This window comes from Pseudonaja textilis, chromosome 2 (genome assembly GCF_049901715.1).
Source record: "Pseudonaja textilis isolate UNSWEBS1 chromosome 2, rPseTex1.2, whole genome shotgun sequence".
NCBI classification, from domain to species: Eukaryota; Metazoa; Chordata; class Lepidosauria; order Squamata; family Elapidae; genus Pseudonaja; species Pseudonaja textilis.
Window position 1 is genome coordinate 160,098,545 of NC_141991.1, and position 116,058 is coordinate 160,214,602.

Below are 116,058 nucleotides of genomic sequence, written 5' to 3' on the forward strand. Positions count from 1 at the left end.
TTTTCCATCTACTGTAGAAGTATCTGTATGTGTAAAACATCTAGATGGAAAAGTAATAGAAACATTATCTCTAACTTATCAATAATTTTCAGTAAAGAAAAAGTAGAAATTTTATGTTCAGGTTCATGTCCTTCCAAATATATTAAAAGTCAACTTTATAAATAAGTGAATATCAACATTGCCATTTCATACTGAATTTTTGTTTCCCTCTGAGGCCAAAACCCAGGGAGCACGTCTGTGGTTGTCATTCATTTCACTTACAGAATGGTCAATTAGGAGCACAGAAAAGGAGTGAAATTGAGTTCTTGTTAATCTACTTTGTGATGAATGAGGACATACCTGCTTACAGCGAATCCACTACAACAGTCCTTGAGTTATAATCATAATGGAGCTTGCTCATGGTTATCCTTTGTAACGGCTGATTTCATGATGTTTTTGCAGCTATTGTAAATGCATAAACCACAGTCATCGAACAAATGCCACAGTTGTTAAGCAGAACTATTGTTTACTATGCTGTAAATAACCATAAATGTAACTGAGTTTCTGAGCACCTAAATATGATCTTGTGAACATGGAGGCTCAACCATCAGAACTTCAAATCTCAGCCTCAAGTCTCCTTTTTCAAGTAGGTTGTAATTTTGACTGGTCAAAAGTTGAGATTATTTGCCATGAATTTTGATTCATTAGGTTTACTGAAAGAATAAATGTATATCTCTGGATTATTTTCACAGTACTAAATATTCTGAGCATAGTTCTAGCCAAAATACTAATGAACATGAGCTTATATTTTTCCAGTACTTACAAAAATGCAGGCTAATAATAAGAAACAGGTTCCAGAGAAAAAGTGTGGGAACTGTTTATATTAAAAAAAGACCTTGGCAAAAATCAAGCTGAAGTGATTGTGGTGGGGAACCAAGGTTAAATGGTTAAGGCGGACAAAGATTTGCTCATTTTTCATTTAAAAAATCTTGGGGTTTCAGCATCAACCCTTTTTAATGAGATCTTGAGGCAACATTGGGAAAATGATACATTTTGATTCTGTCATCTGGCCATCTTCAAACACAATAAACTTAGAAGGAAAAAGTATTGCTGAATCAAATTGGTTTTGAAGCCATTACTCATTTATTTCCTTCATACAGTATATTGATGTTACATCAAAAGTGATCTATGAAGATCACTGAATTTGATATTTGAACTATCTGAACATTTGAATATTTAATATGTACATAATGATCACAAGAGGTACAGCGTTTTGGCTGCACTCTTTGTATTTTTCTTTTCTGTCCACCATCACAAACACCTCCCAAGGATAGGTAACAGCTACTGTCCCTGATTAAATGGATTCTGGTTCACAAAGCTTAGGCTATAACAAACAAGTTCAGTTTATAACTGAACTGGCAGAATTGTGCAAGCCAAAAGTAAGAAAACAGTAAGAATAATCAAACCATTTTTGACTTGTTCTAAGGCAAGGCCCACATAAATTACTCTGAAAGCTGTAGCTCAGGTTTTGTGTGGGTCGAAATGGACGAAGTATTTTTCCTTACTGGGCAAGAGATCAAACATCAGAGACTGTCCTGATCGGAGGAAGGAATAATTCCCCCCCTCCTCCCAGCGTCTTCCCTCTTTCTTCCCTCCTCTGGAGATATCTTCCAAGGAATATCTTCCAAGGAAATCTCAGGTTGAAAACTCTCGGTGGCTCGGTCTTTGAGAGCCAAGTGAAGATCCCTTTTAATGCTGAATCGCCCACCTGCCTATCGCTGGTTGATGCAAAGCAGATGCCCAGGAAAGTAACGCGCGTTTGGACGTGAGTGCTAGAGAGCAGCACGGGGGCTCTTCTCCTCCGCCCGGACTCACTTGTCGTTCTGCGCACCTCACCTCCAGCGAAGGGAATCCGCGCCCATTCGGTCGCATTTCCCAACCCTCCCAGCGCCAGGGGCCAATCGCGAGGTCCCCGACTCGGTCCTCCAGAGCAGAGCAGAGCAGAGAAGCCGCGCTACGTCTTTTCCCTTCGGTTCCCCGGCGTGGCCAAACAGCTCCTAGGGCAGTGGGTCCCGGGCGGCGAAGAAACCCTCCAGGTAGCTCTTGCTCCTCGGCTCCGCCCTGCCGCAACAGGCCCAGAGGAGGGACAGAAGCAGCCCTCCCCCCATGTTTACTCCCTTGCTTCCTTTCAGCAGAGGCAATCCGAGGAGCTGCGGGCTTCTTCAGTCTCCTGCCTGGCTCTCAAGTCCTAGGGAAAGTCATAGAATCAGGGCTGGAAGGGACCTTGGAGGTCTTCTAGTCCAACCCCCCGCCAAGGCAGGAGGTTTGTTGCATCCCGGACAAATGGCTGTCCAATCTTTCCTGGAAGACTTCGATGGTACTAGCCGGCCTATGCCTCCTTAGCTTTTTTGAAGCCTGTTTCAGCTGCGGCAGTGGCCGGACACGCCGAGGGCCTCTGGGTTGGGTTGCAACTGAAAAAAGGGCGCGCTCTGCTCCTTCTTTTCCCGGTTCTTTTCTCCCCACAACCTGCTTGCCGCTCTGAATTTTGAGCGCTCAGTTTAACTCCTATCAATTCAAATCCTGACAACGTACGTTTGGTTTCTTTTACTTGAATATAGACTTTTATCTCTTTATTAACATTACTTTTAAAAAGCACTATTTTTACACAATTTTCGTAAACGAAAATTCTCCTGCGAACCCGAGGGAAACTTACCGAGCTCGAAATTTAACGCGCAGTGCAAATATACCTCACCTTAGCTAATCAGATGCGTATTTTCCACTTCAAAAAAACACCCCGATATTCTAAAAAATAATGTTTTAAAGTTTATTCAGAAGAGAGGAGTTATGTATAAGGGATTTATTAATACCTGTAGTTAACAGTGCAGTTCTTTCCTAACTTAGAAATAAAACCAGTTGTGTTCACTTGCTCTTATTTCAAGTTTTTAATATGATTATATTATTTATAAGATTATAGCCTTTCTTTTACCCAAGTCATCTACAAATGACTTTGTAATACAAACTACTGGATCCTATGCAATAAACCCTTTGAATTAATTGTTGCCAAATGAGAAGTGATTTAAAAAAGTAAAAAGCTGCCTAAACTCGCGTTTCATGGCTTGCAAAATAAAATGCATGCAGAGTAAGATTAGCAGCATATTCAGTTTTATAACATTAAATTTTGTACACTGCATATCTTACTGTTTATTTAAAAATATTCCACCCATATTTTGTAGTAAAGTGGAAAAAAACACAAGTTTTTTCCCAGTGCTTCTCCATTTAAAAAAGAAAAATATATATATATATTTTCTGAGTTTTTTTTTTAGATTCAAGCCTGAATAAACTAAGGCTGACTATTTCATATGAAATACCAACTCTTCTGTGAAAAGAGTACAGTACTGACTAGGATTTTCAAAAAGAAACTTTGAGTGTTTCTTCATTCTTTTTGAGGAATTAGTAGAGAGACTGAGGATTCCTTCACCAATTAAATGAAGTCCATCTCCTACATTTCCTGTGCCCTCTCTTCTGCCAAATAAAATAAGGCCATATCAAACACATCTGTGTAAAACCAATTTAATGTACATTCTTTTTTAAATCCTTACATATTAAGCACAAAGAATGCCAACTTAGAAACAGCCCAGTTTCCCAGGTAACAAAGCTGAGTCTTGCATCTTTTACTAGTTCACAAGAAAAATGGGGACTTTGGAGAAGATACGGATAATCAGAGTTGGAAGGGACCCTGTAGGTCATCTAGTCTAACCCCTCACAAAAAAGCAGGAGAGAAATAAGCAGACTAATCAGCTAGCTTTCATTATGAATTCCACTATTGAAGGTAGCAATTTTAAATGTATTTATGGAAAGAGGGAGCTCCACTGAACTCAAAAGCTTCCCAGACTTTTTCCTTTATTCCCAAAAGTGCTTATCAAAAAGGCTTATCACACATTGAGGGCCGGTTGTAAGACCACCCCCCTTCAGCACGCTATGATCATAAATCAAGGTCTACCTCATTTCAATAAATTAACACTGGTAATTTCATCCTTTTTCATTTTAATAGGAAGATTTAGGGAGATTTTAAAATATTTTTAGTACATGTGGCAATCTTTAAGTCAATTTAAATTTGTTGTGAAAGGGTAGTGGTTTGTTGTTACTCAAAGAAAAAACACTTCTACATGATTTGGGATAATTTAACCAGGATGGGGATGCAGAGAGGATCACACAGAGTACCAAATAGCAGAACTGATCAACAATAGTTCCACTGCTGCTTTATACGTCTCAAGAATGTGATGGCTAACCTTTTTGTCGTTGCGTGCCTAAAGTGCACGTGTGCACATATGCACCCATAATGCAATGTACGTGCCACATCCCTGCGTGCTCCCACCCCCTGGGTATGCACACAGGATCCCCCGTGCTCCCCCTGCGCATGCGCACGTTTCTCCCACATGCATCCCACTCACTCCCATGCATGCGTGGCAAATACCCGAAAATCAGCTGGCTTGTGGAAGGTGCACGCGCATGCGCAGTAGAACTGAGCTGGGCCGACGGCTCACGTGCCAGCAGAGATGACTGTATGCCACTTCTGGCACGTGTGCCATAGGTTCACCACCACGGAGCCAGGATGTGTAGCTTGTTGCCAAATGCCCAATGCCCAATATTAAAAAATATTCACATTAGAGAATAGGGGAGCCTTTTATCTGTTGTGTTGTCCTGTGTTTGAATGAAAAATAACTGGGCAAGATATTCAAAAGTATTTATATTGAATACATATTAAGAGCCTAACTGCAATATTTCTAAAAAAAAATGTGGGGGGTCTTTGTTGTCTTAAAAGGATTGTATCCAGCACAACTTGTAAACGTAGAAATTGTTCATGTGCAGATATTAAAACAAGCATCATGTTTTTGTTAAACGAGTCAAGTTTAAAAAAAGAAATATTCTGGCTACATTCTTCCTTTTTCTGTTACTGTAAATATTTTAAAAAAATCAATTTTAAAAGACTGAAGGAAGAAAATGTTTACGAGCTTGCAAGTCTACTCATCCTTACCTGGGAATCAGCTCAACTGAACTGACATGATGCTCTTATGTCTTTCAGAAACAGAATATTTAATATACTACATTAAAATGCTCAATTAAATAGTGATCTGGGGATGCTACTGATAATTAAAGGCTGCTCATCAATTCTCACAAAAGTAACAATCTTAAGTGCCGTAGACTTGTTTCCAAGCAAAACTATAGGATTGACTACTAAATGTTTATTCACACTAGCACATTCAGCAGTCGGGGAATTGCAGCTGTGAAAACTCACCAGAGACTCAAAGCCACAATGAATATACTTCCCAATGTGGTCAAGTCACACATTCAGTTGCCAATTATTAATAATTTCATGCAGGAAAAAAAAAAAACCTGAGGCCCTATATCAGTGATGGCTAACCTTTTTGTTGCGTGCTGAAAGTGTGTGCGTACACACGCAAGAGCATGCACATGTGCCTGCACCCATAATGCAATGCATGTGTGACCTACCTGCATGCTCCCCCACCCCCTGAGCATATGTGCAGGACCCCCCATGCTCCTCCCACCCCCCTGCGCTTACACATGCGTCTCCCGTACACAACCTGCCCCCCACACATGCGTGGCAGATACCCAAAAATCAGCTGGCTGTTGGGGAGGCGCGTGCACATTTGCAATAGAACTGAGCCGGGGCAACGGCTCCCATGCATGCAGAGATGACTGCGTGCCACTTCCGCTACAGGAACAATGGTACTAAGTGTTCTGGTTACATTCTAGGGTCAGTCAACTTAAAAACAATTATTGGACATTTACAGGCATGGCATGGGGCCTTGTTTCTGTTAACACGTTTTTTCTTTCTGAAAACAAAATTTAACATCCTTTTAACAATTTAGAGAAATCAGACTGCAGCGAAAATATCAATACACTGTAAATTATTTAAAGTGTATTATTCTCATGTTATATATGGCCTCAGATCCAACTGTTGCTGATAATTTTGTATTTTTACCTTACTGAATGGCAAACACAATCAATGTATTAATTTTAAAAAAAAAATTCTTCACTTCTCCTAAATTCTGAAGCAGTGTGAGAAATGAGTCCACCAAAGCCAGGGTCAATGCAGCAGTAGCCATGAACAATACAAACTCTATTTTGTAAAAAAAAGAAAAAACATGGAATCTCAATATTGGGCACAGTTCTCTGAATGAGACCTGACCAGGGCTGAGTACTGAGGAACAATTACAGCTAGTGCCTTGAACTCTAGCACAGAGCCTATTGGCATCCTACTTAATGCTTCCTTTAAGCTGAAATGGAGCCCATATGCACTTCTCAGTGCAGTCATTCAGCCAACTGAATCCATTTAATTATAGTATCATTATATTTACTTTGAAACAGATCAGAATATAAAATTAAATTTGTAAGTGGGTCATAATTCAAATTATATTGAAAGAAAAAAAGTATTAGCGAGGTTGAATTATTCAACCTTTCTCCATGTTATATACATCTATTTTGGGATATTTGCAGACATACAACATGTGATCTCTCTCCTCCAGATTTTTTCGTATTCTTCCGAACACAGCAAAAGAGGAACAAGAATATGATAATATTTCTCCATAATTCTGATTTTAAAAAGCACAAATGGGAATAGAGTAACCAGACCAAAGCTCAACTTCCTAGCAATTATAGAAAATCTTTTTTTCTTCAATGGAACAAAGTTTTTTAAAATTATTAAATTCCAATTATTTTTTTAAATAATTCTTAGAACTTGAGATTTCATCCCACTTCTGATTTTCAAAACATAACCATAAAATTGTAAGTAAATTAAAGGGCTCTTAATTACATTCTTAAGCACTTTGAACTTTTCTGTTTATGAATAACTGAATTATTTACTTATACTGTTGGGTCTTAAATCACTTCCAACTCTCAAAAGGTTTATTTTTATTTAGCCCAGTAGTTATCCTCTGATCTAATATATATTGTGACAGATGTTGGAATGCTGCTGAAAATAGCAATTTTCTCTTGCAGTCAACCCACATTCTGCTTATACAGTACTCCATTATGTCATAAGCGGTTTTCTTTTCCCACTGTCTGCTCTGTTCATGGAATAACCCATAACTAAACATAAGCATAAATAAATGTAGGGTTTACCTGGGGAGCCCCTAGGCACCAGCCCTTGTCCTTGAGTTGCCACTTCTTTATTACTGCTTCTGCACATTCACTTGCACTCTCGTTTAGACCCAATCCACAATGGCCCATTTTTCATTGGTTGCCCTGTCAGGTGGAGAGGGCAGTAGAATTGGGAAAAGCAAGAAAGCACTGCAGCACAGTCCCTAGTTGTGGAAGTTGACAAAAGATTCCCTGTATAACTGGTTCTTGGAAAGTGGCCAGCAATGCCAATCCTGAGTAGATGTCAAAGTCTTTCGCTTTGCCAAAAAGGATGGTGAGGTCCATATGACCCTGACAACTTGGAGAACTTTTAATTTTGGATAATGTGGATGAATGCTTAGCTAGATTTTTCAGTTTGGATCTTTTTTTCCCTCCTTGCAGTGTTTGCACCTGAATACAATGATTAATTAACTAAGCAAAAAGACACTTTGAAGTGTTCAAATTATCTTTCCAAGATTCCTTTCTGACAACTTAATTAAACTGTATATATCTTGAAATCAAATCAACAAATCTGATTATACAAGGGAAGGATATACCAGGCTCCTTGAATTAACCAAAGTAGGGAAATCATATAGACCATGGCTTCTAGAATTCATTTTTCTCTCTCTTGAATTTCTGTCTTCCTAGCCCTACCAGATTTGCCCACTTTTGATCAATGTTTCTATTCTCCCCCAAAAGCAAATTTGCTTCCATTCTGTTCAGTGTTTGGAGTCATCATTCTGTTCTGTTTTGGGAGAGTGATCCTGTTGAGGGAAGCTCATGACACTTCACAAGAATTTGTCACACATTTCTTTGGGTTGACAATAATGATCCATAATGCTTGTGGAAGATGGCTATTTACTTATAATTAAGGAACAATTTATCTCCAAGGATGTAGGTTGAACTAGGAATTTGTGACCTTTCCTGTCAATGAAGGCAGACTGTGAACAATAATCCATTTTTTGGCTTCCTTTCTTTTTCTTCAGGCAATTTCTTAAAAAAAAAAGAGAAAATGTGCCTGCTTCTTGAAAACATTGTGGTTATTATTTCTGGTTATCAGGAGCCATGATAACTTGCAGTTTTGTTTATTAATTTCTAATACTTTTTAGATTTAAAACACTCCAGAAGAAAGTGTAAAATCTTAACACATAATGTAGAAATGTAATAAACTTAAAATTATCATTCTCCTGCAGTAGCCCAGAAAGAAAACATTCATGTTTTAATTGCATGTGTTATAATCACTGCATTCCTGCACATTAATAACCAGCAAGGGGAGGAGAAAAAGAGCAACATGAAAACTGGTGCAATAAATGCACCGTGGTCTGTAAAAAAAACAACTTTGGAAGTAAAGCAAGGAAAGATTGACTGGTCATCAGAATAATATTATTATGCAACAAGGTTTAAGAACTCTGTTATAATTCTTAAGACAATATTGCACTGCTTACAACATATAGTTCTATCTAAAGTGGAAAAAAGAAATATTAATTTGTATTTAAAGGAAAGAAAAAAATGTAATATTTCAAACACAATGATCCAAACCTATTATGTTTTATCCATTATTTCCATTCACAGAATGTAGCTGGAACATTTTCATTTAATTTCAAGCCAATTTTCATTCCATGAGAGTTGAGAACTTTTTGTCACCGATGGTATATTATTTTTCAGCAGATATTTTTTATATAATTATATTATGTATAAATTTGTTGCAGATTTTACTAAAAATACTATGCTTATATGGATAAATATAAGTAACATCAGTTTCCAACTTGCAACTCAACATCTTACAACTTACGACTCAGCAGTACTAAAATTTATTTCAAATTCTACAACCCTGTAATGATGTTTCAAGCTGCACGTGAGGTTGGTTTAAAAACTTATTTTAGAAAACTGGTTTTGAGAAGAGGAAGAGATAAGAGCCTAGATATGAGTATGTGAAAAATGATGATGGAGAACAGTAAAATGAATGCCAGAACCCAAGACAGGTGAATTTCAATGTCCTGATATCTGGAATTCAACTTGGATATGCTCATTGCAATTGGCCCACAAAGATTCCAATATTGTTTTAAGTTTATCTCTGCAACTAAGTGGGCCAGAAACATGTATAATATGAATTTCACAGTGGAATGCAACACAATTTGGGCTGGGCAGATTCCCAAATTCACCTGCACCACACTTGCAGTAAGCAGTGCTCACTGAAAGCATCAATCTTCTCACTGGGACTGCAATATGCAACATGCATTAAATTATCTTTCTCAATAATTGAATTGTTTTATCTTTAAAGATATGGCAAAATGCCAATAGGAAAACTTCAAAGGCTACTTCAACCAGCCTTTTAAACTTCAGTATTTTTAAAAAGGAATCATACCAACAACAATAATAATAAAGATGTGTTATCTGTATTCATCAAGAATTTTGATTCCAATATACATAAATAATATTCACATATTTTATATATCCTGCAAGAAAAAAATATGCTTAAGTCTTTTTCTTTAACAGAAGTGGGGAACTTATTGAAAGATCCATTTTTAAGTTTTGAAAAAGCTATTTTTATCCCAAAGTGTTGTCTGTGATATCTACCGTAGTAGACAAAAATGTATTGCAAAATAAATTTTACTTTCAAATTCATTTTGATGTGTTCTCTGTTGTCTTGCGTGATATTGTTTCCAGATACTTGAAGATCAAATAACCAGATTTCAGATTTTCAAAGATTATAAGGTGTGCAGGCTGAAAAACTCCTCTGCCAACTCCAGCTTTTACAAAAGATCCCTAAAGAAGCACCATTATACCCAGGTGAGTCTTAATCACAGGATTTAAAATTGGTAAAGAATGTCTCTTTACAGGATTATTCAACACTTTTTGAATACTGTACAAATAAAAAGAGTGAGATCCTTGTGAAACTCCAGGATTCATAGACAAATGTTAGTTATTGCAACTTAGTTGAAAGAAATCTTGGCCAAATGATAAACATCATCAGGCAATTTTTTCATGATGGTGCAAAAAAACCTCTGCACTGAATGAAGATTTCCATATCCTAAAGTGACAGATTGAAATAAGTTGCTGATCCTTTCCCTAATCCATTTACTCATGAACAAGAAGAACAAATGGTCGATGCACATCATTATTGATAATAAAAAGAGGCAAGGGTCTCTGAGGCACTGGGATTGGTTGCCAGTCTGAACAGACTGATGAAGATGTTTAGACGTTTCAAAATAGCAGTCAAAGAACTTGAAATCTGGGTGCTATTAGTGCACTTTTGTTGCCTTGCATTGCTTTGCTCATGCCACCAAGTAGGGGGGTGGGGGAAAGCAAATGATAAAACTATCAGGAATCCACATTATTTGGGCAGGACAATGTTTACTACAATGGTCAATCTCAATAGTTGCAGCTTGTTCCTGTGGCTGGTATATTAACTTCAGCCTTTCAATCCTTCACAATCATGCGCCACCTTCTCTGCTGCAAATATACAAGATTTTTTTTCCTGCCACATACTGCACAAATTGTTTTGGTCATATAAAATTGAATTTTTGAATTATCTACATGCTGAAGAGCGCAGTACTTCTCTCATAATTCTCAAGGTATTATTTAAACACACATAAGTCTTCTCTCAAGCCTGAAATCTGAAGTGGTCCATGTAAACAAAACACAGCTAATGTAGATTGTTCTGTCCTTTTTCTGGAATAGTTTTTATCGATATGCATTATTTCCTGAAAGTGTCGTATTGGCTAGATGTAAAACTGGCAGGGGGTGAGCTTCTGTGTTAAAAACCCAGTGATCCAAAGGTAAGAGATCATCATTGGAGAAGAGCAGATATAAATACCTGCAAAGTAAGAGAAACAAGAACTGCCATTAGACATGATACACAAAAGATACCATTGAGACTACATTGAACACTGCATGACCAGAGGTCTGCTTGTGCAACAGGGCTATTTTCTGTTTTCCTTCACTATCTCCTCCCATCAGCCATCTGAGAAGAGAGAAGACGTGTGCCCAGGAGGGTGGATGGTCAAGAAAATTCTGTTGATGGCATCAGGACACAGATTCCACTATTGACTATTCAAATCCATTAACTACAGAGTATAAAATAATGCATATCGTCTAATTAGATACAAATATAATTAAAATACATTCATTTTCCCTTTAAATAAGATGCCTTATCACTCATGTATTGTAAATATACTAAATATTCCACTAATAGTTACTGATGAAGATTTAAAGCATTTGCAATAGTACACTAAGTTCTAAACAATCATGATCCACACTACCAAAAAGGTTCTTCGTTTATAATGAACATCTACAATCTGTCAGTGAGATCCCATTCTTGTGTCACCATTTGTAAACTCTTGGTTGGTGGAGCAAGCTTTTTCTTAAATTCTCCTGTTTTGCAACATACTAAATTCCAAATAACTTTTCAAGAATTCCTAAATTCTGCACACTTGCACAATTTCCCCTTCACCCCCTTCTGGCACAATTACAATATCTGTGTTTTCACTATATTCATGTAGGCAATTTCAATGTGTGATATTATGCAATAGAGCCAATACATTTGATACCATCTCATTCACACCCTAAAACAGCTGATGGCATTCTCACAGATACACAGGATAACGGGCACCCTTTTGCAAGTGTTACAGAATAGATTAGAATTCCTTTTATTTAGGAGGGAGGAAAAAAGAAAAAAATAACAAAGAGACTGTAGTCATATGCATTGGCAGCCTAGTGGGATAAAATCTCCAGCAGTGGTAATATCTAACGGTTTATAGCCATTTAACACAGCCATTTTCCTAGCAGGCATATGTATTTTATAATTATAAAAATCTATTTTCTATAATATTTATATTAATATATAAGTGCTGAATATTTCTTTAAATTTACTAAATTTATAAGGTTGCTGAAACAAATATCAAAGAGAAAAATCTACTTACTTTAGAGTTTCAGCAAGAAAGAAGCTTTGTTGTACATCATCATATGTAGGAGCTGAAGAGTAGACATCCTTGACCCCAGAAAATCCACCACTCACTCGGCAGTACTTATCAATGGCCTTAAGTGGAACAAACAGAATGAATGCTTTATTAGCCAGCAATTCAAAATTGGATGTAGCTGACACAGATTCAAATTATGTAGATATTATATACTTAGAAATGAAAGCAGAACAGTAGAGTAGAGTTTACACTAGAGAGTTACAACTACACGATATAACAAAAGTGTTATTGCCAAAATGTCTACAGGTATTTCTTGACTGTTCAATGACAGTTCAAAATTACAATGGCCTTGGAAATGGTGACTTACACTCCATCCTTGAAGTTATGGCCTTTGCACCACCAATCTACAGTCACATAATCACAACTTGGGCAACCAGCTTGCATTACAATGGTTGAAATGCCTTGTAATCATGTGATCACAATTTGCAATCTTCCCAGCTAAAAGCAAAGCCAATAAGGGAAGCCAGATTTGCTTAACAATCTTGTGATACACTCAACAACCATGCGATTCACTTAATGTTGGTGGTAAAAATAGTCATAAAATTGGGTTTGGTCAGGTGAGGACTTGTTTAGCTACTCTATCACTTAAGCAACCGAAATTCATAAGCTACCTGTGTCTGTAAAGCAATAGCACCCTGGAACACAAGTTTCAAATTTTGTAGAGGGCTATTTTTGTATTTTTAAGCAATAAGTATGGAAACAATTAAGTGTCTGCCCTAAGATATGAAGAAATTCTTGCTCTTAGAATTATTTTATAAGCATTTCACTTATATTTGCATTTGATTGTTTCCACAGTACTGTTGAAAGATTTGTTATGTGAAGTATGTCTAAAAGGGGAATGATAGTCCTGTCTACTTTATGCCATTATTTGAGATAAAAATAAAGACAGTCCATTATATAACAAACCTCATGAACCAACAGCAAACCTAACAGCCAATAGCATTTGGCAATGAATCTCTCTGGCTGATTAGGGCAAACTGCAAACTTGATTTACAGGTTACCGGTATATATATGTAAGCCAGTTTCACTTTGGGAACTTGGCCAATATCAAGGTTCCTAATTTATGGTGCCTTAGGAAAGCTGAGATAAATGATAATTAACAGATAAGAGATAATCAAAGTTGGAAGGGACCTTGTAGGTCATCTAGTCCAACCCCCTGGCCAAGCAGGAGACTCTACACCATTTCTGACAAATGGCAGTCTAATCTCTTCTTGAAAGTCTCAAGTGATGGAGCTCCCACAACTTCCGAGGGGAAGCTGTTCCACTGGTTGATTGTTCTCACTGTCAGAAAGTTTCTTCTCAACCTAATCTTAAATTTTAATTCAACTGAATGGCATGATTGCATGTATTTGGTAATGACAACAATAAAGGCAAAATTAACAATCTCTGCTAGGACTACATAGAAATAAATCACTTAAAGTATGTACAACTGTGCCTTAAATTTCTGCAATTAATTGTCTGAAAAATAGCTATAATGTAGTCTTATAATGACTCTACAAAAAGCATTCAAAAATAACAACAAATGGTTTTCCCTCCAGAATGGCAATGCTTGTTGCATCAGCTGTCCTTCTCCCTGTTCTTGCTCAGCAAGAATATATGCATCCAAAAGTAAGATATGAGTAAAATATTAAGAATGGTATAACTTATTATTATGGAAACAGAATGATCCATAGCTGGAAAGATAAAATAGATAGCTATTCCTTTATAAAATGAGACCAGGCAAAATTAATGTTTCTATTTTCCAATATTTGTATGTTTGAGTCTTTATACGAGACAACCAATAACTCCAGAAAGAAATTAAATAAACTAGTTTTGACTATTTGTCTAGCAACAGAATAACTTTCTGAAAATGGAACAGAACTGAGATTAAATTTGATATGTAGGGAGAAGCATAAAGATGATAAAATTCTGAAAATGGCCAAATCCAGCTATGAGCTACAGAGAAAAATACTCCAAGAAAAAAAATCCCCCAATGCATGCCCATGGAAGATAATTGCCTGGAATGTTAACTACACTTTCATTCCCGGTTTCCTCCCTCTTTCTTTTCATTGGTGGGGGCCAGAGCAGAGCTATTATAAAAGAGGTTGGAATTGGGGGAAAATCTAGGTGTTGTGCCCTGCACGTTTCCTTCTCAAACTTGATTATTCATATTTTTTCAAAAATTCTTGAAGCGTTTCTCTTCCAAAGTTATTAAACTATTAGAGCTATTAGAAGATTAACTGGAATTTAAAATAACCCTTTTATAAGCAGAGAAGCTTCTTCAATAACAAGTCCAAAGTCCCTCTATTAAAGTGTTTCTCAACCATGTGGATTTCAACCCCCAGAATTTCCCAGCCAGCATGCTCTGTTAGAATGCACTATTCCTATCTAGAAAGTTTCAAAATACATGCAAACCCTTTTTTTTTTACAAAGCAGCCTCTATTTGGCACACTACCTCTGATTGTGAGGGAAATTGGATCCTGGCTGTCCTTCTTGGAAAAGCCTTGAAGCAGACTCTCTTCTTGTGGTGCAGCTGCTAAGTTACATTGTGAACAAGCCCCCATGAAAAAAAAATCTAATTTTTAATTAGATTTTCATTTCAATGCTTATTTTACAACTGAATGCATTATTGTAAGGCAAACTTTAAATCTATTTTAAAAATCTAAATAGGATAAAAACATTCTGTAGATAACATTAGAAACTGGAAATTAGAAGTCTTTTTCCCCAATATTCTCAGTCATCAGATTTTTTAAAAGCCATTTTTCCTTAGGTGTCCACCAGCAAAGAAGGAACCATCTAGGGGAAAAAATTACCATCATGGTTTTTGATTTCTTACTATGCACAATATGAAGGTTGGCAGGGAAACTCTGTGAGGTTGTTTTTAGAAGGCTAGTTAATAAATAATTACCTGTGCTGCCTCCCAGCCCCACTGTCTGTACTTAGGATCATGTGTGAATCGCCACATATACCAGTATGTCTCAATCACCTCCGGTCTTAATATGTAGTATTTTTCATTTTGCCGCACTGCTACTGCCTCTAAACCTCCATCAAATTTGAAAGCTTCAGGCCCCAGTTTTAAAGCTGCAAAGGAAAATGAAGAAAATTAATGCAGCAACTTCTTATGTAACTTCTAAGTTCAACAATGCTATTCTAAAAGAAACAGTAATATATGCTTTTAATGATTCCAGAAGTAGTTAGGATACTTCTTATGAATCTGGTCAGGTCTGTAACAGCTTGACAGAAATCTAAATTCATTTCAGAATTTTGAGTATATGCATGGTTGTAGAATATTTAAGAAGTATTTAACATAAGATTCATATCTTAGGGAACAATAAGTAAATAGAGAATTCACCGCTGTTTTATATTCATATATTGTTTGTTTTCTGTCCACAACCTTGAAAAAAATTGGCACTGTATAACAAAAGTGATTATGTCTATAAAACTTTTATGGAGGAGTGAGCAGCATGTCACTTACTCCCAAAGTGTATCGGTTTCACTATATGGCTCCTTTCAAACTCTGAAATTTGGGCCTACTGAGTGGAGCCTGAAATATCCCCTTCTTGTCTCCTAAAAAAGCAAAACGTTACGTTAGTTGTCTGGGTTGGAGAGGCCAACCTCACCTTCCACACCTTCTCTGCCCAGAATTTAATTGCTAAAAGAGATACTGGAACTTCTCTTATTTGAAATCTTGGGTAGTGAAATATAGGTTTCACTGTCTCTCTTCATTAGCATATTTTCCTGGCAATTTCATGATTCAGTTCAAGGAGAGGTCATAATATCAAAGCTAGCAACAGTCTTTTCATCTTTGAAAGAGCTAGTGGGGTTGGGAATGAGGGCAAGGGCCACAAACTAGATCCTTGCATCATATTGTTGGGGCAATGTCTACTATTTCATCCTAAAGTCAGGCTTTTGCTCCTGGTGAGGTTGTGGATTTAACATCACATCCTGAGAGGCCTGTTTTTTTAATGTTAATGTCTGACAGAGACAGACAAGACAGTCACAGTGAACCTGTTGGACGAAAATACCCATGTGCCACCTTGGTTACCCCCCCACCCCAAATCAATTCCATAGGCAAAACCATCTCAATTAATAAACTACACACCTTACAATCAAAGCCATTACTATAAATATCACTACTCTAAGCATACTGATTTCATAGCTTACCTTTTGATTGCTGTACTGCATATATTGTCAAAATAAACTCTGTCTATGCAACTTGCCCCATGTGTTCTTTAAAATGACCCAGTATGGATTTGAACCCAGAATTTTCTTCCAACAAAAATTTCCAGTTCCTTTTGAACTATAGGCTTTTCTACCTACCCAAATAGCTTCTATAGGAAACAAAATATCTACATGAAATAGATCATGCATTTTTTATGCAAGATGTAAGATAGAGCTTAGGTCTTTTTTACTTTTACTCAGGGGTCTTCAAACTTGGCAGCTTTAAGACTTGTGGACTTCAACTCCAAGAATTCCTTCTCCAGTCATGTTAGTTCAGGAATTCTGGGAGTTGAAGTCCACAAGTCTTAAAGCTGCCAAGTTTGAAGACCCTTGCTTTTACCTAACCTGATAAATACATTCTATTTTCAGACAGAGCAGAAAAGTTTTACAAGTCTTTCATGGATAATTAAAGATCATCTACTGATATTTATGTCAGATTTTTGTGCAAATAAATTTGTTAAATTTATATAAAAATATTTTTTTGAAAAATATACGAGTCATGTATTGATTATATGTATCCCAATGCAAATAAAAATACTGTCAACAAATTTATCTTATTTTATCTTACCTTCAGAAAGCCTACCTTGCAAAAGATACCCCCCCCCCCAAAAGAGGGGTTGATGGTGTCTCTAGTGTTTAAAGAGATTACTTAGTCACACGGTTTGAGTTTGCTGCTAAGTTGTGTAAAATGTTATTTCATTGCAAAGCCTATAGTCTACTGCAGTAAGCATATAGACTACTCTACTAAGATTTACACTCTGCTTTTCTTCCTGTGTGACGCTGTGGGAAACAGGCAGAAAAGGAGTTCAGTGAAAGCAAGAAGAGGCAGCAAGACCCAGGGAAATGATCTGAAACTAATAGGAAAAAATTTCCTAGTATTCTGGCTTCTCTTGTTACAGGAAATTATTGTTGGCTATACTCACAGCATTTGTTGGCTTTCTCACAGTTAGTTGAAAAGAGAAATGGTGCAGGGTTTTATGAGGGGTTGTGGGGGATGAGAATTATATTCAATACATCCAGCAACATATTTCTTATTTAAACAAAAACAGTTCATTTAGGAGTTGAAACCTCCTCTTCACAGAATTGTGCTTCAATTGTACCTTATAGCAACTGCAAAGGCAAGTCTCAAGGAAAACACAGTCAATACCTAAGATAGGCAAGGATACTTACTTGTCCTGTCATAGGATTCATGGCATGTATGTGCAATTTCTGCTCCAAGTTGTAGATAATGTCCAGCCTTCTCATCTCGGGAACCATCAGCTCCAAGGGCAAACATTCCCCCAGCAAAGCATGTGAGATGGCCCATCTTTCTCTCCAGGTGCCCATTTTTCCATTCCCCAATAAAAGTTAGGCCCCCATTAGACTTTCTGATAAGGTGCTTCTCTATGGCCTGCAGTGGAAACACACAACTTTAATTACTATGACAGGTCAAAACATCTTTTCATTCCTCTTAATATTCGTCCTCCAACACACCAGATCTCTGAAGTTACAGAACAAAGCAAGAACCGTACAGTTGCTCTATTTCCCTCTCTTTCCATTGAAAGAGAAGTGGGGAAAGAAAAAGAAACTGTAAAACATTTTCACAGTAGAGTTAAGCACTGAGCTTCTTTTATACTTTCCACATGGAAAAGTGATGTCCACTACTTAGAAAATGTTGCCTTCATTCTTCCACTCTTTGTTCCAGTTTTACAATTGGAACTATTTTGGACACAACTTTTCTTCATGTCAACTGAGAAATGGCAACAGACTGAATAATTCACTTAGTTCGGACAGTTCATACCTTGGCCTAATTTCCCTACCTCTCTGAATCTTTGTTAAAGGAAGATTTTTGTACCATTAGTGGGTTCTTATGCAATTATAACATGAACGTCAGTTGTATTATAGCACTTTAGTCAATGGCCAGAGAGAAATACTCCTGGCTTTCTCACATTGTTAATAACTGCACAGATTATTGTCAAACTGCCTTTTCTTCCTTGGCTATGACCAAACATTCCATAAAATAAAACTTTGGTGCAGTTTTCTGTTATTAGGTTCCTTGAGCAAGCGAGAACAGAAACCAAACAAGAGTTTTGTGATTTACACAAAGAAACAAACACAAAAAGTACCTCCCCTTGACTTCATTAACTGAAAAAGTCAGGAGTAGACATTAATTTTGTGGGTATGTTAACTGTTTCTTGGAAGGTAAGGACCTCCTCCATGATATCTCTGCTAGCCAAGCCAGACATCAATCTCAACCACTCCTGATCCTCCAGCAACCTCAAAATAAAGATACAAAGTTGCCACTTAAACTTTCCCACCAGCATTGACACTTGGGCTGCAATTGATTAATCAGTCCCTTCAGAAACTCATAGGCAAAATAATCATGAATCAAAATCCCCTCAGGATAAGAGAAATCTTTTATTACAACGTACTTTTCATAGACCAGACCGCTCATCCAAAACTCCAATGCCAGACCTGTCATAAAATTCCACACCTAAGAAAAAAAATCTACACATCTAAGATCATCACACCCACATGGGAGAAAGACTTTTCTCTCTGGACATCCCTAGATCATGAACACCTCACTTTGCATATCTAATGCACAATCAAAGTCATTCTTACTATAAATACTCTACTACTCTCTGTGTTCTGATCTTGTGGCCACCTTTGTCAGCTGATTTATGCATTTACTTTGCTATAAACTAAACTCTACCTCCACTTCATGCAGGCATCCTGTGCTCATTTACCCGGCCACAGAACAGAGCAGATTTTCTTCTAACACGTTCATCTCAGCAACATGGAAATCATCAAAACTGTTCTTTTAATTTGGTTGGGGAACTAACGTATCTTCATTTTCTCCCTAAAGATTACAGAGATATGGGTGCAAATGAAGACTAACTGCCTTCTTGGAAGATAAGGTAAATGAGGTACAAACCCATTGTTCTAAATTATGGAAGATGTGGAATTCTTAGAGTGGACTCATAGTATATGAGTAAGTGAACAGAACTAAAAAGTCTGTCAGAAAGTAAAAGAAAGCCAGAGAGTAAGTGATTTCTGTAGGCAATCTCTCCCAGAGCAGAGAGACTGAAGAGGAAGAGATTTCAAGAAAGTAAACCGTTTGGTCTTATACACAACAAAAGCAATAAGATCACAATAGCTGTGGAAGGAACAGTTAGATATGGGGAAATATTGGATGAAAAGGGTGAACTTAAATCGATGCAAAATCTAGAGGAACAAGGTATAAAGATGAATTGGTTTTCATATGCGCAAATACATTCAAGGCACGATGAAGATTTAAAAACAGGGATTTTATGATAAACTGACTGATCTAGATAAGATTTTGACAGGTACTGATGAAAAGGTGATTAAAAAATTATACGGTTATTATTAGAAATTAAACTAGAGGAAGAACAAGTTAAAGAAACTATGATTACTTGGGGGAAGAATTTTGGATATGGGATTGATTTAGAGAAATGGCAGCAATTGTGGTCTCAAAATTATAAAATGACAATGTCAACAGCTTATAAAGAAAACTTGTACAAGATGTTTTACAGGTGGCACTTTCTCCCGACAAGAATAGCAAGAATGTTTAAGAATAAATCTGAAAAATGCTGGAAATGTCATCAGATACCTGGCTTATACTACCATATGTGGTGGACTTGTGAGGATGCTAGAAAATACTGGACTAAAATTCGCATGTGGTTGGAAAAAATGACAAAGAAACACATAGATTTGAAACCAGAGATCTTTTTATTGGGAATCTTACCTGATACATACAGCAAAGACTTGAAATATCTGATTGTAAATGTATTAACAGCGGCTAGGATTGTATTTGCTAAAAATTGGAAAAATGAGAAAATACCATTGCAGGAAGAAATTATTAAGAAAATATTGGAATGTGCTAAAATGAGTAGATTGACATTTGAAATTAGAGAACAAGAGGATAAACAATTCTATAAAATTTGGGACCTTTCCTATCAATGGCTGGATGATAAAATACAATAATAGAATATTTAGAATTTTAGATAATAATGAATATATAAAAAGATATTTTTTCTTTTCTTTGTTATTTGATATCTATAAAATGTTTTTAGGATAGATTTGGTATGACTATATGATTTGTTATAAAATAAACTAAGTAAATTATAGCTATCTCGTAAAGTATGAATGAAATTATAGTCAAATGATTGTTTAATAGTGATACTAGGATACATAATTTCTGATTGATAACATGAGTTATTATGTAATGTAACTGTAATTGAGACTACGAAATGAATGCACAAAAACTGGTAAACCAGCCGACACACTGTTTGTATATTTATGAAAGAAAGCTGGATGTTTTTATGTTTCGTTTGTTTTTAAAAACCAATAAAATTGTTTTGTTTTTTTTAAAAAAGATCACAATAGCTGTGGGGAAAGATCAGGCAAAGAAAAGGCTGCCTAAAATTATTATCTCGATTCTCTGGCATTATATGTGATATATATGCACACATACACTGGGTTCCACGCATTTTAACATGAGTCCAGGTAAGAATGTTTAGGTAAAACTACAAAGAAGGGAAAGAAAGATTTTATTGTGGAAGTAAATTATACACTATGAAGCCAGGCAGAAGATCTAGAAAATGTCTCCTGAACCACATTGAAGAACATTCAGGGATAAGAGCTATGGGAATGATGGGAATCTTCCATTGCCTGGACATCTGTTTGATGGATAGCAAAGACAGTAATGTCCTAAACATTCCTCGGTGATCTTACTGCCTGTTTGTTCCATAATGCAGAAGATGAAAACAAAAAAAACAAGAAAAAATGGCTCTCTAGAGCTGATCTTAAAAAAGAAGAGCGAGCTGGTTGAACAGGTAAATGTAGTGAGAACCACAGGAAGAGGTAATCACATTATCTTGGAGTTCAATATACTGCAGAAAGGTTTATGACTAAGAGTTAAAAATTGACAAATAGAAGAGTTAATGATTAAGAAAATGTATCAACTAAAGCTCTCATACTCTCTATCAATAAAGAAAAATACACCTGCTCAATGATATGCACAGACCATGCTCTGATTTTAATACCTTGCTTTCAAAGAGAAAAATTATTTGTTAGAGGATAAAAAATGTTACTTCAAGAAAATATATTACAAAAATATTTTTAATTAAATAAATATGATTGTAAGGATGACAAGAGACAACAATATGGGAGTCAAGTAAAGCTTATATAAGAAGTATCTTAATAAGGCTTGCAGCATACCAGAAAAAAGAACATAGTAGATTAAAACTACCATTAAAAAACAAAAGAAAGAAATCTGAACAGTTTGAGATCAATAAAACATTGGAAGAATTAAATAAATCAAAACATCATTTAGATTTGTTGGAAACAACAGAACTCTAAAAAAAGACAAAGTGTACCAAACAAAATTATTTTGAAAATGAAAGTAAACCAGGAAAGCATATCATATTAGGAAAGAGAAAGAAAAAAGGATGATAACAGCAATAAACCTAATAAACTATTAGATATAACATCAGAAATAACAGAAGAACTTGCAAATTTTAGGAACAAAGGTAATTTGGAAGTATATATCAGATATTTAAAAATTATTTAAAATGATAAATTTTAAGCAAATTACTAACAATTCAAGATATGAAAAGGCAATAAAGAAAATTAAAATTAATAAAACTCTGTATGGTAAAAAATTAAAAGAATTAGCAGAACTACTGCTAAAGGCAATGAATGAAATAACAAAAACAACTCCAAAGATTCAGGAAGAAGCATATTTAACATTAATATACAAAGAAGGGAATAATCAGAAGAAATCTCAGTAATATAGACCAATTTCTTTACTACTGAAAATTCATTAACTACTCCACTAGTTGAACGTATGAGGAAGTACATTTGATAAATTATACATATCCATTACATTTCAAAATGAAAAAGAAAAGTAACAGCAAATTTATCACAAATGTACTATAATTTATCAAAATTAAGAAAAAACAATATCAGTAGTATTTTAATGTGGAAAAAAGCCTTTGATAATTTGGAATGATTTTTTTTAATGTCTTAAACCAAATGAATTCCAGAGAAGAATTCAAAACTTACATCAAGTATATATAAAAGGCAAACAGCAAATATTACAGTGAATGGATTGTTCTTTGTAAACTTTTCAATTAGCAAAAACACAAGGCAAAGGTGTCTCCCCTTTTGTTCAGAAGATTTATTACAAAATCTGATAGATAACTGGAATAAAATTTGAGAAGAGAAATCAAATGTGAAATATTATGCTATTTTTGTAGTACTAACAATCATATCAACCACAAAACTCCATACAGCAGCTGCTGAAAGTAATCAAAATTTTTGATTATTCTTCCAGATAAAAAATTAGTGAAAAGGAATCGCAAGGCACTTAATTTCTGAGGAAGAAAATTTTGTAGAAAGATACTGGCTATGAGATAACGAAAAAGTCACTTACATAAAATCTTCCTTGAGAGGATGCAGCCAACACATATTTCAAAAGAAATACAGTAAACTATGACTAGAAATAAAACACATCATTGACAGGTTATCATTTAAAAACAAATGTATTATCTAAAGTAAACTTATTAAAATGGCAGCAATTCAAACCTCAGATGAAAAAAATTGCAGAATTGGGAAAGAATAATTAATACATTTACATGGAATAAGAAAAACAACAACAGTAAGATTCAAAATTATCCAAATCATAAAAGAAACATGAATTAGCATTTTCTGATCTCAAATTATGTTACAGCGCTTACTAGTAATCATAACACAGCAGAATGGGGCAATATTACCACAGAAGAAGCAGGCTTAGCCAAGGGACACTTGTGGTATAAAGAAACAAAATGATACAAGAATTTGAAGGATCATGTTATAAAGAAAGTCTGTTTCTATTTCAATGATAACTACAGTAAGAAAGATCTGATTACATCTGCAAATATGACACAGATGGACGTAGAAAAGACACAAGATTTTTTTAACGAGAGAAGAAATCTACCAAAGTTAATGTGTTTGCAAATAATTGGAAAAATAAAAAGTAAAAATTGGTACAAAAATGTTCTACAGATGTTTTTTAACTAATTAACAATTACAAAACAATTAACAAAATGGATATATCATATAATAATTAACATTGGGAATACCACAACAAGCAAAGAATGTTTTATTATATGTGGTAGTTATGTTAAAAAAAATCAAAAAGTACCGGAGAGAAATATACCAAACTACCAAAATATGCAGAAAATAAATCATGAGTTAAAATCACAAATATTTTCATTATATTTTCTAGAGACATTTTTGCATCATGATTTATTAATAGACATAGTGACAATAGCAAGATTCAATCTGGCACAAGACTGAAAAAGAGAAACCTTGTTGTCAATGCAACATTGGAAGGCTAAAATTGAAGCATACACAACAATGGAAGAAGTAACGGATTTAAATTCACAGTTTAAATCTAACCAAATTCAATCAGGAATACTTGAATAGCAAGGCAAACTAAGATACTTAGATTATGGGTTTTGAAAAAAAAACACACCCGCCACATAAGACTTGGACTAGAATAGATATGGCTTGGATGGACTTGGATTTGGCTAACGAAATAAAAGAAATTAAAATCCTACCAAATGAATGGGCTGACCACAACCCAATACAGCTAATTTGGAGAGACAGGAGAGGAATTAAAAAAAAGATGGATCCTAAGTACCCAAATAGTAAACGAAGAAGAGTATATCAATAAGCTGAAAGAGGAGCTAAACTATTTCCTAAAAGATAATAATAATGAAACAACTTCAAAACAGAATATTTGGGATACTATGAAAGCAATTATAAGAGGTACAACAATTTCCTATAATGCTATGAGAAACAAGAGAACTTATGCCCGACAAAACGTATTACAACAACAAATCAAAGACTTAGAAATACAATTACAAAAAACCCCTAAGATCCAAGGAATACAAAACCAGTTAATATTAGCCAAACATAAGCTGAATTTAATTGAACAAGATAAAATAGAAGTTAGTTTGAGAAGGTCCAAACAAAATTATTTTGAACACGCTAATAAACCAGGAAGATGGCTATCTTATAAACTTAAAAAAGAACAAGAAAAAAGACTGATACACCAACTAATAGACGAGAAAGGCATACCACAACATGAGATTGAGAAGAAAAAAGATATTATATTAAACTATTTTCAAAGATTATATAAAAAAGAAAGAAATCAATGAAGACAAAATAAGAACTTATCTGGAGAATACGAATGATAAAACAATAGGGGAAGGAGAGAAAGAATTATTAAATAAGGATATTACATGGTCTGAGTTGAAATCTGCAATGGAGAACCAAAGTAATAATAAATCCCCTGGTCCAGATGGGATTCCAGTAGAATTGTACAAAGCTACAATAGAGTTAGTAGGGCCACTGATGCTGGAAGTGTTTAATGAAGTACTTTGGGCAACCAAAATGCCAGACTCATGGAGGGGGGCGTCGATTTCATTAATTCCGAAGGAGGATGTAGATGCCAGATATATCAACAATTATAGACCAATTTCATTTTTAAACGCTGATTATAAATTATTTATCTCAATTATAGCGAATAGAGTAAAACAAGTTTTAAATTTATACATTCATGAAGATCAAAATGGTTTCCTTCCGTCCCGCCAAATCAAAAATAATCTAAGAACCGTTATTGACGTCTTAGAATATTATGAAGTTCATCCAGAGAAACAATTTGCACTCATGTTTTTAGATGCGGAGAAAGCATTTGATAATCTACATTGGCACTTTTTAATACAAAAAATGTATAACATGAGTCTGGGCACTAAATTCGAGAACATTATCACAACAATTTACAACACCCAACAGGCCAACATACTAATTAATGATGAACAAACAGGCCCATTAAACATTGAAAAGGGCGTCAGACAGGGTTGCCCCCTCTCACCCCTCCTATTTATACTTGCTTTAGAATCACTGTTAACGCGGATAAGACAAAACTCTGAAATCCAAGGAGTAAGGGTCAAAGCAGAGGAATATAAACTACAGGCGTTTGCAGACAATATGGTTTTCTTCCTAGAGGAACCCATGGAAAAAGGATATAACCTAATAAAAGAACTAGAACAATTTGGTTCAGTAGCAGGATTAAAGATCAATAGAAATAAGACAAAATTAATGACTAAAAATCTAACAGAGAATCAGAGGAAAGAATTAGAAAAAATCATAGGGATACAAGCAACAAAAAAGGTCAAATATTTAGGCATATGGTTAACACCACATAGTAAATTGCTCAAAGAGAATAATTACGATAAACTATTACAGCAAATTAAGAAAGACCTAGAATCCTGGAATAAGCTGCAGCTTTCTCTACTGGGCAGGATTGCCACGATCAAAATGAACATCCTACCAAAATTCCTTTACTTATTCCAGACAATCCCAATTAAATTACCCAAAAATTTTTTTGAAGATATAAATAAGGTAACACTTAAATTTATTTGGCAAGGGAAAAAAGCTAGAATCAATATTAAGGCTTTACAAGATGCAAAAAGTAGAGGGGGGCTAGCGCTCCCAAATTGGGAATTATATTATTGGGCAGCCAACTTATTATGGTTAAAAGACTGGGTTAATTTACTCAATAAAAGAACCTTAGCATTAGAAGGGCACGATCTTCAGAGAGGGTGGCACGCATTTCTATGGGAAGTGGGGAAAACTAAACAGTCGTATTTTCATAGACACCTTATTAGAGATTCATTATTAACTAACTGGAAAAAAATATGCAAAAAACATTATTTAAAAATTCCGATTTGGCTTTCAACAATGGAGGCAATGGTTCATCCCAACAATTTGGATATAACAAAAACGACTAAATATAAAGATTTGTTAGGCCCTCTAGGAAAATTAAGAACTCGACAGGATTTACAGGAACAGGGATTTAAAATTGACCAGTGGTTATATATACAAATCCATAGCAGATACAAATAAGATATCAAAGAGTTTGGAATCTATAGCAAATTACAATATTTAGATAAAATCTTATTAGGATCAAATAAAAAGAATATTTCCAAATTTTATAAATATTTATTGGAGGTAGAATTAGAGCAAGAGATAGTGAAAGGGAACATGATAACGTGGAGTAGGAATATTGGAAGAAGCATTACATTAACAGAATGGGAAAAGATCTGGAATAGAAACATCAAGATTACAAAATCGGCGGCGTACAAAGAAAATATGTATAAAATGTTATATAGATGGCACTTACCCTCTTCGAGGTTGGCGAAGATGAACCCTAATATGAGCTCAAGGTGTTGGAAATGCAAAAAGCACTGAAGGAACATTTTTCCACACGTGGTGGTCTTGTAAAACTACCCAAAAATTTTGGCAAAAAAATCAGAAAATGGTTGGAGGAGATAACTAAAGAACAAATAGACTATAAACCAGAGTTCTTCCTGTTAGGGATCTCTGATAGATATTTATCCAAAAAGACAAAATATGTAATAATCCATATTCTAATTGCGGCTAGATTAGCGTTTGCTCAATGTTGGAAATCACCTCATACACCTTCAGAGCAAATGGTTATTCAGAAAATTTGTGAGTGTGCTGAAATGGATAAACTAACGATAGCGTTAAAAAACAAAGAGTCCTCAACATTTTACGACAACTGGGACTCATGGTATAATTGGCTTACACAGAGACAAATTATGTAAATGATAAGGAGTAACTTAAACATAATGGAAAAGAGGAGTAGATTGGATATGATGAAGAGAAATGATCCTTACAGACTGTCACAAAAAGATATTGTTTGTTTTTAATTGTACTTTCTACCCTATTCTCCCTCCCCTTCCCTTCCCCTCTCTCCCTCTATATCTTTTCTCTTCCCCTCAACTGGCCTTTATCCGGTGTGTTAGGCCGGGTGTTTTCTTTCTTTCCCCCTAGCCATTTTCTTTCTATTTTGTAAATGTATTGTCGATGTGTTTTTAAATTGTAAATTCAATAAAATCTATTTTTTAAAAAAAGAAGAAAAAACACACACCCATGTATCAAGAAAAGTTAAAAAACTGGGAAAGTCTCAAAATAATTAAAAGGATCCAAACAGAAATGAGTAATAATGCCTAAAGTATAAAAATATCCAAATTACAATTAGTGGCTGGATGGAGGGAGAAAGAGGGGCTACCACAATGCCTATTTATAATCCCCCCCCCACAATTTTCTAATTTTTCTCAAAACCCTTTAAATGTGTGTGTATATATAAAAGTAAATTGTATATACTTTTTTCTTTGTATGTTTCACTTAACAAACAAATAAGAGACTAGTATATTTTAGATTTGAACATGAATTTAGGCAAACTCTGGGAGACGGGAGGGTAAAGGAGCCTGAAATATCCATGGGGTTGCAAAGAGTCAGACATGACTTTGCAACTTAAAAATGTGTAAACTCAAATTTAAATTTTAATATTTTCAGATGTTTACATCAATCGTATGGGAATTGGCTTCTGGACAAAGAAAATTGGTATGCAATCAAAAGTTTAATTGTTCTGCATTAGAAACAAAAACATAATGGCTCCAACCAGAGGTAGTCCTCAGTTATGACCACAATTTGAGCCAAAAATTGCTTAGTGAATTTAAGTGAACTTAACTGTCCTTAACGATTCAAACAGGTACCATGTAGACTTTTTCACATTTAAATGCATCTAAATTAGAAAATTAGACTTTGGTTGGACATAAGAAAAAAACCCTAATATTAGAGCTTTTTAACAATGGAACAGTCTGTCTCAGGAAAATGCTGGATTTTCCTTCAGAAGAGATATTTAAACAGAGGTGGCTGACCATTTCTCAGGGATGTTAATAATAGTGGATTTTAGTAAATAGATGAACTCTGATATTGCTCCCCTCTAACTTTAACTTTCTATAATTCTATGCTATTATAATAAAATAACTCAGGTAAGAATGAGAAGTTGTTTGACTGTAATAGCCAAGAACAAACCAAATAACCAATCTACATTCAGCTAGATGACTATGGGACACATACTTTCTTCACCATAACTTACAACACAGCATAATTTTCTTTTTCTTTTTGTAAATTTTATTTGAGTTTTCACAAAGAAAAAAAATACAAATAAAACATCTTTTTTGAAAGTAGCGTAATTCTGGGTTACATTTCTTCGTACAGACACAAATTCGACTTCATGCTCGTTTTTATATTCTATTCCATATCTTATTACTGTTTTACATTTTCAGCATAGCTTCTCCCCTCTTTTAATTTTCTCAATTTCATTTTAATTATCTCATCTCAATTCAAATCATTATATTTTTTGTCTGTCCTGTTTCAATTATCTATTATCTTTTCTCATTAAACAAAATTTCTCCTGTAGTTACTGATTGGAGTATGACGCCTTTATATCTTTTAAGTTTATAACATTCAATATAATACAGAACTTCCATTCGGATTCTGCTTGTTACATTCTTAAAATACACACTATATTCTTAGAAAAAGAAAAAATTATAAATGTATGTAATTAAAACAACACATTCCATTCCAATTCAATTCTATCATTAATATTAATATTCATTAAAATCTTAACTTTTTTACCATTACTTTTCAATTAAATATCATACTTCTATGGGAACAATTATAAGCCTTCCATAATTAATTCTCCCCCTCTTCACTTATATTTTATAAAACATTAACTAATTAAGATGTTCCCGTTCCTTCCTAGTTCAATTTTCTCATTTATTTTATTTCACTTATTTTATTATCAAACATTTCACTAAATTACACTATTTTATCCCTCATTTTAATCATACATTGTTTCCAATTTTCTAAAGTTATTTCTATTACTAATATAACAATACAATCTTATGTACCTTTACAGAATCCCTTTTTCAGTTAAATTTTCACCCATTATCTCTAAATAGGTCCTGTTTCTCTATATCTTGTTCCGGTCCTTTGTAACTTCTTTTCCTTTCCTTCTTCCCTCTCTTCTTCTCTCTCCCCTTTTTACCCCCGTGTCTCTCTACCTCTATTTCTCTCTTCTGTATTCCCCTTTTCTGTTGCTTTCCAGTATTATACTTATTTTTCGAATTATTTTTCTTTTCTTTGGTTGCTTTTTTAAGTCTTAAATTCTCCATTCTCTTTCCCCCCCTTTCCTTTTTCTTCCCCACATAAAATTACTTGTTCAGTAAAGATAGCTTCTTCTTTGTCCCAGTCTTCTTGTTTTGCAGTCTTTTCTTGTTGTTTCTCATAGTTCCAAATCTCCATTTCTAAGAATTGAAAAACAAAGCCAAAAGAACCCTTCCCTTCTTGTGCATCTTCTTTGTACTTTTTAAGCTCTATTTTCAGTTCATCTAGAAGTGATGCCATTGTATAAATTTTTAAACAACCACCCGATTAATTTTAGCCATTCAAATGTAATAACCAAGAATCCAAAGATCACCAAATAATCCAAATACACGCAGGCTGTTTCTTTTTGCTCTTTTTTTTTCACTTTCTCTTCCTGGGGTTACTGTTTAGTTACAAAGTTTCGGTTAAAATGTATCTTTTAGAAGTCTTATTGAAGTTTTACTGTAGATTCTTTTTAATTCCAGGCAGTCTCCTCCCTCTTCCAGATCCTGCCCTTATTCTTTTTCTCCCCCTTCCTGCTTATGAAAAAAAAAATTTAGTGTCCAGAAATCTTTATTATCCCTTTGACATTTTGTTTTATTTTCAGCTTAATTGCCTGTTGATGTCAAAGTGGATTTTTCCAATTTCTTATTTAAGTCTCTTAGTTGTCAGTATAGGGAAGGAGAGAGAAGAAAAAAAAGCCAAAGCTTTCCCTTTTCACTTTCCTTCACTGCTTCCGACTCTTCTTTGGGAGCAATGTTATTTTTTTGTAAGTTTAAATTCCAGGGTACCTTAGTTGCTGCTTTTACAATTTAACCCGGTCAGCCAAAACTTTCACTTCTTATCTTCCTCCTGCACATTCTTTTCTGGTCGAGTTCTTCTTTGTGGTGGCCATTTCTGACCACCACTGCAACCACCTTCGGGAAAGGGAGTAATGGCCAGCTGAGGAGGAGAGATGCGGCTCTCCTCAACCCTGCTGGCAGTCTCCCCACTCTTCACCACCTCTAAGGGGTGGCTTAGCTCCGAAACCAGCCGGCTCGGGGCGCTCCAGCGGTGAGCCCAGACCAAAACCGCACATGATCACGGATTTCTGTCTGTCACCAAAGAGACTTCAAACTGGAAGCCCAGCATAATTTTCTTTTGTAAGAAAAAATGGTTATTGTTGTTGTTAGTTGTGAAGTTGTGTCCAACCCATCGTGACCCCATGGACAACGTTCCTCCAGGCGTTCCTGTCCTCTACCATCTTCTGGAGTCTATTTAAGCTCAAGCCTACTGCTTCAGTGACTCCAGCCAGCCAGCTCATTCTCTGTCATCCCCTTCTTCTTTTGCCCTCAATCTTTCCCAACATTAGGCTCTTCTCTAGTGAGTCCTTCAGATAGTCCTCAATTTTCAACAGTTCGTTTAGTGATCATTTGAAATTACAATGGCACTGAAAAAGTGATTTATCACTGTTTTTCACACTTACGACCATTGCAGCATTCCCATGGTCACGTGATCAAAATCCAGCCACTTGGCAACTGACTCATATTTATGATGGTCGCAGTATCCCAGGATCACCTTTTGCAACCTTCTGACCAGCAAAGTCAATGGGGAAGCTGGATTCACTTAATGACCTTAACTAACTTTTTACTAACTTAACAACTGCAGTGATTCACTTAACAACTGTGGCAAGAAAAATTGTAAAATGGGGCAAAACTCACTTAACAACTGTCTCACTTTGCAACAGAATCTTTAGGCTCAGTTGTGGTTGTAAATCAAAGATTACCTGTACTTCTATATTTATGTTTAGTTCTTCTGCTTATGGTATATTCAGTCCTCAAACAATATTTTCAAGTAAGAGAACAGGATGAGCTAAGTTAAGGATGTATTTTTGTTTTCATTCTGATTCTTGAAAAAATACAATCAGTAATTGCTTGGAGAAAGTGGGAATTAATGCACTATAATCACCTCAATAGCATCATCATACATTTTCCTTGCCTCCGTGTCCATCTTATCTGACATCAACCAAGCTTTCAACAAGTATTCATAAAAACTGTCTCCCAAACCACCCATGGATGTGTGATCTGCAAGAGAAAGAGACAGGGAGTATGTATAAATATAAAACTGTGAATATGAAAGATTACTGTGATTTGCAACTACAAAATCCACACACCTCAATTCAAAAAGCTAATGTTTTAGAAATTTTTTCATATTTCACCAGTAATGTAAGGAATGAAGCTCTCCTTTTGTTATAACTAGACAAACCGTGATACCTGGGTCACTGTATCAGAGGTACTTCCTTACCAGGTTCCTTAATGTCTCCAATAATGGCAGAGCTTCTAATATACTTGAAAAGTTTTTAAAATTCAGGGGGTTATATCTCCTTTGAAATAGCCTATGCTGAACCATATGGCACAGTCAAACATTAGAAGTAGACCACAATAAATGTTCTGTATTTCATCATAAAATGCTGCATGATAATTTTTTGTCACAAAATGTTTTATAAAATTTGTTGAGTTTCAATTCCATAAGAATTATGCATGGGTCCTAGATTTTGGATGCATTCTGTAAGTTAGCCCATTTGAGGTATTTTAATCAAAATGTTTTATCCAATGATGCATTGTTTTGCCCAGTTAAGGGTTACAGGCACAAGAGTTTTAGTAATATATATATTTACCTGGAATCTATTTGCCTAAGTGTTATAGTATTTCCCAGCTTTTCAGTAAAACGATCAGAAACTACACAGTCAGGACTCTGTAACTGGATAAAATTCAACTCACATAGAGAATAACTTTTTATAACCTACCATTCTGAGCAAATTCTTAAGTCAAATCATCAAATAGTTGATCTGAGTTAAAGGTGCCTTACTTGGAGCTACTCAGGCACAGTGGTGGTATTCTACCGGTTCGTCCTGGTTCTACTGAGCTGGCAGCATCAATGAGCAGCAGAGACCAAACTGGTTCTCTCCGTTGCTCTGCTGGCTCTGCTGTTGGGCCCACCCACTTGCCCAGGCTCCCATACTCACCTTTATCTGCTGAATTTGAAGCACAGCTGCTTTGCACAGCACAGAAGAGTGCTGCGTGGCAGCTGCTGAAGCTACTGGGATCATACAGGCTTGCAGGAGGTGAGTTAGAACACCTCTGCGCCTGCGCAAACGCCTCTGTGCCTACACAAATGCCTCTGAGCCTGCGCAAAGCATGCGTTTGGTGCGCAAGTGCAAAGTGTCTGCACATGTGCAAAGCGCACCCACCAAACCAAACCCATTGAACTGGTGGTAAAAATATTTGAATCCCACCATTGCCCAGGCACCCTCTGAGCTAGAGCAACAGGCCCAAAGTCACTCAGGAAGTTTCCATGGATGTGAATCTAATTTTTCCCTAGTTATGTTCCAACACTTTAATTACTTCCAATTGAGAGCATGCTTTCAATTTTAACAGCACGTTAAAACACTACATTAGTAAAAAGATGTGTTCCACTGGTATCTTCTGAATCTTTAATGAATGTTTCATTAAAACAATTTACAGAGCATCAAATAATGGAAAATAAGTTTACTGAAAACTGAATGTTTGAAGTACTGTGTCCTCAATCATCAATAAAGGACAATAGTATTTATTTGTCAAAGAGCATATTTTTGATCTCAAATCCTTAAAATATATGTGCATGTGCATATAAAATCTGGTCTAATAGGCACATACATTTCATCCCCATAGCATTATTGTACAGCATTTCCACAAGCACTTTATTTCTACCATCCTTTCCTATAACAAATATGAAAAGTATTGATTTACTTGGTGAGTCTTGTTGGAACGATAGTTATAAAATTGAGGTGAAAGTGATCTCATGCTCATTTAGTCCAAACCTTTCTTCAGGACAGAAATCTTCTAAACTAGGGGTCTCCAACCTTGGCAACTTAAGCCTGGAGGACTTCTGGGAGTTGTAATCCTCCAGGCTTAAAGTTGCCAAGGTTGGAGACCCCTGTTCTAAACTGTCCCCAACGGATCACCATTCAAACTCCATTTGAAAACATCCAGTGGGAACTCCACTTTCTAGATATACTTCTTCACTCTATAGTTCTTACTGACAAGAAATTCTTCTGGATACTCAGCCTAAATCTTTTAATATCAATTTATCTCCATTTAATCCCCTTAATTAGATGATCCAGATAACTACCGCCTAACTTGTTTATTAAATCAGATCTGCAAAATATTTACCAATCGGGAGAAACTAATTGATTGGCTTGAATCTGGACATTGTGAACAGACTGGTTTAAAAAAGACAACAAAAGTAGACTCTGCTTTGTTGTTGTAATGACTAATAGAAAATAATAGGCATAACAACACTTCAGAACCTAGCTAAATTCTGATGATTAAAACAGGAGTAATCCTGTTTCAGGATCACTTGGCTTTTACAGAATAACCTCAGCTGTAGCTACACAATCCTAAAATCATAATTTGAACAAGATTTCTCACTCTTTTTGGAAGTAAATTATGATTTCAAGCATTCACAAGAAACCCAGTTCAGATATAGATGTCAAATTAAAATTATCATAGCCATGAAGTAAGAAATTAAGAGTGTGCAAAATGTTGACCTTGGAGCCTACAGCCATAAAGATTACTAAGTAACTAAAATCATGACATTGAGTTTTGAAAGATGTTTCAAGTGAATTTATGGATATATGTACATTCATACATGAAACAAATTCAGTTTGCCATTTCTATGAAAGAAATACTTACGCTGCCCCCAGCGCCCAGTTCTTGGATTCAAGTAGTTTGGATAAAGTCCATTAGGACGGTCCATTTTCTGAAGCAGCTTACGAATATGCATAACCTAAATAAGAAACAAAAGGTAACCATGGTTTCTTCTCAATATTCCTCTGATTTTTTTCAATTACATTTAAAGAAATATTGAGGAAATATGTAAGTATGTGTTGTACATCCACATCCACATAGATACACATGCATTTTTCCATCTTATCTATATTTTCACAAGTCTTGAACTGTGTATCAGAAAGAGGCACAAAACAAACCTTTTCATAGTAGACAGGGTTGCCAGTCAGATAGCTGAGGTGTACAAATTCCATGTGAAGTGTACCGAACTCTGAGAGGATGCTGCTTCCAGCAGAAGCCCAGCCCCAATTGCGACCTACACCACTAATCAGAAAATGATAGGAAAAGGCTAAGAAAATGTATTTACAAGAAACAAAACGCAAGGAAAGAAACTGACACTTAACAAATAAAAGTAAAATGGTAGTACACCTTGTTTATGTGCTTAAATACAGTAAGTACAATTTGGAGCAGTCAGGTAAATCCAAAATATGTAAATTATTTAAATTGTTTAGCTGATCTTCAACAACATTAAGAAAAACTAATCAGAAGTTTTACATTATTCTTCCCTGTGCCAGGCTTCTCTGCCCATACTCATACCTTTTCAAATTCACCATTGCCCAAGGAATCCCTGTGGGTGTATTGAAGGCAGGGATGAGCTTTCCTGCTAGTTGCACTGCTTTTATCTTGAATAGCTGAAACAGATAGAGAAAGACAGCTGAACCATGGCCAGCTGTTTGTACTCTAAACCTAAACCCATCTACCCAAAAGGAAGCCCTCCTCTAAGTATCCCACCTGATACACACCCACATATTCTTCCACAGCATTTTTCCCCACCACTATGCCAGTAGGAAGGGAATAGACTTCAGTGATCTGTACTTTTTTGAAAATAATTTTATTAAACTTACCAAAACATAAAATAAAGTAAAAAAACAACAACCAGGAAAATGGAGAAGGTGGAGAAGGGAGAAAGAGAAATATGTGGTGAAGTGGAAAAAGGAAGGAGGAAACATTCACTTCTGACTCTTTTCAGCACAGTAGAATAAAAATAACATTACAGCCTCAACTTTTTACTTTTGCATATTTAGTATATACTAGCCATTTTTTTTATAACAACAAACTATCGGTGTTATCTAGATTTATTTCAACTTTATCATCTATAATGAATGGCAAAGTTTTTATGGATAATTTTCTTAGTTACATAAATGTACTGTATATTTGAACGATATCTGCATTAACAAACTGGAGACAAAAATCCTAGGAGGTTCTCTACTTTTTCTATGTAAATACTATAAAATTCTTCACACAATTGAAGGCTACAGCAGTTAAAATGTTGTTAAAATTATTGCTTAACATTATTATTAATGCAAAACTGGAACTAGCCTATTATCATATTTGATGGACAAGTACTTCTCTTGTGGCACAAAAGACAAAAAAGTAAATTGGGTTTGGGGGTTGGTTGGTTAGTTTTCCTTTTTATCCAGTGAGGGATATACACTTTCCACTTATCTGTAGCCTAAAAAACAGAGGAGCTCACCTTTAAAAGGAAGCCAAAGATCCAGCTAAAAGGTAACCAGAAAGATCAATACGATGTAGACGTGTTAAAGAAGGGAAAGGTTTTTAAATCTTCCTGGTTAGAGTGTAATATATGCCATTAAAGCTCCAGAATAGGTAATTACTAAAACTGGGGTGTTCATAAATACTAGGTGATCATACAACGAAATGAAGTGAATGCTGAACCAGTTAATGAAAAGCTCAGAGGAGATATATAATATTGGCGCTAGTACTATTTTCTTCACATAATGCATAACCTCATAACACATTTTTTCTTTTAAACAAAAAACAAAAGTATCTGGAAATCATTACAAGGACCTCTAATATAATAACCAGATTCCTGTAAGTTCCCAAGTGCAGAAGTTGGCAGTCTGCTGCATTCTAGTCTTCAAACCACTCTTCTGCATTTATTAGGCAAATATTTTTTCATATAGCCATTGTTGTCCCTTAATCAGTCTTCCAGAAACTCAAATGGTCATTCTTTTAATAATCTTCAGCTTTTTTAATCAAACCATTTTGTCATCAGTCAACTGTATAGCTTAAAAAAATAATGCTGCAGTTTGCTCTTTTCCCTTCCCTTTTCTTAAAAGTCTTGAAGTTTATAAAGAGGCAAAGGATGCCCTGTACTTCTATTTGGGAGCTGTTTTAAGAGTTATTTTAAGCTAAAGTGCAATATAAAATGTATCACCTAATAAAAATAAACTGAAATTTGGGACTTAAAAATAAAAAGAATTATTACTAAATATTGGCTAATTAATATTTCATCTGAACAGTTTTTCTCATAATAGGAATAAAATGAATAATTAGGATTTATATATGGCTATATCATATCAATACTGATTCTCTGTATATATCTGAATCTAATCCTCTTTCTCCAACCACAAACTTGTAAATCAAATTTTATGTTAAAAAAATAAATAAATTTTGCAACCATCATAATAGATAAGCTAATTCATAATTTTTCTTTGTACTATATCCAAAGGAAAAATAAATTCATTAGGGAACCAATGGACTTTCATTTAGTTATGGAAAATAAACTTAAGATTTTCTCAGTATACTACTTTCTGAGACTAATATCGAGAGTTTTCTTTCATTTAGACATAAATTGAGGCTCAGGCTTCCTCAGTTCTGGTTACCTACCAAACAGCTTGTGAAATGGGAAGAAAACAAGCACTTTTGCTTCCTTAAAAAAAAAAGAACAAGCCTCAAAGTTTTACATAAATGTACAGTGACTCCCTTACCTCCTGTCCTGAGAGGTAATAAGCTGCGAGCAAGCCACCAATGAAACGAATGTTGACTTCAAAGACTGATACCTCTGAGTTCTTGAAACAGATAAGAAGGTAGATTCTTTAGGTATAAACTAAATACTAATACATTACATTTACATTTCATTGCATCCTTGCAGCAACTAAACAGAGGATTTCTGCAGACAAACCATAATTACTCTTTATAGCAGTTCTTTGGGATAGTAAGCCATTGTTGCTACTAGTAACAGTGAAAATTAATTACCTTGAGTTTGGATACAAGGCTAAATTGGGATTAATTAAAACTGGATGTGAAAACTTTTAATACAATTCTTAAATGGATTAAATATAAAGACTGAAGATTAAGAAAACTTTTATGTGATTTTAAAACATAAAAGTAGCTGAGACAAAACTTTAGTACAAGCTAACTAAAATTATATTTTTAAGACTTGATAAGACTAAAAACAGTGATACCTAATTATGCAAAGTATCACTGGATATTTCAAAAGCAGGTCTCATAAAAATGAGTACAAAAGAAAAAACTACTAGCACAACACAAATATGTGTTTGTAAATCAACAGGAACACCCATTCTCTCTTAAAAGATTGCAGTAAAAAGTGTGCTTGAAGTTTTACAAAGCTTTCGTGTCCATTATCACAAATTGTTTTAAACACTGGTAGAATAAAATTTTAAGTTTCTCCAAACAATAATGTTCCAAGATACATTTTCTTACCACACTAAAATCAAGATGATTCTCAATCCATTCCTGTCCTTCTCTGAATTCATCATGAAGGCCCATTATATAGAGGGTATCCAATGCATCTACTATGCTTGCTCCCAGCTGGGAATTGCCTATAATCAAAATCCAGTATTTCCATGATAAATATATTGTTTACAGATATCGTTTCCGGGGCCATTACCCACTTAACAACTGAAACAATACTTCATAAATATTTAATTTCCTTACATAGAAATAAAATAAAGATTAGAATAAGAATACAGAAATTATTAAAAGAGCACTTTTATGAAAATAATCATTCACCAACATTTACCATGCTGGTTTTGAGGTTACCAATTCTGGATTACAAAAGTCTGGATGTTTACCTCAGAACAAACAGTTGTTTCTGATCATTATGTGCTACAACTAGTTGAGTCCAGATTCTTTTTAGGCCAGAAATGGTAGCCCAAATTACTTTTACCAAATAATTACTAAAGGTCTTCCTCACTTTACAACCAATCACTTAGCAATGCATTGTACAAATGGAATTGCAACCAATCTATGTTGCAACATCATTGTACAAATGGAATTTACAACGTATTTGTATCCTGAATCAAGGGATTAAAAGGTTTTAAAAAGCAAACTAATGTATCCTGCTTTTATTACTTTTATAAATAATACATGGCGAACATATCCAGCACCACCTTTCTCCTCCTATTTTCCCCAGTATGACTGACCCAAGGGCACCCCAGCTGGATGCCATAGCTACGGTGGGACTAAAATTCAGTGTCTCCTGCTTTCTAGCCTGGTACCTTAACCATTAGACCAAACCGGCTCTCAAACTTGTCCTTGAAATTACAACCATTCCAGGGTCTTCTCATTTATGTGATCAAAATTTGAATGCCTGCCTGCATTTATTACCACAAAGTGTGCTTCGATGCCCTCCATTCATCTATCTTGCCCCCATCTTTGCTTTTTTGTCCTGCACTCCACTGCCCTGCCACGTACTGCATCTGCTGCCCTTCCCCCACCCTCAGCTGACCTTCACCATCTTCTTCCTCCTACTGCTGACAGGCAAACTTGGCCTGGTCCTCCCTATGACAGTTGCTGGCTGCATGAGCCTTGTGAAGGATCAAGGCATGCGTGCATTAAAGGTATAAGGAAGAAGATGGTAAAGCTCAATTGAGACAGCAGAGTGAAAGGTAGCCAAAAGGGCAGAGATAGGGGGAGGATAAGTGGAGGCAGGCAAGGTAAGAAAAATGTGACATGCTTGCCTTATGATGGCACAGTCCTGGCCTAATGAGTGCAACTGAGACTAATGGAACCACCATTGTTAAACAGTGCGATTATATAAAGTTTTGCCTAGCCATCACTTCACTTAATGATAGAAATTTCAATCCCAGTTAGGTTCATTAAGCGAAGACTACCTGTACCTTCTATGACTTCTCCAGCATTTCCTGATAGAAAAGTTAATGGGTGTGATGGGTTGCATAATGCTGATCAGAAATGCTTGGGCAGTCTTCAAATTCAATTTGTTTAAAAAAATATTACGGCCAAAAGCTAGCAATATGAGTAGTGACATGGAATACTATTTCTCTAGACAGCGATCAGTGGCAAATTGAGAAACTCTCGTTGACAGAGGGGTTTTTATTGAAGGTCTCAATTATGAGCATCATAGTTTCTATGATGAAAAAAATGTTTATGTGTAAATCCTGAAGAATTTTTAGAGTATCAAAAATAAACATCTCTGTTTCAGTTGCTTACCAGCTGAAACAATTCTCAAATCTTTGTGGAACCAAATGCTTTCTTTGGGCCCAATTAACTGAAAACAATTTGAAGAAGTAATAGGAAGTAATATTATAAACATAAATATTATAATAAATATTATAAACATAACCAACATTCTAGAACATTCAACAGAACTAGAGGATGGGAAACCTGGAGAGAATTTAAAGTTATACAGAACTCACAGAAAGAAATATCATAACTCTCAGGCCTATTCAGTATTTGCTCCAACCCAGCACTGGAAATAATCCTGAGAATTTATCTAATTTGTGCCTGGACCCTCAGGCTGTTAAAAAAAAAATCCTACTAAAAAAATTCCCTCATTTATTTAATTTGTATTAATATATTCAAATTTTAAATGTTTGACATTTTTATTTACAATCACATTACTCTATGTCTTACATTTTGATTTCTTACGATGGAATATAGGTACAGTACATATTTTCCATTTCAATATTAAGTAATGCAATTTCTTTAATGTTGCCCTTCTGAACTACGGTTTGTCACATTTTCTGGTCTATTTTGATAAATGTATTATCAACACTAACCACCATTGTGTGAGCCCATAAGTCAGGCTTCAAAAGAATTCTGATTATTCATGAACGAGCTGCTTGTGAACATGTACATGTTACCAGTTCTTTCCCAAGCTGCAAGCATTCCAGAGAAAAAAAATATTTCACTATTGAACTAAATTAAAGGTGCACAACATACTCCAAGGAATGCAACCCCCCCCAAAACTCGAGTTATTACTTTTTCTGTAAAAATATAAAACATGCTAAATTTAAATTATAATTAAGCTTAAATATTGCTGAAATTATATTTAAACTAGTTACGTATGGCTAAGCCAGCTCTTTTTCAATGAAGTATTTTTGGCCTCTTAACGCTGGAAGACTGAAAATGTCATCACAACAGCTTATTGGCAGTAGGGAAGTTCAGAATTTTAGGTTTCGGGGTTTAAACTCAAAATGTAAAAATTAATCCAAATTTACAGAAAAGTTTGGAAACATAAAATGGGTGTCTAAAAAATGTGTTCAGTTTAAAAAAATAAATCTTGGGATGCTGGAAGCCATATAGAGCCCATACCTCTGGTACAGAAAAACTAACTGAAATAGTCCATATATAAATATGGAAGTCTTCCCTCTTCCCATACAATAATGTGTCATGAATTCGTGTGTGTGTGAGTGTGTGTGTGAATATGTGTGTATGCATAAATAAATAAAAAATCTAAAAAATATGAAAGACTTCAGGAAGCTTTCTTTTCAGAGCTATTTCCATGTCCCCATGCAACTATTTCCATAAACCTTAGTATAATCGAAAGTTATGATAACATTTTTTTAATTTCCTATTTATTATTAGGGATTATAAACACTGAGAATATATGTCTAATGTTTCCAAGATGACAGACATTCAGTTGTTAAAATTTTCTGCAGTGCACAAGGCCCTGGCCAGAGTTGCCAGGGGACAGGGTTAAAATAAGCAAAATGGCAGATAGAATAGAATAGAATAGAATTCTTTATTGGCCAGGTATGATTGGACACACAAGGAATTTGTCTTGGTGCAAATGCTCTCAGTATACATAAAAGAAAAGATACATTCGTCAAGAGCCAAGAATCATAAGATACAACACTTAATGATAGTCATAGGGTACAATAGGCAATCAAATCATACTAGGAAACAGTCAATATAAATCGTTTGGATACAAGCAACAATGTTACAGTCATACAGTCATAAGTGGGAGGAGATGGGTGAAAGGAAGGATGGGAAGAGTAATAGTAATGCAGACTTAGTAAATAGTTTGACAGTTGAGGGAATTATTTGTTTAGCAGGTGATGGCATTCGGGGGGGAAACTGTTCCTGTGTCAGTTGTTCTGGTGTGAAGTGTTCTTTCTATAGCGTCATTTTGAGGGTAAGAGTTGAAACAAATTATGTCCAGGATGTGAAGGGTCTGTAAATATTTTCACAGTCCTCTTTTTGACTTGCGGTATACAAGTCCTCAATTGAAGGCAGGTTGGTAATAATTGTTTTTTCTGAAGTCCTAATTGCTCTCTGAAGTCTGTGTCTGACTTGTTGGGTTGCAGAACCAAACCAGACAGTTATAGAGGTGCAGATGTCAGACTCTGTAGAACTGTATCAGCAGCTTCTTGGACAGTTTGAGCTTTCTGATTTATTGTTAATGATACAGTATTTACTTCTTAGCTATGTAACAAACATTATGATAATGATAAACAAAAATCTCTGATCAATGGCAAGCAGAAGTACTCCTGTAAGCACCATTCCTTTTTTTTTATTTATTGTGGGTCTCCTTAAGGCCTTTTCCAAATCCAAAGACTATACACAGGCTATGTGTTTCTAATCTAACCTTAAAGGTAGTTTTTTTTTTTATGTGCAATGGGATTTATTCAGATGGGGGAATGGCCAGGTAGCCATGAAAAAATATTTGCTCACCAGCAGTAATCTGAATATCAAATTGTTTACCAATTATGGAGAAAATTCATTATAAAACTCATCAATCTTATTATCTACCACATGGCTTTGAAGACATGAAAGAAATATGCTCTAATATAATCCTTCACACTTCTTTAAACAATATTGAGACATCATACAAGAAATATTTGACAGCACATCAGATAGCCTTTGAGAACACCCTCTAAACTGAAATAGTCACATTACAGTTGCTTCACAAAGATAACCAAATTAACTGCCACTTTGTAATTCTGCTTCCCTATTTAATAGTCTCATTGAATTTGTCTGTACAAAAGGCAGAGCCAAATTTCTGTAAAAAAAGATGAAGCCTGCAATGCAGCAGACAAGGGTGGATAACTGTATCCATGGTAAGAAAAGTGGGTTTATTATGTAACAAACAAGATTGGTGGTTATAGCAATGGTGAGGAGATAAAGTTATCAGGAAAGAGCTTATCATGTAGCAAGCATAGGGACTTGGGCTTTCTACTAAAGACCAAAAAGAGCCCAACCTCTTCTAGAAGACAAGAACAAAGCCCAGTTACTGTTTGACCAAAGATGAAAGTAGATGACAGAACATCAAAGAGAATGATACTGCTGTTCATCAGACTATTCCTTACTTTTATTCCATCTGTGCTAGCTCAGAACCCTGGAGTGTTCCACATCAGGCCAGAAAAAGGAGGTGATTACTGTTTCCTTTTCCCTTCACAATGGATAAAATCATATCAGGAAGACAACAAGAAAGGCTGGTTTGACCTTGAGTCGTTTACTCAGAACTTCACCTATTCAGCCATGTGTTGCTTGCCTTCATTCTTTGGGGAAGATGACAATGATGGTGGTGGATTTAGTACAAGAATTGCATCTATCAGACAGGGAAATTGCAATCTCTTTCAGAATGCAAGACTCCATCAGATTAATAGTACAGAGGGGTTTCTGATTCTTGGTGGAGATGCTCCATATCCAATGAAAAGCCTGAGATCTGGATACAACTGGGGCCACTGTGAAGAGATTACTCTCCCAGGATTTATGCTCAGTGATGTGGATATCCTTTACTTAGTATTCAAAAATCTGATGAGAAATTTGTTATATAAAACTGGAATCATCTACCTGATGGCAATGGGCATAGTCACCATAGGAAGCTACTGGGCAGGAAGCACAGAGAAGAAAAAACAAGACAATATAAAAAATCAGGGCCAAACACAAGATTTTGATGAGATATCAATTGATACTAATATCTGCTTCACATGTGCCTGTGTGGTAATGGGCACCTTCATGCTTCTTTCTCTCTACTGCTTCTATGATTATATGATGCATGCAATGATTGGCATTTTCTGTATTTATGCATCATTTAGCCTATACTGGTGTTTGACTCCATTTGTTAACAAACTCCCATTTGGGCAACATTTAGTCCATTTTCCATATTTTCATAAAGACCTAGAAATCCGAGCACTGCTTCTAGCAATGCTGTGTTTGTCTGTCAATGCAACCTGGATTATTTTCCGAAATGAAAATTGGTGGAGCTGGGTTTTGCAAGATGTTTTAGGAATTTCAATTGGCATTTACCTTCTGAGAACAGTTCACATGCCTACCTTAAGGAACTGCAGCTTGTTTCTGTTCACTCATTTGTTTTATGATATACTTTGCCTGTTAGTCACACCTTTTCTAACTAAAACAGGTAGAGACATTACAGATATGACAATTTTTGGATCATCTAACTCAGAAGAGATCCCTTTTCTGTTGAAAGTACCAATATTACCATCAACATCCTTTCTGGATAATGCTTCATTTACTGCTATAGGCCTTGGGGATATTGTACTTCCTGGTTTCTTGGTAGCTTATTGCCACAGATTTGATGTTCAAGTTGAGTCTCCAGGGATCTATTTCATAGCTTCTATTCTGGCATATAGCTATGGTTTGTTGGTGACTTTTGTGATAGCAACATTCCTACAAGCAAGTCAGTCAACTCTTCTATATTTAGTGCCTTGTATACTCATCACTACATTGACTGTTGCTGCTTTTCGCAGAGAAATAGTACTGTTTTGGACAGGTATAGGCTGTGAAAATGAGATTATTCAACCTTCACAAAAAGTCATCAAGCATTCAATTACACTGAAAAAGTCAGAGGAAGAGCTCCATGGACTAGAAGAGGAAAAGGATATTATTGCTGTGACATTCCACCTAGAAGAGCTTAATAGTGACAACATATTCACAAAGCAATTATCTGACCAAAAGAAACACACAAAGATGTATTGCACATTAAGCCACACAGCACTTCTCAATCAACATCTGGTGTACCAAGAGCTGATTGGAGATGCTGAGCAGCAATGTCTGGTTGGAAAGAACAACCTCTCACCTATACAAATTTGCAACAATCTAGATGATTCAGATTGATCAAATGCAAGTCCATTAAACTTCCATTGGGACAGAAATCACGACACTGTCATTTTTATTGTGAAAATCAATAATTCTGAATCACAAGACATCTATTGAAGCCACTACCAGTGTCACTAACATGATCAAGAAACAAGAGCTAGAGAGAAATCTATGGCTAAAGGGCCCAGCTACACAGATAGCTGGGATAATAACAGGCTTGACATTTATTATCTGGAGTTATCGGGGACAAAAAGAATGCTTAAGGATGCATGACTTTTTTCCGCAGAAACAACAATTACACTTGACTTCTAACTAACATGCCAGGGTTAAACTTCAAGACAAAATGTAAACTACATTTAACCTATGTTTAAATTTAAATTTTATTGTAGTTAATAATATTATCCAATTATATATTTAATGACTTTTGCCTTGTCTCTAGAAGTCACATCAAGGTTGCATGTGCAACTGAGCTTCAAATCAGATACTACTGCAAAATCTGTTCCCTATTCATGATGTTGTGATCTCTATACCCTGGACGAACAGGAACTACACAAAGAGGTGCAAATCGTATCTTATCTTCAGCTAAAAGACTCCTATTAACTCTATTTCCACATATAATATTATGCATTTTGTCAAGTTTTACTCCATCGGTAAATACAGATGGCAGAGTACCTGTCAATTTGACATTGAAACATGCTAAGTTACTGTTAATATTAACAGAGGGGAAAGGATATGAAAATTGTTAAGTTTGGTTACTCAAAGACTGTCACAATCATCTGAGAAGATTTAATTACAGCTTTTAAACCTCCCTGTATTTGAACTGCAGTGTAATTCAATATACTGCTAGTTATTTTACAGAAGAATACATTTTGTAGAATTAAATGGAAACCAGTGTAAGAATTAATCAATGAAAAATACAGCAGAAAAGTTTTTGTACCATACATAAGCTAGGATAGTGATGAGGAATCACCAGTCTGCATGCTAGTTGTAATAGGCAGTACCCTTCTTTATCTTTCCTAAAAAATTTTTTTTAAAGTTTTTAACATAATGAAGATCCCTCATCTTGTTTTCAAATATACTGCACATTTAGACTTGCTTATAAATATATGCAGTATTCTTTCTCTTTATTCTAAATTTAATTCTGTCAATCAATCATTTGTAGAACACTGTTTGGGTATTCTTTATGAAAAGTGAAAACCAAAAATGTTATCAAAGAATTTATTTTGCTCAATCTACACTGCTGCAGAAATACTTATAAAGCTTTTACACAGTGCCAACATGTTACAAAATCTCATACTATTGGCATCTGCTTATAAATGGAGAACTTGTATTCTCCTTGGCAACTTTGGTGACACTTCATAATGATTCAGACTTCAACCCAAATAGTTGTTTAATCCTATAATCCCTTTGGCATAGCCTAGCTTTTCGGTGCCACAAGTTAAAATTTCAGCCTTTACAGCCATCTGAGAAAATACTTTTTTATATTTTTTAAATTATTAATCAGTCTGACAGATTGTTCCGCTATTTTATTCAAATATAAATTATCTCTTCACTCAAAACAACTGAAAGCAACGATCAAACTCATAAAACAATTTAAAATTAACCAGAACAAATAAACTTTAAAGCAACCAGGACAAAGCCATTTAAAATCCATCAAAATCCAACATATGTAAAACAGATTTTATTGCCAATCTAAAAAAAATAGCAAAGATGAGTTAAATCTTATTTCTTTAGAAAGGGGATTCCAAAGCCAAGATGTTAGCATAAATAAAATGCTATGTATCTCCATCAATTTAACCTTTTAGCATTCAAGCCTTCTAAAGCAGATTCAAAGTGATAGCAAGTTTCACATATCTTTACCTTTAACCAGATAGCTTATTTAAACACATATGAACTGGGCCTCACAGCAAACTCAAAGCCATTTTTTTTATTCAAGTGTAGTTCACAAAGCTATAAAATTCACAAAATCTGCCTGCATCAAAACCCAATCCAACTACCACATTTAGTACTACCATGTTTCCCTGAAAATAAGACTGGATCTGCCCACTCCCTCCCACCATCTGCTTGCCTGCAGCCACAACAGTTTACAGGGCTTCCCAGGGTAGACATACTTTTTGCCTGGATGGCAAAATGATGGAGACTAGAAGTTTTGTCTACTTGCAAATGGATCACTTTGAAATGGAGCAATTAGCTCCTTTTCAAAGTGCCCCATTTGCAAGCAGATGAAGCTTCGTCTCCCTCTGGGTGAAAAGTGTTTGGGTGCCTATGGGGGCACTTGGGAACGGAGCAATTTGCTCCGTTCCCAAGCACCCCATAGGTGACCAAACACTTTTCGCCTGGATGGAGAAATGATGGAGACTGGAAGCTTCGCCTGCTTGCAAATGAGACGCTTTGAAATGAAGCGATTAGCTCCATTTCAAAGCGCCCCATTTGCAAGCAGGCAAAGTGTCCAATCTCCCTTCCAGGGAGAGGCAGAGGCACAGGGTGGGGAGTCAGGTGATCCCAATGCACTGCCCACTCTGTCCCCCGGCTTGCCTACAGCTGTGCCAGGGCAGGCGCACAGGTTGTGCATCGGGATTGCCTACCTCCAACCATGCCTCTGCCTCCACCTGCTGTCGGTGCCTCCGCACAAGCCTCCCATGAGCCAAGCAGCCACGCAGCAGGTCCAGATTGCCTGTCTCTGTTCCTCACCTCTGCCTCCCTGCTCTGACTTATTTCCGCAGGACTGCCAGGCTGCAGCTGCTGTCAGATACCATCAGTCTCTACGCACTCTCCACCTCTTCTGTTGGCCACACCCATTTCCTCAGGCTTATTTTTGGGGTAGGGCTTATATTAGGCCCACCCCAAAAAATCAGGGTATGACTTATTTTTTAGATGGGTCTTATTTTTGGGAAACAGAATAGCAACACTTTCCAAATATACTCCAAGAGAGAGATACTCCAAGAAATATACTCCAGATAAAGACTGAATGCACTAATTATCACATTAAAGAAGAGGAAAACCTTCTACACACCAATTCCACCCGTGCTTTCTACAATTTTGTAAACAACAAACTAAAAGACTCAAGGTCCATCCCACCCCTGAAAGGACCTAATGGTAAAGACTGCAACGACAACACTATTAAAGCCAACCTCTTTAACACATTCTTTGGCTCAGTATTTGTAAACAGCCCAGTATTTGATCATGCCCAGTATTTCCTAGTCAAACCACAGACAATTACAATGATCTAATACATATCGAGTTTACAGAAGACAATGGTGAAAAAGCACTACACAATCTAAAACCACCTCTATCTATTGGACCAGACAGAATATGTGCCTACTTCTTAAAAAAGCTATCCACTGCCATAGCCGAACCTCTAAGCATAATCTTTGAAAAATCTTTCAGGACCAGCTCCTTGCCAAAACTATGGTCACAAGCCACGGTCATTCCCATCTTCAAAAAGGGAGACCCCAGCCTAGTTGAAAATTACAAACCAATCTCTTTATGCTGCGTCACCTGTAAAGTCATGGAATCAATTATTAACCAATCCATTATCCTCCACTTAGAGACAAACAACCTACTCTCTAATAAACAATTTGGTTTCAGAAAAAAACTAGCCTGTAATCTGCAACTCTTACACTGCAAAAACATATGGACTACACAACTCGATCAGGGTAAAGCAATAGACGCAATCTACATAGACTTCTGTAAAGCCTTTGATTCAGTGGTACACGACAAACTACTCCTAAAACAAAAATCTTATGGTATCTCTGGACACCTGCATTACTGGATAGAAGCATTCCTGTCAAACAGACAACAAATGGTCAAAATTGGGAGCGTCCTATCAAATTCTGTGCCTGTCAGTAGTGGTGTCCCCCAAGGCAGTGTTCTAGGACCAATTCTCTTCATACTCTACATAAATGACCTCTGTGATCATATTAAGAGCAACTGCGTTCTCTTTCAGTGCCGTTGTAACTTTTAACATCACTAAATGAACTGTTCTAAGTCAAGAACTACCTGTATTAAGCCAATTAATCCAATATTCTTGTGGGTTAACTAATACTTAATCATATTATCTTGCATAAAGTCTAAATTTTTATTTATTTCAATCCTGCCTTTATTATTTTTACTCCTACTCAAAATCACCCAGCTGGCTTTCATGGCTAAGGTGGAACTTAAAACTTACAATCTCCTGCTTTCTAGTCTGGAGCCTTAACCAAACTGGTTCTTAATATTATTTCTATTCCATTCTGTGCCTTTCTATAGATTCTATAGTTCTACCTTAATTTCTGCTGGTCAATCACATAGTAAAATACATCATTGATGATACAATAATATAAAAAGAGAGAAAGAAATGTAGAATTTTCAATATAAATAACCTACCAAATATGTTTGTGGAATGTCCTTTCCTAGCAATAGGCTTCAGTTCATTATGCCCCCATCCATACTGCCGATAATTATCCCAGGCATGTTTCATCATCTACAAAAAAGAAAGAAAATATAAATGTTAGCATGTAGCATGTCACTATGGCCTATTGATGTTTCAACAAAAAAATATTTTTACACATCCATCTTATATGCATAGATCTTCTATTAATCCTTGAAATAGGGCGTTGGTACTTACCTGATACGCCCGTTCTCTGTGAGCTGTGAAGAGCATCCAGAAGTGGGAGGTGCTTCAGTTTCTTCTGGAAAGGCTGGGCTTAAAACTGCGGGACGCTCCTCCTCTTCCATGGGACACCTCCTCAGCATCCCCCAGTTTTGCGAAGACTGAGTGCCAAAGTCCAGAACTCATCACCTAATCTAGATCCCTGACTGGAATGGAACCCCACCAGACGGAAAGAAATGGGTGGGGCTGGATGCTCTTCACAGCTCACAGAGAACAGGCGTATCAGGTAAGTACCAATGCCCTTTCTCCCATGAGCTGTTCAGAGCATCCAGAAGTGGGACATACCAAAGCTTGGCCTGTCCTTAGGGAGGGACTCCGTCTGGATCGAAATCCACTCCTAAACTCTATGGAACCTCTGCAGGACTCTTCTGCCAAATGAAGCGTCTGCTGAGGCATAGACATCAATTTTATAATTTCTGACAAAGGGCGATGGTGAAGCCCAAGTTACCGCTCTGCAAATTTCATCTATGGGAGCCCGTGTGGCCCATGCTGCTGATGTTGCCGCACTCCTTGTTGAGTGGGCTGTAATGCCTTGAGGAACTGAGATGGACTAGCATTCGTAACTTTTAGCTATGGTGGCTCTCAACCATCTACCGATGGTCGTCAACGACACCTTTTGCCGTAAAGTGGATGGATTGAAGGATAGGAATAGAGCCTCAGATTTTCGAAATGCCGCCGTGCGATCTAGATAGATGCTTAAGGCTCTTCGAACGTCAAGTCGATGCCATTGATGCTCCAGTCTATGAGATGGTTTCGGACAAAATTTTGGAAGGACCAACTCCTGCGCTCTGTGGAAGGCTGAATTTACTTTAGGAGTCAACGATGGATCCAATCGGAGAACCACCCTGTCCGCATGAAACATGCACAAGTCCTTTCTCATTGACAATGCCGCCAATTCAGAAATTCTCCTAGCTGATGTGATTGCAATCAGGAAGGCCACCTTATATGTCAGGAATTTAAGACTAGTGGTTCTTAAAGGCTCGAATGGGCCAGTTGTAAGTGCAGTTAACACCTTGCTGAGGTCCCAGGTGGGATAAGCGGTAAATTACAGGAGGTCGTAAGTTTGCAGCACCTTTAAGGAAGCTGCGGACATGTGGATGGTGCACAGGGGTCGGAGGTCACCCCAGGCTATCACAGAGGCTAAAGCCGCCACCTGTCTGCGTAAAGTATTTGGAGATAGGCCCTTGGCCAACCCCTCCTGTAAAAAGTCCAATAATTGTCCTATTGATGGGGCAGTTGGGTCAATCTTAGACCCCTGGCACCAGCGACAGAAGGCGAACCACATGGCGTCGTATATACAATTTGTTGATGACCGTCTGGATGCTTGAATGGTGGCAATATCATCCTCTGAAATCTGTTGGGCCCTTAAATGGCTCCGCTCAACCTCCATACGGCTAGACTGAGCCATTGTGGGTCCGGGTGAAGTACCGGCGCTTGGGAGAGGGAAACCTTCGACGGTGGAATTTTCCAAGGTTGTTCCCTCGACAGGTCCTGTAAATCTGCGAACCACGTTCGCCTGGGCCAGTAAGGGGCGACCAATATCAATTCCGCTCGTTCCTCCAATAACTTCTGGATCAACCTGGATATTACCGGGAGTGGAGGAAACGCATATAGAAGTCCGGCAAGCCACTGACATCGTAGGGCATTGACGGCCTCCGCCCCTTGAGTTGGGTACCTTGAAATATACCGGGGCAATTGGGCATTCAGAGGAGAAGCAAATAGATCGATCACCGGTTGCCCAAACCTCCGCACTGCTTCCTGGAAGACAGACGGATATAGGCGCCACTCTGCCTGATCTATCGTGGCCCTGCTGAGCCAGTCCGCTTGTGTGTTTAAGGCCCCTGCTATGTGTTCTGCCTTGAGCGAAGACAGATTGGCCTCAGCCCACCTGAACAACTTGGCCGTCTCCAGCATCAGAAGTTTGGAATGGGTACCCCCTTGTCTGTTTACGTGGGCCTTGGTTGTGATATTGTCTGTCAAGACCAGAACGTGGTATGATTGGAAAAGGGGTAGGAAACTGAGTAAGGCCAGGTGAACTGCTCGCAGCTCCAACAGGTTGATGCTTTGTGATTGTTCGGAAATAGTCCAAATTCCCTGCGCAGTGTGAGATTGGAAGTGAGCTCCCCATCCTACCAGGCTGGCATCGGTTGTGATCATTGACCTGTAAGGTTTCTTGAAAGGACACCCTTTGTTTATCGTTTTGTCCGACCACCAGCGGAGCAATCGGAGAACATTGTGCGGTACCTTTATCCAGACGTTGGAAGTGGCTTTTCTGGATCGCTGGAAAGGTAGCAGAAACCATTGCAGCTCTCTAGAATGGAATCGAACCCAAGGCACAATGGAAATATAAGAAATCAGTTTCCCTAACAGTTGAGATAGAGCTGCCAGGGAAACTCTCTTTAAGGCTCTGATCTCTCTGGCCAAAGACTGGATACTGTTTAACCTGTCCTGAGAGAGAAAGACCTTGCCCTCCATGGTATATCTATCACTGCCCCTAAATGAACTAACCTAGTTGTGGGGATCCAATGGCTTTTATCCCAATTTATGGAAAAGCCATGACCCTGAAGGGTCTCCAGAGTAATCTTGGTATCCAATTTTGCTTGGTGTCTGGAAGAGGACAAAATTAAAATATCATCCAGATAACATTGTAAGCGAATAGATTTGATCCTGAGTGAGGCAGCCAAAGCCGCGAGGACCTTGGTAAAAGTCCTGGGGGCAGAAGCCAGACCGAATGGTAGGGTGATATATTCGTAGTGCTGATCACAATAGCAAAATCTAAGATATTTGTAGTGAGCAGGTCTAATTGGTAAATGTAGATAGGCCTCTGTGAGATCTATAGAGGTCAGAACATCGTTCTCTCTAACGCTGAGCAGAATGGACTGGAGAGTAGTCATCTTGAATTTTCGATAAACCAATGATCTGTTCAGACATTTGAGGTCAAGAATTGCCCTCCAGCCCCCCGAACTCTTTGAGACCACAAACAATAGAGAGTAACAGCCTTGACCCCGCTGTTCAGATGGGACCTCTCTAATGGCCCGAATATGCAGAAGATGATTGATAGCCTCCTGCATCAACGCCCTCTTAATGGGGTCCGTGGACCTAGGGCTCCTAATGAAAAAGTTCGGGGGAGAGGATTGAAACTCAAGCACCAAGCCAAACCTAATAGTGTCCCTGATCCACGCATCAGAGGTGGAGCTGCTCCATTGATCAGCAAACAATTTTAGGCGCCCTCCAATGGGAATTGCTGTGAAGGACTCACTTGGGGCGACGAAAAAATCGGCCTCTGGAGTTTCATCTGTTTTGGCCTCCCCGTTGACCTCTATGGGAAAATTCAGACCTATCCTATCTAAAACTGAGCCTGTAGACTGATGTTCTCTGAGATCTCGGAACGTATGGGCCTTGATAGCAGGGCCGAAAGGAACCCCTTCGAAACAACTGGGGCATTCTGTTTTCAGATCTCCGAAAAAGAGGGGAAAGCACTTTTTTCTTGTTTCTATTCTCTATAAGGAGGGGCTCCAAGACACTGCCAAATAATTTATCCCCCGATATTGGGGCTGATGCCAACTTGCATTTATGCTTGGTATCCGCCTGCCAATGCCCGAGCCATAGCAGTCTCCATGCTGATACGTGAGATGCTATGGCCCTAGATGAGAATTTGACTGCATTAAATGTGGCGTCGGCAGAGAATTCTGCTGCTGCAATAATTTTAGCTATGTCCTGGTGGGCTCTGACATTTGACGCTGGCAATATATCCCTCAAATGGAAGAGCCATCGAAGGGAGGACCGTGTAAAAAAGGACACCGCTGTAGCAGCCCTAATGGCCCAGGCGTCAGAAATGTGTGCCCTATAGAGTGCCAACTCTGCTCTCTTTTCTTCCGGTCTCAGGGCTTCCTCGGCCTCATTGGGAAAGGTTGAAGTGCCACAATGGGCTCATCCACCTCCGGTGTTTTGAGAAAATTTGAAAACTCTGGTGCCAAATTATAATATCGTTTATCGTACCCTGTTGGGGCTGGGTATGATGCTGCTGATGCCCATTGATTTTGTACTAATTCAGCAAACATACTGGGGACAGGAATAGTTTCCGCCTCATTAGCCGGTTGTGAGAATAGATCCTTAGAGTCATCCAGAGACCCTGTTGACAATGGATGAGGGCTTGATGTACCTAGTTTAGCAGTGTTCTTTGCCTTGAACAGTAAGGATTTAAAGAGGTGCGGGCGAAAAAGGCCAGAAAAAGTAGGTTGGCCCGGAATGAGGCCTTCGTTGTCTGACATTCCCTGTTCTAGCGGGTCAGCCTCTGACAACCCCAAGTCCATCTGATGGATTGACCCCTCCCCTCCATGGGAACATCCTGATCCTTAAAGTCCACCTCCTCCCGAAGACCCTGGGCTGGTATGTTGGGAATATTGGGGAATACCTGAGATTGATGTTGTCCGATGTGCACAAAGGATCAGGCGGACAGGGATCCCGCATCCGAAGCGGCCGAGAAGTGTCTGGTCCTGATGGATTGCTGAACTCCAGCCGCAATGCCCCTTTGAATCACCATCTCCATCCATTGCCTCATTTCGATGAGGATAGTCTCAGGTAATCCCTCCTCCTGTCTTAGGCCGGCGACCGTAGGGGTAAAGGTTGCCTCTGGGATTGGCCGGGCAGTGCTCATTGGAGATGTGCCTATGGGAGGTTGTCCAGAAACAGCCTGCCTGGGCTGGGTAGATAAGTCCAAGGGCCCCATCAATGGGTTTGGGTTCTGATCAGATTGTTGTGTCATAGCCATCTTGTCTGCCTCCCTGGCTCGTTTCTGCAATTGCCTTTCCAAAGCTAGGTGCCATCTATGGGCATCCTTATCCGCTGCCTTAGAGGCCTTTTTGGGGCCCACTGGCTTATCTCAGGACTTATTTGACTTGGAGCGGAAAGCGTTGTCACCTTCCATTGTGGATGACTGATTGTCTTGCTTCTGACTTTAATTTTAAATTTTCTTTTTTAAAAAATTTAAATTATGATTATTATTGTTGTTAAATATTTGTACTCTGGGGTGATGCCTTCCCCTGCAGTTGAAAGTAGAATGCTCCAGGAGAGTAATATATTATATTATACACACACACACACACACACACACATACACACACACACATATATATACATGCATGCCCATATACATAGACTTATGCCTATATTTATATGTATAACTGTGTATATGGTAACAGTATCTAAGGGTCCCCAACAAGGGAAACCCCCAAGTGCTCCAAGCGAGAAAAAACTCTGGATCCCTGGTCCCCAACAAGGGAAACCAGCTATACAGGCTCTGAGGTGAATCCTTTCCTGTCAAAACCAAACATCCCGCAATTTAAATGGCACTTGCAGTTTTAGTCCGAAGAAATGATCCAAAGGCAATTGCAAAGAAATGCCTGTTTAATGACTAGCCTGCTTTTCCAACGTTAGCCAGACAAGGGAGAGCTAAACCCAGGGAGAACGAAGTGGAAAGGTACTGCCTTGGTCCTCAGTAAGGGAAACCAGCGAGGAATGGTGCCTGTGACAATTAGGCGCGAAGTTAAGCCAGTCGTTGAAAAAGGCGGGAAGCAGAATCACCATTGCAGTCTGAGCCGTCTAATGAGCCGCTGCTGCTGAGGCTCTAACTTGCGATTTAAATGCTCCTGTCAGGCGAAACGGCAAGGGAAAGTGAGCCGCGGCTGCGAGCGCTCCGCTCCAATCGCAGAGAAAGCGATTGGAAAGTTAGATAACTGTCTGAGGCAGTAGCCTCAAGCTGCCTGCGGAGTGGTAGGCTCCATTATTTACAAAGAAACTGGTTTTGGGGGGTATTTTTTTTTTAAACTAATCGAGGGAACTTAATAGAGGGAACAGCCTGAAAAAGCCAAATTAAATGGGGAAGAGTTTTAAAAACCAAAATAACCCAAGAGCAAACCTGAATCAGAAAACCGTTCCAGTCAGGGAGTGCACAACCTCTTACCACGAAGGCTGAGCTAAAACTGGGGGATGCTGAGGAGGTATCCCGTGGAGGAGGAGGAGCGTCCCAGAGTTTTAAGCCCAGCCTTTCCAGATGAGACTGAAGCACCTCCCACTTCTGGATGCTCTGAACAGCTCATGGGAGAACCACTGATTCTCTTCACTTTATATTTTCTCACTGTTGTCTGTCTTTTAAACTTTTTCATATCTTTTCATGGTACCTAGAGTTGCTTTGGTGATTGCAGTAGCTAACAAATTAATACAATAAAATAAACCCAAAATAGAGCTTAAAAGTCTGAAAATGTTAATGTATTTCAAATTGTAATAGTTTAAATCTAGATCAGATCCAGATTCTCTGCATGGAAGGACTCCTAGCTAATAAATGGACATGCTCCCTACTGAACAGGAACATGGCAATATTCACCACTATCAATATATTCATAATGATTATAGTGCATATGTAGTGTGTGTGTGTGTATGTTTGTATCATTCATAATATCACCCTATTTACAAAGCAGTATGGGTTGTTTTGTCTCTCTGTTGCATAGCATGATTCCAGAAGAAGTCGTCAATGTTTCCAGTGGCCCAATTTTATTCTAGCATTGTTGCCGCTTCTGGAATCACACTATGTGGCTGCAGGACAAACCACTCCATTTTGCTGACTTAATGTGGTTTGCACAGTGTTCTGCAGCACTTTGCAACCTTGTTAAGGTAGCAAAATGGGGTAGTTTGTCTTGTGATCACCATTTTATTCCCACCCACAAGCGGATGGGGGAAATTGGGTGGTCATTTCCAGGTCACCACTGTGTGGCCTAGGGACACGTCGCCTGCCCTTCTTCTGCAACATTAGATCTGGAGATCTTCACAGTGTATGCAATGGGTAATGGGTGATGGGTGTGGGGATCAGGGCCAAGCGCTGTGAGATTCTGGGGTGGATAGGAAAACTCGGAATGGAGGGAGAGAGGCAGTGTGAGAAAAAGGCAGGGGGGCACTGCAACATCCCTGCAGTTGGTTGTAAGAGTAAAGAACTATAGGGGTACTGCAGCAACCATAACTTTGAAACAGGCTACTATGTAGTCTGGGGGAGGTGCATCTGTCATAACTTCAAACTGCCATTAAGTGATCAGTCCTATCTCAAGGACTAGCTGCATTCACCATCTGTTCTGTACATTTCTTCAGAATATTCTTCAGGAGCCCAGGATTCCAATTCACACCACCTCAAAGTGCACAACAACTGGGCAATATTCTCTGTGATGATTATAAGAAAAGTTTGGTAGCTACCTTATTAAACTTTAGCTTAAGTACAGGCATGATTACATTTAACTTACACAAAATAATCTATACAAATTATTGCCAAACAATGCTGCCAATAAACCGCAGGAAACCTGTTCAGGCACTTACCAGAAGTCAAGACTAACTTGAAACCCCCCCACCCCCCCACAAAAAAGCCCTGCAGAAACATATTTATTTAAAATCATTCACATCCTGAGTTGCATGCTCATTGCTGAGTCACGTACTAAGTAGGAAGTTACATTAATTAATTAAATTGCAAAACTGGTAGCATTTAGATAGCAAAAATTCCAAAAGCCATATCATTTAGCCTCACTTACAGTAAGGTCTCCAGGAGCTTCATAGAAACAATTCTCACATCAATAAAGGAAGTAACAACCATTGGCATAACTCATTACCTCTTTAATTTTATCTCTTTTTTCTCGTATATCTGGATCCACTGGATCTGCACTGTTTATTCCTACAAGATTTGGCACAGGGACTGGTGGCAGAGGATTGCTACTTTTGCTTTTCAAACTTTTTAGAATGTTGTTTTTCTCTGTCTGAATTTCTGCTTGGATCTCATCTCTTGACTTCTTCAGTTTTTCTTTTGCTTCCTCTAGTGCTTTTTCATGATCTGCACGAATTTTATTTCTCAAACGTTCTTCTTCTTCCCTAAATATAAAAACAATAATAAGACTAATTTTTAAAGGTAATTCAAATTTTGTTTTTGAAAAATGTTGTGAACAAAACACACTACTAAATTCTGGATTTAGTCTGTTATTATCCAAGAATCTATTTTATGATACTTAAATCTATTATGAATCAATATTAAGTATCCTAAGGATGAAGATAACCCGCTAGGTAACTATTAATCTACTGGTATTGGAGGATTTAATGAAATTACATCAAATATAACAAAAAGTTGTAAAAAATATTGAATATTTAAAACCTTTTTTACATTGTCAAGAATTTCATTTCATTCTAATAATTAGCAGTAGATTGTGCAACTACCCTATATGCTTGTAAACATCACATTAGATAAAAACACTTGAAGGAACGTCTAGTCTTATGTTTGGTGCCTGTGATTTGAGGCACACATGAAGGCAAAGTAAAAAAATATGAGTTTGGTGTAAGATCTGGTTCCCATTTAGCATCATTGTTCTGTTATTTCTGCTCTTTGTCAGAAATCAGTTTTTAAAAAAAGTCTGGCTAGTGGGTGTGGCAATCCCTGGAGACAGAAGAAAAGAGAAAGAACTGGAGAAGGTAACAAAATACAAAGACCTACAAATAGAAAAACTGTGGCAAAGGCAAGCAAGGGTAGTACCAATAGTAATAGGCACCTTGGGTGCAATCCCCAAACAAGTGGAGCACCATTTGAACACCACTGGCATTGACAAATTCAAAAGGAAGCTTTAATGGGAACAGCTTCCATCCTGCAACGATATCTGTAACACCATCAAACATTCAGATCTGCCTATCCCAGGGCTCCATAGGAAGAGAAAAATGCCAAACCCAGTCTGAACATCTGGCTGACTGTGTGATGATCAGTAGTAGTAGTAGCAGCAGTAGTAGTACCAATAAAAGGGGAAGTAAAAAAGATAATGAGGTGCATAAATATTACTACAGCCGACTATGTGGGTTAATATAAATAGACATTATGCAGCACCAAGAGAAGTAGGTGTTCAATAGAGTGATGGCATGAGAAAAAAAAATCAGTCCCTGTGTTTAGTTGTTTCGGCATAGAATGCTCTGTAGCACAGTTCCGAGAAAAGGAGTTGAAAGAGTTGATGCCCAGGTTGTGAGAAGTCTACAGATACTCAACCCTCCTTCTGACTTGCACAATATATAAGTCTTCTAGAGAAGGCTGATGGTTTCATTGTTTTTTCTGCAGCTTTAACTATCCATTGGAGTCTCTACCTGCCCTGTACCAGACAGTAATTATGTTCATGATGGCTTGAAGTCCATGATGTGGACTAGAACTAAATTTCCTGGACGGAAACATTAAAGGGAATGAATCCAGTGTTACTGTGTACTGAATAGTTGTAGGCAACCTCAGGTCCGGCCAGTTGTCTTGTTGATAATTAATGTAACACCTAAACACTGCTCCAGGATCCCATTCATACATTCACAGCCTCCATTCATTTCAGGATAATGTGAGGAGCTATGCTCTGGAGCAGCAGTTGCCACTGGTGGGCCGCGAGAAAATTTTGGTGGGCTGCAGAGAAATCTCACCACCCCCACCCAAAGCAATTAATCCAGGCTGCGCAGAAACACAACGCTGTGCCGCCCACATGGCCCGCGGGAACCCTCCCTGCCCACTCACTCCTTACCCGTAAACTTGCCTGCTAAATTGCTATTTTTCCTTTTTCTGACCATCAGCTGTTCTGCTGTGCCGGGAGATTTAGATTAGCTAGAAAGCAGGAAGTGGTTGGATTTCGTGCTTTCTAACTGGTCTTTAGATCTTCAGCTATGCTTTTAAACAGAGCAAACCTCCCTTAGAACTGAAGCTTCTATTATTCAGTGCAGTCTCACAGCAAGCAAATTTTATGTGACAGATAGCCGATGGCAGATAGATCATTGAATGATTCTGTGAGCAACTCAATCTGCCTGCCTGCTTTGGGGTAAAAGTTGCTCTTTTTTAATAAAAAAAATATCAATATTTACACACATGGTGTCTTGTGAGTTAATTTTGTGAGTTTGTTTGCAAGCAAATTTTATGTGACAGACTGAGCTAACCAATGGCAGATAGATCACTGAATGAATCTGTGATTCTGTGAGCAACTCAATCTGCCTGCCTGCTTTTGGGTAAAAGTTGCTCTTTTTTAAATAACTATTCAATATTTACATGCATGGTGTGTTATGAGTTAATTTTATGAGTTTGCTTGTGGCCGTGGGTACAGCTGCACCATTCCCCGCTGGGGCTGTGCCATTTGGGCAGCCAGCTGTGCTCCTCAAGTCAGGGCTTTCCACCCTTTGAGGTTGCTAAAGCTCCCCTCAGGAACCGTATGGCTTGTTCCAGCATGCACCCCTCTTGGTCCAGTTCCTCTATGGCCATTTTTTCCTCAAACTCCAACGGCGGCTCCCTCCAGCAATAGCCGCTGTTCCCGCAGTTGAAAATCACTCCCTATTCCCATTGTTCTTTTTTCTCACCCTAAGAGACCAGGGCCTCGGCTGTTGTTACGGGCTTCTGCCTCTCCCAGCCATTCAGAAGGATGATACCTTCTCCCCAGGCTTCTCCCTCCTCCTGGTTGCTACCTTGAGCTGACATTGTGTTCATCGTCCCCACAGTAGAGATGACCATGACTGCGGCTCCAGCCTAATGACAAACCTTCCCTAGTCCAGTCCTTTAAGAAAGAAGACTCTCAACTTCATTTGGGTGAAGTAATAGGTTCTTTTACTAAAGGATGCTGGCTGTAGTAAAGTTAGGTTAGAACTAAATTTCTTGCATGGAAACGTTACAAAGGTTTTCTCTCAACCCACCCCTCCCATGACCAGTTCATTTGCAACCAACTAGGTGTTTTGATAAATGCCGAGATGTTTGGGATAGTCCTTATTCCAATTGTAGGATACATGTCCCTGAGCGCTGGCACAAACTGTTACTATGCTTTCCTGGTTTTCATCAGTTGTCATCCCCCATCCCATTTTCCCATCCCGTTCCCATACCTATTGCCCATTTGTTCTTCCCGTGCCCCCTCCCCACTAGCCTTTGATGGCAGGATTCCAGCAAGGCACCAAGCCAAAAATGTAATGATTTCTCCTTCAAGTGGCTGAGAGATATGATGACTACACAGAATAGAAATATTTCAAATGTATTGACATTAAGTCTCACTCTAAACATTTGAGAAACATAATTTTGTTTTTTTGGTGAAGGTAACATTTTTACTATCAGAACTTATGTTTAAATTTTAACATTATTAAGAAATAGTTGTAAACAAAATTAAAATGGCTTATTAATCAGAAAGCAGCTTTTTTATAAAGATGATTTTTTAATATTTGATCAGCTTTAGTTTTTTATCTTGAAATAATATTAAACTTACCTTTTACAACATTTTCACTAATACAAAGCAATGGCTTTTGTCAACATTTTCTGAAATAATTCAATCATATATACATATCCAGTGTTGCAGCTATATTTTTGTGTCCCTTATTATAAGATGGAATTTTTTTCATTGCAAAATCCCTATCTTTATTTATGTATTCAGTGTATCATTGTAATCTACACTGACCGCTGGCAGTTAATTTTAATCAAAGTAGTATATAAAACCCATACAATAATATGATAATGTCAGATAGGGCCCATTCTTTGTCCTACAACTGCTGTTCGAAGATGTTTAATTTTCACCTTACTTTTACTGATTTGACTTCAGTGAAATGATTTCTAAATAAATAGAAACTAGCTGAAAACTATAAACACTGTTTTTTTTTAATTGTCTCAGAAGTGCAAGACCAGCAACATATTTTATTGGGAAGCATGTACTAGATAGGTTAATTCTATATAAAGACAGAAAAATACCTATGAGCCTAGCTTATACATTAAAGCCAGCACTTTGAGCTACTCTTGAAACGTACTGATAAACAACAAAGCATGTGCAACACAGGGGTCATATTTCTACAACAACTTTCATTTACAAGTTGTAATATTTTGTACCAAGGATTCCAGACCCCTATATTAGATTGAGAAATCAAAACTATCTTGGAAAAGGTAATAGCAAACCATACTTATACTGTTGCCAATAAAACTGCACTTATGTATCCTTGTAGTCATTAGGAGTTCAGCTCAACTTGAATAAGCTTTTCATCTTTTATATTTTTAGTGGAAAATTTCCATTTCTAAAAAGACACTGTTTCATAAAGATTAGCTAGCTCTAATGAATAGATTAAATCAAAAGGAAATACATTGTTCCTACATTTTTACTTTTTGAAATATTTGCAAATATTCCATAAAGTAATTTCTAAATATACCTTTGAACCTACTTAAATCTAGATTTAAATAAATTACATCTATTCTAATTTTGTTTACCATCAACTATGATAAACAAGCTTTTAGTACAAGAAAGTCTCTTGAAACAATACTTGTAAGTGATACCTTTGACATGTACAATTACATGTTTAAAGTATTCAATAAAATTAATTTTATAATAGCCCTCAAACACCTGAGAGAGAAAGAGAGAATGAGAATTAAAGAGTTGGAAGGGATCTTGGAGATCTTCTAGTCAGCGGTGGTATTCAAATTTTTTTACTACCGGTTCTGTGGGTGTGGCTTGGTGGTCATGTGACTGTGTGGGTGTGGCTTGGTCACATGACCAGATGGGCATGTCTTTATGGTCACATGACCAGATGGGCATGGGTTTGTGGCCATGTGACTGGGTGGGTGTGGCTTGGTCACATGACCAGATGGGCATGTCTTTATGGTCACACGACCAGATGGGCATGGGTTTGTGGCCATGTGACTGGGTGGACATGTCTTTGTGGCCATGTGGGTGGGCGTGGCCAGGTGACCATGTGACCAGCAAACCAAATACAAGTAGTCCTCACTTAATGGCCGGTTGCTTAGCAAGTGTTCTAATTTATTACTGATCTCCCCAGAGCTACTTGACATATTTTGGAGTTTTTACAGACACACACACACACACATACTTCTAACCCTGCTATTCTATGATTCTGTAAGGATCTCCTGCTGAAGGAGAGAGTTGGACTAGATGACCTCCAAGATCCCCTGCAGACCAGCCCTAGATTGCTGTGTGCTCCAAGGGGTCTTCTGAAGCCAGGGTTTGTGTCCTTCCTTCCTCTCCTTTTTTTTCTCTCTCCCTCCATCCCTCCTTCAATGTATTTATCTACCCATCCATATATCTCATTCATGGTCTCCTCCCTCCCTTTCTTTCTTTGTCCCTTCCTTCCATCTCTCCCTTTCTTTATCTATCCCTTTTCTTCCTTTTCTTCCTTTCTCTTTTTTCTTTCTTTTTCTTTTCTCTTTCTTTTCTTTCTTGTCTCTCTCCCTTCCTCTCTCATTCCCTCTTTATCTCTTTCCCTCTCTTTCTCTCTCTCTCTCTCTCTGGGTCTCTTCTTCACCACCTCTGCGGGATGGCTTCAGCCCCGAATCTGGGTGGCTCGGGCACTCCGTAAGATGAAAAAAGCAAGACACCTGTGTTCTTAGCAGTTAGTGTACCATCAAAAGCAATTTTAGTACAAACCAGATATCTAAGGACAACTAAGGTAGTCTACGGAGAAATACTGTAGTCTGAGGAAGGATGTGTTTTCTTTTACTTCTAGATTCTAGTTCAAGGCTATTTTTATAAAATATCTTTGATACTATCAATTACTAAAGTATAGTAGGGCTGTGTTCACTTAAAATATACTTCAGAAATGCTTCAAATTTTAAATGAGCAGAAGTGGAGCCTCTCTGCTATTCAATAAAATATCATTCCACTTTTACTACATGTGCTGCCCTAAATAATAACAAAATAATAACAATAACAAAGTAATAACAAAATTCTCAGGGCATTTAGATTCATTTCCCAACAGACATACATCCTTCCCTCAATGTTGCAAAATTTTATCTTATAATATGTAAAAATTTGGCAAAGTTTAATCATCTGACACCAAAGTATGTACTATCTTATTGCCCTACCATTTATCCCATGTGCTTTGCTGTTTATATGTTAGCTTGTCAGTGACTATAATATCTATCTAAATTAAAACACTGTAACCTCACTTTTTCAGGATTCCAAATAAACTTGAAAGAGTATACATTAAATAATTCAGTCATTACAAATAATGCTATTCTTAAAACAGCATTGTCTTTATTTTCAGATTCTGACAGAACTGAAAAAATTAATCTGCTTTAATGAATAGCAGAATGGTGCTTGCATCTGCATGGGATCAGAAGTATTGCCCAATAGTTTTCAAAGGGCACAGAGCTTTAGAACCGCATATACAGCTCTTAACATTACTTCAGGTAATTTTCTTGTAAAATAATACAAACCTCTAGAACTTAGGTACATCAATTTAATATTATAAATAAGAAGGAGCATTACTTTTCTTCAAGCCAAATATTGCTTTTATCCTCAGAGGGCAATCAAGTTAAGCATGGAAGCATACAATCTTCATTAACTAAAAATGCAGGTTCATACTCATCTATTTTCAGTGGGTGGCACATGAGCTTATTATAACTTACTCATTCATCAAAAAGTACTGTAACTATGCAAGTTCTAAAGGAATCAACATAGACATAATGTATCTTGGTTTATTAAGCTGAAATATACATACACCTTGTGCCAGTACTCTGGACTCAAGAGAATCTTTTACAGCTTTTTTAGGTTCAGCAATCAAATATATATTTAATTTCCTAATATATCTGAACAAAGTTATCAGATTGAAGAAAAAACAGGATGAGAAAACAATGTCACAGTTTCAAGTTTCAACAAGTCAAATTGCAAAGGTAATTAAAGCAACAGATTTTGTTCAGCTCCAGCAAGTAATTAAAACATATTGCCTAAACCCAGAGAGGCTTTTAAATTTTAATACAATACTGCCTATCTTATCTATGTCATTAACTGGAGCATCCTTAAAATAAGAGTGCAGAAAATGAGCTTGATATTGGTTCACCTTAACTAGAGAAAAGTGACTTTCATATATTCCAAATGATCAGCTTAAACATGAAGGCAAAAGGTGCAGTGAGAAATCTTATATATGCTAGATAAGTCTGCTTTTCAGCTGAAGTCTCCTACTTCAGATAGCAGCTTTAGCTTTTTTATCAGATTACATTTGATTTTAATTAAAATCAATAAAATCAATTTTAATTAAAATCTAAATATTGTGTTTGAGAGTGGCATCAGCAGTAAATCACAAAGAAGCCAAAATAACAGCACATCCGTGACATCATCTAACTCAGTGGTCCCCAACCTTTTTTGTACCAGGGACCAGTTTCACGCAGAAACACTTTTTCAAGGACCGGCGGGGGGGCACTTTTCAAGGAGGGGAGGAGTCCGAGTTTGGTGGTTTGCTTGCAGACGCTTCATTACCTGACTAGATAACATCTGATGTTGTTACCTAGTCGGGTAATAAAACGTCTGCCAGCAAACCACCAAGTTCAGGGAGGCTCAGGACAAGTCCCTGCAGGATGGCTGAGAAGCCCCGCCTCTCAGCCCCGCCTCCCTCAGCCTCATCCCTCAGGTGTCTCCCTCCCTCCCTCAGCCTTATCCCTCAGGTGTCTGCCTCGTTCCTCTCTCAGTCGCTCTCTCGCTCCTCCACCAGCCCAGGAAGAAACTGCTTCAAAGAAGCCAGCAGGGTGGCTTTTCCTGCCGGCACAGCTCCTCCGAAGTGCCCGTTCACCCCCACCCCGCCGCCCGTGGTTCAATCCAGTGCTCCATTCTGCCTGCCTGCCTGCCTGCCTTTGTTTCTGGTTGTTTCGGAGCAGCTTCGGCTGAGTAAAAGAGGCGAATAGTTATTATTCTCAGCCAAAGCTGCTCCGAAACAACCAGAAACGAAGGCAGGCAGGCAGAACGGAGCACTGGATTGAACCGCGGGCGGCGGGGTGAGAGTGAACGGGTGCTTCGGAGGAGCTGCGCCGACAGGAAAAGCCACCCTGCCGGCTTCTTTGAAGCAGTTTCTTCCTGAGCTGGTGGAGGAGCGAGAGAGCGACTGAGAGAGGAACGAGGCGGGAGGAAACCGAAGCCGCTGAGCTGGAGAGCAAGACAGGCTTTGGTTGCTTCCTCCCTCCCCTTCTTTCATTTGTGTCCTTGATCCCTGATCCCAGCAGCATTCACCGAAGGTGAAGAAAGCCGCCATTTTTATTTTATTTTTATTTTCTTTGCGGCCCGGTACCAAATGATCCACGGACCGGTACCGGTCCGCGGCCCGGTGGTTGGGGACCCCTGATCTAACTTACATATTTGCATTCTATGCAATCCAAGTATATAAATTATGGCATTTTGAGTGATGACATTACATTTTTGTAGTATTTGATTTGTAACTCACTTTTCATTTTAGGAGCTCAAGGAGGTATGCTTCCTCTATACAAAACATCTCTGTGAAATAAGTTGGGCTCCTACTGCCCTTCCTACATATACCTACAATTCACATGACCCAAGAGCCTTTTTTAAAATATTCGTTATAGGTTTGTACTTAAACTAAGCAGAAAATTATTTAATAAAATTACACTGGGATTTCTCAAATCACTTATCAGAAGTTATCAATTTGATTCAATTTATTGCAGTCATAGACCAGCCAGACATTACCATTTTTACAATCCTAACTTAATCCTGGCTCCAACAGAAGAGAATGTTTATTGCTTAGGTTTATCATGGCTGCCTGTAAAAAAAATACTTAAAATTTCAGTGTAGTTTTCCAGAAAATTTTAATAATCCAGATTGAAAGATGTTTTATGAAAGCTCACAAATATTTAAAGATGCCTATTTAAAATATATTTAATAAAATTTTGTAGAGAAAAACTGAAATAATAATTAAATTATAAATTTACATTGTATTACATAATTTAGGGATACAGAGATTAATTATGTGAAAATATTCAGAATTCATCTTTAGTTTTATTTTTTTAAGGTTTATTTTGCCTAAATCATAAATTATACATTTTTAGAGAAAAGGTGGGCAATCCATAACAAAGCCTACTGATTACTGTCAAGCCCTCCCCCCCACAGTACTCAATGGTCAGGAAAAAAGTAGGACGTCTGCAGAACAAAAAGAATGGCCATCTCTTCTTTAGAAAATATGGCTAACATAAGCCAATATCTGGAAATAATTCCAATAAATATTATCCTCTTAGAAGGTAATCAGAAACATGTAGAAAAAAGAGTAAATAAGGAGCATGAGAACTGAATTGTGCATACAAAATATTTGTTTGAATATTAGACCAAGATCAGTGAAAGCAGCTCTGACAACCTTGGCAAAGATCAAGGAATCAGTCAGTAAACTAGTTCCTTAGAACCTCTCTGGACAAAGGAGGGATGGGAGATTGCCCACATGTGCACCAGACAGCTGCTATTTAAGAGACTGTAGAACCCTGGTTTTCCATGAGTTTCAGCACCTGGAGACAATATGATTAGCCATCTTGCTTGCAACCGTCAGAGACTTTTAGAAGTGCAAACTTCATTTTCTACTCACTTTTGAAAATCACCATTTACTTGTAATCTATTAGACAACTTTGGAATATTATTTTAAAATTGAAGTGAGCCTGTCTTCAGTGCTGAATGAAAGAATTTTTTAATTGAAAGCTTCAGATTTTAAAGAATCTGAAATAAACAGCAAAAAACTATATGATTTTGATCTTAGAAAATTATAAATGAACTAAGGGTCCAGATTATTTTGGAATTAATTATAAAATGCAACCAACTCCTAATGGGAATGAATCCTGTTTTGGTTTTTACAAGAAACATAAATAATTTCACTATTTCAAAAAGTGGACACTAGAGGGGACAAAGATTTTCGATAGAGAAAGGCTGCAAGACAGAACAAAACACTGTCACAATAAAAATACTGAAGGAGACTTTTGAAGAACAGAATCCGAACATAGTAACTACAATATCAACAACGTCAGTAACGACGTTTATTTCTATGGACAGATTATATCCAAAAGATGTTATTGAAGAACATAATGTATCTGACAATGTAGACATGGTACCAAAAGTGGATTTATAGAATCCACTTTATAGGCCAAGAAACTGACTTAGAAAAGAATGTTTCCTTAGATATACAAAAGGAACTAACTGGCTACAGTTTTAATAAAAGGGCAACACAAATGTGACCTAAGTAATGGTACATAAGAAAGCCTTGGGACAAATGCTGCCTAAGGAACAATCAAATAGGAGAAAGTGTAGCCCACAACTGGGCAGAGAGAGTGGGAAGGAATCCTCCCTAACTTCTCAGAATGTAAAAGAGACAGCAGATTTGTACTGGCAAATTTGAAAGATTCTGTTACTGTATGCAGCTTTACAATAAAATATTAGTCTGGTCTGCCTGGGAAGGTTCACACCTGGATTTGTTTTATAGATAAGAGATGAAGAAATAAATGTCTGTAATTTTAGAGAGGAAAAGTTACTAAATTTGTTTATACTTGTTGTGATGAAGGTTAGAAATAACTTCTTTACATACTTCTTAATTATATTCTTGTTTCTTACTTTTTCCTTGCATTTTAGACTCCCTTCCATTCTCTTTATTTTGTATTAGATTTTGTTATAATCAACATTCTTAAATATATATGCACACACAGACTTCCACTTTTTTGTTCAATGAAATGAACCAGGAAAATATTGCAGACAAGAAAATTCTATGAACATGAGATAATACATTTTCCAACGTTTTTTCCTACAAACATAACTATTAGATTTAAAAAATAGTATGTCTATATATTCAAATCTTTAGAAAACAGGGCTGCATCCAACTGCTGTCCCTCCAGCTCTCTGACAGTGGAATTGGGAGAAAAGGTTTCATGGTCACTTACATTTCCAAATCATTTCTATTCCTACATTTCAAACTATTCCTTATCTTTTCAGAGCAGAATAAGTGGAGAAAGAAAGAGAAAGAATTGCTGCCTATCATCTCTGTTGCTGACAACCTCAACCAGTTCTTTTAGCATTAAGGTTCCAATAGAGCAGAGGTGTCAAATTCAAGGCCCGGGGGCTAGATTCAGCCTGTGGGATGCTTAGATCTGGCCTGTGGGGCTGCCCTGGAAACAGCAAAGGACTGGTCTGTGGTGCCTCTGCCAGTGGGCGGCCCTCCCAAGCTCCATTTTCACTGGCCGAAGGTTGCAGGAGGCCATCGCAGATGAATACAGAGCTCGAGAGACTATTTTCACTGGCAGAGTGCTCGGGCCACCACAGGTGCCCCTGAACAAGTGACGTTGAGCTGGCCATGCCCACCTCGGCCCCTGAAGTCAAACACAACTCTGATGCAGCCCTCAATGAAATCTAGTTTGACACTCCTGCAATAGTGTCGATGCAACTGTAAATGTATTGGGCTTGGACTTGATTCAAATTCATTCTCATCTTCAGAAGCTCACTTTGGGCCAATCATTTTCTGACAGCTCAAATTCCTTCATAGGGAGGTTGTTGAAAAAATTGAGGAGGGAATGGTACATATGCCTCCTTGAGCTCTTTGACAAAAGGAAGAAGCAACTACAAACAAAAATACATTCATTTTTGGAGAGTTCAGGTGCTTTACATGCAATACTTAATACATAATAATACTCTATAAAAAAGAGAAACTGATAAAGTATAAACAATCTAAGTTCAGAGTTTATTATTTCACTGATTATATTGCTTGTTGGTTTTTGTCAGTCTTGCATTCTGTTGCATTTTAAAAGTTTGGGCATTTAAAAACTTCCCAATTCCATTTGCTAAGATTCTTAATATGTTACAAGCCTGCTTATAACTGGTTTTGAATTTATATGAAAGGCAAGTTAAGTATTTACATATTGCCAGCACATTTGTTGATATCTTTATTGCTTATTTTAGAACTGACTCAGCTCTTTGTTCAAAAACCTGACTACATTCCAGATATAACAAGATTTCGCTAATTCTTTATTGCCACATGTCAAATTAGCAAAGAGATCAGACTACTGTACCACTATCTCTAAAGCTTTCATATTCCGGGACTCAGACATGGTTCAGAAAAAAGGCATTTGTCTTCTCTTTTGTGGATTTTTCCTGTATTGCAGTCCTTGGATGGCAGTGTTCAGTTTGTAGTATGCCACATTTGTGACTTACCTTGAAAAAGAGACACTGCTAGAGAAAATGGGATAAAACTGCAATATTTCAAACATCAAGACTATGTCAACACATAGAAGGCTGCTTTTTCTGGACAACCCTTCTGGCCAACACAGAAACCCATTAGCATTCCATGATTCTTCAGGAAAACATGGCATTTCAATACAGACAGGCGCTGTATTTCCCAGAAATAGATGGCATCCCAGAAAACGAAGGCGACAGAGTTACCTGTGTCTGTGCTGGTCGTGGCCCTGCCCGTGGATCAAGAAGCCACCCGCGTTTTTCCCACCGTCGCTGGTATCCACGTGAGGAATCAAGACGTCTTCCAAGCCCAAGTCGAACCGTTTGTGTTTCGAGGAGTCCGGCAAAAAGAAGAAGGCGCCAAAACACAGTGTGATGAAGGCACTGAGAATCAGCAGCAGGATGAACTTCTCGGACAGTCTCAAGGTAGCCCTGTGATGGGGGAAGGACGACGACGGACCCAAGTTGCGAGGCGGGATCCGGCGCCCAGAAAGAGGCAGCAGAGCCGGGGTCGTCATCGCGCCGCGAAGGCGGGCGGCGGCGGCGGCGGCAGCGAAGATGACACTGCTGGCTCACACCCGGGAGCGGCTACCCGTCCTCACTAAGGCAGCCCGGACCCTCGCGGGGAAGCCGGCATCACAGCGGCTTCCGGCAGACCCCCGAACCCCAGAGGCCTGGGGTCGATCCGGCCCGGCCGCGCTCATCCAGAGCCAGCAAAGGCGGCGCGGGCGGCAGCGGATGAAGAGGCTGGCTGGGAACCGGGGCTTCAGGGAGGCCCAGAGCGGCGCGGAGCTGGCAGTGGGAGGGGAAGAGACTCATTCAATCACCGCCACCGCACGCCCAGCGAGCCCAGGGACAGACTCGGTCTCATGCCCTTCTGCCCCGCACGACACGGCCCCCGGGGTCAGCCGGTATCGCGGCGGGGACTAGCGGGACCGAATTCGGCGCCGGAGCCTGGTTCCTCCGGCCAAGCAGAGGTTGCAGACAAGCTCTTCCACGCCGCGGCTTAAACCCTCGGCCGGGCGACGACTCGCTCTGGCATCCTGCGCGAGAGTCAAGCCGCCTTTGCGGCTGCGCGCGACCGGAAAACGGAAAGTGCTTCCTCGCTCACGCCCACGCCCGTGGAGTTGCAACGTCGAACTCGGCGGCGGGTTGTCTCGCTCTCGCGCGCCCCCCTCACGTGAAAAGGGGGAGCTGGCCGTCCTTAGCGGCCGAGGGCTACTGCGCGCTGAAATACAATATGCTTCCTTTCATTGAAAAGGTTTCGTCTTGTTCTAAGACTGCAGGGCGAGGACTTTGTTCATAATTGCATGAGCAAGTCTACCGTTTCCAACGTTTCAACTCCGTTGCTTGAGATGCCTGTGTAGCCATTTCTCTGTAGGAAGTTAGCACCCAACTCTCTCCTAGAAAAGTGAAATATCCTAGGAAATATTAAAAAGGCAGAATATTTCCTCTAAAAAGAGTAGAAACTCAAAAGCAGAAACTCACATCAGAAGCAGAAGCTCATCCCCCACCTTTGTTAATGGGTGGCCCATTAAGGCCTGGGCTAGAATACTTTACATAACAAAGATCTCCAGGTGAAACTATAGCAATTGCTCAAAAGCCCATTTAGTGCATCATCATCATCCAGCAAGGCTCAACCAAGCCTGGAACTCAGGAAAGCCTACAAAGAAGACCCCCGCCCCTGGGAGTCTGACAGCCAATGGGATACATTTCTTGCACAGGAACCGGAAACTGAGTTAGGGCCCAATAGAGGGTATATAAGGGTCTCTCAGCATCTTGGCCAGCCCTTTTTTCTCTTTTCCTTCATCTTGAAGCATGTGACCCTTCCTTCTTTGGAACTTTGAGCCATGTGGTCCTGTCTACCATTTAAACCATCTTTCCAAATAGCCCCCATGTTTCCAGTGTCTTTTTCTCCCCTTGGAACTGAACCCAGAAGGATATTTCTACCAACATCTCCATTACAGCTGTTTTGTAAAAACTTTTTTTTCGTTTTTCCTATTTTTGTTTTTATTTTTCCTCCTGGAAGAAAATGAGAGTTTATAAGCGAAAGCTATAGATCAGAATTTTCCAAATCTGGGTAAAATTATTCAAAATTGAATAAAAAGTGGGGGTGGTTTCCCCTTTGAGTAAGGACACATGACCCTTTACTCAGTCACAACAGGGATATTTCAATACAGTAAGAAAGAACTGATAAATGTTTCTGGATATGAAGTAAAAAGATTAGGAAGCACTGCAACAAAAAACCCAGGAATATAATAGCTTTTTTAGACATTAGCCTGCCCCACCAGCAATGTGACTACATGCAGATCAGAGGCATGTGAAAATTCCCTGGGCAGCCGCTGCATTCTGGATTAAGGTTGTAAAATGTTTATTGCAATTTGAGGTGTGTTTTGTAGGAAGGAGTTCAGAAAATCCAAACCAGTTTCAGCCTACCTTTTTCAGCTTGGAATAAAGCCTACGATATCAGCACTTTAGAGTGCTGTAGAACTATTCAGCCCTCAGATTATGGAACATTAAAATAATGGTTGGTGTTGATGTCTCAATTTGGCTATTTTTTATTTTGGAATTTATCCAAGACAGAGGAAAAACTGAAAAAGATCTGATCAGGAAAGAAATTGGGAGGAAACTCTTATTGGCTATTCTTGGCTATTTTGCTTCAGGAAGCATATCCAACTGCCAGTAAAGAAACATATGCACATTCTTTGTTCATTGGTAAAAAGGCGATTTTCATGTCAACGTGAGCTATTAAAAATAGATTTCCAGTATAAACTCAGATGTGTACTAAAATTATAAGGTTTACTTCACCCCATCTTATTTCTTGTGTTCTACAGAATGATTCAAAATCAGGATTACAAAATAGACAATACTGTATGAGTACTATACAGTTTCATTCAAACTTCAAGACAGAAATAAGACCTTTCCATTAAAAAAAATTGAATGTCTAAGGAGTTCCCAGTTCCTAATCTCCGCTTGTGCCAAATAATCACTTTCAATGTGGAACTAAGTTTATATCTCAATGTAAGCTTTAGATCTTATTGCATCTTGCTTTGGAGAAAATGCCCTTCAAGATCCACAACAATTATTTTCCATCAATTTGTGTAATGAAATCAAATGACAATTATAAATATGGATAAATGTCCCACAAACTGCTTTGGACCTCCCCAATTCAAATATCTTTGGTAAACCAGATTCTTTAAAAAATATTGTACCAATGATGACCTGGGGCGTGGCACAAATGCAACAAAGTCACACAAATAGGTAAAAGTCCCTTTAATACCTCCAACTTGGCCCCCAATGTAGTTATCATCGGTTGGAGAAAAAACTCTCCCAAGAGCAGTTTTTAAAGGGAAGAAATTCTGTCTGAACCCAAAGTATATATAAATTATAAATAAATACCAACGCAAACCACGCTGCAGCAATTAATGAGACAGGGCAGGATAAGGAATTGAAGACTTCAAAAGATAACGAAACACACACAGTTGGGAGGACAGAAATCAGATAAGACTTGACAAACCAAAATAATTCACGCTTTGGTTCCAGCAAGGAGCTGTGCGCAAACACCCTTTTTATCCTGTTTTCCCAGCTGCAGCTAATGAAGGGAATCAGTGCCTTTTTCTCCCCTGTAACCCACATTGCTCCCTTATCTGTTCCTTTCTGTATGCCCTAGGATGAAGAGGGGATAGGCCTGGGTCTTCCTGAATGCCCAGCCGAACTGTGCCCTTCCCCAGTTTCCTCCACAGCCACTGGAGCCACACTCCCACCTCTCCCTCAGAATCAGTTTCCAACGGGCATGACAGTACCACTTGATCTAACACGTTGAATTCAAGGCACTGTCACATGAATAGAAATCTGACTGATAATAACTAGTACATATAGAAATATTTATATAGACATAGATAAATTTGGGGTTGCTTCTCATGACAGAACTCTCCCCTAGAATATGCAAGGAATTTTGGGTTCTAAGACTTCCCAGAAGAAATTTTTTCTAATGCTGGGTGAATGAATTGTAATTATCTAGGCCTTACTCAGTAATGCACAAATTATTCAAATTAACACAAATTGCATGAGGCAATGTGTTTCGTAATACTGAAATGTAATGGTACAATTTACAAGGTCATGTTGAATATACTGTAATGTGTGTTACAAGAAAGTGGAACAGCTTACCTCTGGAAGTGGGTGCTCCATCACTAGAAGTTTTTAAGAAGAGATTGGACAACTATTTGTCTGAAATGGTTTAGGGTCCTACTGGAGCAGGGGGCTGGACTAGAGACCTCTGAGGTCCCTTCCAGCTCTGTTATGTTATGATACTGAGATGTCTTCTCTGTAGAAATATGCTTCTAAAGATATGAATGTATGAACTGTGTCAGTTCATGGCTTAATTCAAGAGGCTTATCACAAAATCACTGCATATATGGCAAAAGATTATGACTTGAAGTTGGTTTCTTTTTAGTAAATGTTCTCTGGCATGTTGTGATCATAAACTACCAAGTATTGGAAGAAGGAGCAAAAAGAACTGGAATCTTGACTAAAACAGTCCCTAGTCATGGGAATAGATAATATCAGTAGCTCCAAATTTATTCTGAGAGTGCTTATTAAAATAATTGAAACTCTGGTGATAAATAGGAATTAAGAATTCAAGCTGGATTTCCCGAGACATATGATTAGGCAACAGATTTCCTCCCTCCACCCAACCTATCTATAACACATAAGGGGAAAAAGATGGTGAAGACGGAAGTTCTTATTTTTTAAAATTTGGATTTCTCTGTAGGCCTTTTTTAGCACTTTAAATTCAGTCTCTGTGAAATTTAATAAATTCCAGTGATTTATATATAGCTGAAAACTAGACTTAAAGTGACACTCTGGGAACTTCAACATTTAAGTTTTGCTCTTGTAATTTTATAGGATATTTTCTGATACAAATTCAAATTTATACCAGACCATTTTCTATTATTCAAGACCAACTTTTAAGAGATGATATAAGACAGACTCTAAAATTTTAAATCTTGTAGGTTTTATCTCGTATTTGTTGTCTAAGAACTCTTCAAAATATATCTGGATTCCAGAAAATATGGATTTTTAGGAATATAGAAGCCATCTATATTCCGCCTGGAATGGCCCATTCCAGGTGGTGGGGATCACCACTCAATCACCGCTGCCTGGAACAGGCTGAAAATGGAGCACACAGAGGCGGCGATGGGCGGCAGCAATCCCCACAGCCTGGAACAGCTGATAGGCAGTATTCCAGGAGGCCGATCCAACTGCCAATCAGCTGCTCGTGCTAAATAAGGCTGGGTTAAAACTGATTAGGCTGTTTGCTGCAAGGAGGCAGATTCCCCCCCACCTTGTTTTCCTCCCCAAAAGCTAAGTGAATCTTATAGTCTGGAGTGTCTTATAGTACAAAAATATATATATATATTTTATAAAATAAAGATAATCATTGAAATATTTAATCAACATATTTTGGTATTGAATCAGAGAGAGAAGTGATGGGAACTATTCTGAGAACATTCAGAATTCTCAATAACAAGCTACACTAATGCAATTTTAGATTGTTGCACTAGTAAAGGCATATGTTCCAAACAGATGAAGGAAGTGGGTGTTGTTGTTTTTTTTCATTTTCTCTTGTAGTTGAGCTGTATTTGAGATATTGTGTCAGAAGAAATGTGTCAAGGTCTGAATAGTACAATTTAAGAAGGGTGCTGAAAAATGAAACAGATCCAGAGATGAGTGAACAGCATATCAAGGAGGAACAGATGGAGTGGAACAGTTCAGGGAATGAAGCCTTGCTTAACATAGAGAAGAGAAGATTAGGGAGAGAATGTGACAGTAGATTCTTTTGTTTTAGGGAGAAGACAGCATAAGGCAAATGCTGGGTAAATATTAGGAAAATGTTATAAAAATATAAACTACTTAGTGATGATGTGTACTTCCTATGAATTGTTTGATCAGGATTTAGACATCCATCAGTCAGATGTTATTATGACATCTTTGCAGTTCCTGCATTGAGGAAAAAATTGGATTAGTCCCCTGCAAGTCTGTCCCTTTATGCATTCAGAGAAAGAATTTGGTGAGTCAGTTCTCAGGCTCCAGAAAGCAGCATGCTGCCAATGCCACGTAATCAATTGTGCACTGCTTCCTCTTTAAATTACCACAGCACTGCTAGGTCCAAGAAGCATGGTAGCTCCACCCACCACTCTCTAGGAGGCTCACTTTTGATGTCCTTTCACTAATAGGATATGGTTGACTTCAGCACAGAACCAATAGGATAGATACTCCAGTAAGATTTCCAGTTTACAATGCTGCTAAAAAAAACCAACACAAATTAATTAGGTGGCCAAAAAGTAATGTTGAGTTGAATTCAGTGCAGACCTTACATGGATGCAGTGTGATCATTTTGTTTTCTTGGCAATCATATGAAAGCAATTTGTCATTGCCTTCTGCTGTTAACTGGATAGATGGGTGCCAAGTATTAGCTATGCTGGCTTTGGAGTGAGCCAGCACTAAACTTCAGCATATCTTCTTAATTTCCTATTCTTTTCTCTCTTCACCAGCAGTCAGTCAGATAATATAATTCTGCCAGCCCTTGCAATTATTGTACTTGTCTCAGATGTCAGTTTCTGCTAGTTCTCAGCTGCTGATATTACATTGAAACTGAACTACATTGAGCATATTTGATGCATAGGATAACAAAACTGCATTAACTTCAGCAGAATTGAACAATTAATCTCAGTTTTTAAAAATCAACATTGAGGTGATCTTCTCAATGAAATTCAAGAGCTCAGTTACTGAGCTATTTCTGATTCTGGTATTTCCTTTCTAAATTACTAAAACTTGCCCCCTCTCCCACAAAAAAATCAAATTTAACACAGGAAAAATGTAAATCGTTTTAATAATATGTTTAAAGTACCAAGAAGAAAAGTTACAAGTTAAGAAACCAGTTGATGCCTCTCATACTGTCGTGTTCACATTTTGATTATATAAACACCACATAAAAACCCTGCAAAAATCATCAGAACATGCTCAGTTTCAGTTACCATGAATCATAGTTGAAGGGCAAAAATAAATGTGCCCATTATCTTTATCATTTTTATACCCTATGTCTTCCTCAAAGAAAGCTTCTAGAGCAGGGGTGTCAAACTTACATAAACACGGTGATGTCACGTGACATATTGAGATTTTTTTCTCCTTAGCTAAACCGGGCATGGGTGTGGTCAGCACATGATGCATCGGGCATGTGGGCCGGGAGTTTGCCCTGTTCTAGAGCAACCCATGGGGTTCTTCTTTCAGTTTATCTTCATGTTATCCCTGAAAGGCTATGTCATTCTGTGAACCTTATCACCAAATACATTTCATCTCACTTAGAAACACGTTTCCTCAGACGTGGAAACGTCCCTTCCTATAAGTCCTCTTATAGTTAATAAAATGTGGTCATTTATACATCTGTTTAAGATTCTGGCCTTAATTTTATGAGTGTAAGTGATATAACCTTGTGAATGAAAGCATTCTGAATAAGAGGGGTGTGTGTGTGTGTGTGTGTGTGTGTGTGTGTGTGTGTGTGTGAATAAATCCTGTTGAAGACTTCTAAAAGTCAGCAGAGGGAGATGTTGACTTGATAGTAGGAACATTAGAAACACCCATGGTTTTGAAGAGTTCTTGTTTATTCTTTTGTACTCTTCCCCCCCATCTTGCTTATCTTCACATCAGCCCTCAGTCAATAAGAAGCTGAGGTAAAGTGGATGGCCCAAGGTCATTCATTGAGCTTAATAGCTGAGCAAATTTAAATCCTAACCTACCCATTACACAACAGCCCTGATTCTTTTTGACTACAGAATGAATCATTTGTCCTCACGGACATGGCTATTGCAGGCAAAAAAAAAAAAGATGTCCACATTGATCATATTAATGTTTAGCATAGGAAGGAATTAAATTTACTGACATTAAATCATTGGAGAGCATTACCATTATTTCCATGATGCTTTATTGTCAATTGCAGGAAAAAAAGACATGATTTTCACTACAACAGTGCATTTTAACAATATTCTGAAATTTATATCTATCTTAGGATGTAGCTGCCCTGGGTTTTTTTTAATTCAGTGTCCTGAAAGTAATGAATGTTGAATTGGGTTTTTATTACTGATTTGTCATACAATAATGTGCCCTAATAAATCCTTTTAAATTCTATATCTCTGCCACCATCTTCCATCGACAGCCAAGATAGATTGAAGTTGTCTCCAGCTGTTCCAGTTTTGAATTAGTATTTTTCTTCTCTGAAACTGCCCATGGATGCGATCTAGCACATTTCATCAATAATATGGTTGCTGCCCACAGAGATTGGGATCTGTCTGGTTCCTGTTTAAGCTGCTGCAGGAATGGCCCTCCCCTACAGTTTCCGGGCACTGCCCTTCTTGGTAATCCAGATTGCAGAAGAAAGCGGTCATCTAGTTTCCACAAAGATATCTGTCCCGATAATGCCTAGCTACCAGTGCCTTCCAAAATACTTGCACTTAGTGCTCCTTTGAAAGAGTGCTATACCTACAATGTTTTTAAAAAATGGAGTGAATGCTCTAGTTCATTCTACATAAAATTCAGCTTAAACTGGGAATTGGATGCTCTCATTTGGGCCATTGCCATTGGTCAGTTGGGCCATTGGGAATTACAGGCTTTCTGCTGCTTCTGCCAGCAGAATGGTTGCATGGCCATGTTTATACTGTTTTTCTTACCGAGGGAGGAGGATTGTTTCGCTTACACTATTCAGTCCTATGTTTACCCACAGTCTATTTATAGATGCCACCAACCATGCACTGGTCTTTGCCACCACAGCCAATCCTGGGCAGCCCTGTCTAGGGATGGAGTTTACTAATTAGTGATTCTTCCTTCCTGCTTAATCCAGTCCCCTACTCCAGGTCCCCTAGGACCTGTTGTTTGGGCAACAACAGATGGCTTAATGTGGTGGACAAAACACTTGCCTGCTGGCCTAACCCCTTCATACCACATGTTAGGGAAGGCTGTGGGAAGGGGTCTCCAGCTGGAAGGCAACACTTAACAGAAGGGGAAATGAAGCTGGGAAATCCTCTAGTCCATTTTCTTGCCATCTCTCACATTAAAATAACAAGAATAGGACAAAACTCCAGCTTTGTCATTGTGACAGAATAGGACTCAGCAATTGAAGCAAATTTTATAGCAATATACTTTTCTGCCAGCTCATGGATGTATGGATAACACTTTAATGTGGCTCTCTGGCTGCAGGTTTGTTACCCAGCTAATCAGTTTCAATTTGCAGAACTATAGGACTTCACTGCATGATTGTGTCAAAGTTTTGCCTCTATCCACCGTACAGCAATTTATGTCCCAGGGTCTTTTTTATTTCTTTATTTCGTATTCTTTTAACTTGGGAAGTGTCCAAATGGGATGTGGGAGAAGGGCAGAAAAACCAGTTTAGGAAAGACGGCCGGAATTATTAAAGTGGGCTTACCCCATCCTCCAGCAGGAATGTGTTCCCTGCAGCTACGTGATGCGCTGAAATGGAACAGCAGCTTGGCTAGAAGGGAATGCCACTCATTGGGGCACTAATTAGACTATCTTAGTCCTACAAGGTACAAACATATGGGCAGAAAGACTGCCAAATCTTTTTTTAAAATAAATTTTATACTTTTAAAAACAAAACATATTTACAATTTTTGCAGTAATTTGTGGCATTGACTTTTCCGTATTCATTTACATATGTACATACATACATACATATCATTTACATTTTGCATTGTTTCTTATTTCTGTTATCTAACCAAATATACCAGATTCCCCAGACTGTATAGTATTCTTTTTCTTCCTTCTCCTGTAATTCCATTGTAAGTTTATTCATTTCTGCACAATCCATAATTTTCTTTATAATCATATCATCTGTGGGACTATTCTCTGATTTCCAATTTTGGGCATACGTTATTCTAGCTGCTGTCAATATGTGTATTATTATATATTCAATATCTTTCTTGTAATCACCTCTAGTTATCCTTCATAAGAACATTTCAGGCGTAAGTTCTATTTTTAAACCAATTATTTCTTGCAACCAGATCCTTATTTTATTCAAAAATGTATTTGCTTTAGGACACAACCACCACATATGAAAGAAGGTTCCTGATGTCTTTTTGCATTTCCAACATGTCTGGTTCAAATTTGTGCAGATTTTGGCCAATCTCGCTGGTGCTAGGTGCCAACGATAGAACATTTTGTAGAAATTTTCTTTGTACATGGTTGCCATTGTTAATTTATAGATTTTCATCCGAAGTTTTCCCTAATCTTCTAATTGTATGTTGTATCCAAAGTTTTTCATCCAATCAATTCACTGCCTCCTCTTCTCTACCAAATTTCAGGAGGTAGCTATACATTTTAGTTATAAATTTTTCCTCTGGTCCTAATGAGATTTTATCAATTTGTTGTGATCTAGGCCAAATTTTCCTATATCTTTTTTGTACTTTGTAACTGCAAATAAGGTCACCAATCTATCATTATTCCTTCTTCCTTCAATTTTTGGTTTGCCTTTAAATTTCCTTGGTTATCTAATAGTTGGTTGTATCTAATCATTTTAGTAATATCCAAAGTATTTGGGTAAATCACTGCTTCCATAATTGAAAGCCAGCCTGGTATCTTAATATAGTATTTTTCCTAATTTTACACCAAACCTCTAGTAACACATCTCTAATTAAATGTTTTTTTTAAATGTGAATATGTCTTAAAAACTGCCAAATCTATAGTTAATGCCATCCAACTGAAAGGACAGATTGGAGTCAACTGCCATGGTGATGACCTTATATGGTTATTTCACTGAGTCGTTTATATATTGCTATATATGTATTATTTTACTCTATTTTATTTGATATGATTATTTGACTAATCAATAAACGATAAATGGATCTGAAACTGAACAGTAGTGGAAAAAAGCCCTATAGTCAATAACAATACCATAAGGAATGTCAATGAATATGGCTTTTATGTTATATTTCGAAGGAAATCTCTTTCCAAGAACACTGTACTTGCCAATTTATTTATTGGTTGGTTTATTTACTTCCCCAAGATGGTGTTGGAGGAACACTTGGGTTAGTAAGAATAATCTGAGTTACTTGCCAGAATCGGAGCATCTTAACAATGAGCAATTTTAAAAACAAAATGAAACTGTATTTCTGCACATTACATATTTAAAAAACAGGTTTACAGTAGAATGTATCGTTAAAAAAACAAAGATGTATAAGAAGAAAACGAACCTTTTATCCAGATGGAATATAATTTCTGTCATAAGGCATTTTCACATTCTGTTGTATCTTGAACTTGTTAATTTCCTTCCAAAAATTATTTATTTATTTATTTCATTTATCAATCACTTACAAGATAATAGGTATAAGTATATACATAGTTATGAATACATGAAATGGGTACATATAAGAAAAATAAAAGAAACAATAGGATAGTGACGGTAGGCACGTTGAGGGGCTTATGCACACCCCCTACAGACCTCTTAGAAAAGGGGTAAGGTCAATAGTAGGTAGTCTAAGTCTAAAGTTTTTGGGGTTTGGGGAAGAAACCACAGAGTCAGGTAGAGTATTCCAGACATTGACTACTCTGTTGCTGAAGTCGTATTTCCTGCAATTAAGTTTGGTGCGGTTAACCTTGAATTTGTATCTATTGTGTGCTCTTCTGTTGTTATGGTTGAAGCTGAAGTATTCATTGATGGGTAAGTCATTGCAATGTATGATTTTATATATCATACTTAGATCAGACCGAAGATGGCGTAATTCAAGGTTTTCTAGGTCTAGAATTTCAAGTCTGGTGGCATAAGGTATTCTACAACGAGTAGAGGAGTGGAGAACTCTTCTTGTGAAATATTTCTGGACTTTCCCAACTGTGCTAATATCAGATACATAATGTGAGTTCCAGACTGATGAGCTGTATTCAAGTATTGGTCTAGCAAATGTTTTGTATGCTCTAGTTAGTAGTGTGATATTACCAGAGAAAAAGCTACATAAGATTAGGTTAACAACTCTTAATGTCCTTTTGGCTATGTAGTTACAGTGGGCTCTAGCACTTAGATCATTAGAGATGAGTATTCCAAGGTCCTTTACAGAGCTTGGATCATCAGCATCTTGACTATTCAGCTTGTATTTCCTGATTTTTTTTTTGCCAATATGTAAGACAAAGCATTTATTTGTTGAGATTTGAAGTTGCCATTTTTTTTGACCATTCTGATACATGGTCAAGATCTTTTTGAAGGGTAGCAGTATTGTCTGTGGTATTGAACAGCTTTACATCATCAGCAAAGAGAACACAGTTGCTCTTAATATGATCACAGAGGTCATTTATATAGAGTATGAAGAGAGTTGGTCCTAGAACACTGCCTTGGGGGACACTACTACTGACAGGTACAGAATTTGATAGGATGCTCCCAATTTTGACCATTTGTTGTCTGTTTGACAGGAATGCTTCTATCCAGTTATGCAGGTGTCCAGAGATACCATAAGATTTTAATTTTAGGAGTAGTTTGTCGTGTACCACTGAATCAAAGACTTTACAGAAGTCTATGAAGATTGTGTCTATTGTTTTGCCCTGATCAGGTTATGTAGTCTATATGTTTTTGCAGTGTAAGAGTTGCAGATTATAGGATAGTTTTTTTCTGAAACCAAATTGTTTATTAGAGAGTAGGTTGTTTGTCTCTAGGTGGAAGATAATGGATTGGTTAATAATTGATTCCATGACTTTACAGGTGACGCAGCATAAGGAGATTGGTCTGTAATTTTCAACTAGGCTGGGGTCTTCCTTTTTGAAGATGGGAATGGCTGTGGCTAGTGACCATAGATATGGCAAGGAGCTGGTCCTGAAAGATTTTTCAAAGATTATGCTTAGAGGTTCAGCTACGACAGTGGATGGTTTTTTAAAGAAGTAGGCACAAACTCCGTCTGGTCCAATAGATAAAGATGGTTTTAGATTGTGTAGTGCTTTTTCAACATTGTCTACTGTAAAATCGATTTGTATTAGATCATTGTAGTTGTCTGTGGTTCGACTAGGAAATACTGGGCATGATCCATTGCTGTTTACAAATACTGAGCTAAAGGATGGGTTAAAAAGTTGGCTTTAATGGTGTCATCGTTGCAGTCTTTACCATTAGGTCCCATCAGGGGTGGGATGGACCTTGAGTCTTTTAGTTTGTTGTTTACAAAATTGTAAAAAGTGCGGGTGGAATTGGTGCATACAAGGTTTTCCTCTTGTTTAATGTGATAATTGGTGCATTCAGTCTTTATCTGGTGGCATAAATTTTTGTATCGGCTTTTGAAGTTGGCAACATGACCAGATTGGTTTTTGCACCAAAGTGATCTCTTTTTGGATTGAAGCTTCCTTATTGTTATGAGTAATCTCATCACCTACTTATTATTATCAAGAGCTCAGATGTTCTGACTCTCTGGGACACATATATCCTTTATTAATGTATATTACTATGGGTCATTTCCTCAATGCTTCAACTCAAGAAACATTCCTATTATAAAAACAGCAGTGCAACTCTAGGAAACTATTAATAAAAGAGGGGCAAAAATAATGAGTGGTAAAATTCCAACATTCAAGTAACTCTTGAGATATTTCATCTGATTCCTTTTCCTGACTTAAATGAAAAATAGTGAACTCTACTCAAAACGGAGCTTCTTTCTCATGTGAAATCCTGGTTGGTTGCTCTCAATGTCCCCCAAAATGTTAGTAGTTGCAGTACCCCCTTAAACTGATTTGCAGGAAAGATGAGCAGATCTCTCTTCTTTTGGGCATGACAAGACAAGCCCAAGACTTTTCATGCAATTTATACATATAACGATGATCTGTCTCCCCTCCCCAACAGAACAAGAAGGAATGGACACAGAGGCAGGCCTTCTCCATTGCTGTCCCAGCTCTATGAGATATGCTGGGCACTAAAATATCATTCGACTAAGTAACAAAAGACTGGCTCTTTATGAGATCTTTTGGAGATTGAGAACGACAACATATAGCATAGAATAGGGCAGTGATGGCTAACTATTTCGGCACTTGGTGTGCACAGTTTGCGCAAGAGAGTGCACAGTTTGTCCATGCACACTTGTCGGGGACATGACCTGGAAGAGAAGCTGCCCAGTGGGCATGCATGCACTGAGAAATTAACTTCCAGTTTCTGGCACGCACATGCACACCAGCCAGCTGATCTTCCAGTTACTGACACACATGCACGCACAATGATCAACTGCCCTGCATGCATGTGCACAATGGAAACTGGAAGACCAGCTTTTCCAGTTTCTGGCACTGTCGCACGCGCGAAGGAGAGCTGATTGTCGCACGCACATACCTGCCAGAAACCCAGAAGAGGAACAGATGACACCGTGTGTGCCAGCTGACATGGCTCTGCGTGCCACTTTGGGTGCACGTGCCATAGGTTCGCCATCACGGGAATACAGTTACCAAGACAATGAACATTTGCAAACTATTCAAGGCAAGCCTCCTCCCCTTCGCACTGAAAAATGCATAAGGAAACAGGCAAGAGATTTATCACCCTAGATTGCTTATATAGGTAGTCCTTGGCTTACAACAGTTCATTTAGTGACCATTCAAAGTTAAAACAGCAGTGAAAAATGTGACTTATGATCGCTTTCTGGGTTACAACCTTTGAAGCATCTCCATGATCATGTGATCAAAATTCAAATTCTCAGCAATTGGTTCATACTTAGGACCATTGCTGTGTCCCAAGGTCACCTTTTGCTATCTTCTGACAAGCAAAGTCAGTGGGAAAGCTTAACAACCAGGTTACTAACTTATCAACTGCAGTGATTCACTTAATAACTTTGGCAAGGTCGTAAAATGGGGCAAAAGTCACTTAACAAATGTTTCACTTAACAACAGAAATTTGGGGCTCAGTTGTGGGTATAAGTCGAGGATTACCTGTATACAGCCTTCTCATTTGAAAGCACAGTACTAACTGGAATTCTTGTACTACTGTATTACCTTAATCTTCAGTGTATTTCAGGGTTTTAGATTCTTGCTCCTGAGATAACTATTTCCTATTTAAATTGCAATGGGAGAAATTTGACATATATGTGTTTTTCTCATTTTTTTTCTATTTTTATTTTTTCTAAGTTTAATTTAGATGTTAGCAGCCTAGATTTTCTAATCTGGACAGGATATAAATGTTAGGAAATAAATATGTAAAGTGAAAACTAAAAAAAGGCCACCCAGAGCTGAGGTGTAGGTTGAAAAGATTCTGAATTAATTTACAATGTACTCCAGAAAAAGGCATTGTGATTTCAACTGAGGTACATAACAGTGTAAAATGGGGGGGAAAAAAACTATTACCCACATGTAAAAATCATTTTCTCAACATGTGTATATATTTAAAAAAAAAGTTTCAAAAGTTCCAGTATTATTCTTAAAAGGTAATTTATATAACTTTGAAGATGATTATGGCACATTTCTTGCACATTAACTTTTCTGCTAATTTACATAGCAATAATAAAAGCTAGTTTGAGAGTTATCAAAGATTAAATCTAAGCCTTTAATTTAATCTTAAATTTAATATTCCCGTGGAACGTTAGAGAACATGAACTTTCAGTGTTAATAAAACTGATGGAACATGTTTTGGTCTCCCTGGAATTTGGGAGACTCGTGCCTTAATTCCTTACTTGCATCTAACAACCTAGAAACAAGAGGAGGGATGCCTAAATGCTAGTTCGAGACATGAAACTCGGATGCTTTCTCTCTTTGAAATTCCGAAATGGCACCCACCGCTTCTGGTTACGCAGCCCAAAGGACCGCTTTCTATTCATCTAATAAATATGCAGACCGCCTGCGCCCTCATTCAGGGCCCCGGAGCGAGCGAGTCACTTCGCGACCCCCACCGCCCGCCTCAGGGTGGAGCAAGAAACTTTTGCAATCTTGGGACGGGACTGCGGCGGCCCCCTCCTTCCCCGGCACTGAGTCGGCGCCCGAACAGGGGTCCCCTTGGCCCTTTCTCCTTCTGCAGCGGTCTACCGACGGTAGCTGAAGAAACTCAGCCTTCGCGAGGCCAAGACAGCCCGTTGGCGATGGAGAAGGTTAAGCGCGCAGGCGGCTCCCAGACAGGTGGGCTGAGGCTGGGCGCTCTGCGCTGGGCTCTGCCGGTGGGCTGGCCCTGTCTCGCTCCTCCGTTGGGTGCCTAGACGGCGGGAGCCTGCAGATCCATTGCCCTGGCAGCAGCCCGGACCCTGGACGCGCGGGTCGTCGCCGGGATAGGCGGGCGCTGCGTTCTTTCCTTTGGGGTAAGAGCGGCTGGCGTTTGGGGTGATCACCGCCTCCGAGCGTTGCTGCGCTCGGTGGCGCTCGGTTTCTAAGTTTTTAAGACGGAAAACTAGATGGAGCAGCCACTTGTGGGACGAGAGCTGGAGCGGAACGGCTGGCATATTTTAAAAGGTCGTAGTTAATACGTCTGGCCTCCGCGCATGGCTTGGCTTTTGAGTAGCGCATAATGGGGGAATCTTGGTGTTCCAAAAGGGATTTGCAGTTGCGATCCTAAACGCACCCATTTCCATAGGCATGAGATCCATCGCCTGTGGAGGAAATCAGCTAATATATATTGGGCAGCAGTCACATCTTGGGCATATCGGGGTCCCATTATGTTCAGCGGGTTTTGATTCTAGGTAAGTTTGCATAAGAAAGCTGCCCCAGGGTTATACTTACAAATGGGCAGTCAGGGTACACACTTCCATGCACAAATGGTCCCTACATCCAAGAAGGCAGGGTAATTGGATTAGTTACTGGCGGAATAAAACTTAAATTGGGATAACAGAAGAAAACAAGGTATTTTAGTAACAGATTATTAACTATCAAGATGCACAATGGGTATTATCTTTTTCGATATGGCCTTAAATGTTTGGTTCCAGGGCCCGATGCAGCCACCTTCCCTAACAATAGCATTTTAGGAATAAGGACAGCATACAGATTGGGAATCACAGTTCCATCAGAACTGAAAGATGAAAATTTGAGAAACTTTCCTTTGTGGTGATAATCCACTTCAAGTTATATTGAACTGTTAAAAAGGAATTTACTTGAGATCTCACCCATGGTCAGATATATCAGTTGTAGAAAAAAAAGTGCTACTTTAGGAACTGAATCAGTGTTTTCATGTTAGTTCTATACACAATCGCTCAGGAAAAAGTCTTGTATTTTATGAGGTTTACAACCCATATCTGCAAAGCTAGGACTGCAACTCCTTTGCACTGTGTTCATACAGACTACAGGAGCAGAAGTTTAAAATTATTCATATGAAAATCAATGCAATTAATAACAAATTTACTCCTGTATGTACAATTTACTCAAAATTAATCTTGTAGCTCAAAAATGAGATTTACTAAAAGAAAGGAATGCTGATAAAACAGCTTCTCTTTTAAAAATATTTCACTAATGCTGCAATATGGTATGAAACTTTTGAAACTAGTTTTTATGCTTTTGCTCAGTTTTCTAGTATCTTTGAATATTCATCTATGATTTTCAGGTCTGTACTTTTTATGCCTCTCTTAGGTTTTAACCTATGTGTCAATTCAGAGTGTGTAAATGGGATAGCTTAATAAACCATTGCCACTTTTGCTAAAAGCTACATTCTAAACAGAGTACATTTTCAATGCATGGAGGAAAATGGGAAAACAAGGCTACCCAGTTATATTCTCTTAAACTGTGTCATTTGAGAACAAAGAAACAAAATTCAGCTCCCAGAAATAAATCTCTCTTACACACAATATACACATCACTTGTTCTTTAATTGTAGATCTTGGCACATTTGGCTTTTCTGAGTACAAAAGTTGCCGCTGATACAGACAAGCAGGAAATCTGACTGGTCTCCTGGCCTGTGTAGCCTGATTTATTTATTTAATAATAAAAATGCTCCAAGTTGTATACATAGAAGTGCCTGCTCCAATTTTTCTCCCCAACAGTTCTGTAAGGGAGTCTGGGCTAAGATAGAGGGACTGGCTAAAAGTCACTGCACTTCCATGGCTGAGACTAAGATTAAGATTTAAATGTTGATCTTCCAAATCTGATACCTCCCCTTTATGGCACATAAGAAGAAGACTGGAGATGGGAAGGGTGGGCAACTGATGAAACTGTGTCATCAGCGGTGGGATTCAATTTTTTTTACTACTGGTTCTGTGGGCATGGCTTGGTGGGCGTGGCAGGGGAAGGATACTGTAAAATCTCCAGTCAGAGGTAGTATTTGCCGATTCTCCAAACTACTCAAAATTTCCACTACCAGTTCTGATGAATACCACCTTTGAATGTCATGATGTTGCAGTGTAACTCTTCCCCTTACAATCTTACCTGTGATGTTATGATTCTAGTACAGGGGTGTCAAACTCACGTGGTCAGGGCAGTGTCATGTGACGTATCAGGATTTTTTTTTTCCCCTTTGCTAAACCGTGTGTGGACATGGCCAGAATGTGATGCATCTCCCATGGGCTGGGAGTTTGATAGTTCTGTTTCAGTATCATTGTGTTACGATGTCTTGACAATGTTTTATCATGTTGGCCTATTACAATTAGGAATGGATCCTTCAGCCACTGCACCATGCTGATTGGTTGCATGGCCTGTATATATGAGTGAATAACAATAGCAATAGCACTTAGCATTATATACCGCTTCACAGTGCTTTACAGCCCTCTCTAAGAAGTTTACAGAGTCAGCTGCCTCCAACAATCTGGGTCCTCATTTTATCCACTTCAGAAGGATGGAAGGCTGACCTTGAGCCTGGTGAGATTTGGGCTGCCAAATTGTAGGCAGCCAGCAGTCACCAGAAGTAGCCTACAGTACTGCACTCTAACCACTGCGCCACCATGGCTCATGAATGAGACTGATGAATGATTAATTAATGGATATTTTCCCCCAAGATTTCATTTTTTTTCTGTAATAAAATCACTCATTGTTTTGAATTATTGTAATTACTTCATGGGGTAACATCAGCATTATATACCAAAGACATCAAGTGATATTCATTCTTTATCTCAGAAAGGATAACAGCCTTACAGAGATAATGCCCCACTACCATGGATTTTTTCAAGGGAGGCTCTATGAGGCAACTCTGCTCCTTTTGTACATCTGTTATGACATCGTAGAAGCCTGATAAGAGGTGGAGCTTGCCTCATAACACTGGCTTCATCATGCTGATTAAACCATTGAATCCTAGAGAAGCCTCTGCTGTGATAATTTTTTTAAACAGATTCTGGCAGAGAAGTTGATGGGTGCTCTTATTCTCTCAATTAAATACACAAATATGTGATTCAAAAAATATTTCAAGACTAGTGACACTTCTGGATTTAGTTGCAGTGCTAGAGTGAATACATACATTTATTTCAAGCAAAAGATTTACAGTGCATGATCTGAAGAGTACACCCTTTTGATCTCTGCCTAATGTTTAGGAAGCATTGCAACATTAGAGATAGTTTAATTTATTCAAGGATAATATAATCCTACATAAATAAAATACATCACTGTTTAGTACACTTAATCATAGCTGAGAAACCCTAGGTACAATCTCAGCTACTTCTATGGCCTCACATTTATTACATATATATCTATAGTAGGGTTATTACTTAATCATCTTAATGATTTATTCAATCAAGTTTAGTAACCAGGATTGTATTATTAATAATAATGCAATTTAAACCATTTCAAATATTTTAGATCTTCTCCTATATCTTAACATTTTTATTTTTATACGATAGCTTTTTAGTTTTTGTATGGAATTTTCCTAGAATTTTTTTTACACCCCCAACCCCCCCAAGTTTTATAGCTCTTTTTGTAGAACTGTGTTTAGATTTGGTCACAGAGCTTAGTAAAAGTTTTCACTGTGTATTATGTTGGGGAAAATGACTATCATCTTAACTAGTCCCTGATTAAATGTTAGGATATTATCTTCATTTATTACTTCCTAAGATAGCTCCCAAGGAACTGCAAAAGATTTAGAATAGTCATATGAACAGCAATTTGTTCAGCTGAAATAATTTAGGGTTTCCTGAAAGTCAATCAGCTTGGAATTATCAGATCAGCTCTTTTACTAACTTGTTTGTTCCATTATTATTGCATCTAATGAGGGTGCATTCCAACTACGGCTAAGAGAATAGGTTGAGCTCTAGATCTGAAAAAATCTAGACTTCAGATGTACTATTAAATATTTCGGCTGAGATTGTTGGCACTGATACCCAACATATTATAACTGCATTAAGTTATCTATGTTAACAGGAAATAAAGCCAAGCCAAATGATCTAAGCAACAAGAGGTTTCTTTTCCACACTTGGAGGTCACAAGAAATTTCAACGTTACTACACAGTCTTATTAGGATGAAGGTATGCTGAAGATCCATCTTAAGTCTCTTTATAATTAATTGAATATACTGCTCAGGTGGCAAATGCAATTTGTAAATCAGACAGATTTATACTCAGCACTGTGTGTAACAGTACTGATATAAATACTGATTGCATGCAATATAGTTTTACAGTGCTGCAATAATATTGCAAATATTAATGATTCAATGCCTACCAACCCCAGCTTGTCTATTAACAACATTTCATTTAAGGCCACTCATTACAAAATATCACAAAGCTACTGCCTTGCTCTTTCCAAAGGACTGCAATTCCATTTTGAGCAGATGGATCACCACTTAACAGGCAGATGAACCATCAGAACTTCTGTCTTATCTGGCCTGAACTCTCCATTTATTGGCCCTCATTCATACCAATCATAGTTCACCCTACCTGCATAGAATGGAAAGTAAGAGACTATCAACCACACTAAGAGACTATCATGTTTACCGATCAGATCGTGAAATCAGTAGAGGAGGTGGTGTTGCTATCTTCTATAAAAAGTCCTTACATCTAAAAAACATCCAAGTTACCCAGGAGCTTGCTCTTCCTGAGACCATCATCTGTGAACTATAAATATCACATTTCGATGTTACAGAGTTCCTGATTATGACATCGAACAAATAAACAAGCTAAATTCACTACTAACATGGGCAACATCCTGCCCACACATTTTTATCTTTCTTGGTGACTTCAATCTACCTCATATTAACTGGACCCTAAACGAATGTAAAACTGAACCCATACATGAACTGAACCCTTCTACAATGCTGTAACAAACCTGGGACTGGAACAACTAGTAACCAACAATACTAGACTTAACAACTGCCTTGATCTCATCTTCTGCAATAGTTTGAATTCAATTTACGGAATACAAATTAAAGAACCCTTTTCCAACAGTGACCACAGCATGATGGACTTTTGTCTCAACATACGTCCACACAAAAATCAACACAATGATGTGAACCCCAATTATAACTTCAAAAAAGGCAACTATGATCTTGTACACAATGATCTCTCATCCCTTGATTGGCAATTTCTATTCACTGGATGCAATACTGTTGAAGACCATTACAACATATTTTTACTTGAAGTCAAAAGAGTCATCAAACTATATGTACCAATAACAACTCCAAAAGCCAGAAAAAAACAGATTACTCATAACAATAAGGAAGCTTCAATAAAAAAAGAGATCACTTTGGCGCAAAAACAAATCTGGTCACATTGCCAACTTCAAAAGCCGATACAAAAATTTATGCCACCAGACAAAGACTTAATGCACCAATTATCACATTAAACAAGAAGAAAACCTTGTATGCACCAATTCCACCCATGCTTTCTACAATTTTGTAAACAACAAACTAAAAAACTCAAGGTCCATCCCACCCCTGAAAGGACCTAATGGTAAAGACTGCAATGACGACACTATTAAAGCCAACCTCTTTAACACATTCTTTGGCTCGGTATTTGTAAACAGCAATGGATCATGCCCAGTATTTCCTAGTCGAACCACAGACAACTGCAATGATCTAATACATATAAATTTTACAGTAGACAATGTTGAAAAAGCACTACGCAATCTAAAACCATCTTTATCTATTGGACCAGGCGGAGTTTGTGCCTATTTCTTAAAAAAAACCATCCACTGTCATACCTGAACCTCTAAGCATAATCTTTGAAAAATCTTTCAGGACCAGCTCCTTGCCAAATCTATGGTCACTAGCCACAGCCATTCCCATCTTCAAAAAGGGAGACCCCAATCTAGTTGAAAATTACAGACCAATCTCCTTATGCTGCATCACCTGTAAAGTCATGGAATCAATTATTAATCAATCCATTATCCTCCACTTAGAGACAAACAACCTACTCTCTAATAAACAATTTGGTTTCAGAAAAAACTATCCTGTAATCTGCAACTCTTACACTGCAAAAACATATGGACTACACAACTTGATGAGGGCAAAGCAATACATGCAATCTACATAGACTTCTGTAAAGCCTTTGATTCAGTGGTACACGACAAACTACTCCTAAAATTAAAATCTTATGGTATCTCTGGACACCTACAAAACTGGATAGAAGCATTCCTGTCAAACAGACAACAAATGGTCAAAATTGGGAGCGTCCTATCAAATTCTGTACCTGTCAGTAGTGGTGTCCCCCAAGGCAGTGTTTTACGACCAACTCTCGTCATACTCTACATAAATGACTTCTGTGATCATATTAAGAGCAACTGTGTTCTTTTTGCTGATGATGTAAAGCTATTCAACACCACAGACAATACTACTACTCTCCAAGAAAACCTTTACTATGTATCAGAATGGTCAATCAAATGGCAACTTCAAATCTCAACAAATAAATGTTCTGTCTCACATATTGGCAGAAAAAATCAGAAAATAAAATACAAGCTAAATAGTCAAGACCTTGTTGAGGATCCAAACTTTGTCAAGGACCTTGGAGTACTCATCTCAAATGATCTAAGTGCTAGAGCCCACTGAAATTACATAGCCAGAAAGGCATTAAGAGTTGTTAATCTAATCCTACGTAGCTTCTTCTCTGGTAATATCACACTACTAACTAGAGCATACAAAACATTTGCTAGACCTATACTTGAATACAGCTCATCAGTCTGAAACCCACATTACGTATCTGATATTAACACAGTTGAGAAAGTCCAGAAATATTTCACAAGAATAGTTCTCCACTCCTCTACTTGTTGCAAAATACCTTATGCCACCAGACTCGAAATTCTACACCTAGAAAACCTAGAACTACGCTACCTTCAGTCCAATCTAAGTATAGTATATAAAATCATACATTGCAATGTCCTACCAGTCAATGAATACTTCAGCTTCAACCATAACAATACAAGAGCAAACAATAGATACAAACTCAAGGTTAACCGCACCAAACTTGATTGCACGAAATACGACTTCAGCAACAGAGTGGTCAATGTCTGGAATACTCTACCTGACTCTGTGGTTTCTTCCCCAAACCCCAAAAATTTTAACCTTAGACTGTCTACTTATTAACCTCACCTCTTTCCTAAGAGGTCTGTAGGGGGCGTGCATAAGTGCACCAACGTGCCTACTATCCCTGTCCTATTGTTTCTTTTATTTTTCTTATATGTATCCATGTATTCATAACAATGTTTTTACTGATACCTACTAGCTTGTAAGTAACTGACAAACCAAATAAAATAAATAAAAAACTTACATTCACTCTACCCAGTTGCTTTCTGGGATGAGATCACCACAACTGCTGTCCCTGAATGCTGTGGTATTTAGTAGTAGACGGCTAGTGCTGCCAAGATGCACTGCATCACTGAAGAAGTATGGGGGCACAGATACATTTGCAGCTAGTGATTTCCATGGAATTCAGTTATGGAAGTGGTGGTGCTCCTACAAGGAGAACTTACGACATTTGGTAATGATGAGCAAGATAACTTTATTCTCCCTAGATTTAAAAACAAATGTAAAATCTGAGTTTTCCATTCTTAATGTGGCTCACAAGCAAAAGGTTCAGTAAAGTTCTGGAGATGTCTGAAGGGAATGTGACATCTAGAATTGAGGAGAATAAATACCAAGGAAGGATTCTTACAAGAGTTTGCAAGCTCATCTCTACCCTGTTTCTCCAACAATACGGCCTCCCCCAATAGGAAGTCCCAGCATGTTTTATAGGCATGAAATGAAATTGAGCCCCTCCCCCAAAATTAAGGCCTATATTAAAACATGTGAAATGGGGGGGGGGGCTTGCTGTTAGGAAGTACTTTTGTTGCACACCCGGATATGGTGCTGCCTGTGTTGACCCTGATACAAAGTGCCCCACCAACACTGAGGTCAACATCCAAGCCGTTGCCGCCCGCCCTAAGATGCAAAGGGGGGGAATTAAGTCACCCCCGAAAAGGGCCTAGCCGTTTTTCGGGGCTCAAAAAAAAATAAGACCCGGCCTTATTACGTGAGAAACACGATAGCAGCAGATGGACGTACCAGAAGTTTAAGGATCCCAGTCAGTCCAAATCAGGCAGCTCAGATTTTTTTTTGTTGCAAAAATTTTATTTAGGTTTTCACAAATCATAATACAAATAAAATATCTTTTTTTGAGAATAGCATGGTCCCGGGTTATCACTTCTCCATACAGATGCAAACTCAATTTCATATTCATCTTTTTGTTCTATTCCATATCTTATTACTATTTTAACAGGTCAGATTTTTGGCAGACCTTTATGTTGATGGGTGCAGGTTTAGGGAGATGAAAGGCATTGAGAAGTTAGGGAGGAGGGGAGACAATATGCTGGATATGAAACAAAAGACATGAATTCCACTGGTTCTTGTCTGGGATGTGAAAATTGACCATCTTTTTTTTAAAAAAATTATTTATTTATTTATTTGTTTTTATTTTTATTTGTCAATTGCTTACAAGATAATAGGTATAAGTATATATATAGTTATGAATACATGAAATGGGTACATATAAGAAAAATAAAAGAAACAATAGGACAGGGACGGTAGGCACATTGGTGCGCTTATGCACGCCCCCTACAGACCTCTTAGAAAAGGGGTGAGGTCAATAGTAGACAGTCTGAGGTTAAAGTTTTTGGGGTTTGGGGAAGAAACCACAGAGTCAGGTAGAGTATTCCAGACATTGACCACTCTGTTGCTGAAATCGTCTTTCCTTCAATCAAGTTTGGTGCAGTTAACCTTGAGTTTGTATCTATTGTTTGCTCTTGTATTGCTATGGCTGAAGCTGAAGCTGAAGTATTCATTGACAGGTAGAACATTGCAATGTATGATTTTATGTACCATACTTTTCTGGGGAGGGGAGAGGTGCCTTTCCACTTGGCTTCCGATTGAATTTAGTAGGCAGTATACAGGTCCTTGGCAATGACTGCCCACACAAGGGATTAAAGACAAGGTAGGGCACTGCCCCATGCCATGCAGAAGATCAAGTGCCCCTATGCTTGATGTACTTTATCCCTTGCCAGCTCATGAACCAGCAATTTACCAAATTTAGGTAACGCCCCTAATAAAGGGACAGATCTTGAACTACTAACTAGAAATCCGTCATAGATTCATAACATATATGACTTATGCAAAGAGTAATCGGTAAATATAGTTTTGAATTTTAGGAGAAATAATGGAATAGTGAGGAAGGTGCTTGAAGGGAGGCTAAAATGCAATGCTGTACTATCCTTATCTAATCAATTATTTTAAACATTTAAACATTAAAATGGCTATACTTTAACAGTTGTAGTACTGGTGACTTGATTTGATTGCTTATTGTACCCTATGCCCAGTAGTGGGATTCTACCAGTTCACACCTATTCGCTAGAACCAGTTGTTAACATTCTGAGCAGTTCAGAGAACCAGTTGTTAGAAGATATTACTGGCCTAATCCTGTAAGGGAGGCAGGAAGGAAACATTCTGGTGTTGCTTACAGAAACTGCCTCTCCGTTAACCCTTATTACATTCTTGGCAGGACTAGACTTCCTGTCTCAGGAACTTTTCTGGAGTTTTTTCCCCCTCCTTTGCTGGTCCTTTGCTTGTGTGGAGTGACCATTCAAAGTTACAATGGCACTGAAAAAAGTGATTTATGACCATTTTTCACACTTTTGACTGTTGCAGCATCCCCACAGTCACGAGAAGCCAGGCGAGGAGATGCGTGCCTCAATGTGAGTGATGTTGAGTTGGCCACACCCAGCCAATAACATGACTGCCAAGCCACGCCCACCACCTAAGCCACGCCCACAGAACTGGTTAAAAATATTGAATCCCACCCCTGCCTATGACTATTATTAAGTGTTGTACCTTATAATTCTTGACGAATGTATCTTTTCTTTTGTGTATACAGAGAGAATTTGCACCAAGACAAATTCCTTGTGTGTCCAATCACACTTGGCCAATAAAAGAATTCTAATTCTAACTTTGTCTATTCATTATACTGTATGAGCATAGAATACCATTGTATTTATTTGAGTAGCATGATGTTAAGACACCATGAAGGAGTTTCCAGATTTTTATACTTTACAAGGACACTTAAATCTGGTGTAGAGACTCTCCCTCCCTAATTATTTAAACAAGCAGGCTGTGAAAGAAATAATGTACACAATAGCTTTTTATGGACATGACCATGGTGAGATTATATCAAATTTCATTAGTAGGAGACTCTTGCTACTATAAGGACTTTGAGAATCCTGAAATGTCTTCTATTGAAGATTTCATATCCTCATCATGGGAAATCATTATTCCCACTATAAACCATTCTCTTTTTGCCTCGGAAGTCGGAGCTATGGGTCTATTGTCAGTGTGCCTGTGCACTGACAGAGGGAGGTTCTTAATATATAACTTCAAAATTGCTGAAATACAAATAGGTTGAATGTTTGGACTGTATAAATCTTTGTGCCACAAACAATAGCAGTTTTGATTAAACTCTTGTATTTTTAATGCAGATTTATTCTTTTTAAAAGAATAATCCTCCAAATGCAGTGTTCCAGCACATATATACTAGAAACAAGTAAAGTAATAACTAGAAGTCAGCATGGATTTCTTAAAAACAGATCATGCCAAACCAATCTTATTTCATTCTCCAAAACATAGTGACTAAATTAGTAAATCAGCAAAATACTGCGGATATAATAGGCTTCACCAAGGCACTTGACAAAGTAGACCACAACCTACTTCTTGGTAAGCTAGAAAAAAATGGGATAGATAGCATGACCACCAGATGGATCTGTAACTGACTGACAAGCCATGCTCAATGAGTAGTCCTTAATGGTATTATATCTACATGGAGGGAAGTAAGCAGTGGGGTATCACAAGGTTCTGTCCTAGCTAGGCCAAGTACTCTTCAATATCTTCATAAATGACCTAGATCAGGGATTGCCAACCTTTTGGACCTCAGGGACCACCAAACTCATAATTTTAAATCCCGCGGACCACTAATACGAATTTTGACTGACAGTGGCTTGTGACGTTGGTGGGTGAGAGAGAAAGAGAGAGATCTGATCTAACCTCGGAGGGCTGGTGGTGATGTTCTCTTTCTTCCTCCCCCCCCCCTCTCACACACACATACACACCGGTCCCTCACACACCTACACACCCTCCATGGCAGCCACATTCCTAACCTGCTTTTCAGCTCTGTTATCAGAGGGAGAGAGAGAAAGAGAAAGAAAGAGAGGTGGTATTCTGAGATTGGTAGGAAAACAGGGTAGGGGATTTTCCTGCAGACTTTTTTGGGGGATTTTCCCAGGGTCTCTGTTTGCAAGTTTATCTACATGGTGGCTAAGGGTAGATGCTAATGAGTTAATCATTTTTCCCTCAAAGTTTAAGGTTCTTCATGCTCCTGTCAACATTATTATATAATGGTCACAAATATATTAGTAGCTGTCACCCACATTGTAGTTGAAGGATTTGGCCTGCAGTAAACTGAAAGAACATCTTACAAAACAATGAATAGTAAAAATATCAACCCATAGTGCATCAAGTAGTAAGGCTAAAACATCACTGCATATATGCCCAGATATCTCTCTTTCCATAGCCCTCTCATAATAGATTTTCACCTGTTTTAAAGAGGCTGAATCTCTTCTTGATCAACAATATATTTCTTAGACAGTCACTGTGGCTTAAATGGCAGTGATAGGGAATCTACTATCTTCATGAATAGCTTGCCCCACTAATTCATTAAATATATAAGCATGCTTGGTTTTTTCCCCCCTACTTAGGTTCTTTTGGCTTAAATCTGGATCCTAATTATGCCTTTGTGTACTTGGTTAAAAAGCTGCTGAACATGATGAATTCTTTTCCATTTGCTTTGTTACCAGGAATATCACACACACGGCATATGTTCTCATAATTGCTATTGTCTACTTTAAAAAATGGTGCTCTGGTTTCACTAATTTCTTGCTTATTTGTAAACATCAAGGAGGAAGCAGGAAATTGGTCAGGGAATCCATATCAATTTATGTATATTGACATATTGGCTGTTTCTTCTAGGCCTGAAATACACAGATCATCAGAACAATGATGATTTGCCTCACCAATTTTGGGAGAGGGGAATAAAAATATTCGTGTGTGTGTGTGTGTGTGTGATCACAATTTAATCCTATGTTGTTCTAAGGCAGGGAAGGGCTTAGATGGAACATCCCTCTTCATTAGCCAGTTCAGCAATTGTCTAATGGCAGCTTCTAGCTGCTTTTCCTATTGCTGCTGTTAAGAGTTTTCGGATAATATGTCTTAAAATCCTAACAAACCTGCACGTAAAAGTGCAAATGTTAATTACTAGAAGCAGCATGATTAAATTTAAAGATAATGTTGCGTAGAGGCTAGAGTGATGGACACTGAAGAGGAAGGTCAGATTCAAAACTCCAGTAAAGCTGATGGGGTGAACTACCTCTCAGTCTAAGTTGCCTCACAAAATTCTTGTGTGTGGAATCTATCTGCATTGCCCTGAGTTCTAAGGTGCATCTGGTGTATAAATGTTATAAGTAAGTAATGCTATTTTATTGTAAGCATTTTTTTCTGTAACCCTCCCTCACCTAATAATAAGATTACATCCAGAAGCTTAAGACATTCTGGACATGCTCTGTTGCTCACATTTAAACCTTCTGTGTCAGAGAATGAGTAGGTAGGCACAACAGCTGAAATGCTGAACAAATAAGCCAAATAATGTCATACTGAAATTTATCCTCCAATTTCCAAACTTTGACCCTCAAGTGTTTTTGAACTTAAATCCTTTTCTTTAATCTTCTATGGCCTGCCTTGTTGCTCCTGTTTCCAGATCTGTAAAAGCCCAGTGGTAGGAATAGCCTCATGGTTGGATTTAATCTGGACATGGGAAGGTAGAAGGGCTACCAACTTTCCCAGAGAAGACTGTCTGGCAAGGGACAGCACACATACAACTCTGGTAGCCTTGAAGCTAAAATACGTATCCTTCTGCACCTTCTAATATGTAGCTTTCCTATACCTCAGCATGAGAACACAGCTACTTTTTTCATTTTTTAAAGAAAAAACATAGGAAATGAGATTTTGTTCCTGTCAGACTCAAAATGATACAGATGAATATTTGGGGCCTGGTGCTAGCCTGATAGAACATTCATCGAAAGGATGTTTTTACTATTGTCACTCCCACTTGCGAGAAAAAAAACGGATCCTGGAACTGCGTGGCTTACATGTCTTCTGGAATGTCAGACTTTATGACTGATACTTTGACAAAGATGGATTCATACCTTATGCAAATCTATGGACAATTTGCAAGTTATAGCAGCCAATTTCACCCATCACACTATATCATAAACCAGGTTTATAGGTCATAATGGTTGGATTCCAATACCATGCTGAGCTAAAATGAAAAACAATATTGGTATGTAGTTGACTGTGGTATGTGATCCCTTTTAACACAAGCTTCATGCGTTAATAATAACCATTATTGGAAGCTGTGGCACTAATTCATGTAACTGAATCCATGTTCCCTTCTCCTTTAGTGCAGTTGTGAGGAAACTGCAGGCTTTCATTCCCTTATTAAATTTTCTTTCTTAAATAATTTTTTTTCTTATTAAATTGTCTATAGCTTGTAATGTCATTTAGAGCCATCCAATTCAGAATGGTTTGTCCAAACAAGTTAACTTTAGATGGGATTAATTTAGAAAGCATAATGGTACTAGTCTGCTTGTAACTGTTAATGTATCAGACAAAAGGAAGTAGGTATAAGCAGTCGTTTCTTGTTTTCATGAGTTCTGAACTGGCACACAGAATAATTCAGCAACGGATCTCTGTCACCAACCCTCAGACTATAAATTGCTAGACAATGTGTCACACTGCTATTCCATTAGATTAGAAGTAACAAGAAAAAAATGGGATAATGCACTCACAAAGACAGAAAAGGCAAACTCTTATTCTCCATTAGTGGCCTTCTGGTGTTGATATTTCCAATTTCAACTATCTTCATTTTTTCTTAATTGAACATTTTAGAAGAAAAAAAGTTCACTTCCCCTTTTATTTGTTTGTTTGCGGAAGGGATAGTACAAATTCTTTCATCTTGGAGATGGAAAGACAAATAAGGTTTAGAATTCTCTCTGAATTATTCATTTGGTATTGTAACTTTAAAAGTTTCCTATATTTTTGCCCAGGAAGTCCAAACTGAAATACCTCATTTTATTCCCCACTGATGATTTTGATATTGATGATAATGTCATAACCCACTGAATCATAAACTGTCCTACCGTATGTATATACATAAGGCTTAAGAATGGGAAAATCTGTTGACATATCTGTGAGCAGTTAAAATTTGTGATGATGCCAAATTTCTCTGGGCTTTAAATAAATTTGCCAGCACATAATCATGGCTATATTATAAATAGCCATTCTTTTCTTTTCCATTCTTTTCTTTTGCAAGAGTGTTAAATGATATTCTGTACATGTAATTATAGCATTCAGCAAACTGCAAATCCCTAGAAGCTTCTCTGTATTGCATGGAACAATGTCTTGAATACTAAAACCTTGTTCTCCTTGAAAAACGCATTCAGTGTGGTAACATGATGTAGATTTGTAAATGTGTTGGGTATATGGATACACCAACCAGGTTTGGGTTGAATAAATATGTAAACCTAGGATTAAGTGTCTTGTAGCTTTAAGCAAGAAACTGCAATGTCATTGTGGGTGCGGTTGCAGGCAGCAATAAAGGTAGGAAGGGAAATGTAATATACCCTGCTTCTGGATGCACCTGGTCTGCTGCCTGCTGGAACGTCTATCTGCTTGCTTTTGGAGGCTACTGTGCCAGATACCATTTCAACTGAACACAAAGACTGTTTGCTTGGTGAGCTGAGGATTCAGCGTTGTCTTTGAGATAAAGGTATCGGGAGGAGAAGATTTACAAGCAGATAAGGACATTGTATTTACTGTTAATGGACTTGATAACTGGATGGATATACTGGATAATGATATATGGACTGAATGACACTTCTTAATCTCTGTGTGTATTAAATAACTATTTTAAAACCACAAACAGTGTTTTTGTCTCCAGTGTGTGTATACTCTTGGGCCCACTCTCTCTCTCATTTGCCTGTCTGGCTTGACTGCTGCTGCATACTCTGCTTGGGGGTTTATCCTCAAACACTAACATTGGTTATGGGCCCAGCAGTGAGCACAGTCTAACTAACCAGGATATAGCAGTGAGAGCTGGTGGGAGTTGCACATTACTGTAAATACAAACTGTTTGTTAAATAGTTATTTTTCACAAGAGCAATGGCACAAGTAAATTTGCCACATCTGTCCATGATATCCAGACTAGATGGAACAAACTATGTTTCATGGTCAATGAAATGTAGTTTACTTCTACGAAGAGAAGGTTTGTGGAACATAATAACAAACCCACCAGATGCATCAAACTTAAATCCCAATGATGAAGAGGATTATAAACTGATACAAGATTATGAACGAAAGAATGAACAGGCTTTGTGCATCATAGGTCTCACTCTGTCTGACCAGCAACTCATTCATATCCGTGGAGTGGAAAATGCTGCAGACTGCTGGGAGAATCTCAAAAGGATTTATGTTCGAGACAGTGTAGGAGCTCATATCAATCTTACACGGAAGCTGTTTAGAACACATCTTGAGAAGAATGGAGACATGTTAACTCATTTAAACTGTATGAAAAGCATTTTTCAAGAATTGCAAGAAAAAGAGCTTATATTTAATGAGTTGCAACAAGTATACATCATATTGTCTTCTTTGGATCGAAGCTATGATGATTTTGTGACTGCATTAGAGGTGTTGCCAAAAGACAGTTTATCAGTAACTGAGATTACCGGCAGGCTATTAGAAGAAGCCAGAAGAAGGTTTGAACGTGACCAGCTGAGAGAAGATAAGCCTAATAAAGAAGAGAAAGTATCTTCAAAGCTGGAAAGAAACCAGCTGTGTAAAGTAAAGCACCCGGAAGAAGAGAATTTATCTTCAACGGCATACACAATTAAAAAGTGTTTTAATTGTGGAGGCAGAGGACATTTGGCAAGATTCTGCAGAAAAGGACAAAGCCAGAATTTAAAGAAGCCAAAGAAATCCTTTGAACTGGCCATGTTTGGCAATTGTGATATGAAGAATGATTTATGGGTGGTGGACAGTGGTGCATCCCACTGCATCACGAGAGATAAGACAAAGTTTATAAAAATGTCTACAAGCTCACAACGTATATCACTTGCCAATGGTTGGCACCTCAAGGCCAAGGGTGAAGGTATTGCTTATTGTCCATGTTTAAACCAGAATATAAAAATGTTGTATGTACCACAGTTAAAGATGAATTTACTTTCTGTAAGAGTATTAGATAAACTAGGATATGTAGTTACATTTAAGAATAATAAGTGCATACTGGAGAGAGATAACAAAAAGGTAACTGCAGCTTTAAATGGAACGTTGTATGTCTTACATGATAGTAAGAAAGGGGAGGCACAGACTGTATTTAATAATATCAAGCCTCATGATGAATGTATCCATTTATTGCATAGACGTTTGGGGCATGTGAATTTTAAAATGCTAAAACGTACAGTAGAGTTATCTGAAGGAATAAGGTTAAAGCCCTGTGATAAGTATTTGCGTTGTAATGTCTGTTGTGAAGATAAGAGTAAAATAATGCCTGCAAATAGGCTAAATGGTTTCAAAACTAAAGAACCTTTAGAAGTAGTATTTGCAGACATTATAGGTCCAAAGAAACCCAGTATGGGGGGTGCTCGATATATACTGAGCATTATGGACCATTACTCTAGATATGGGTTTTGCTACCTAATGAAAAGCAAAACTGAAACATATCAACATTTCTTCAATTGGTTAAAGTTTGCTGAAAGAAAAACCAAACGGCAAATTATAACCCTGGTGACAGATAATGGCACGGAATTTGTTAATAGCAAATTCCAGAATAGGTTAAAGGCAGCTGGAATAGCTCATAAGACATCTGCACCATACAGACCACAGCACAATGCATTTATTGAAAGACGAGGCCAAACATTGCAGGCGATGACCCGTACTATGTTAACTGATTCTGGGTTACCTGATTCTTTGTGGGGGGAGGCCACAATGTGTGCTAATCATTTATTAAATAATGTGGTTAACTCAACTACTGGTGAAATACCATTCACCATGTGGCATGGCAGGAAGCCTGATTTGAGTTACCTGCACACATTTGGTGCACCAGCATGGGTGCATATCCCTACACAACTCAGGCGTAAAGGGCAACATAGAGCTAAACAATTTTTCTTCGTTGGTTACCAAGCTAACCATAGGGCATATAGATTTTGGGAGAAAGGCACATCTAAGGTGTTATGTAGTGCTAATGCCCAATTTCTAGAGCACGTAGGATGGGATAAGTTAGAACAGGATAACAATAACGAGGTGGTTATTGAATCCTACAGAAATCCCATTAAGTATCCCTGTAACTTTAAAAATAATGTAAAGGAAGAAGTACAGGAAGAAGTACAGCCCCTAGAGGAAGAAATAGCTGAAGATGAGGAACAGGTAGTAACTCAACCAAGCCCAGTAATACCCAGAAGGACTACACGTATTTCTAAACCGCCTGAAAGATACCAGGCTAATACAGTGTGCCAGGAAAATAGAATCCCAAATACTGTGGATGAGATTAAAAGATATCCTTCTAAAGAGAAAGAAAATTGGTATGCAGCTATCAATAAGGAATTGAAATCATTGAAGGATATGCAAGTGTATGAAAACGTGAGATTACCTAGTAATGAAAAACCCATTGGCTGCAGATGGATTTTTAAAATAAAAACAGATAAGGATGGAAACACAATCCATAAGGCAAGGTTAGTAGCCCAAGGCTTTAGACAAAGTGCAAAAGACTATGATGAAGTATTTGCACCTAGTCTCAAAGCAGCAACTTTAAGGGCAGCATTAGTATGGGCAGCAAGCAAGCAATATATAGTTAACCATTTAGATGTGGAAAGTGCTTACTTGCATGCTCCACTAAGACATACTGTGTATATGAAAAGGCCTAATGGATTTAAAGGAGACAATAATAATGATTGTTGGTTATTAAAGAAGAGCCTTTATGGTCTTAAACAATCGGGCTATGAATGGAACCAGTATATTGTGAAGGAACTGACCAATATAGGGTTTAAAGCTGGTTTAGCCGACCCATGTCTATTTAAGAGGGATAAAAATGGGAAAATATCATTATTATTGTTGTTTACTGATGATATTGCTCTGATAACTAAGACTAATGATGAAGCAAATGAAATAATAACATCATTAGCCGAGAAAATAAAAATCAAGCAATTAGGGGAGATAAAGAGATATCTAGGTTTGAATATATTGAGAACACAGAAAGGTTTTAGGATATCTCAGGAAGATAAGATATCTAAATTGCTAATAGATTATAAGATGGAACTTTGTAAGCCTGCAAAGACTCCAATGAGTCAGGATATTTGCAAAATGGATACACAAAGTCCCAAATGTGATAAGGCATTATATCAATCTTTGATTGGTAGCTTATCATATATTAGCAATTGGTCAAGGCCAGATATTGCTTTTAGTATTAATCAGCTGGCACGACACAATAATAACCCGCTTCAATGTCACTGGATAGCATTGAAAAGAATCCTAAGATATCTTAAAGGAGAATTCTCCTGTTTATCTTTATTGTGTACTGAGTTAAGTATGTACAAACAAATGTTGAAGGATATGGGTATAACTGTAACTTACCCCATAGTTGTACATGAAGATAATCAGGCAGCAATTCAAATGGCCACTAATATTGCAGTTAAAACGAGAAGAAAACATACAGATTTGAGGTATCTTAATGTAAGACAATCTGTACAGAGTAAATTGATACAGCTGGAGTACTGCATGTCGGAGGACAATGTAGCTGATCATTTTACTAATGCCCAAGGTGCTATTAAGCATCTAGAGAGTTGTGAAAAATATGGGTTTAGAATGTAAAGGCATTACATATTTATATCACCCAAAAGGGGAGAATGTTGGGTATATAGATACACCAACCAGGTTTGGGTTGAATAAATATGTAAACCTAGGATTAAGTGTCTTGTAGCTTTAAGCAAGAAACTGCAATGTCATTGTGGGTGCGGTTGCAGGCAGCAATAAAGGTAGGAAGGGAAATGTAATATACCCTGCTTCTGGATGCACCTGGTTCTGTTCCTGGTCTGCTGCCTGCTGGAACGTCTATCTGCTTGCTTTTGGAGGCTACTGTGCCAGATACCATTTCAACTGAACACAAAGACTGTTTGCTTGGTGAGCTGAGGATTCAGCGTTGTCTTTGAGATAAAGGTATCGGGAGGAGAAGATTTACAAGCAGATAAGGACATTGTATTTACTGTTAATGGACTTGATAACTGGATGGATATACTGGATAATGATATATGGACTGAATGACACTTCTTAATCTCTGTGTGTATTAAATAACTATTTTAAAACCACAAACAGTGTTTTTGTCTCCAGTGTGTGTATACTCTTGGGCCCACTCTCTCTCTCATTTGCCTGTCTGGCTTGACTGCTGCTGCATACTCTGCTTGGGGGTTTATCCTCAAACACTAACAAAATGGGCATATCATTGATACTAAATAATGTAAATTGCAAATTTAAATTATTTAAATTTGCAGGCCAGGGCAGTGTGATTATCTATATTGTTTCCTGGCCAATGAATGTATATTATGGCAAACCAAGCTACAATTCTTAATGAAAATTCCAGAATTGTCAGATAGGAAATGATTATTTTTGAAGCGTTTGTCTTTATGTTGGTTCTAAAACTTTGATGACTATCTGACAACAGTTGTAATTTCAACTGGTCAATGACAATTATATAATTTACACAAAAATATCATATAGATTATAGTATTTTGCAAACTATATCAATTGACCCAAAGAATTAAAGTATATTGGCCATTGTTTTCTACAGAATTTAATATTAAGTATATTATCTCTATAGATTTTCCTCTAATAAATTAAAAACTTATTATAGAACCATAAGAACTATAACCTAATGATATTGAAAACGATAACAATACTTGTAACTGGTTAAGACTTTAGCTATGTTAAGTGCCTCATGAACTATCTTAGCCTGACTTAGTGTGTCTAATTCAGTACTGCCATTGGTTCCCCAAGATTTTCAGAGATAGGATTTTTTCAGTTCTAAGTGGACAGTGTCTTATTTGATAACAGATAACCAGAGTTGAAAGGGACCTTGTAGGTCATCTAGTCCAATCCCCTGCCCAAGTAGGAGACCCTACACAATTTCTGACAGATGGGAGTCCAATCTTGTCTTGATAAGTCTCAAGTGATGGCGCTCCCACAACTTCTGAGAGCAAGATGACCTAAATTCATTTGGGATGACCTAAATTCATAGTGACTTCACGGAAGTGTCCACTTGATTTTCATGGCTATGATTTGCCATTACCCTTTTCCAAGCTTCTTTTTCAATATCCCAGTCTAATCTACAGGTACCAGGTCTGAGTCTGAGACCTGCATCCAAACAGAAGCTCTCCATCATGAAGCATCAAAGGTCTTTCAAAGCTTACAGATTACAAATCATTGTGGCAGATTGTCAAATTCTGACCACTCAATTATACTCCTCAAAGAGTCATAGGGTATTTCCAGCTAAGAATTTTATTGCATCTCATATGCTTTTTAAAAATGCTTTATAAACAAGGTAATCAACAAAATATGTTAAGACAGATTGTATTTAAATGACCACTAATGGAAACAGCTTTTACATTATGCATATGTATGCATACTCAAGTTGAGGATACATTAGTGTTCCTTCTGCCCACTCGTTTTTTCACACCCTATTGAATTACTTTTCATATTCATAGCATGGATGCCTGTGTGGATGTCTAGGTGATGGATTTATTGCGTGTTACTTTCTGCTTTGTTTGTCACATACCTCCCACTCAATTTTTCTCAACGGGTGTGCCAGAAGAAGCTTGTGTAATGATACTATATTTATTGTTTATGTTCAATACTGGCACATCATTCTCCATTTTAATAGTAAAGATGAAGTGTCAGATTGAAGAGGTGAGAACATGCTGCAAAGTGGTGCAAAGAGGTTGTAAGCAGGGGCCGACTAATTTAATGTGTTTTTTAATTAGAATAACAGAGTTGGAAAGACCTTTGTGGTCTTCTAGTCCAACCGTCTGCTCAAGTAGGAGGCCCTATACCATTTCAGAAAAATGGCTGTCCAATCTCTTCTTGCATGTGTCCACTAACATGAGAGGGACCCTTTGTGATTGTCATGATATGCAATCCCTCTTCTAATAGATCCCATATCACTCCTATGCAAATTTCAAATACCTTGGATGCCATTTTATTTATAACTCTTGCCTTTCCTGGAAAAAAATTGAGATAACATTGCAAAATATGGAGGGGAGCCCAGAAATTCTGCCAGCCATTGTGTCCACAGTAACACAAATCACACTTTACCTGCCATGAGGCTGCAAAGTGATGATGGCCATACATCGACCAAGCATGGAAGAAGTCAATCCTTGTGAAGTATGAGGAAAAAACCATTTAGTCATCAGCTTCCCACACTAAAGTACACACAGCCCAACTCACAAGGTTTAATTTGATCTAGCCATCCAACCTATCAGGTATTAGGAAATAAAGAGGAGGAGATAATTTACTTGCTTATGGGGAAACTTATGGAATAAATGCACTCTGATTCCCCCCACTCCCATTCCCTAACTTGCAAAATCCCAAATCAAGGGAGCAGACCAATACAGAAAAGAAGGAGTCAGTGAGGAAGATGGAAGAGCAAAATTAGGGGACAAGGATCACTGTTGAGAATGTTCTTTCTGCACCAACTCAGAAAGCTCAAACTGCCCGAGGAGCTGCTGATACAATTCTACAGAGGAATTATTGAGTCTGTCATCTGCACCTCTATAACTGTCTGGTTTGGTTCTGCAACCCAACAGGACAGACACAGACAATAATTAGGACTGCAGCAAAAACAATTGCTACCAACCTGCCTTCAATTGAGGACTTGTATTCTGCACAAGTCAAAAAGAGGGCTGTGAAAATATTTACACATCCTGGACATAAACTGTTTCAACTCCTTCCCTCAAACCAACGCTATAGAGCACTGCACACCAGAGCAACTAGACACAAGGACAGTTTTTCCCCAAATGCTATCACCCTGCTAAACAAATAATTCCCTCAACACTGTCCAACTATTACAAAGTCTGCACTACTATTAATCTTCTCATCACTCTGTATCACCCATCCCCTCCCACTTGTGACTGTATGGCAGTAACTTTGTCACTTGTATCCTTACTATCTATATTGACTGTTTCCTAGTATGATTTGATTGCTTATTGTACCCTATGACTATCATTAATTGTTGTACCTTACGATTCTTGATGAATGTATCTTTTATGTATATTGAGAGTATTTGCACTATCCTTGTGTGTCCAACCATACTTGGCCAATAAAGAATTCTATCCTATCCTATCCTATCCTATCCTATCCTCTTAGAGATGGTAGCCACCTCAGGCAGGAGATGCTGGAAGACACTGGCAAGGTGTTAGGGAACATATGAGAGTGGGAAGCACAATCTAACTTTCTTGCACCCTCCCCCCCAATAACCTTCTGTTCCTGACTGTAGGAAGGCTGATGTTCCACTGTCATCATTCCTCCAGTTAGTTTCTGGACTGGGAACAAGAGGGATGCTATCTTATTATTGGCTTCAAGCAGCAAAATGTCTTGGACGAACAACAGACAGAAAACATATGAAGTAGATTCAAGCCTTGACACAATTACATCAAAATGGACCTTTTGCAGTGGTTGTCTAGTATCAGAGGCAAAAGAAGAATCAGAAGCAGGGATATGCTGTGTGCTTTGTGGTCACAAAGCAGATCTGGCTCACTTAGGACACTGAGGCAGCGCAGAGCCTCTCTATTTTGATGTGGTGTTTCAGTAAGAAGAGAAAAATGCAATTCCTTAAGAAATAAGGTGCAAATGACAGTGGAAATACTACCTAATCAAGGAGAAGGAAATAAAAAGAATTATCAATCTTTCTAACCACAAAAGTTAACCACAAAGAAGTTATTTGGAGGAAAACTAGGAAAAATAGATTTTGGAGCATTGCTCAAAAAAACAACCACTGTACATTAACAACAAAAGAACTGATTCAAAATCTTGCTTTCTTCACACCTGTTAATGTTTCACTCTCTTCCCTCTTGTGATGCCATTGCTTTATTAGTAGAACCATTACCATAGAATCCATTGGTGTGGGCAAATTTTCCAAAATGTTAAAACATTTTTAGCCCTTCTTTTTGAAACACTGAGACAATGGTACGTTAGCCATATTTGGTCTTAGTTTCCCATTCAGTTTTTAAAGTTTTCTTGAGAGAGAGAAAAAAAAAACTTTGAGGAAATGGTAATTGTTTTAAATGTATAGATCTCTTTCCCAGCCAATGAGTGTCTGGACTTTTATGCTTGTAACCTTTGATGATTCAACTTTGATGTTATAAACATGAAAACAAAGTTTGAAACATCTAAAATGTGAAGAGCAGGATGATTGGAGGATACCTAAGCAATGGAAACCTTACTAAGAAATTAATATTTGATCATAAGTTTCTTTTGTGACTCTAATTATTCACTTTCAGTGAATTTGATCTATGTTTCATTTAGCCTTTGAGACCTAATAAGCTTTCCTCTTTGCTGACAGAGCAACCTCAGGCTTCTTATCTGAAAATCAACCTGAGCTTGTTCTGCTTCACTTCAGTATCTCCCACAGGACAACTGTTAGTATTTGAACTCATCTGGGTCTTTGAATACAAACACAGGTGCAACTTTCTCATAATGCTGACATAAAGGGAAAAACTTGGTTAAGTAAAACGGAGTCAAGAAACAGATATGGGCAGGAACCTTTAAAAAACTTACATTAGAATTATAAAAAAAATACCAGATGGCTTGCTATGATATTTACTGACATCTTCATTAGATTGAGAATTTTGTACATCTGTGTATTTTTCACTGTCAGATCTGGATATCCATTCCAACTATCTTATTCAGAAAATCCTTTGTTGATTTTTAAACTGCTTCAGCATTCTCCACTTCTTATGGAAGAGACAATTGTTTCCTCGTCTAGAATAGAATCTAGCATCCCAAAACTGGATGAAAGTTAAATTTGGGACACAGCATAAAGAGATTCCCCAGTAACAGTATGATCATTAATGTATGTTTAAAAGGCTGTTCCATATAGTAGTATTAAAGTTGATAACATGTCTGATATTCTCTGGTTTCAGGAGCTAAGTACGATTGCTCCTAATTAGCATTTGGGTGGGAGACCACTTAGGAAGCTGTGAGCTGAAAAAGGAAGGGAAAATAAAACCTTTTAAAATACCCAAAGAAAGGAATGACAAACTACTACTGTTCTGTTGCCAAGGAGACTGTAAGGATGTGTCCATGAAGTTTTCAAGGGTCAGATTCAGTCCTGCTAAGAATTCTGAACAACAGCAATTTTATACTAGTGAGAATGTCCTAATATTGCCATTATCTTTCCTTTCTTGCCCACCAATTGCTGAAAAATAAAATGTTTCCAATTATAATTAGAAATAGTTTATACAAACTCAGACAAATGTGCTACCTTTGGCTTTTTTGGAGAACCCACAGTTGGCTATTGTCATTCATGCCTAAGTAATATTCAAATTAGCTGCTACATTTTGACCAAAACACATTTTTGTTTCTGAAACAATCTCAGGTTGCTACCGGTAGTTTTAACTCTTAAAGTCCTAACTGATTTAGGACCAGTGGTCAGTATACTCAGGTTCAGAGAAGAATAGCAATAAACATCTTGTTAACTTTTTGGTAAATGGCTGTTCCAGAGAATCTCTGCTATCCACTGAGGCTCTCCTTGTGGCAGAGGGTATATATAGTAGATTCTTCTCAATTGTTTGAAGAGCCTCAACAGATAAAAAAAACTCTGCTAGACACAATTGTGTGCAAGGATGTTGTATTGTTCTTCCTAATCAGAAGAATTGCCCCTTTATGAATCTGGCAGCCCAAGCCATATGACTAAAAGCTATCTTTACCCATTATACAAACTTTTGAAGAGCATTTGCCTGGGAGACCACTGAGAGCTGTAAAAAAAAAAAACCTGATAATAAATGCTTTAAAAATATAAATAAACCTTTAACATCTGTTAAACTATATCTTGTTCAACGTTATTTTAAAAAGTTAAAAACAATTCTCATACAATATTTCCTTAAAATACCTGTTCCTCCCCAAAGCAGAGGTGGCATTCAGCAGGTTCTGACCAGTTCTGGAGAACCGGTAGCAAACATTTTGAGTGGTTCGGAGAACTGGCAAATCCCACTGGAGATTTTACCGTATCCTTCCCCTGCCACACCCACCAAGCCACGCCCACAGAATCAGTAGTAACCAAAATTGAATCCCACCACTGCCCCAAAGGTTGTATTATTGTCCAGTTATATTCTGCCTTTTATTCTTGTTCTTTTGTCAGTAATGTTAAGATCAAATAAAAATGAGAGACATTATCCTTAATTACACTTTAATAGATTTACAGTAATGGAGAAAAATGGAGAAAAGGGGTGGAAATAGACGCAACATTTTTTCAAGATTAGAAAGAAACAAAAGATAAATCATAAGCCCTTGGCAAGATTAATTACAAAATCATTCATGTTAACTTAAAGATAAATCCCGTACAGTGTTCAAAAGGCCTTTATATGTATTGCATTTCATCACTTATTTTTCTTCAATATCATTTTTCCTCTTCTAGCTTGTAGGTAATAATGGCTCTTTCAAAAACTTGCTTTTAGCAGTAATCTTAAAAGCTTCTGTGCATTTCTGTAATGTGTTACTTTGATACATTTGTAAAATGCAGGACATTACAGCAGAAAGAACTGGCCTTCTCTATTATAACATCCAATGTCCCAATTTTTTATGCTTCTTTAAACAGACCTGGGAAGTAGGTCGTACTTAGAGCTGGAGACTGCCTAGATGAGAAAGTAGTGCGTGTGTGGAACTAATGGCAAAGTTCATCACTTAGATATCCCTGTGTAACATTTCTTCCGATCAAGCAAAATGATTTCCAGAATAGCTACAATTCTGATGTGAATTGAAAACAAAAAACTTTTAAGTTGAATGAAAGCAATTAAACATTTCAGGATAAGAGTCACCCGTAAGACTTTGCAAAGATGCTGTATGAGTTTTGCACCTTACTTTTTCGTATTTGAGGTGATACCATTCATAACATTACTGATAGTACCAGTCTTTGAAAAAACACTCTTACGTGCATGCTTAAAACTTAAAAAAAACCCTTCTCTTTCCAATGGCATAAATAAGCACCACCAAGCTAGTTTTTAATCACACTCCTGCCCCTGCATTTTTCCAACCCAATTAGGCCATTACCAGAATTAAATGAGGCATAGAGCCTCCAAAAGTCATACCGTTGTCCTGGAGATGGAACGTGTACTGTGGTGGACTTGGCAAGGAGGTGAGGTGAGCTGATGCTGATCACTGGACGGTGACTCCAGGTGTTTGCACATTCCAACCTGGGCAGAAAGATCACCTTCACAGAAATGTAACATAGTATATATTTCCCTCCCTTGCAAGCTTGCTTGTTTTGTTCTTTTTAAATAATATATACTTACCAAAATCAGTCTTGAAATGATTCCTAAAAAGTCACCTAACTGGATCAGCAAGCTGTTGTCAGTGTACAAAAATAAAAACAAAGGTCAGTTGATTCAGTCAACTAAGCCAGTGGGTTAAATTTAACCCAAAAAAGAGCTGGTCATGCATGGGTTGAACTAATGCCACCCAGTCAATTGTGTTGGAGGAACAGCTAAACCTAGGCAGTTGACCTTTACATGGGTCTCTGTGTAAAAGAACTGGAGGGGGAAAAGTGGCTGAAAAGCAGAGGTCTCCATTTCTGAACTCAGCCAAGGTTCGAGAGCCCCGAATCGAAATACAGGTCAGGCACTATAGACTAGCCATGCTTATTCTACCTATCTGACCAATGGAGAAAGGCTTAGTGATGTTGTGGCATTTTGTGTCTCCTTTGGTGGGATACTATGCACCTTTTAAAGAAAGTGAAGGAAATGCCAGTAATTTTTAAACTGCTGACTTCGGACCCAGTTAGGGTGATTGTGTGTTACCAGAATATGAGGTAAAGGTAAATTTCACTGGGATAGTGGCTGACTAGGTTAAGTATGCCACAAGGAAATCAGACTACTGGGTTAATAGGACTGAGATTATTATTACCTGTTAGGGAGTATGCTGTGGAAATCACATATTACTCTTCATCATAACAACAACTTGTACAGGCTGCAATAAGGAGTAGATTATTATAATTTTCTACATTTAGGCAGAAGATTTTGTTCATAGACCTACCTTGGGGTGTTATGGCGGACATATTACTGGGCGTCCACGATTCCTCCCCCCCCCAGTACAAACTCATTCCTAGTGTATGTTTAAAGCATATCTTGGCATCTGAGATGCATTACTATTGAGTTTGGTCTCTCTGATGGAGTGGATGGCACAAAAATGACATTGGGGGCACACAGATTCCCTATTTCTGCACTTTGCAAAGGAACTATTCCAGACTCGTTAGCCGCCACTTAGTTACTTCTTATTCTCCTCATTTGTTCTGCCTTCTATAATTCATTATCTCAGTGGATTTTTCCCCCACCCTGAATTTTACAGAAAGAATGCAACCTTTGTTGAGGCTTAAAGACAACAATTCTGCTAAAAGCAGGAGATGCAGTCTTTTTATATGACTAATGTAGGTGTCAGCTGTTCTCTGTCAGCTGTTCGTCTGACATTGAGGGGGTGAACTATAAGATATCAATTCACTCGTGTAGTCTTTATTCGTCTCCCACACCACAACATCAGGTAACAGCGATCAAATTATGTTTAAAGTCAGCTCTGGGTTTCATTGCAACCCAGAGCTGTATTTATACATGTTATACTTTGGATAACAACATAATTACTATAACCACCTTCTGGCCGCCTTCGCTGCCTAACATCCGTCATCCTTAAATTAAAGAAACATGGTAACTGCACCTTTCCCCTGCTCGATGAGTCCATGTACCCCCATTTGCCTCGTACCATTATTACAACACTACCCCCTTGACATCCAGCCATGAATCATTATTATTGCACCACTCCTTGTCAGGAAGTTGATGTCAGTCATTTGAAGAATATTCATCATAACGTCAACTTGGTAACACAATCAATGTAAGGCAAGTAAAAGACTATGGTCGTATCACATCCTGGCTGTTTCGGCTCCAGTCCGTTCTTTATTGGAGTCGTGACAGTAGGTAATAAGTGATGCTTGTAAGTGAAGGAACCATTGATATCCTCAATTTTCTTCTTTTCGCCCTTATTTCAGAATTTGGAGACTGGCTAAGGCTATGGAGACAGTAGACTCTAGTTGGTTTTCTTCTTTTGTGTGTTTGCCAGATCTGACAATGGGAGAATGAGGATGATTTGTCCTTCAGATCAAGGAAACTCAAGGAATCAGTTTCCTTTGTTGTCTGAGCTATTTAAAATATCCAGGAGTTGTCTGAGTATGCTTGTGCCAAATTTTTTTCCTGTACCACTTCATCCAATGTACAAATACTTAAAGTGCTAACGTGATTGTTTGTGTGAGTTGTAGACATAAGATAGGAGTAACAATTTAGAATGGCTATGTTTTGCAATTGTTTTCTTTTATTTAATTTTGCATAATGTGAGGATGAGAAATTAGAGTGAAAAATATATTGGAATTGCAAATAATGGAAAGTTATGCACTAGTTTTATTTTGAATAGAAACTTCTGGGGTCTCCTTTCCATCTCCTGTTCCCTTTCCCTATGCATTCCACCAAATGGTAGTAAATGGAGAGAGAGAGAAATCTCCATTAACTGTTTTATAGCATAGGGGAACCATAAATCCAGTTAATGTTTTATAGCATAGGGGTATCTTCTCTGTCAAACATGAAATATTCACTTAGTTGTGGTGGCGCCAAAGGGCTGTGATGGCACAGTAGTTGGAATGCAGTACCGCAGGCTCACTGCTCTCTTCGGGAGCTTGATTCTGAGTGGCTCAAACAGCTTCCATCCTTCTGAGGTCAGTAAAATGAGGACCCAGATTTTGGGGGGACAATATGCTGACTTAGAGAGGGTTGTAAAGCAGTGTGAAGCAGTATATAAGTCTAAGTACTAATGCTATAGATTTTTGTGGGTGTTAAACCCTATTTTCCTTTGTGAATTTTGGTATGGATTTCTTTATATATTTTATTTATTTATTTATTTTATTTTATTTGGTTTGTCAATTGCTTACAAGATAATAGGTATAAGTAAAAACATAGTTATGAATACATGGACGCATATAAGAAAAATAAAAGAAACAATAGGACAGGGACGGTAGGCACGTTGGTGTGCTTATGCACGCCCACTACAGACCTCTTAGGAAAGGGGTGAGATCAATAAGTAGACAGTCTGAGGTTAAAGTTTTTGGGGTTTGGGGAAGAAACCACAGAGTCAGGGAGAGTATTCCAGACATTGACCACTCTGTTGCTGAAGTCGTATTTCCTGCAATCAAGTTTGGTGCGATTAACCTTGAGTTTGTATCTATTGTTTGCTCTTGTATTGTTACGGTTGAAGCTGAAGTATTCATTGACAGATAGGACATTGCAATGTATGATTTTATATACTATACTTAGATCGGACCAAAGGCGGCGTAGTTCTAGGTTTTCTAGGTCTAGAATTTCAATTCTGGTGGCATAAGGTATGGGTTCAGTTTTACATTCGTTTCGGATCCAGTTAATCTGAGGTAGATTGAAGCCACCAAGAAAGATAAAAGTGTGTGGGCAGGATGTTGCCCATGTCAGTAGTGAATTTAGCTTGTTCGATGTCATAATCAGGGGCTCTGTAACATAGTAAGAATTGAAATGAGATATTTAAGGACAGTTCACAGACGATGGTCTCAGGAAGAGCAAGCTCTTGGGTAACTTGGATGTTTTTTTTTTGATGTAAGGACTTTTTATAGAAGATAGCAACACCACCTCCTCTATGAATTTCACAATCTGATCAGTAAATATGATAGTCTCTTGCTGTGGTAATGGAGTCAGGGAGAGATGTGTTGAGCCATGTTTCACAGACAAATATGTTGTTGAATTTAGCCATATTTAGTAAGAGGAGAAATTCAGGTATTTTATTCACAAGGCTTCTTGCATTGAGTAGCTTGCATTTAAGGCCAGTTGTAGTTGGAATTGAGGTAGTTAGGGGCATGTGTCCCTAGTTTTGAGTGATGGTGGGTTGGATGAGGTAGGGGTTGTATGTGGAGTTGTGGGTTGTGTGACTTACTTTTCATACAATCAGCATGGTAGTCAATGTACAGATCCTTGTCTCCCTTGTCTAGACGTCTTTTGAGTTCATTGTGGAGTTCACAGGAGTGGATTCTTCACAGTATGGATAAGTCTGGTCTTGAGCAAAGTTTTTTGTGGTTGGGATTGGTTTTTGCAATGGCATTTATTGTATGAATGAATATGTGTTTGCTGGACTCATTTTTGCATATAACTCTACAAAATTTTGGGGCCACCAAGCCTTCATTATATTTGAACTCAGGACCATCTCTGGTTATTTGAAAGATATCTTCAGGAGATTTTCCTTTGTGTATTTTGGTGTGGATTTCTTTATATAGACTAACTGTCTTATAATAATTTCAGCAACCCACCACTCAGATTCTTTTAATCGGTAAACTTTATCTCAATGATCATCCTCCTTCAACTTGATGCCCATTTTGGAA

The 116,058-nt window shown here is 37.9% G+C and overlaps 1 protein-coding gene and 1 pseudogene across 2 annotated transcripts; one reads left to right on the forward strand and one right to left on the reverse strand.

Annotated features, from left to right (window-relative positions):
- Window positions 1-9,496: 9,496 nt before the first annotated feature.
- On the reverse strand, window positions 9,497-69,963 carry MAN1A2 (mannosidase alpha class 1A member 2). The gene is made up of 13 exons (XM_026713377.2): window positions 69,134-69,963; window positions 56,603-56,858; window positions 48,671-48,767; window positions 37,703-37,821; window positions 36,967-37,047; window positions 34,772-34,866; window positions 34,375-34,498; window positions 34,082-34,175; window positions 31,317-31,432; window positions 17,469-17,688; window positions 14,986-15,158; window positions 12,042-12,157; window positions 9,497-10,936 (listed from the first exon to the last, which is right to left on the reverse strand). Exons 1-13 carry the CDS (start codon window positions 69,442-69,444, stop codon window positions 10,804-10,806), a joined length of 1,935 nt encoding a protein of 644 aa, XP_026569162.1. The 5' UTR covers window positions 69,445-69,963; the 3' UTR covers window positions 9,497-10,803.
- Window positions 41,860-44,578, forward strand: LOC148127211 (signal peptide peptidase-like 2B pseudogene; annotated as a pseudogene). The gene has a single exon (XR_015741468.1). The product of XR_015741468.1 is annotated as a signal peptide peptidase-like 2B pseudogene (transcript).
- Window positions 69,964-116,058: the final 46,095 nt, after the last annotated feature.

Bases quoted from the DNA above. Each gene is read 5' to 3' on its own strand.
- MAN1A2 (XM_026713377.2), bottom strand. From the start codon at position 69,444: ATGACGACCCCGGCTCTGCTGCCTCTTTCTGGGCGCCGGATCCCGCCT. The intron at 17,689-31,316 runs GTGATTATAGTG...TTTCCACTGCAG, and splicing joins TGTATGATGATGCTATTGAG to GCCATAGAGAAGCACCTTAT. The intron at 12,158-14,985 runs GTAATTATTTAT...GTTCCACTTAAG, and splicing joins GGGGCTGGGAGGCAGCACAG to GCCATTGATAAGTACTGCCG.